This window comes from Notolepis coatsorum, assembly GCF_963971535.1.
Source record: "Notolepis coatsorum genome assembly, chromosome: 14".
In the NCBI taxonomy this organism is placed as follows: domain Eukaryota; kingdom Metazoa; phylum Chordata; class Actinopteri; order Aulopiformes; family Paralepididae; genus Notolepis; species Notolepis coatsorum.
The window spans coordinates 6,500,206-6,638,934 of NC_140178.1; the positions used below are offsets into that span (position 1 = coordinate 6,500,206).

The following is a 138,729-nucleotide window of genomic DNA, read 5'->3' on the forward strand; positions in this document are numbered from 1 at the left end:
GAGATAGAGAGAGAGGGGGAGGGGGGGGGAGAGAGAGAGAGAGGGGGGGGGGGAGAAAGAGAGAGAGGGGGGGGGGAGAGAGAGATAGTGAGGGGGGGGGGAGAGGGAGAGAGAGACACACACAGAGAGAGGGAGAGAGAGAGACACAGAGAGAGAGAGAGAGGGAGTTAAGAGAGAGGAGAGAGAGGGGGGGAGAGAGAGAGACACAGAGAGAGAGAGAGAGAGTTATCCACAGACCGCCCCTCCCTCTGTGGTCCTGGGACATCCCATTCCTTTATTAGATTAATTAATTTTGACTCAATTCATCTCAAATGAATCGGCCTTTGGAGTTTTTCATTTGATTTCTCTCAGATTGAGCTCCCAGGCGATGTCACATGTTCCTTATGAATGGGTTTTTAATTAGATTAGATTAGATAGATTGATTAGATTTGTTCCTCACATTTTACCCATTCACACACCGACAGCGGAGGCGACCGTGCCAGGTGCCAACCTGCTCATCGGGAGCAATTAGGGGTTAGGTGTCTTGCTCAAGGACACATCGACACGCTGCCCGGGAGGAGCGGGAATCGAACCGGGAACCTCCGGATTGCCAGACGACTGCTCTACCTCCCGAGCCACTGTCGCCCCTATATATATACATGTCATACATACACACACACACACACGCACACACACACATATTCAGTAAATACACAATACTGCAACCTAACTTATTACAATCATCCAGAAAAAGCCATCATACAAAAGCTGTGGTGACTCTGAACGTATGAACTTAAAATGCATTCATTCCAAATGACTTGTTCGTCACACCCCATTGGGCCTGTTCTCCCCCTAGCATATCTCTCTCCCGCCCCCCTAGCATCTCTCTCCCCCCATAGTATCTCTCTCCCTCTCTCTCTCCCCCTTTATCTCCCCCATAGCTTCTCTCTCTCTCTCCCCCCATAGCATCTCTCTCTCTCTCCCCCCATAGAATCTCTCTCCCGCCCCATAGCATCTCTCCACCCACCATAGCATCTCTCTCTCCCCCCATAGCATCTCTCTATCCCCCTTTATCTCCCCCATAGCATCTCTCTCTCCCCCCATAGCATCTCTCTATCCCCCTTTATCTCCCCCATAGCATCTCTCTCTCCCCCTCTCTCTGCCTCTCTCTCTATCTCTCTCCCACTCTCTGTCTCTCACTCTCTCTCCCACTCTCTGTCTCTCTCTTTCTCTCCCACTCTCTGTCTCTCTTTCTCTCCCACTCTCTGTCTCCCTCTCTCTCTCTCTCTCTCTCCCTCCCACTATCTGCCTCTCTCCCACTCTCTCCCACTATCTGCCTCTCTCCCACTCTGTCTCCCTCTCTCTTTCTCTCTCTCTGTCTCCCTCCCTCCCTCCCCTCTCCCTCTCCCTCCCTCTCTCTCCCCCTCCCTCTCTCCCTCCCCCTCCCTCTCTCTCCCTCCCTCTCTCTCCAGAGTCCTGTGGAGGGTCAGCAGCAGGGAAAGCCCCAGCAGACACACAAAGGACGAGGAGGACGTGCTCGTCGTATAAAACGGTCCGCTATACTGAAGCGTGTGTGATTGTGATAAGATATGAAGAAGGTTAGGAAAAGGCACGCTAGTCAAACTCTTATACGGGGGGGGGGGGTCTGTGTGAGTACACTCTATAGTTAAGTGACGTTTATTTGGATCCCCCATTAGCTGTTACAAATGGCAACAACAGCTACTCTTCCTGGGGTCCAGTCTCTCTAGTCTCTCTATAATGTGGTCCAATAATAAATGACAGATGATTGGGCCTTTATTAAGAGATGTGTCCAGTCAGCCCTTCTTCATCACAGCTCAGCTCACATGAACCACTTTCTCCTCCTCTTCATATATAATATCCGCCATATGGCGCATGTTCACCGGGGGGCGCTGGGAGAGAGGCATCATTATGGTAATAGAGACGCGGCAGAGCAGAAGCCAGACCCCGGTGTGACTGAGACAGGGAGGCTAGGGTGGGGTGGAGGGAGGGAGGGTCTCTCTCTCTCTCTCTCTCTCTCTCTCTCTCTCTCTCTCTCTCTCTCTCTCAAGCAGCTGAAAACAAGGACACATGCAAATGACTCAGCTGAGCGACAGCATCATCACGGCGGCAGGCCATTTAAACCGAGACTCATCATGTGGAGCGGAACGCTTGGGGCTCGTCTCGTTGTTGTTGTTGTCTGGGTCTCTCTCTCTCTCAGTCAGACACCATTGAGAGTTATTTAACCAAACCCTCCGCCGCCGCTCTGTACAATGGAAGTAGTTGATAAACAAAGTCGAGGATGCTGTGGGATGAATCAGGGGCGTATCTAGACCCAGCACTTCAGTAGGGCACAGAAGGGCACCAACAACTACGAAGCAGGAGCGCGTAGCGCGACCGCAAAAAAAATTTGGCCGGTTTTGGCCGGTTTGTGGGCGAAAATGGGTGGATTTTGTAACTATTTTTTTTTAACTTTATTTCGGTTTTAGGGTTAGGTTAGGGTTATGTTATTTAATTATTTTGGGGAGCCAGCCCCCCAAACTCCTGAAATGCATAGAAATCTATGAAATAAATAAAACAATCTGACATTTATATTAAAAAGAGCTAGCCACCCAAACCCCTAAAATACATAGAAATCTATGCATTTTGGAACAGTTACTATATATATAGTCAATAAAGCATTTAGTCATACTTAAAGTTTAAAGTGCTTTACTTGCATTGAACATTGCATTGAACATTGAACATTGAGGAGACATCATTAGAAAGCACAATGTATGTTTCCATAGTTACGCAGATGACACACAATTGTACATCTCCGCTGAACCAAATGATCACACAGCTATAAACTCCATTTCCGCCTGTCTCTTAGCAATAAACAAATGGATGACGAACAACTTCCTAAAATTAAATGAGGGCAAAACTGAAATCCTACTAGTCGGTCCTATAACAAAAAGAGAAATGTTACAGAGCAATATGGGGCAACTTACTCCTTGGATCAAACCCGAAGTTACAAGTAAGTAACCTACACTGGCTTCTGGTAACATTTAGAATTGATTTCAAGGTCCTCCTCCTTATATACAAAGTATAAACATTGTGATCATCTACTACTGGTCTATTGAAGGTTCCAAGCCACAGTCTAAAGAAAATCAGGGATGCAGCCTTTGCTAACTATGCACCAAAGTTATGGAACACACTACCTATGGACATTAGGGAAGCTAGATCTCTTAATATTTTCAGAAATAAGCTAAAAACGTACCTCTTCACCATAGCCTTCTAATACACCCCGCTGTTGATTGTACTGTAGCACTATTTTACTCTGGCCATTCTATTGCATAATTTTACTATCTATTCTACTATTCTATTATTGCACTGTATTATTGGTGTGCAAACCAGTCAACTTACAAAAAAGAGCCTGTTGGAGGATTTCAACAAGATAAATGCAGTGCAAAATATTTCACTATAATATTTCAAAGCGAAGTAAAAAATATTATAATAATTATTTGATCATGTTAAATGATCATTTGATCATGTTAAAAAAGGGAAAATAAAAAACATTTGTTAAAAAAAACAAAAAAAAAAAAAAAAAAAAAAAAAAATCATCACTGGGGCACAGATGATCATCACTAGGGCACGTGCCCTAGTGATAGTGGTCTAAATACGCCACTGGGATGAATGTGAGAGAGAGAGAGAGAGAGAGAGAGAGAGAGAGAGAGAGAGAGGACTTGAATGACTTGTGTGTTTGGTTTCGTATCATGTCTGTGGTCGTCTCGTGGGACAGGAGACGTGCCCGGTTATGCCATCATGAGCTAAATCAGGGCATCTCTCCAATGATGAGACGTTTGTTTATTGACAAGTCTAGATCCTGTTTTGATAACGCATTTAGATGTATGCCTAGAGGGGGTCCAAGATAAGATATATTATTTTATTTATATATAAACTGTTACTGTTTATCTTCTCTCATATTTTTATCTTCAGATCTAATTCTGTCGCCTATATATTTATGTCTTTCTACTATTACCCTGCCCCCCCCCCCGCCCATGCTGCTAGGACGTCCGGATTTCCCCAAGGGGATCAATAAAGGAATATATTATCTTATCTTAGATAATAAATATGACACTATGTTCAAGTATCAAAAGTAAAACTACTTCTCCCAGCATCATGTGTTCTTGGTACCTGGACTAAGCAGGACGTGTTATTCCATCTGTGATGCATTAGGTTAAGATCAAATGGTTGCTGGTCCACTTGCCTTGCTCTGACGGTGTCAAGTTTTCAGGCTTAAAGTTCAAAAAGTACATAATTTCTCTGAATTGATTGCATGTCTTTATAAACCCTGTATTAAAAGTGATAGGGCACCACAGGGCTAAAGGCCCCCCTCAGGGAAATGTATATTTCTGACATGAATAAGCAGGAAGAGCCGGCAACTGCACCTCCTCATCCATCACGCTCAACATAGGGGCCCCCCAGGGCTGTGTTCTGAGCCCCCTCCTCTACTCCCTGTACACACATGACTGCGTAGCACAGCGGAACAACAACACCATCATCAAATTTGCTGATGACACAGTAGTGGTGGGCCTGATGCCCTGATCTCTGCCAACGACGAAAGGGCCTACCTGGAAGAGGTAGAGAACCTGTCACAGTGGTGTCAGGAGAACTGCCTCTCCCTGAACGTCAGCAAAACAAAAGAGATGATTGTGGACTTCAGGAGGTCGGGGGTCAAGGACTACAGCCCCCTCAGCATCGACGGGGCACCGGTTGAGAGAGTGAACAGTTTCAAGTACCTCGGAGCCCACATATCCGAGGACTTGACATGGACCACACACATTGACAGTGTTGTGAAGAAGGCACGACAACGCCTCTACTTCCTCAGGCGCCTAAGGAAGTTCCAAGTCAGTCAGAAGATCCTTAGGAACTTCTACTCATGTACAATAGAGGGCATCCTGACCGGCAACATCACCTCCTGGTTTGGGAATAGCACTGCACAAGACCGTAGCAGACTACAAAGAGTGACACGTTCAGCCGAACGCACAATTGGAGGGGGGCTTCCCACCCTCCAGAACATTTACAACAAGCGGTGCAAGGGGAAGGCTAAGAGAATTATTAAGGACTCGAGCCACCCGAACAACTGCCTCTTTGAACTGCTGCGGTCAGGCAAGCGATACCGGAGTCTTAAGGCGAGCACAGAAAGACTCAGAAGAAGCTTCTATCCCCAGGCCATCAGGCTGCTAAACGAACAATAATCACTATGCAACAACCATCAAATGCACACAGCACACACACCCACACTCACTCAAACAAACAACACACTGCAGCACCCACTCTCCACACTTTAGATCACACAAACACACTTACACTTTATATGTATTGATAAAGGATTTGCACTACAACTCGTACACCTACTGTGAATTGTACCTAAATTGCACCTCGTCCCATTTCTCCATTTCTGCCTTGCACTATATAGTATTGTATATTAGTACACTGCACAGTATTGTATATTGTATGGTAACTACGTCTATTCTGCATCGAACATTGTACATATGTCTAAACTGAACACTGTGACCTCATTTTTTTTACTTCTAATTTTACTATGTTATTTTATTTCATACTTATCTTGTCTTGCACAGTCTCTGGAGCGCAACAGTAAGAAGCATTTTGTATAAAAGTATTCTGTACTTCTGTATGACAACTATTAAAGAAACTTGAAACTTGAAACTTGAATGGGGGATATTACATTGTCTGCATAATGGGTATACATGAAAATGTATACAACAACAACAACAAATATTGAAGGGGGGCCTTTAACACCACTATTGGGATTAAAAGCCTCCCCATCACGGGGCAAACTGCACCCTGGAGAGAGTAGACTGCTCCAAAAGATGATACATTACTTATCCAAGTACAATCATTGTTGTATTCATGCTGGTAGGTTTTCATCCATTTCCACAAATGTCATGTGTCTCCTTTTTACCTCATATCTACAAGTTAGCGTTAGCTGGCGTGCGGTCTGGCCTATAGTGGTACCGCTAGCAGTTAACACCCGATATTATGCATTCGTTTTCAGTCAATTTCAGACAATACAAGCTTGTTATGTAGGTTGGAATCCCTGATTATTGGACCACTGCACAAATATAAAGAAAAGAGAACCATCGGAATTGTTTAACTGTCAAACCAATCAACCAAAAGGGGGCATTTAGCCCCAGTGAAGAGAGGGCATTTAGCCCCAAATGTCACTTCACCTCATTTTTTTCATTTTTTTTACTAAAAAGATGTTGTGATTTTCTTTTCTAAGTGGATTATCTATCCTAAAAAACCTTTGCAATAACATATGAATATTAAAGCAATTTAGATGAAATGTTTTAATGGAATAACGTCATAGTTTGAGATGAGTCAGCGGCATATTGTTGTTGATATAGGTTAGTGGCATACTGGGAATATAGATATAATAAATAGATACAGGGGAAAGCATTGATGTAACATTTAATACCATGTAGTGTTTTGGGAGAAAATAACAGCCAGGGGGGGGGGGGCTTTTAGCCCCGTGGTACCCTACTTAAAGGTGTTATAGACAAATAGTACAGGAGCAAAAAGGGACATTACATTTTTTTTTATCTAAAGTAAAAACACAGTCACCTAAAATGGAAATACTCCAATCAACACAATGATACTCAATGTTTACTCTACAATGATAGAGTAAAAGTAGTTAATTACTTTCCACCTCAGATCCTAACACCTGTTTCAGCCTGTGATGATCTGTCTGTCTATGCAAATGTGTTTCCAATGCCTGTCTGTTGTCCTCCTGACCTGTTATATAGCTCAGCCTCAGATGCAGTGCCCCCTCCCTCCTCACTCTCCCTTTTCGTTGCTTTTAACAAGCTGCCCTCTGGGGGGCGCTGCAGGGGCACAAAGAGCTTTATTGGAATAGGTTCTGCTGATGGAAAGTGAATGAATGATGAATGAATGAATGAAAATGAATGAAAACTTTTTTTTAACAGATTGCAGAATGGGTACAATACAGTACGGCTCAATACACACAATTGTTAAGGGGATGCAGACCAGAGAAAGACGTTTGTCTTGTTTACATCAGGGTCCCCCATTTTCATATCGACATTTATGACATACACAACATACAGGTATATAGTACTGTTACATTTGTGACATAAACGGTATTCAAATATACAGTACTGTTACCCATAGATCCTGACAGAGTATATACATATGATGGGGAGGGGACTGTACATTAGGAGGGGGTGGGTGGGTGGGAGAGAAATATACATGCGGTGGGGAGAGAATATATACATGCGGTGGGGAGGAGACTGTCTATTAGGAGGGGGTGGGGGGGTTTGGACATTTACGGTGGCCAGTTTCGAATTGCAGCCTCCCGTAGGTGCTCTTTAAGAGCGGTTTTGAATGTGGGTAGGGAGGGATTCACATTCCTTTACAGCTTTGGGTAGGGCGTTCCACATTGATGTGGCATAATTGCGAAACGTGTTTAGTCCCTTGTTTGAGCCGAATCTGGGTTTAACATGATTTGTGGCGCTACCCTCTGGTGTTGTGATCGTGGTATTCACTGACCTTTGGGAAGTATTTTGACATGTACATGGGTACCTTGGTGGTGTAGTGTATCTTGTAGACCAGGCCCATTGCCAGTTGCTGTACTCTGTCGTCTACTCTAAGTAGTGAGGCCCTGAGGCCTGTGTTTACAGAGCTCTGCTATACTTTGATCATTTTGTAGGTCAGATATATCTACAGATATAGAAATAGTATCTACTAGGGATGCTCGATATTGGCTTTTTTACCGATACCGATATTCCGATATTGTCCAACTCTTAATTTCCGATACCGATATCAACCGATACCAATATATGCAGGGTTTCCCCCCCCCAAAAAACGGAATAATTTCAGGTAACTAATAATTTCACTGGATATATATATAACAAATATTGTTATCGTTTTTTTTTTTTTTTTTTTTTTGATACAGATATTTTCCGATATCACATTTTACTGCCGATATCGGCCGATAATATCGGTCGGCCGATAATATCGGACATCCCTAGTATCTACAGATGTGAAAAGGGATTATATGCAGGTCTGTACGAGACAGATGTGGATATATTTACGCATATATTCCAAGTCAATTATATTGTTTACACCGGCTATTTATATTTTTCTACTGTACTATAATTTGTATGGCCTGTATTTATGTCTTTCTACCATTACCTTGCCCATACCTGTACACCCCCCCCCCCCCCCCCCATGCTGCTGATGCATGAATTTCCCCCAAGGGGATCAATAAAGGAATATCTTATCTTAGAATAAATATATACATAAGGTATATACAGCATTATTGTACATGTTATCATACATAGTTATATGCAGAATGTACAAGTAGGTATATAGAATAATTATATGCAAATATATTCAGACAAATATATATATATATGCAGCACTATTGTACATGCTATCATAGTTATATGCAGATGTATAAGCAGGCATATAGGATTATATGCAGGTATATTCAGACATATTATGTTATGCAGCACTAGTGTGCATGCTATCATACAGAGTTATGAATAGACACGAGACCCAGAGTGAAATTCCTCTAGTTTCTCCTCAACACCAGCTACACAGGAGCATCACGTGCTGGTTGCTGCCTCATCTCATCGATTGATTACGTCACCACCAGGATGAGGTCTTCAGCCCAGAGCACTTTCCTGGTATTCGTTTGACTAATAAACAGTTATTTGTCTCCCTCTGCTGGCGGAACATGATTACAATGAAACCAATAGTTGTGCAATATGAATATAAACCACTAGGAGGTGCTGTTACTTTAACGACCACAAATTCCAACGCATTTAAACAGTTTGATTGATTGATTAATTGATTGAAAATTGTATTAACAGATTGCCGAATGGGTACAATACAGTACGGCTCAATACACACAATTGTTAAGGGGATGCAGACCAGAGAAAGACGTTCATCTGGTTTACATCAGGGTCCCCCATTTTCAATTCATCATAACATATATGACATGACATACAGATACAGTACTGCTACATCTATAGATTTATGACATACCAGATTTACAAATACAGTACTGCTTTTGATACAAGAAAAGTAAGAAAGAGAGTATATACATTTGACAAAGAAACTGTACATTGGAGGAGGTTGGTAGGAGGGGTGGGTTGGGTTGGTGGGGGGGAAACTGTACATTGTAGGTGGTGGGGTGGGTTGGGTAGGCGGGGCGGGGGTAACTGTACATTGGATTATCGACTAAACCTTACTTGGTCCCAAGAAGAGGGTCTCGTGTATTATTGGGTTTAATAGGACATTTATTGTACATTGGAGGGGCCAGTTACGAATTGCAGTCTCTCGTAGGTGCTCTTTGAGAGTGGTTTTGAAAGTGGGTAGTGATTCACATTCCTTTACAGCTGTGGGTAGAGCGTTCCACATTGATGTGGCATAATTGCTAAACATGTTTAGTCCCTTGTTTGAGCCGAATCTGGGTTGAACATGATTTGTGGAGCTCCCTCTGGTGTTGTGATCGTGGTATTCACTGACCTTTGGGAAGTATTTTGACATGTACATGGGTACCTTGGTCATGTCGTGTATCTTGTAGACCAGGCCCATTGCAAGTTGCTGTACTCTGTCGTCTACTCTAAGCCATCCTAGGTTGTCAAAGTGGGCAGGGGTGAGGTGGGTTCTAGGGGTAAGGTCAAGCAGTAGTCTGACCAGTTTATTTTGAGATGTTTGTAATTTTGTTTTTAGCGCCTTTGAGGTGCTTTGGTAAATGGTAAATGGCTGCTTTTTTATATAGGGCTTTTATCCAAAGCGCTTTACAATTTGTTACTCACATTTTACCCATTCACTCACACACACCGACGGCGGAGGCAACCATGCAAGGTGCCAACCTGCTCATCGGGAGCAAGTGTCTTGCTCAAGGACACATCGACACGCTGCCCGGGAGGAGCGGGAATCGAACCGGGAACCTCCGGATTGCCAGACGACTGCTCTACCTCCTGAGCCACTGTCGCCCCTATGGTACCATGAGGTGCAAGCATAGTCGTAGTACCCTTGAATGAGTGCTCCTGCCAGAGTCTTCAGGGTATTCTTGTTTACCAGAGAGGAGATCCGGTACAAGAATAGAGTTCGTTGGTTGACTTTTTTTTATTACATTGGATGCCATTTTGTCACAGGAAAGATTAGCCTCTAGGATGGAACCCAGGTATGGAATTTCATCTTTCCTTGTGACAATATTGTCACCCACTGTAACTGAGAAGCCGTCGGTCTTGCTGAGTTTGTTATTTGAACCGAAGAGAATGGACTCCGTTTTACCCAGGTGTAATGATAGTTTGTTATCAGCGAGCCATATGCAGATTTCCGAGCTGAGGGTTTTTTCAACCTGTAACTTGTTCTTGTCAGAGACCAGCAAGTCAAGTCAAGAGTTTTATTTGTCACGGCATACAAGCATACAGTGAAATGCGGGGGGTCATGCCCGCAGAGATTGTGCAATAATACAAGTAATAAGAATAGGAATGAGAATAAGACATTTGTGCAATAATACAAGTAATAAGAATAAGACATAACAGGTATAATGTACAAGTTTACAAAAAGCATGGTAAGACATGCTAAGGTCCTGCGATAGTGCAATACAATGTTAGCTACGGATGAGGCACTGGGTCTTATGTACACTACTATTGTAACTGAGGGGTACAATTCCCTGACTGTATTGTTAGATATGATACTTACTACCACTACCTCTTGTACTTTAGACTCTGGCCACCCAGTACTAGGCATAAATAATTATGGTAAACACTCCCACGTAGATGAAACGATCCAACACAAATGTACCAAGTCGAAAGTCTGCGTTTAATAATAATTAATACATAGCAAAAGGTATGTAGAGCAATCACTTAATTACATTTATGATTTGAAATAGGATGCACTTTTATGGCAAATGAGTATTCGTTGGTATATCAATAGAGAACGTCCAATCTCTGGTGGCGCAGGCGGTAAATATACAACCTGGAATATTTAAGGAATAATAGCAATGATACTTTAATGATTATAGAACTGGATACACTAGGGGGGGATTCCGGTCGCTTGTAAGACAACTGGAGAAGGGGGGGGGGGTAGAGTCTGGCTGTATCCGTCTGGCCGAGGGTATCCTGGGAGAACCCACGGTTGTGCGGCTCGGTGCCTCAGCGATCCTCGATCCACAGATGAAAGCAGTTGGACTCTCTGTGGGCCGGCTTCCTCCGGTCCACGATGGAGAGACGTGAAGCGACCTCGTCGTGTAGAGCGTCTCCTCACCTGTCGTCCTCTCCGGGGGGGGGGGGGTTCCAACACACGGCAGTGTTGGTCTTTATCCATAGAATAATCACTGTATACAAAGCATAATCCGTGCCTGGGAAGGCGGGCTGTCGTCGGTAGAATAATCCGGTATGCAGGTCCACTCGCTCGTCGGCTCTGGGGCTCCTCGGGTGCAGCCTCACATGGGGTCGGCCACCCTGGATAAGCAGCCAGTTCTACCCGAAACGATGGGGTACTGACTACGATAGTATTCTCACCGCACGAAGCACTACATATGAATAGACTATTATTAGCTTAATAGACTACGTCCAACTCGACGATATAGTGCCAAATATGACTATTCAACTATTAATATACACGATGTCTCAATACCGATGGTAGGCCGAACTTGGCCTTACTCCCACACGTGGCGTCGCGGGGAGGCTTTACGTCTGTCACTCTATTGGAGGGTAAGAAACTGGACTAAAAGGAAGTCCTACTTTAGTAGCGCAGTATATATACGCACTATGAACAAATAGTACCATTAGTGGTGCGGTAGCCAGATTCCTACGCGGAACTAGGACTTGTTCGTACATGTTGAGCGGTACGTTTGAACTGGGTCTGGGGGGTATGGCAGCCTGGCACCAAGGTCTCGACCAATAGTAGAATGAGACTATTATGGGATGTTCAGTAGGCTAGAATGGATATTCAATGCATATTGTACAAGGAATATACAAGGGATATCAGAGAATATACAAATACAATTAAATATATATATATAAATAAATATATATATTCGGTTTAATCTGGCCCTTCACAACAGCCACCCCCTGATTGGTCCCAGACCTAATCAGTTAAGCAGAGACAGATTAATCGCGTTGTCTATTTACACATAAGGGTTTGCTGTAGGGGTCAGTCAACTTCACAAAGTCATAGGGTTATAGGGTCATGGTCATCATCGATTGTGTCTGGGAGTCGGGGCAGTTCTATGAGCCTCGCCACGGGACGGGTGTAAGTGCGACCCTGGACAAGCACTTCAGCTGCTCGGACCTTGCCGTCGGCACCGGTGATCACTTTGCTTACGCGGCCGGCCGGCCACATAGCTCTGGGCAGTGATTGATCAATAATCATGACGACTGTTCCTTCTGTCAAATTGTCTCTCTCCTTTACCCACTTCTGGCGGGTCTGTAGAGACGGTAGGTAGTGCAGTAGGAAACTGCTCCAAAACTTGTCGGCTAATACTTGGCTGTACCTCCACATTCGTCGGCCGTTCGCTTCTTCAGGCCGGTACATTGTCTGGGGTAACGCGGGATCTAGCCGCCCCATCAGGAGTGTGTTGGGGGTAACTGGGTCGATATCCGCCACATCGCTGGAGACGTAGCCGAGGGGCTTAGAGTTCAATACTCCCTCAAGCTCCGTGAGGACTGTCATTAGGACTTCTTCCGCCACAGTCTGGGCCCCAAGTACTGCGTACAGGGCTGTCTTTATGGAACGCACTTCCCGTTCCCAAGTACCACCGAAGTGGGGTGCGTTTGGGGGGTTGAATTGGAAGTCAATCTGTGCTGGAGCGAGGTGGGTCTTAAGTTCTGGGCCCATAGCTTGGAAGCTCTCTCTCAGCTCTCTTTCGCCGCCTTTGAAGTTTGTCCCATGATCGGACAATAGTGTAGACGGTCTTCCTTTCCGTGATGTGAATCGCTTCTCGGTTCCTCTTCCTTTCTTTATGTGCAGCGGGCCAAAGCAGTCCATACCCGTTGAGTGGAATGGCTTGTCACCGATTCGGAGGCGACATGGAGGAAGGTCAGCCATCCTTGGTATGCTGGGCTGCGCGCGCCACTTGCGGCAGTCTAGACATGTTCGCTGGAAGCGTCGTACCGCCTCTCTTCCTTGTAGGATCCAGTAACGACGTCTGATCTCCGCGAAGACTCTTTCTGCTCCTGCGTGATGTACATCCTCATCGTATTTCTTTATAATCAGCTCTGTGACCTTGTGTCGGCTGTTCAATACGATCGGGTATTTAATGTCATCCGGTAGATTGGGGGCTCTGCGTAGGCGACCACCCACTCTGATGAGGGTATGAGCGTCGCTCTCGGGGGCCAGATGAATTAATCTGCTGTCGGATGGGACGGGCTTTCCTCCCTGTAGACAGGCCAATTCATCGGGGAACGAGTCTCTCTGGGCTCGCTGCAGTAGAAGCAATTCTGCTTCCTCGTAGTTAGCTGCTGACATTTCAGCGGGGGACTTACACTCCGGGTGGTGCCGCAGGAATGTCCTTTGTTGTGCACTCTCTATGGTAGTGCAATCATCTATGTTGGGGTCTGCGGAGATAACAGTGCTCAATCCACAGAACATAGGTTTCTTATTCTCAGCCTCCTCTTGACTTGCTTCCCTCGGGATAGGCGTGGGCCACTCTCCTTCCGGGAGCTTTAGGAATGCTGGGCCGTCACTGTAGACATTGCGACGGGTGAGGTCATCTAGGGGCATTCCCCGGGTGATGACGTCAGCTGGGTTCTGTTTTGTATCAACGTAGCGCCACTCTGTTTCTCCGGTTAACTCTTCGGTTAGGTCTTGAATCTCGGTGACTCTGACTCCCACGAAGACTTTGTACTTGCATGAGTCCGATTTGATCCAGGCGAGTACTGTCGTGGAATCTGACCACAGGATTGTTCTAGACACCGGTATGGTGAGCTCACGTTGGATGAGCGTGGCTAGGTGCGCTCCGGCTAGGGCTGCGCAGAGCTCTAGACGTGGGATAGATTGTTGCTTGCGTGGGGCTATTCTCGAGCGGGCGAGGACAAATGCTGTGTAGATCTCTCCCCCCTCTTCTTGGGCCCGCAAGTAGGCTACTGATCCGTATGCGACCTCTGAGGCGTCACTGAAGACGTGTAAGTCCATTCTACATGTCTCTGGCCTCACCGTAGGTGGGAAGTAGCTTCGGCGCATGTTAACGCCTGGGAGTGAGTGGAGCTCCATCTCCCACTCTCTCCAGGTGGATGCAAGTTGTGCGGGAATGGGGTCGTCCCAGCCCTGGTCCTTGTCCCACAATGCTCGTACAATCATTTTTGCCCTGGTGGTGTACGGTAGAATACATCCTAGCGGGTCATATTGTCGGGCGAGTGTTGTGTACACACTCCGTCTGGTGGTCGGCGCCGCCGCCGGCCTTCCCTGCTCCGTAGTCAGGGGCTTGTGTCTGTAGTGAAGCGAATCTGTTTTGAATCGCCACACCAATCCCAGGGTCATCTCCTGGGCTTCTCCCGGGATTGTAGCCATCCAGGTCTCGCTGCTGGCTGCCTTGTCCTCGGAGGAGAGGCTGCGCAGTACTTGCGGATCGCTGCTGGCCCACTGCCTGAGATCAAAGCCGCCTTTGATCAATGAGGCGCGGAGTTTAATCAGGAGAGCCTCGGCTTCTTCCTGGGTTGAAAGGCTTTGTAGACAGTTGTCTACGTAGAAGCTGTTCTTTACGCTGTGTCGGACCTCTTCGTCCGCTGCTGGGTCCTCTGCTACATGTTTCTGTAGTGCAAATGTAGCACAGCAGGGGCTGCACGTCGTTCCGAAGGGGAGGACTTCCCATTGGTAGATGGCTGGGTGCTCATCTCCTGGCTTCTCTCTCCATAGGAACCGTAACAGGGGCTTGTCCTCCTCTACTAATCTCACCTGCAGGAACATTCCTTTAATGTCCCCGCTGATGGCCACCTTTTCCTGGCGGAAGCGGAGTAGAACGCCGAGTAGGGAGGGGCCGAGTGTGGGACCGGGCAGTAACTCTTTATTCAGATTTTGGGATCCGATCTGGTAGCTGCAGTTAAATACTATGCGGTCTTTACCGTTGTGATGGACCTTGTGGTGAGGCACGTACCACGATTCAGTGGTCTGGTCAGCCTCTTTAATGTCCATCTTTGTGACGTGTCCCGCTGTGATGAGCTTCTCAATCTCGGCGCGGTATACACTCTCTTGGGCGGGGTTCTTGGCTAAGCGCCGCTCCGTGTTCAGCAGGTACCGTTCTGTGGCGTCTGTCTTGGCGTGGAAAGTAGGCATTCCTTCTCGCCGCAGGAGTGGCGTGGCGTATCTCAACACGCCGTTGACCGGGACTCTCTTGGTCCCTGTCTCGAGGAGGTGAATGGCGTAAATGTCATCTTTAGAGCGAATGTCTTTCTTTCCGTTCTTAAAGGGCATTTGTTCCAAGGTCCATAGCCGCTCTACGTGTTGCAGGAGTGCGGTTTCTCCCTCTGTGACTCGGGAGTGGAGACATCTAGTGGCTGTACTTCGGTTGAGAGATTTGGCGAGCGGGCCTTGGAGAGTCCATCCCAAACGGGTCTCGACTGCTGCAGGACAGCCTCGGGGTCCGGTATGAACCCGGTCTATTGGGACAATGAGGTCTGCATGGTCGGAGCCTATCAACAGGGTCGGCATAGCATTGTCTATGAGCGGGATCGGTAACTTGCGCAGATGTGCATATTTCTCCATCAGCTTGGCGACGGGGTATGTGTACCGCGACAGTCCTATTTCTTGGCTGGTGAAAGCGTCTGTAATCTGGTACCGTCGCTCAGGCTGGCCGCTTGCTGCGATAGAGAATGAGACATTCTCGCCCTTTATCGTCTTCAAATCTCGTCTTATTGTCCGAATTGTCATTTGGGTTTCGCTTCCCCGCAGCCCTAGCTGGGCCGCAGCGGAGGCGAGCAGAAGGGTCTTCTCTGACCCGTCATCGAGGACGGCGTAAGTGTCCAGGACTTTATTCTGGTAGCTTAGTGTCACACGCACTACTTTTAGGAGTACTCGGGCTCCACTGCTGCTGGCGGGATCGATGTACATGACGCTCGCTTTGCTGCTGGATGGTGCGGGTGAAGGGCGCCGTCTGTTACTGTCGTGAAGTATGTCCAGATGGGCTCCATCGCACTTGGTGCACCTTTTCTTTAAGCGGCATTCGGCTGCCATGTGTGAGCGCGCACAGCGAAAACAGCGCTTGTTGGACTTTATCCATTGACTTGCTTCCTCCGCGTTCAGCTTGGGGAAGGAGTCACATTGCGCTAGCCAGTGTTCTTTCTCACAGTAGGGGCACACTATCTTCCACTTCTCCGTTCTGGAGGGGGTACTGTGGCTCCTGCTGCTCGGTACTGACTCCGATTGGTGCATCACAGTCACCGATCTTCTTCCATCATTTAGTCGTCTGGTTCCTTCTCTGGAGCCAGGGGTGCTCCGTCCGAATGTATCTAGCCGTAGGCTGCTGACTTCTCTCGCCAGGAAGTCTGCTAGATCGAGGAGGTTCGGTTCGGGGCCATTCGGGTCTCGGTGGTCTCTCTGCCGCCTAAAACGCTCCTGTCGAGCGGGCGGCAGCTTCTCCAAGATCCTTTCCACATTTGAGTTGGCGTAAAGTTCATGCCTCCCCTTCTCTCTCTGCGCTCCCAACATCCCTACCAGGGACTGCACTCTGATGGACAGGTCGTCCAGTGCTCGATTGTCTATTGCTGGGGGTAAGCGGTCGATGTGTCGGATCTCCTGGATCACGTAATCCCATATGCGCCCATACCTCTGGTCCAATGCTACCAGCGCTGCTGTGTATGGGGTGGTGGAAGTCGCGTAGGCGAGCGCTATATTATGTGCGCGGGGTACCTTTAAGTGCTTCAGTAGGATGGCGTATTTATGGCGTTCATCCAATACATCCACCAACATGGTCTCCAGACACATGCGGAGTTCTGTATACTGGGCCCGGTTCTCTTGGGTGAAGTCGGGTACCATAGGCGGGCCAATGTATGACGCTGACTGTGGATACATCGGCGAGCGTTGGGGGAGAGGCCTCCTAGGCGAGTCTCCTCCCGCTCCTTGGTATGGGCTGGTACCGGCAGTGTACCATGGCCCGCTTGTCCAGGTGCTGTTCCTCGGTGCGGGTCGTGCGTCGTGCTCACCCGTGTATAGAGTCGGGGGTCTGTAGCGCAGCTCCGCGGGAGTATAGCCTGGGCTGTACCGGACCTCCTGGTCCGGTAGAGTACTGTGCTGTCGTCGGGCGTGGTTCTCCTCCTCTTCCTCTTCGTCTTCAGTTAGGTCATCCAGTGCTTGTAGTCTCTGGTTTAGCCTCTCCACAGGGTATGCTGCTCCTTCCCGGTTGCTAGGTCTCGCTTGGACCGGTGGGGGGAGGTGGTCTGTGGGGGGTATAGACCTCGTCTGTTGGTCAAGTTCAGGGTTGTTTACTCGGCTAGGGGATGCCGCCCTGGAGGTGTGTCTAGACGAGTTCCTGGAGCCTCTGGCGGAGGGAGAGGGTGTTGTCCGTCTGATCAGCTGTTCTATTAGTTGCGCTTGCTGTCTGTCGCGCTCTGCGTCCCGTAGAGCACCAGCAACTGCTCGCTGGCTGTCTGCTCGGTCTCGGGCCACATTCTCTTCCCTCTGAATGCGTCTTATTTCTAGACGTATATGCTCTTCTTCGCTCCGCTGCTGGATCTGCAGTCGGTCGCGTTCAGCAGCGGCGTTCAGGCTGATGAGGAAGGCCTGCTGTAGGGTCCTCTCTGCCTCGCTGGGGGAAGGCGGTTGTATAGGGGAGCCTTCCCTCGGGGTACTCCTTGCGGAGCCTTGGAGCTCTATCTCCACGGTGCTCTCCCCGTCTTCTTCCGTGCCGAGTTCTCTCTCGGTAGCGTTGTATTCCTCCCGGGACTCATCGGGGACTACTTCTTCAGTACTGGCGGGGTGTGAAGTCATGTCTGGTTCCCACTGGTCCCCACCGTGAACTTGGTCAGTTACATTAGAACCCGTAGGGGCCTCTATGGTCGGGGTAGTCTGGGCGTTGGGGTTAGACATACTTTTACTTTCTAGTTTTACCGCGTTTACTGTTAGTAGAAGACTAGGTTGTTGACTGACAGCGTAAGCCTCTAAGTACTGAGGGAGCCGTCGTTCGCGCTGCGGGTGTTGGTTAGGAGGATCGTTTCGTGGAGTGTTCATCATAGACCTTTTCAATATTAATAACACTATATTAATATTACACTAATTACCATCCGGCTCGAAGGACCAATTGTAACTGAGGGGTACAATTCCCTGACTGTATTGTTAGATATGATACTTACTACCACTACCTCTTGTACTTTAGACTCTGGCCACCCAGTACTAGGCATAAATAATTATGGTAAACACTCCCACGTAGATGAAACGATCCAACACAAATGTACCAAGTCGAAAGTCTGCGTTTAATAATAATACATAGCAAAAGGTATGTAGAGCAATCACTTAATTACATTTATGATTTGAAATAGGATGCACTTTTATGGCAAATGAGTATTCGTTGGTATATCAATAGAGAACGTCCAATCTCTGGTGGCGCAGGCGGTAAATATACAACCTGGAATATTTAAGGAATAATAGCAATGATACTTTAATGATTATAGAACTGGATACACTAGGGGGGGATTCCGGTCGCTTGTAAGACAACTGGAGAAGGGGGGGGGGGGTAGAGTCTGGCTGTATCCGTCTGGCCGAGGGTATCCTGGGAGAACCCACGGTTGTGCGGCTCGGTGCCTCAGCGATCCTCGATCCACAGATGAAAGCAGTTGGACTCTCTGTGGGCCGGCTTCCTCCGGTCCACGATGGAGAGACGTGAAGCGACCTCGTCGTGTAGAGCGTCTCCTCACCTGTCGTCCTCTCCGGGGGGGGGGGGTTTCCAACACACGGCAGTGTTGGTCTTTATCCATAGAATAATCACTGTATACAAAGCATAATCCGTGCCTGGGAAGGCGGGCTGTCGTCGGTAGAATAATCCGGTATGCAGGTCCACTCGCTCGTCGGCTCTGGGGCTCCTCGGGTGCAGCCTCACATGGGGTCGGCCACCCTGGATAAGCAGCCAGTTCTACCCGAAACGATGGGGGTACTGACTACGATAGTATTCTCACCGCACGAAGCACTACATATGAATAGACTATTATTAGCTTAATAGACTACGTCCAACTCGACGATATAGTGCCAAATATGACTATTCAACTATTAATATACACGATGTCTCAATACCGATGGTAGGCCGAACTTGGCCTTACTCCCACACGTGGCGTCGCGGGGAGGCTTTACGTCTGTCACTCTATTGGAGGGTAAGAAACTGGACTAAAAGGAAGTCCTACTTTAGTAGCGCAGTATATATACGCACTATGAACAAATAGTACCATTAGTGGTGCGGTAGCCAGATTCCTACGTGGAACTAGGACTTGTTCGTACATGTTGAGCGGTACGTTTGAACTGGGTCTGGGGGGTATGGCAGCCTGGCACCAAGGTCTCGACCAATAGTAGAATGGAGACTATTATGGGATGTTCAGTAGGCTAGAATGGATATTCAATGCATATTGTACAAGGAATATACAAGGGATATCAGGGAATATTAGAGAATATACAAATACAATTAAATATATATATATAAATAAATATATATATTCGGTTTAATCTGGCCCTTCACAACAACTATACAATGCTATACTATACAATCTACAGTTAATATGTGTCCTTATGCTAACTTGCTATATCCATCTATTTACTATACAAGAACCACTCCCGTGCAGGGCTGGGTCGTCCGCGAACAGGAAAAAGTTGCAGTGACAAGCTGACGACATGTCATTTGCATGAATTAGGAACAGTAGCGGTCCTAGTATGCTTCCTTGTGGAACACCACAGCTCACTGTGAGGGGGGGGATAGGGTACAGTTTACCTCCACCATCTGTTCCCTCCCCTCAAGGTAGGATTGCATCCAGGTCAATGATAGACTATCAAAACCAACCAATTGCTTTTAGCTTATCAATCAGAATGGTGTGATTGACAGTGTCGAAGGCCTTTTGTAGATCCAGCATGACCATGCCGCAGTATTTGCCCGCGTCCACCTCTTGTTTGATGTTGTCGTTCAAATAGAGAAGGCATGTGTAAGTGGAGTGGGATGTTCTGAAGCCAGATCGTAGATACATTTTTTTTCCGTGAGGTACTTTTCGACCTGTTCGTATACTATTTTTTCCATGACTTTCGAGATGGATGTAAGGATAGAAACAGGGCGGTAGTTGCTTGGGTCTAATTTACTGCCTTTTTTGTGCAGGGGTATTACTCTCGCAATTTTGAAGTCTTTGGGTATGTGTCCCTGTTTTATGGAGAGGTTTATTATGTGTGTGATGATGACTGGGGTGATGGCGGCTGCTGAGTCTCTGAGGAATTTGGAGGGGATATTGTCATGGCCAGTGGCCTTGTTAGGTTGGAGGGCGCTCAGTTTTTTGAGTACCTCAGCTGTTGTTACCATTTCTAGTTTGAAATCGTCTTTGCGGACCCCTAGGTTTTTGTAGTAGGCTATGATGTGTTCTACCCCAAAATGCCCCGAGTGGGAGGGTAGTTTGTTTACCAGTGTTGTGGCTATGTTTGTGAAGAAAATGTTTAAGTAATTGGCTACATTCAACTTGTCTGTGATGAGCGAGTTGTCCGTCTTTATGTTTGAAAATCTGGTTGAGTTTTTTTTTACTGCAGCCTAGTTGATTATTGAGTAATTTCCAAAGTTCACGTGGTTTGTTTTTGTTTTCCTCCGTTTTGTCATTGATGAAATTCTTTTTTGCAGTTTTGATCATAGAATTTACATCATTTCTTAATCCGTTTCTTTCCAGTTTGAGTTCCGTCACGTGGGCTTGGAGTTGACTGCTCGTGCTTTTGGTAAGCTTTGACTGACTTTTACGAAACTCAGAGCATTTTTTGTCTCTGGTTTTCATAGCGGTCAGTATTTCGGAGTGCATCCACGGCTCAGCACGTTTTTTTACCCTGGTGGTTCTTAGGGGGGCCATGTCGTTTAGTATTGTTGAAAATATGGTTTTGAAACCAAGCCATGTTTCTTCAACTAGTGTACCATTGACAGCTCATCTGACCAGTCCAGGCTCTCCAGTTCAAGGTTAAAGGCCTCGCTAGAGTAGGTTTTGAGGTCTCTAGATGTGACTGTTATGTGGCAGCTGGCCTTCTGTTTTAGCTTTTTGCGGGTACAGAATATCATATAATGATCACTTAACCCGCATGCTATAACCCCTTTATTGGAGATCTTGGACTTGTCAGAGGTCAATGGTAGTCGGAGTTGATTCACATACACGTGTGGGTTGGGTGATCAGCTGGCTGAGGCCGTGCAGATCTGTTGCAACCTTTGTCTATAAAGCAAACAATTATATAAATATTTATATGTAGTTAATAGAGACAAAGGCAGAATTCGACTTAATTTATTATTAAGACATGTTTTTATATGGGTCGGGACACTATAAAAAATACTATAGAGATTTGCCAGTGCTGTAAAGTTTAAACCTTTTAAAATCTTAAGACTAAAAATTGTAAGCCATCATTTGAGGCTTTATAAAAGCAGCACAATGAACACAAATCTGTCAGTGCCGAGTCCGACCTCATCTTAAATAACAAACGGCATTGCTTGTTGTAGTTAACAAAGAGGCAGTTAATGAGGCGTATGACGTTCGTTGCATTGGACCTAAAAACACCTATTAAAACCTATGCAATTACTCGACACAATCTCTTAAAACCTGAGGATTTTTTGGAAAGATTTTCAGAATTGTCAATCTTCACTAAAACCTTTTATATCTCAGCCTCTGGAGCAGGTAGAAACATGAAATGAAAACCATTTGATAGATTACAACTTGGGCTTTTATTTGAACATCATTAATTTACTATAATGTGCATTGACATTTATAAAAAAAAAAAATAAAAAAAAAAATCTATAAACAACAAATATAAAATACTAAATATAAGATACTGCCACCTAGCATGATTCGGCCGACATTGCAATCTTGATGTCTCAGAATGAGTCCCAATGATGAGGTCTGTGAGACTGTATAGAATATTAAAATCAAATAAAAGAAAAAAATTATGAAAACGATCGAAAACCCGATATTTCTCGGGTTCTGGCGCTCAACCGCTGACGAGATAATGGTCTGACGCTGAAAGTGTCCATAAATTTTTTTAAATAATAACTAAAATCCCAAAGCATTCCCCCACATGTATTTCAGCGAATCACAGCGCTTTTGATTACTCTCATACCTTGAAAATGGCGACAGTCTGAAATTACCTAAACGTTGCATCAGGTCTTAAAGCTAACTACACGCACATGTAGCATCCAGCCTTAAAGGTATAAACACACACACAGCATCATGTCTAAATGGGTTAAATAACAAACGGCATTGCTTATTGTAGTTAACAAAGAGAGGCAGAGTTAATGAGGCGGATGACGTTTGTTGCATTGGAGGCGCAATATTTTGCAGGTGGGAGGGGTGATTTATTAAAAAAATAAATAAAAAATAGACGGCCCTAGAGGGGGACACACTGGGACAGTAGAAGTATTTAACAGTAGAAGTATTTAAGACGGCCCTAGAGGGACACACTGGGACAGTAGAAGTATTTAACAGTAGAAGTATTTAAGACGGCCCTAGAGGAGACACACTGGGACAGTAGGACAACAGTGAAGTATTTAAGACGGCCCTAGAGGGACACACTGGGACAGTAGGACAACAGTGAAGTATTTAAGACGGCCCTAGAGGGACACACTGGGACAGTAGGACAACAGTGAAGTATTTAAGACGTCCCTAGAGGGACACACTGGGACAGTAGGACAACAGTGAAGTATTTAAGACGGCCCTAGAGGGACACACTGGGACAGTAGGACAACAGGGAAGTATTTAAGACGGCCCTAGAGGGACACACTGGGACAGCAGGACAACAGGGAAGTATTTAAGACGGCCCTAGAGGGACACACTGGGACAGTAGGACAACAGGGGAAGTATTTAAGACGTCCCTAGAGGGACACACTGGGACAGTAGGACAACAGGGGAAGTATTTAAGACGTCCCTAGAGGGACACACTGGGACAGTAGGACAACAGTGAAGTATTTAAGACGTCCCTAGAGGGACACACTGGGACAGTAGGACAACAGTGAAGTATTTAAGACGGCCCTAGAGGGACACACTGGGACAGTAGGACAACAGTGAAGTATTTAAGACGGCCCTAGAGGGACACACTGGGACAGTAGAAGTATTTAACAGTAGAAGTATTTAAGACGGCCCTAGAGGGACACACTGGGACAGTAGAAGTATTTAACAGTGAAGTATTTAAGACGGCCCTAGAGGGACACACTGGGACAGCAGGACAACAGGGAAGTATTTAAGACGTCCCTAGAGGGACACACTGGGACAGTAGGACAACAGTGAAGTATTTAAGACGTCCCTAGAGGGACACACTGGGACAGTAGGACAACAGTGAAGTATTTAAGACGGCCCTAGAGGGACACACTGGGACAGTAGGACAACAGGGAAGTATTTAAGACGTCCCTAGAGGGACACACTGGGACAGCAGGACAACAGTGAAGTATTTAAGACGTCCCTAGAGGGACACACTGGGACAGTAGGACAACAGTGAAGTATTTAAGACGTCCCTAGAGGGACACACTGGGACAGTAGGACAACAGGGGAAGTATTTAAGACGGCCCTAGAGGGACACACTGGGACAGTAGAACAACAGTGAAGTATTTAAGACGTCCCTAGAGGGACACACTGGGACAGTAGGACAACAGTGAAGTATTTAAGACGGCCCTAGAGGGACACACTGGGACAGTAGGACAACAGGGGAAGTATTTAAGACGGCCCTAGAGGGACACACTGGGACAGTAGAAGTATTTAACAGTAGAAGTATTTAAGACGGCCCTAGAGGGACACACTGGGACAGTAGAAGTATTTAACAGTGAAGTATTTAAGACGGCCCTAGAGGGACACACTGGGACAGCAGGACAACAGGGAAGTATTTAAGACGGCCCTAGAGGGACACACTGGGACAGTAGGACAACAGTGAAGTATTTAAGACGGCCCTAGAGGGACACACTGGGACAGTAGGACAACAGGGGAAGTATTTAAGACGGCCCTAGAGGGACACACTGGGACAGTAGGACAACAGTGAAGTATTTAAGACGTCCCTAGAGGGACACACTGGGACAGTAGAACAGTGAAGTATTTAAGACGGCCCTAGAGGGACACACTGGGACAGTAGGACAACAGGGGAAGTATTTAAGACGGCCCTAGAGGGACACACTGGGACAGTAGGACAACAGGGGAAGTATTTAAGACGGCCCTAGAGGGACACACTGGGACAGTAGGACAACAGGGGAAGTATTTAAGACGGCCCTAGAGGGACACACTGGGACAGTAGGACAACAGTGAAGTATTTAAGACGTCCCTAGAGGGACACACTGGGACAGTAGGACAACAGGGAAGTATTTAAGACGGCCCTAGAGGGACACACTGGGACAGCAGGACAACAGGGAAGTATTTAAGACGGCCCTAGAGGGACACACTGGGACAGTAGGACAACAGGGGAAGTATTTAAGACGTCCCTAGAGGGACACACTGGGACAGTAGGACAACAGGGGAAGTATTTAAGACGTCCCTAGAGGGACACACTGGGACAGTAGGACAACAGTGAAGTATTTAAGACGTCCCTAGAGGGACACACTGGGACAGTAGGACAACAGTGAAGTATTTAAGACGGCCCTAGAGGGACACACTGGGACAGTAGGACAACAGGGAAGTATTTAAGACGTCCCTAGAGGGACACACTGGGACAGTAGGACAACAGGGGAAGTATTTAAGACGTCCCTAGAGGGACACACTGGGACAGTAGAAGTATTTAACAGTAGAAGTATTTAAGACGGCCCTAGAGGGACACACTGGGACAGTAGAAGTATTTAACAGTGAAGTATTTAAGACGTCCCTAGAGGGACACACTGGGACAGCAGGACAACAGGGAAGTATTTAAGACGTCCCTAGAGGGACACACTGGGACAGCAGGACAACAGTGAAGTATTTAAGACGTCCCTAGAGGGACACACTGGGACAGTAGGACAACAGTGAAGTATTTAAGACGTCCCTAGAGGGACACACTGGGACAGTAGGACAACAGTGAAGTATTTAAGACGGCCCTAGAGGGACACACTGGGACAGCAGGACAACAGTGAAGTATTTAAGACGGCCCTAGAGGGACACACTGGGACAGTAGGACAACAGTGAAGTATTTAAGACGTCCCTAGAGGGACACACTGGGACAGTAGGACAACAGGGAAGTATTTAAGACGTCCCTAGAGGGACACACTGGGACAGCAGGACAACAGTGAAGTATTTAAGACGTCCCTAGAGGGACACACTGGGACAGCAGGACAACAGTGAAGTATTTAAGACGTCCCTAGAGGGACACACTGGGACAGTAGGACAACAGTGAAGTATTTAAGACGTCCCTAGAGGGACACACTGGGACAGCAGGACAACAGTGAAGTATTTAAGACGGCCCTAGAGGGACACACTGGGACAGTAGGACAACAGTGAAGTATTTAAGACGTCCCTAGAGGGGACACACTGAGACAGTAGAACAACAGTGAAGTATTTAAGACGGCCCTAGAGGAGACACACTGGGACAGTAGGACAACAGGGAAGTATTTAAGACGTCCCTAGAGGGACACACTGGGACAGTAGGACAACAGGGGAAGTATTTAAGACGGCCCTAGAGGGACACACTGGGACAGTAGAAGTATTTAACAGTAGAAGTATTTAAGACGGCCCTAGAGGGACACACTGGGACAGTAGAAGTATTTAACAGTGAAGTATTTAAGACGTCCCTAGAGGGACACACTGGGACAGCAGGACAACAGGGAAGTATTTAAGACGTCCCTAGAGGGACACACTGGGACAGCAGGACAACAGTGAAGTATTTAAGACGTCCCTAGAGGGACACACTGGGACAGTAGGACAACAGTGAAGTATTTAAGACGTCCCTAGAGGGACACACTGGGACAGTAGGACAACAGTGAAGTATTTAAGACGGCCCTAGAGGGACACACTGGGACAGCAGGACAACAGTGAAGTATTTAAGACGGCCCTAGAGGGACACACTGGGACAGTAGGACAACAGTGAAGTATTTAAGACGTCCCTAGAGGGACACACTGGGACAGTAGGACAACAGGGAAGTATTTAAGACGTCCCTAGAGGGACACACTGGGACAGTAGGACAACAGTGAAGTATTTAAGACGTCCCTAGAGGGGACACACTGAGACAGTAGAACAACAGTGAAGTATTTAAGACGTCCCTAGAGGGACACACTGGGACAGTAGGACAACAGTGAAGTATTTAAGACGTCCCTAGAGGGACACACTGGGACAGTAGGACAACAGTGAAGTATTTAAGACGGCCCTAGAGGGACACACTGGGACAGCAGGACAACAGTGAAGTATTTAAGACGGCCCTAGAGGGACACACTGGGACAGTAGGACAACAGTGAAGTATTTAAGACGTCCCTAGAGGGACACACTGGGACAGTAGGACAACAGGGAAGTATTTAAGACGTCCCTAGAGGGACACACTGGGACAGTAGGACAACAGTGAAGTATTTAAGACGTCCCTAGAGGGGACACACTGAGACAGTAGAACAACAGTGAAGTATTTAAGACGGCCCTAGAGGGACACACTGGGACAGTAGGACAACAGTGAAGTATTTAAGACGGCCCTAGAGGGACACACTGGGACAGTAGGACAACAGGGGAAGTATTTAAGACTGCCCTAGAGGGACACACTGGGACAGTAGGACAACAGTGAAGTATTTAAGACGTCCCTAGAGGGACACACTGGGACAGTAGAACAGTGAAGTATTTAAGACGGCCCTAGAGGGACACACTGGGACAGTAGGACAACAGGGGAAGTATTTAAGACGGCCCTAGAGGGACACACTGGGACAGTAGGACAACAGGGGAAGTATTTAAGACGGCCCTAGAGGGACACACTGGGACAGTAGGACAACAGGGGAAGTATTTAAGACGGCCCTAGAGGGACACACTGGGACAGTAGAAGTATTTAACAGTAGAAGTATTTAAGACGTCCCTAGAGGGACACACTGGGACAGTAGGACAACAGTGAAGTATTTAAGACGGCCCTAGAGGGGACACACTGGGACAGTAGGACAACAGTGAAGTATTTAAGACGTCCCTAGAGGGACACACTGGGACAGTAGGACAACAGTGAAGTATTTAAGACGGCCCTAGAGGGACACACTGGGACAGCAGGACAACAGTGAAGTATTTAAGACGGCCCTAGAGGGACACACTGGGACAGTAGAAGTATTTAACAGTAGAAGTATTTAAGACGGCCCTAGAGGAGACACACTGGGACAGTAGGACAACAGTGAAGTATTTAAGACGTCCCTAGAGGGACACACTGGGACAGTAGGACAACAGTGAAGTATTTAAGACGTCCCTAGAGGGACACACTGGGACAGTAGAACAGTGAAGTATTTAAGACGGCCCTAGAGGGACACACTGGGACAGTAGGACAACAGGGGAAGTATTTAAGACGGCCCTAGAGGGACACACTGGGACAGTAGGACAACAGGGGAAGTATTTAAGACGGCCCTAGAGGGACACACTGGGACAGTAGGACAACAGGGGAAGTATTTAAGACGGCCCTAGAGGGACACACTGGGACAGTAGGACAACAGGGGAAGTATTTAAGACGGCCCTAGAGGGACACACTGGGACAGTAGGACAACAGGGGAAGTATTTAAGACGGCCCTAGAGGGACACACTGGGACAGTAGGACAACAGTGAAGTATTTAAGACGTCCCTAGAGGGACACACTGGGACAGTAGGACAACAGGGAAGTATTTAAGACGGCCCTAGAGGGACACACTGGGACAGCAGGACAACAGGGAAGTATTTAAGACGGCCCTAGAGGGACACACTGGGACAGTAGGACAACAGGGGAAGTATTTAAGACGTCCCTAGAGGGACACACTGGGACAGTAGGACAACAGGGGAAGTATTTAAGACGTCCCTAGAGGGACACACTGGGACAGTAGGACAACAGTGAAGTATTTAAGACGTCCCTAGAGGGACACACTGGGACAGTAGGACAACAGTGAAGTATTTAAGACGGCCCTAGAGGGACACACTGGGACAGTAGGACAACAGTGAAGTATTTAAGACGGCCCTAGAGGGACACACTGGGACAGTAGAAGTATTTAACAGTAGAAGTATTTAAGACGGCCCTAGAGGGACACACTGGGACAGTAGAAGTATTTAACAGTGAAGTATTTAAGACGTCCCTAGAGGGACACACTGGGACAGCAGGACAACAGGGAAGTATTTAAGACGTCCCTAGAGGGACACACTGGGACAGTAGGACAACAGGGGAAGTATTTAAGACGTCCCTAGAGGGACACACTGGGACAGTAGGACAACAGTGAAGTATTTAAGACGTCCCTAGAGGGACACACTGGGACAGTAGGACAACAGTGAAGTATTTAAGACGGCCCTAGAGGGACACACTGGGACAGCAGGACAACAGTGAAGTATTTAAGACGGCCCTAGAGGGACACACTGGGACAGTAGGACAACAGTGAAGTATTTAAGACGTCCCTAGAGGGACACACTGGGACAGTAGGACAACAGGGAAGTATTTAAGACGTCCCTAGAGGGACACACTGGGACAGCAGGACAACAGTGAAGTATTTAAGACGTCCCTAGAGGGACACACTGGGACAGCAGGACAACAGTGAAGTATTTAAGACGTCCCTAGAGGGACACACTGGGACAGTAGGACAACAGTGAAGTATTTAAGACGTCCCTAGAGGGACACACTGGGACAGCAGGACAACAGTGAAGTATTTAAGACGGCCCTAGAGGGACACACTGGGACAGTAGGACAACAGTGAAGTATTTAAGACGTCCCTAGAGGGGACACACTGAGACAGTAGAACAACAGTGAAGTATTTAAGACGGCCCTAGAGGGACACACTGGGACAGTAGGACAACAGTGAAGTATTTAAGACGGCCCTAGAGGGACACACTGGGACAGTAGGACAACAGTGAAGTATTTAAGACGTCCCTAGAGGGACACACTGGGACAGTAGAACAGTGAAGTATTTAAGACGTCCCTAGAGGGGACACACTGGGACAGTAGGACAACAGGGGAAGTATTTAAGACGGCCCTAGAGGGACACACTGGGACAGTAGGACAACAGGGGAAGTATTTAAGACGGCCCTAGAGGGACACACTGGGACAGTAGGACAACAGGGGAAGTATTTAAGACGGCCCTAGAGGGACACACTGGGACAGTAGAAGTATTTAACAGTAGAAGTATTTAAGACGTCCCTAGAGGGACACACTGGGACAGTAGGACAACAGTGAAGTATTTAAGACGGCCCTAGAGGGGACACACTGGGACAACAGTGAAGTATTTAAGACGTCCCTAGAGGGACACACTGGGACAGTAGGACAACAGTGAAGTATTTAAGACGGCCCTAGAGGGACACACTGGGACAGCAGGACAACAGTGAAGTATTTAAGACGGCCCTAGAGGGACACACTGGGACAGTAGAAGTATTTAACAGTAGAAGTATTTAAGACGGCCCTAGAGGAGACACACTGGGACAGTAGGACAACAGTGAAGTATTTAAGACGTCCCTAGAGGGACACACTGGGACAGTAGGACAACAGTGAAGTATTTAAGACGTCCCTAGAGGGACACACTGGGACAGTAGAACAGTGAAGTATTTAAGACGTCCCTAGAGGGGACACACTGGGACAGTAGGACAACAGTGAAGTATTTAAGACGGCCCTAGAGGGACACACTGGGACAGTAGGACAACAGGGAAGTATTTAAGACGTCCCTAGAGGGACACACTGGGACAGCAGGACAACAGTGAAGTATTTAAGACGTCCCTAGAGGGACACACTGGGACAGTAGGACAACAGTGAAGTATTTAAGACGTCCCTAGAGGGGACACACTGAGACAGTAGAACAACAGTGAAGTATTTAAGACGGCCCTAGAGGGACACACTGGGACAGTAGGACAACAGTGAAGTATTTAAGACGTCCCTAGAGGGACACACTGGGACAGTAGGACAACAGGGGAAGTATTTAAGACGGCCCTAGAGGGACACACTGGGACAGTAGAAGTATTTAACAGTAGAAGTATTTAAGACGGCCCTAGAGGGACACACTGGGACAGTAGAAGTATTTAACAGTGAAGTATTTAAGACGGCCCTAGAGGGACACACTGGGACAGCAGGACAACAGGGAAGTATTTAAGACGTCCCTAGAGGGACACACTGGGACAGTAGGACAACAGGGGAAGTATTTAAGACGTCCCTAGAGGGACACACTGGGACAGTAGGACAACAGTGAAGTATTTAAGACGTCCCTAGAGGGACACACTGGGACAGTAGGACAACAGTGAAGTATTTAAGACGGCCCTAGAGGGACACACTGGGACAGTAGGACAACAGTGAAGTATTTAAGACGGCCCTAGAGGGACACACTGGGACAGTAGGACAACAGGGAAGTATTTAAGACGTCCCTAGAGGGACACACTGGGACAGCAGGACAACAGTGAAGTATTTAAGACGTCCCTAGAGGGACACACTGGGACAGTAGGACAACAGTGAAGTATTTAAGACGTCCCTAGAGGGACACACTGGGACAGTAGGACAACAGTGAAGTATTTAAGACGGCCCTAGAGGGACACACTGGGACAGTAGGACAACAGTGAAGTATTTAAGACGTCCCTAGAGGGACACACTGAGACAGTAGAACAACAGTGAAGTATTTAAGACGGCCCTAGAGGGACACACTGGGACAGTAGGACAACAGTGAAGTATTTAAGACGGCCCTAGAGGGACACACTGGGACAGTAGGACAACAGGGGAAGTATTTAAGACGGCCCTAGAGGGACACACTGGGACAGTAGGACAACAGTGAAGTATTTAAGACGTCCCTAGAGGGACACACTGGGACAGTAGAACAGTGAAGTATTTAAGACGGCCCTAGAGGGACACACTGGGACAGTAGGACAACAGGGGAAGTATTTAAGACGGCCCTAGAGGGACACACTGGGACAGTAGGACAACAGGGGAAGTATTTAAGACGGCCCTAGAGGGACACACTGGGACAGTAGGACAACAGGGGAAGTATTTAAGACGGCCCTAGAGGGACACACTGGGACAGTAGGACAACAGTGAAGTATTTAAGACGTCCCTAGAGGGACACACTGGGACAGTAGGACAACAGGGAAGTATTTAAGACGGCCCTAGAGGGACACACTGGGACAGCAGGACAACAGGGAAGTATTTAAGACGGCCCTAGAGGGACACACTGGGACAGTAGGACAACAGGGGAAGTATTTAAGACGTCCCTAGAGGGACACACTGGGACAGTAGGACAACAGGGGAAGTATTTAAGACGTCCCTAGAGGGACACACTGGGACAGTAGGACAACAGTGAAGTATTTAAGACGTCCCTAGAGGGACACACTGGGACAGTAGGACAACAGTGAAGTATTTAAGACGGCCCTAGAGGGACACACTGGGACAGTAGGACAACAGTGAAGTATTTAAGACGGCCCTAGAGGGACACACTGGGACAGTAGAAGTATTTAACAGTGAAGTATTTAAGACGGCCCTAGAGGAGACACACTGGGACAGTAGGACAACAGGGAAGTATTTAAGACGTCCCTAGAGGGACACACTGGGACAGTAGGACAACAGGGGAAGTATTTAAGACGTCCCTAGAGGGACACACTGGGACAGTAGGACAACAGTGAAGTATTTAAGACGTCCCTAGAGGGACACACTGGGACAGTAGAAGTATTTAACAGTAGAAGTATTTAAGACGGCCCTAGAGGGACACACTGGGACAGTAGAAGTATTTAACAGTGAAGTATTTAAGACGTCCCTAGAGGGACACACTGGGACAGCAGGACAACAGGGAAGTATTTAAGACGTCCCTAGAGGGACACACTGGGACAGCAGGACAACAGTGAAGTATTTAAGACGTCCCTAGAGGGACACACTGGGACAGTAGGACAACAGTGAAGTATTTAAGACGTCCCTAGAGGGACACACTGGGACAGTAGGACAACAGTGAAGTATTTAAGACGGCCCTAGAGGGACACACTGGGACAGCAGGACAACAGTGAAGTATTTAAGACGGCCCTAGAGGGACACACTGGGACAGTAGGACAACAGTGAAGTATTTAAGACGTCCCTAGAGGGACACACTGGGACAGTAGGACAACAGGGAAGTATTTAAGACGTCCCTAGAGGGACACACTGGGACAGCAGGACAACAGTGAAGTATTTAAGACGTCCCTAGAGGGACACACTGGGACAGCAGGACAACAGTGAAGTATTTAAGACGTCCCTAGAGGGACACACTGGGACAGTAGGACAACAGTGAAGTATTTAAGACGTCCCTAGAGGGACACACTGGGACAGCAGGACAACAGTGAAGTATTTAAGACGGCCCTAGAGGGACACACTGGGACAGTAGGACAACAGTGAAGTATTTAAGACGTCCCTAGAGGGGACACACTGAGACAGTAGAACAACAGTGAAGTATTTAAGACGGCCCTAGAGGGACACACTGGGACAGTAGGACAACAGTGAAGTATTTAAGACGGCCCTAGAGGGACACACTGGGACAGTAGGACAACAGTGAAGTATTTAAGACGGCCCTAGAGGGACACACTGGGACAGTAGGACAACAGGGGAAGTATTTAAGACGTCCCTAGAGGGACACACTGGGACAGTAGGACAACAGTGAAGTATTTAAGACGTCCCTAGAGGGACACACTGGGACAGTAGAACAGTGAAGTATTTAAGACGTCCCTAGAGGGGACACACTGGGACAGTAGGACAACAGGGGAAGTATTTAAGACGGCCCTAGAGGGACACACTGGGACAGTAGGACAACAGGGGAAGTATTTAAGACGGCCCTAGAGGGACACACTGGGACAGTAGGACAACAGGGGAAGTATTTAAGACGGCCCTAGAGGGACACACTGGGACAGTAGAAGTATTTAACAGTAGAAGTATTTAAGACGTCCCTAGAGGGACACACTGGGACAGTAGGACAACAGTGAAGTATTTAAGACGGCCCTAGAGGGACACACTGGGACAGTAGGACAACAGGGGAAGTATTTAAGACGGCCCTAGAGGGACACACTGGGACAGTAGGACAACAGGGGAAGTATTTAAGACGGCCCTAGAGGGACACACTGGGACAGTAGAAGTATTTAACAGTAGAAGTATTTAAGACGTCCCTAGAGGGACACACTGGGACAGTAGGACAACAGTGAAGTATTTAAGACGTCCCTAGAGGGACACACTGGGACAGTAGGACAACAGTGAAGTATTTAAGACGTCCCTAGAGGGACACACTGAGACAGTAGGACAACAGTGAAGTATTTAAGACGGCCCTAGAGGGACACACTGGGACAGCAGGACAACAGTGAAGTATTTAAGACGGCCCTAGAGGGACACACTGGGACAGTAGAAGTATTTAACAGTAGAAGTATTTAAGACGGCCCTAGAGGAGACACACTGGGACAGTAGGACAACAGTGAAGTATTTAAGACGTCCCTAGAGGGACACACTGGGACAGTAGGACAACAGTGAAGTATTTAAGACGTCCCTAGAGGGACACACTGGGACAGTAGAACAGTGAAGTATTTAAGACGTCCCTAGAGGGGACACACTGGGACAGTAGGACAACAGGGGAAGTATTTAAGACGGCCCTAGAGGGACACACTGGGACAGTAGGACAACAGGGGAAGTATTTAAGACGGCCCTAGAGGGACACACTGGGACAGTAGGACAACAGGGGAAGTATTTAAGACGGCCCTAGAGGGACACACTGGGACAGTAGGACAACAGGGGAAGTATTTAAGACGGCCCTAGAGGGACACACTGGGACAGTAGGACAACAGGGGAAGTATTTAAGACGGCCCTAGAGGGACACACTGGGACAGTAGGACAACAGGGGAAGTATTTAAGACGGCCCTAGAGGGACACACTGGGACAGTAGGACAACAGTGAAGTATTTAAGACGTCCCTAGAGGGACACACTGGGACAGTAGGACAACAGGGAAGTATTTAAGACGGCCCTAGAGGGACACACTGGGACAGCAGGACAACAGGGAAGTATTTAAGACGGCCCTAGAGGGACACACTGGGACAGTAGGACAACAGGGGAAGTATTTAAGACGTCCCTAGAGGGACACACTGGGACAGTAGGACAACAGTGAAGTATTTAAGACGTCCCTAGAGGGACACACTGGGACAGTAGGACAACAGTGAAGTATTTAAGACGGCCCTAGAGGGACACACTGGGACAGTAGGACAACAGTGAAGTATTTAAGACGGCCCTAGAGGGACACACTGGGACAGTAGAAGTATTTAACAGTGAAGTATTTAAGACGGCCCTAGAGGAGACACACTGGGACAGTAGGACAACAGGGAAGTATTTAAGACGTCCCTAGAGGGACACACTGGGACAGTAGGACAACAGGGGAAGTATTTAAGACGTCCCTAGAGGGACACACTGGGACAGCAGGACAACAGTGAAGTATTTAAGACGGCCCTAGAGGGACACACTAGGACAGTAGGACAACAGTGAAGTATTTAAGACGTCCCTAGAGGGACACACTGGGACAGTAGGACAACAGGGAAGTATTTAAGACGTCCCTAGAGGGACACACTGGGACAGCAGGACAACAGTGAAGTATTTAAGACGTCCCTAGAGGGACACACTGGGACAGCAGGACAACAGTGAAGTATTTAAGACGTCCCTAGAGGGACACACTGGGACAGTAGGACAACAGTGAAGTATTTAAGACGTCCCTAGAGGGACACACTGGGACAGCAGGACAACAGTGAAGTATTTAAGACGGCCCTAGAGGGACACACTGGGACAGTAGGACAACAGTGAAGTATTTAAGACGTCCCTAGAGGGGACACACTGAGACAGTAGAACAACAGTGAAGTATTTAAGACGGCCCTAGAGGGACACACTGGGACAGTAGGACAACAGTGAAGTATTTAAGACGGCCCTAGAGGGACACACTGGGACAGTAGGACAACAGTGAAGTATTTAAGACGTCCCTAGAGGGACACACTGGGACAGTAGAACAGTGAAGTATTTAAGACGTCCCTAGAGGGGACACACTGGGACAGTAGGACAACAGGGGAAGTATTTAAGACGGCCCTAGAGGGACACACTGGGACAGTAGGACAACAGGGGAAGTATTTAAGACGGCCCTAGAGGGACACACTGGGACAGTAGGACAACAGGGGAAGTATTTAAGACGGCCCTAGAGGGACACACTGGGACAGTAGAAGTATTTAACAGTAGAAGTATTTAAGACGTCCCTAGAGGGACACACTGGGACAGTAGGACAACAGTGAAGTATTTAAGACGGCCCTAGAGGGGACACACTGGGACAACAGTGAAGTATTTAAGACGGCCCTAGAGGGACACACTGGGACAGTAGGACAACAGGGGAAGTATTTAAGACGGCCCTAGAGGGACACACTGGGACAGTAGGACAACAGTGAAGTATTTAAGACGTCCCTAGAGGGACACACTGGGACAGTAGAACAGTGAAGTATTTAAGACGGCCCTAGAGGGACACACTGGGACAGTAGGACAACAGGGGAAGTATTTAAGACGGCCCTAGAGGGACACACTGGGACAGTAGGACAACAGGGGAAGTATTTAAGACGGCCCTAGAGGGACACACTGGGACAGTAGGACAACAGGGGAAGTATTTAAGACGGCCCTAGAGGGACACACTGGGACAGTAGGACAACAGTGAAGTATTTAAGACGTCCCTAGAGGGACACACTGGGACAGTAGGACAACAGGGAAGTATTTAAGACGGCCCTAGAGGGACACACTGGGACAGCAGGACAACAGGGAAGTATTTAAGACGGCCCTAGAGGGACACACTGGGACAGTAGGACAACAGGGGAAGTATTTAAGACGTCCCTAGAGGGACACACTGGGACAGTAGGACAACAGGGGAAGTATTTAAGACGTCCCTAGAGGGACACACTGGGACAGTAGGACAACAGTGAAGTATTTAAGACGTCCCTAGAGGGACACACTGGGACAGTAGGACAACAGTGAAGTATTTAAGACGGCCCTAGAGGGACACACTGGGACAGTAGGACAACAGTGAAGTATTTAAGACGGCCCTAGAGGGACACACTGGGACAGTAGAAGTATTTAACAGTGAAGTATTTAAGACGGCCCTAGAGGAGACACACTGGGACAGTAGGACAACAGGGAAGTATTTAAGACGTCCCTAGAGGGACACACTGGGACAGTAGGACAACAGGGGAAGTATTTAAGACGTCCCTAGAGGGACACACTGGGACAGTAGGACAACAGTGAAGTATTTAAGACGTCCCTAGAGGGACACACTGGGACAGTAGAAGTATTTAACAGTAGAAGTATTTAAGACGGCCCTAGAGGGACACACTGGGACAGTAGAAGTATTTAACAGTGAAGTATTTAAGACGTCCCTAGAGGGACACACTGGGACAGCAGGACAACAGGGAAGTATTTAAGACGTCCCTAGAGGGACACACTGGGACAGCAGGACAACAGTGAAGTATTTAAGACGTCCCTAGAGGGACACACTGGGACAGTAGGACAACAGTGAAGTATTTAAGACGTCCCTAGAGGGACACACTGGGACAGTAGGACAACAGTGAAGTATTTAAGACGGCCCTAGAGGGACACACTGGGACAGCAGGACAACAGTGAAGTATTTAAGACGGCCCTAGAGGGACACACTGGGACAGTAGGACAACAGTGAAGTATTTAAGACGTCCCTAGAGGGACACACTGGGACAGTAGGACAACAGGGAAGTATTTAAGACGTCCCTAGAGGGACACACTGGGACAGCAGGACAACAGTGAAGTATTTAAGACGTCCCTAGAGGGACACACTGGGACAGCAGGACAACAGTGAAGTATTTAAGACGTCCCTAGAGGGACACACTGGGACAGTAGGACAACAGTGAAGTATTTAAGACGTCCCTAGAGGGACACACTGGGACAGCAGGACAACAGTGAAGTATTTAAGACGGCCCTAGAGGGACACACTGGGACAGTAGGACAACAGTGAAGTATTTAAGACGTCCCTAGAGGGGACACACTGAGACAGTAGAACAACAGTGAAGTATTTAAGACGGCCCTAGAGGGACACACTGGGACAGTAGGACAACAGTGAAGTATTTAAGACGGCCCTAGAGGGACACACTGGGACAGTAGGACAACAGTGAAGTATTTAAGACGGCCCTAGAGGGACACACTGGGACAGTAGGACAACAGGGGAAGTATTTAAGACGTCCCTAGAGGGACACACTGGGACAGTAGGACAACAGTGAAGTATTTAAGACGTCCCTAGAGGGACACACTGGGACAGTAGAACAGTGAAGTATTTAAGACGTCCCTAGAGGGACACACTGGGACAGTAGGACAACAGGGGAAGTATTTAAGACGGCCCTAGAGGGACACACTGGGACAGTAGGACAACAGGGGAAGTATTTAAGACGGCCCTAGAGGGACACACTGGGACAGTAGGACAACAGGGGAAGTATTTAAGACGGCCCTAGAGGGACACACTGGGACAGTAGAAGTATTTAACAGTAGAAGTATTTAAGACGTCCCTAGAGGGACACACTGGGACAGTAGGACAACAGTGAAGTATTTAAGACGGCCCTAGAGGGACACACTGGGACAGTAGGACAACAGGGGAAGTATTTAAGACGGCCCTAGAGGGACACACTGGGACAGTAGGACAACAGGGGAAGTATTTAAGACGGCCCTAGAGGGACACACTGGGACAGTAGAAGTATTTAACAGTAGAAGTATTTAAGACGTCCCTAGAGGGACACACTGGGACAGTAGGACAACAGTGAAGTATTTAAGACGTCCCTAGAGGGACACACTGGGACAGTAGGACAACAGTGAAGTATTTAAGACGTCCCTAGAGGGACACACTGAGACAGTAGGACAACAGTGAAGTATTTAAGACGGCCCTAGAGGGACACACTGGGACAGCAGGACAACAGTGAAGTATTTAAGACGGCCCTAGAGGGACACACTGGGACAGTAGAAGTATTTAACAGTAGAAGTATTTAAGACGGCCCTAGAGGAGACACACTGGGACAGTAGGACAACAGTGAAGTATTTAAGACGTCCCTAGAGGGACACACTGGGACAGTAGGACAACAGTGAAGTATTTAAGACGTCCCTAGAGGGACACACTGGGACAGTAGAACAGTGAAGTATTTAAGACGTCCCTAGAGGGGACACACTGGGACAGTAGGACAACAGGGGAAGTATTTAAGACGGCCCTAGAGGGACACACTGGGACAGTAGGACAACAGGGGAAGTATTTAAGACGGCCCTAGAGGGACACACTGGGACAGTAGGACAACAGGGGAAGTATTTAAGACGGCCCTAGAGGGACACACTGGGACAGTAGGACAACAGGGGAAGTATTTAAGACGGCCCTAGAGGGACACACTGGGACAGTAGGACAACAGGGGAAGTATTTAAGACGGCCCTAGAGGGACACACTGGGACAGTAGGACAACAGGGGAAGTATTTAAGACGGCCCTAGAGGGACACACTGGGACAGTAGGACAACAGTGAAGTATTTAAGACGTCCCTAGAGGGACACACTGGGACAGTAGGACAACAGGGAAGTATTTAAGACGGCCCTAGAGGGACACACTGGGACAGCAGGACAACAGGGAAGTATTTAAGACGGCCCTAGAGGGACACACTGGGACAGTAGGACAACAGGGGAAGTATTTAAGACGTCCCTAGAGGGACACACTGGGACAGTAGGACAACAGTGAAGTATTTAAGACGTCCCTAGAGGGACACACTGGGACAGTAGGACAACAGTGAAGTATTTAAGACGGCCCTAGAGGGACACACTGGGACAGTAGGACAACAGTGAAGTATTTAAGACGGCCCTAGAGGGACACACTGGGACAGTAGAAGTATTTAACAGTGAAGTATTTAAGACGGCCCTAGAGGAGACACACTGGGACAGTAGGACAACAGGGAAGTATTTAAGACGTCCCTAGAGGGACACACTGGGACAGTAGGACAACAGGGGAAGTATTTAAGACGTCCCTAGAGGGACACACTGGGACAGCAGGACAACAGTGAAGTATTTAAGACGGCCCTAGAGGGACACACTAGGACAGTAGGACAACAGTGAAGTATTTAAGACGTCCCTAGAGGGACACACTGGGACAGTAGGACAACAGGGAAGTATTTAAGACGTCCCTAGAGGGACACACTGGGACAGCAGGACAACAGTGAAGTATTTAAGACGTCCCTAGAGGGACACACTGGGACAGCAGGACAACAGTGAAGTATTTAAGACGTCCCTAGAGGGACACACTGGGACAGTAGGACAACAGTGAAGTATTTAAGACGTCCCTAGAGGGACACACTGGGACAGCAGGACAACAGTGAAGTATTTAAGACGGCCCTAGAGGGACACACTGGGACAGTAGGACAACAGTGAAGTATTTAAGACGTCCCTAGAGGGGACACACTGAGACAGTAGAACAACAGTGAAGTATTTAAGACGGCCCTAGAGGGACACACTGGGACAGTAGGACAACAGTGAAGTATTTAAGACGGCCCTAGAGGGACACACTGGGACAGTAGGACAACAGTGAAGTATTTAAGACGTCCCTAGAGGGACACACTGGGACAGTAGAACAGTGAAGTATTTAAGACGTCCCTAGAGGGGACACACTGGGACAGTAGGACAACAGGGGAAGTATTTAAGACGGCCCTAGAGGGACACACTGGGACAGTAGGACAACAGGGGAAGTATTTAAGACGGCCCTAGAGGGACACACTGGGACAGTAGGACAACAGGGGAAGTATTTAAGACGGCCCTAGAGGGACACACTGGGACAGTAGAAGTATTTAACAGTAGAAGTATTTAAGACGTCCCTAGAGGGACACACTGGGACAGTAGGACAACAGTGAAGTATTTAAGACGGCCCTAGAGGGGACACACTGGGACAACAGTGAAGTATTTAAGACGTCCCTAGAGGGACACACTGGGACAGTAGGACAACAGTGAAGTATTTAAGACGGCCCTAGAGGGACACACTGGGACAGCAGGACAACAGTGAAGTATTTAAGACGGCCCTAGAGGGACACACTGGGACAGTAGAAGTATTTAACAGTAGAAGTATTTAAGACGGCCCTAGAGGAGACACACTGGGACAGTAGGACAACAGTGAAGTATTTAAGACGTCCCTAGAGGGACACACTGGGACAGTAGGACAACAGTGAAGTATTTAAGACGTCCCTAGAGGGACACACTGGGACAGTAGGACAACAGGGGAAGTATTTAAGACGGCCCTAGAGGGACACACTGGGACAGTAGGACAACAGGGAAGTATTTAAGACGTCCCTAGAGGGACACACTGGGACAGCAGGACAACAGTGAAGTATTTAAGACGTCCCTAGAGGGACACACTGGGACAGTAGGACAACAGTGAAGTATTTAAGACGTCCCTAGAGGGGACACACTGAGACAGTAGAACAACAGTGAAGTATTTAAGACGGCCCTAGAGGGACACACTGGGACAGTAGGACAACAGTGAAGTATTTAAGACGGCCCTAGAGGGACACACTGGGACAGTAGAACAGTGAAGTATTTAAGACGTCCCTAGAGGGACACACTGGGACAGTAGGACAACAGTGAAGTATTTAAGACGGCCCTAGAGGGACACACTGGGACAGTAGGACAACAGGGAAGTATTTAAGACGTCCCTAGAGGGACACACTGGGACAGCAGGACAACAGTGAAGTATTTAAGACGTCCCTAGAGGGACACACTGGGACAGTAGGACAACAGTGAAGTATTTAAGACGTCCCTAGAGGGACACACTGGGACAGTAGGACAACAGTGAAGTATTTAAGACGTCCCTAGAGGGACACACTGGGACAACAGTGAAGTATTTAAGACGTCCCTAGAGGGGACACACTGAGACAGTAGAACAACAGTGAAGTATTTAAGACGGCCCTAGAGGGACACACTGGGACAGTAGGACAACAGTGAAGTATTTAAGACGGCCCTAGAGGGACACACTGGGACAGTAGAACAGTGAAGTATTTAAGACGTCCCTAGAGGGGACACACTGGGACAGTAGGACAACAGTGAAGTATTTAAGACGGCCCTAGAGGGACACACTGGGACAGTAGGACAACAGTGAAGTATTTAAGACGGCCCTAGAGGGACACACTGGGACAGTAGGACAACAGGGGAAGTATTTAAGACGGCCCTAGAGGGACACACTGGGACAGTAGAAGTATTTAACAGTAGAAGTATTTAAGACGGCCCTAGAGGGACACACTGGGACAGTAGAAGTATTTAACAGTGAAGTATTTAAGACGGCCCTAGAGGGACACACTGGGACAGCAGGACAACAGGGAAGTATTTAAGACGTCCCTAGAGGGACACACTGGGACAGTAGGACAACAGGGGAAGTATTTAAGACGTCCCTAGAGGGACACACTGGGACAGTAGGACAACAGTGAAGTATTTAAGACGTCCCTAGAGGGACACACTGGGACAGCAGGACAACAGTGAAGTATTTAAGACGGCCCTAGAGGGACACACTGGGACAGTAGGACAACAGGGAAGTATTTAAGACGTCCCTAGAGGGACACACTGGGACAGCAGGACAACAGTGAAGTATTTAAGACGTCCCTAGAGGGACACACTGGGACAGTAGGACAACAGTGAAGTATTTAAGACGTCCCTAGAGGGACACACTGGGACAGTAGGACAACAGTGAAGTATTTAAGACGGCCCTAGAGGGACACACTGGGACAGTAGGACAACAGTGAAGTATTTAAGACGTCCCTAGAGGGACACACTGAGACAGTAGAACAACAGTGAAGTATTTAAGACGGCCCTAGAGGGACACACTGGGACAGTAGGACAACAGTGAAGTATTTAAGACGGCCCTAGAGGGACACACTGGGACAGTAGGACAACAGGGGAAGTATTTAAGACGGCCCTAGAGGGACACACTGGGACAGTAGGACAACAGTGAAGTATTTAAGACGTCCCTAGAGGGACACACTGGGACAGTAGAACAGTGAAGTATTTAAGACGGCCCTAGAGGGACACACTGGGACAGTAGGACAACAGGGGAAGTATTTAAGACGGCCCTAGAGGGACACACTGGGACAGTAGGACAACAGGGGAAGTATTTAAGACGGCCCTAGAGGGACACACTGGGACAGTAGGACAACAGGGGAAGTATTTAAGACGGCCCTAGAGGGACACACTGGGACAGTAGGACAACAGTGAAGTATTTAAGACGTCCCTAGAGGGACACACTGGGACAGTAGGACAACAGGGAAGTATTTAAGACGGCCCTAGAGGGACACACTGGGACAGCAGGACAACAGGGAAGTATTTAAGACGGCCCTAGAGGGACACACTGGGACAGTAGGACAACAGGGGAAGTATTTAAGACGTCCCTAGAGGGACACACTGGGACAGTAGGACAACAGGGGAAGTATTTAAGACGTCCCTAGAGGGACACACTGGGACAGTAGGACAACAGTGAAGTATTTAAGACGTCCCTAGAGGGACACACTGGGACAGTAGGACAACAGTGAAGTATTTAAGACGGCCCTAGAGGGACACACTGGGACAGTAGGACAACAGTGAAGTATTTAAGACGGCCCTAGAGGGACACACTGGGACAGTAGAAGTATTTAACAGTGAAGTATTTAAGACGGCCCTAGAGGAGACACACTGGGACAGTAGGACAACAGGGAAGTATTTAAGACGTCCCTAGAGGGACACACTGGGACAGTAGGACAACAGGGGAAGTATTTAAGACGTCCCTAGAGGGACACACTGGGACAGTAGAAGTATTTAACAGTAGAAGTATTTAAGACGGCCCTAGAGGGACACACTGGGACAGTAGGACAACAGGGAAGTATTTAAGACGTCCCTAGAGGGACACACTGGGACAGTAGGACAACAGTGAAGTATTTAAGACGTCCCTAGAGGGACACACTGGGACAGTAGGACAACAGTGAAGTATTTAAGACGGCCCTAGAGGGACACACTGGGACAGCAGGACAACAGTGAAGTATTTAAGACGGCCCTAGAGGGACACACTGGGACAGTAGGACAACAGTGAAGTATTTAAGACGTCCCTAGAGGGACACACTGGGACAGTAGGACAACAGGGAAGTATTTAAGACGTCCCTAGAGGGACACACTGGGACAGCAGGACAACAGTGAAGTATTTAAGACGTCCCTAGAGGGACACACTGGGACAGCAGGACAACAGTGAAGTATTTAAGACGTCCCTAGAGGGACACACTGGGACAGTAGGACAACAGTGAAGTATTTAAGACGTCCCTAGAGGGACACACTGGGACAGCAGGACAACAGTGAAGTATTTAAGACGGCCCTAGAGGGACACACTGGGACAGTAGGACAACAGTGAAGTATTTAAGACGTCCCTAGAGGGGACACACTGAGACAGTAGAACAACAGTGAAGTATTTAAGACGGCCCTAGAGGGACACACTGGGACAGTAGGACAACAGTGAAGTATTTAAGACGGCCCTAGAGGGACACACTGGGACAGTAGGACAACAGGGGAAGTATTTAAGACTGCCCTAGAGGGACACACTGGGACAGTAGGACAACAGGGAAGTATTTAAGACGGCCCTAGAGGGACACACTGGGACAGTAGGACAACAGTGAAGTATTTAAGACGGCCCTAGAGGGACACACTGGGACAGTAGGACAACAGTGAAGTATTTAAGACGGCCCTAGAGGGACACACTGGGACAGTAGGACAACAGGGGGCTTTCCCCAGTGTGGCCGTAAAGAACTTTTTATTTTTTTTCTTCACTTTTGTTTATTATACTTTTTTTTATGACATAGAAATCGAAGTATATGTCTGCATATATACATTATTGTATCGTCATTGTCCACATAGAACAGATAACATTAAACAGAAGAAAAGAAATAAAAAATACAAATAAAACAGAGTTCAAAAGTAAATAATAAGACAAACAAACACCGACTTGGTCGCACGACAGTCGTCTCAAAAGTATATACATAGTATATCAAATATATAGCACATGTTCCGGTACCCAAATATGCTTCCCCAATGTATATACGGTATATCAAGTAACTCACGTTGGATTAACGTTCACACAGATGAATAACAGCAAGCAGCATACAAATTGCTATTCTGGAATAGTACGGAACTGTAAATCATAAATAACTTGATGCTCCGTTTCAAAGAAGCAATTACCCACATGAATGTGTTCTGTGCTCTTCAGTGATAAGTGTGACAATTCTTTTTTTTTATACTTTGTGTCAATAAAGTCACTCTACATTTAGAGTACACACACACACAGTCACACATACATGTATGCATACATACACGTACATAAGTAAAATATAGATGTTAACTGTTCCTGGACTGGTAAACCTATCCATCCATCCATAGTATACATCCAATATTCATCCCTACTCGTCCCCACATACATATACAAATAAAAGTAAAAAAATAAAAAGAAAAAGGACTTGAATTTTCATTATAGGTGTAGGCCTACGGAATATTCCCCAACAATTGAGTAGTAGATCAAAGATAACTCTCTTCCTACTACTACTACTCTCGTTTTCTATTACCGTTTCATGTTATTTAACTCCTCATCTCAAAGCCTGGTCTGTCGTCCAATACCTTTCCATAGTTTAAATAAACCCCATCTTTTTTCCAGCATATTTTCATTCTTATACATTTTGTAAGTTACCTTTTCCATAGTAGTAAGTAACGTTTATTTATATAGCACTTTTCACAGAGACAACTCACAAAGTCCTTTACATACAACAGAAATTAAATAAAATATAAAATATAAAAATAAAAAGCAAGACCCATTCAAGAGATAAGAGACAGAACAAAAACACAATGCATCACAGAGAAAGAAAACAAAAGACACATTTTATACCTGGAGGAGAAGCTCAAACATTACCCAAAGGCCTGTTTAAACAGTAATGTTTTTAGTTGATTTTTTAAAATGTCAACAGACGCTGCAGCCCTTAGGCCACGAGGAAGGGCCTTCCAGAGTCTAGGCGCTGCTACAGACTGAAAGGCTCCGTCACCTTTGGTGATCAACCTGGTGCGCGGAATGGCCAACAGATCCTGGTCAGCTGTCCTCAGGGTCCTGCTGGGCACATATGGTTCCAGCAGGTGGGTTAAATATTCTGGTGCCTGGCCGTGCAGAGCTCTAAAAGTGAGCACCAGGACCTTGAAATTAATTCTAAGATGTATAGGAAGCCAGTGTGTCATAAATTATGTCCTCTACAGCAGTGGTTCTCAACTGGTCTAGCCTCGGGACCCAACATTTTCCTTAAGTCGCGACCCAAATTTTTTAACCACTATGATTTATTTCAATTTTCTTTTTTGCAGTAATACGCAATCTTTCATGCACCGTTAAAAACATGAAATAAACACAAAAACTATGGCTAAAAACCCAATGAAATAAAATAATAATAAATAATATATGCTTCCTAGCAGATTTCTTAGCTTAACATAACAGACCTAAGTTTGGGGGAACTAATGGGATAACTGGGGTTGCAACAAAAGTGCAACTAGGGCTAAAAACCCACTGAAATAAAATTATAATAAATAATATGCTTCTTAGCAGACTTCTTAGCTTAACATCCTATGGAACTAATGGGATAACTGCAGATGTTTGCTCCTGACAAGAGTCTCAAAGTCTGGGGTGATGGTAGACAAAGCAACTCTGAGGTCATGCTCAATGTCCAATCTGTTCCTCTGCTCTGTCTTCAGCTGGACCAGAGCTGAGAAGCCACTTTCACAAAGATGGGTAGTGCAAAAAAAAAGATTATATTAAAAAAATTACACACACATCCGCGACCCACTCAAAATGGCCCCGCGACCCACTTTTGGGTCGCAACCCACTTTTGGGTCGCGACCCACCAGTTGAGAAACACTGCTTCTACAGTTTCTAACCACTTGTTTACTTTGGAAGAGATTCAAGTGTTTTCCAAGCTCTTATTTGCTCAAGTGCTGCAGCTCTCAAAATAAAATAAAATGGTATAATTATTCTTTTTGTAGGTTTTTGGGGCGTGTTGAGTTCCTAACAGTATATCTCGTTTTTCTTGATACCCCACTTTCTCAAACATCTGTTCCATTATATGTAAAATACCTGACCAGTAGATTTGTATTTTTCTACATGTGAAGAATATATGTGTATGGTCCGCATTATTCTCCCCACATTCCCTCCAGCAACTGGGATTATTTTGTGTGAATTTGGATATATTCGATGGTGTTCTAAAGTACCTCATATTTATTTTCCAAGCATATACTCCTGCCAAAGGGGTGATTTTATGTAATGGAAGATATCTTTAAAACTTTGATTCCACTCATTATCTGGTATATTTGTTTTCAGTTCCTTCTCCCATTTATTTTTAATATACCGTAATTCCTCTAATAGTAACCCTGGCTTGTATTTGTTTCAACTGTAGCGGATACCAGGCTTGTATTAGGAGGAGGCATGTATAAGAGAGAGGCCTATATTTCTATTTTCAAACGAATCATAATGAATAAATCAACATTTTGTGTCAGTTTGAACCCAGTAAAATGTACTGGGTTCATTTATTGAAACCAAGTACTGTATGAAATACGGTAGTAAACAGTGCAATTACAGGTGGTAAAAAAAAAAGTAAAATAAAGTAAAATAGTGCAATCACAATACTGGTATAATAATAATAATAACTTTGTTTTATACAATTCTGAGGTAGGCTTACTCTCTTGGTAAACATTAACACCATACCATTATATGGTATTTACTGCACAGCCAGGCCAGCATATAACAACAATAACAAAATATACCCGGCTTGTATTAGGAGGCCGGCTTATAATTGCTTAGCTCAACAGCGCACCCGGTCATTAATAGAGACCCGGTTTTTAATTGAATACCGGTTACTATTAGAGGAATTACGGTAGCTTAAATCTTCAATTTTGTTTTTTTGAAGTATTCTGTAGATTTGTCCAGTTGTGTTTTTGAGGTTATGGCTTTGGTGAGTCTTTATCATGCATTTCAGAAGGGGATGGAGATCTTCAAGAGTTTTAATTTGGACTTTTTGTCTCAAGTAGCTTCTTACTTGCAGGTATCGATGGAAGTGATTTCTTGAACATAGCTGTTCTTAGTTGGTGGAGCGATTCATCTGGTTAATTCCGATAACTAACGAGACTCCGGCATGCTAACTAGTTAGGCGGCCCCGAGATGGTGATGATGATGAATAGCCACCCATCAGCTGCCCACCACCTAATACTGCCAATTGTATTAGTATGAACGACCAGCCAAGCTGATAGCAATGCGGAGAGCTGGGCTCTAACCCAGCGTCTCATGCATTGGTGGTGAGCGCCTTGAAAACAGGATCGAGGCTAAATTGATCAGGCCAGGTTAAACAAGGAAATTAAAGAGGCCAAAAGGGAGTACAAGGAGAAGGTGGAAAGGCTCTTCCAGGAGGGCAAAGCCAGAGATGCCTGGAAAGGTGTCAAGACACTTGCTGGCCTGCAAAACAACAGACTAGGGGTGGACGGTATAAACGGTATAAACGGTATGAATTTGCTCTACGGTATGGATTTTGACTATACCGTGTAACCGGTAGTGCAGCTCTAAAATAGCAATGACGTCATGTAACCACAGCGCGACTATTTCACTCGCATTTGCACCTAAAAATAGATAGAATTAGTCATAGATAATAGATATGTGCGAACTGGAAAAAGGTATTTAGGAGGCTTCGCGCAGTGGGCGTGCCAGCCCCTACCGCACGCATGTAAACACGGGTCTAGTAGTCTAGTGGGACGGGACACGGGAGCTGTCGGGAGGACGGCGGCGTCTCCCTGAGCTAACGTTAGCTTAGCTACCGTTACAAAATGACCCAGTCAACTATTCACTTTTAGTTTAATACATGATGAGGCATTGTCTAACCGAACGGTATCTAGTCGGCCAGCTACCGATAGCTCCTGACATCAACAAACGCTCCACAAAGTCTAGTAGAGAGAGACGTGTGTGCTACCTGTTAGCTCACGTTAACGCAAGTTAGTTCACCGTTCAAAACGAAATGTCCCATTGAACTAAATAATTCACTGAGGCGTTGTATTAACGTTATATATACGGCTAGCAGTAGCTACAGATAGCTCGTGATATCAATGTCTTATAACACTGATTCGATGCGTATTCGAGCTGAGGGCTTGCTAACGTTATACCAATACAATAGGGTCCAGGTGCAGCGCCGGAGAATCCTGGCCGTAGCTCTGCTCGAGGCTACTCGAGTATAGGTCCAGGTGCAGCTCCGGGGAATCCTGGCCGTAGCTGGAGGCCAGGGGCGTATTTGGCACGGGGGACTTGGGAATGGGTCCCCCCCATTTTTTCAGAATGCAGTTAATGTCCCCCCCCCCCGTCTGACTACCTGTATGCAAAGAGTAGTAGATGGGGGTCGCATTTGCACGGGCCAAGTACCCACTCGCTAAAGTACTCGTCTTTGCATAATAATAGCTCGGGTCGTCCCCTCAGCCGAGGTGTGTGTTAAAATACGTCATCACATACGGTATAAAGAGAGATAAGATAAGACATTCAGTGCTATGTCCGACTCCTACCTGCGTGCAGCAACAACGAGATGGCACCGTCGCCCAAGAGGAGAAAGCTACTTCTTCAAAGCAAACTAAGTTTTGCTACGCTGTCGCCCGGAGCTAAACCAGCAGCAGTGACGACACCACCACGAAACAGGAAGGCAAGTAACAGCATTTTAGCAGATTTTCTTTTTTTAATATAGGCCTAATGTATTTGTCCAGATTGACTATATAGCTATAGCTATTTGCCTGTTTGTTTCTCTTGAAAATAATCGTGGTTCATAAGTCCATGATTGATTGATTGATTGAAAAGTTTATTAACAGATTGCAGAATGGGTACAGTACAGTACAGCTCAATACATAAATTGTTAAGAGGATGCAGACCTGAGAAAGACTTTCGTCTTGTTTCCATCAGGGTCCCCCATTTTCAATTCATCATATGACACACACGACATACAGATAGACAGTACTGCTACATCTATACATTTATGACATACCAGATTTTCAAATACAGTACCGTTTGTGATACTAAAAAAATCCAGAAAAAGAGTATACATTTGACATAGAAACTGTGCATTGGAGGAGGTTGGGTAGGTGGGGTGGGGCTGTACATTGGAGGTGGGGGGGGGGGGGGGTGGGTAGGATACAACCCCATTGTAATCATCCTGACAAAATAATGATGAATTGAAAATGGGGGACCCTGATGTAAACAAGACTAAATTCTTTCTCTGGTCTGCATCCCCTTAACAATTGTGTGTATTGAGCCGTACTGTATTGTACCCATTCTGCAATCTGTTAATACAATTTCCAATCAATCAATCAATAATGGGAATGGAACACTGGTGCATTAATGTTTTATTAATGTACGCTGTCCCCATGGTTCAAATAAATAAAGTTAGTAAACCTATACCTGTGTTCTAATGGTTTCTCTCTTTTTGGGTTTGTTTATTCTGCAGGAGGATGCAAATACGGCTTCTGAAAGCACACAGACAGTGCCTGTAAACGTAGATGCACAGCTGCAGCGTGCACTATCCCCACCACTGAATGACAGAAATTATGTAAGTAACAATAATGTCTTAACAAAATACATATTTGACTGTGTAGTGGATGGTTGGATAGATGCTGGATAGACACAGAGCTCCCTGCCCCCTCCCCTCAGGTTTGGTGTGTGAACGATGTCATGGTCTGATTACCGGTACTCAGGCCGAGCACTCACACCAAACCTGTGAATGTGATGGGTTGCATTCCATTCCCAATAGCCTGTTTACAGAGTCCATCAGCAAGACATAGTCATTTGCAAACAAGATAAACTCATTGTAATCATCCTGACAAAATAATGATGAATTGAAAATGGGGGACCCTGATGTAAACAAGACTAAATTCTTTCTCTGGTCTGCATCCCCTTAACAATTGTGTGTATTGAGCCGTACTGTATTGTACCCATTCTGCAATCTGTTAATACAATTTCCAATCAATCAATCAATAATGGGAATGGAACACTGGTGCATTAATGTTTTATTAATGTACGCTGTCCCCATGGTTCAAATAAATAAAGTTAGTAAACCTATACCCGTGTTCTAATGGTTTCTCTCTTTTTGGGTTTGTTTATTCTGCAGGTGGATGCAAATAAGCCATATCAGCCCAATCCAAGAGAAATACCAGGTCAAACACTGGCAAACAAAACGCTACGTTTCCAAGAGAAATGGTTTAAAGCATTTTCTTGGATTCACTACAGTCATACACACAGTGGAGTCCTGTGCTTTTATTGTGCAAAAGCATTTCAACGTGAGAAGTCTACCCTGGCGAAATACACTGATCCAGCATTTGTTTCTGCTGGATTCAGAAACTGGAAAAAGGCTGTGGAGAGATTTACTGATCATACAAACAGCAAGTCTCATAAGCTTGCAGTTATGCAACATTATCAGAAACCAAATCCTATTAATGCTCAGCTTTCTAGTGCTTTGGCAGCATCACAGCAAAAAGCCATGTCATGCTTGAAGAAGATCATGAGCAGTGTGCAATTCCTGGGCAGACAAGGTCTGGCTCTCAGAGGCCATGAATCAGATCAAGGAAATCTGTCTCAGTTACTCAGGATGAGATCAGCTGATGACTCCAAGTTGTTTGAGTGGCTTAATTCACGTGTCGATTACACAAGCCCCCAAATCCAAAATGAAATGTTGAACATAATGGCAAAATCCATCATTAGAGATATAGCCACTGAAATCAGATCACAACCACAGTTGCAATACTCCATCATTATTGATGGAACACAGGACATCACTGGGACCGAACAGGAATCAATCTGTCTTCGCTATGTTGACCACAACCTTATTTCCCATGAAGAATTTGTTGGTTTATATGAAGTGTCGCTCACAACTGGACAAAACCTAGCAAATGTAGCCAAAGATGTGCTGCTTCGTCTTGGTTTGTCTCTTGATGGGCTCCGGGGACAGACATATGATGGAGCAGCAAACATGTCCGGAAAATATTCTGGTGCACAAGCCTATATTTCACAAGCACAGCCACTGGCTCTGTATGTACACTGTGGTCCTCACTGTGTTAATTTGATAACACAGGCAACTTGCACAGCTTCATCTGTAGTCCGTGATGCTCTGCAATGGGTCCATGAATTGGGGCGTCTGTTTGGACTTTCAGGCAAGTTCAAGAACATCTTCAGCAACATTGCCACATCTTCACATGGATCCTTCACCACACTGAAGCCGATGTGTCCTACACGGTGGACTGTGCGAGTCGCAGCAGTGCATGCAGTCCTCAATCAGTCTGCGGCAGTGTTACTCAGCTTGGAAGAGATGGCTTCAACTGGCTCTGAATCAGCTACAAAGGCAAATGGTCTGCTTGACAGATTCCAGAAAGGAAACACAGTTCTGGGACTCCATCTTGCTTTGGAGGTTCTTGAGGCAATGGAATGCCTCAACAAATCCTTGCAAAGGCGAACCACCACAATCACAGGGATGCAGGCTGCAGTAGAGTGTGTCAAGACAGCTCTCCACAAGAAACGAACAGAGGAAAGATTCCAACAGGTATATGTCACAAATATAACAGTACTATATATGTATGTCCCTATCCTATGTCATAAATGTCATTAAGAATTGAAAATCCTGACTAATAATGATGAATTGAAAATGGGGGACCCTAATGTAAACAAGACTAAATTCTTTCTCTGGTCTGCATCCCCTTAACAATTGTGTGTATTGAGCTGTACTGTATTGTACCCATTCTGCAATCTGTTAAATAAAATTTCTCATTCACAGATATTTGACAACACCGCAAAGCTGGTCACCTCACTAAACATCGATCCGATGGAAATGCCTCGTATCCGCAACCCTCCAAAACGTCTAACTGGTGACGCTGCAGCACATGTCCCAGCAACTTCTGTGGACTTCTTCAGAGGGGAGTTCTTCAAAATACTGGACACAGCAGATCTGCAATTCCGAGAGCGGTTTAATCAAAGAAGCTTTGAAGTGCTTCAGAAGTTGGAGGGTGTGCTTATTAGGGGAGAAAGTGATGACATTGTGGACAAGTATCCAGAGATGAACAGGAGGATGCTGGATGTTCAGCTAGCCATGTTCAAAGCAACTAACACCTATGCATCAAGCACAGAAGCTGCAGACATCCTGAGAGGCATGTTGCCTGAAGTCAGAGGTCTTTTTGATCAGGTGGAGGTCCTTGTGAGGCTGTTGCTGGTTGTTCCCTCATCCTCTGCTGAAGCTGAGAGGAGTTTCAGCGGACTCCGGAGGTTGAAGACCTGGCTTCGCAACTCCATGAAGCAGAAAAGGTTGAACAGTGTGGCAGTTTGTCATATACATCAAGAAAGAGTTGATGCCTTTGACATTAGAGAACTCTGTGAGGAATTCATCTCTGCCCATGATCGGAGACAACATGTCTTTGGAAGCATTGGATGAGTTTAAATGTGAAAATGTCAATTTAAATAATGGAGAAGTCACTTTAAAGGAATGAGGTATATAAAGTCACTTTAAGGAAAGAACAGATGTGGCTCTTGTATAATATAGTTTAGATACATTAAGTATAATAATGACAAAGTTAAAATTGTATAGTAGTCTACATAGAAACAGGTTTGTTATATAACTTATGTACCAGTGCATAAGAGTGATTTATGTTAATGTTTTGTACCTGTAATTAAATTTGATTAAAAGTGATTGGTGATAGATAAAGGTGATAGATACATTAAGAGCTAAAATTGTATATTGTATAGTAGTGTTTCTCAGGAACCTAGCATGTATTTTTTTTTTATCATGCATATCTTGTATTACTGTGTTCATAATTGCTAATTGAAGCACCATATAATAAATGTTCTTTCACCATAAACCTTTCAAATTTGTTTATTATTTGTCACAACAATACTTGTTTCTGTATGAGCTCAAAAAAAGTCAACCAACGAACTAGATTCTTGTACCGGATCTCCTCTCTGGTAAACAAGAATACCCTGAAGACTCTGGCAGGAGCACTCATTCAAGGGTACTATGACTATGCTTACCTCATGGTACCAAAGCACCTCAAAGGCGCTTAAAACGTTTATGTCACAAATGTAATGGTAAATGGTAAATGGCTGCTTTTTTATATAGCGCTTTTATCCAAAGCGCTTTACAATTTGTTACTCACATTTTTACCCATTCACTCACACATTCACACACCAACGGCGGAGGCAACCATGCAAGGTGCCAACCTGCTCATCGGGAGCAATTAGGGGTTAAGTGTCTTGCTCAAGGACACATCAACACGCTGCCCGGGAGGAGCGGGAATCGAACCGGGAACCTCCGGATTGCCAGACGACTGCTCTACCTCCCGAGCCACTGTCGCCCCAGTGTATCAGTACTAAATACCTATATGTCCCTATGCCATAAATGTCATGTATGTTGTGTATTTCATAAATGTCTATATGAATTGAAAATGGGGGATCCTGATGGAAACAAGACAAACGTCTTTCTCAGGTCTGCATCCCCTTAACAATTGTATGTATTGAGCCGTACTGTATTGTACCCATTCTGCAATCTGTTAAATAAAGTTTTCATTCATTCATTCACTCAGTGTGTCGTTTACATGGAGAAATGGCGCCACCGCTTGGAAAAATGCGGTATTGCACCCCTGGTATTAAAAAAAAAAAAACTAGGTAGACGCCCAAACCCGCCCCCCCCCCATCGCCGTCACTCGCCACGCCCCCAAATCTGTCCCCCCCACACATTGAGAGAGAGTTACGCCAGTGCTGGAGGCTACTAGAGTACACACAGACAGTGGAGCTTGTTGCGTGGTGGCGATGTCTCGCAGATAATACAAGTACAAGTCTAATTATATAATATATATATTTTATAAAAAAAAAAAAAAAATTATATAAAATATAAAAAAAAAGATTTATCAAAAACGATGATACCGTGATATATACCGTTACCGTCTATGCTTCAAATGATACCGTGATATAAATTTTAGACCATACCATCCACCCCTACAACAGACCACCGTCCCATTTAAGAACAGAGGAATGTGTGGAGTTTGCAATAACCTGAACAGCTTCTACTGCAGGTTTGATACACACACCTTCACTCAGGAGAGGGAGGAGCTGACCACCAATCTCCTGTGTAAAGCAGCGACTAGCACCAACCTAGAGTTTCACCCTAGGGAGGTGGAAAGGGTGCTCAAGAGAACAAACCCTCACAAGGTCCCAGGTCCTGACAACATCAGTGGGCGCTTGCTGAAGGTCTGTCATGAGCAGCTGGCTGAGGTCTTCTGTAACCTCTTTAACCGATCCTTGTCTGAACACTCCATACCAACTATATGGAAGTCCTACATCGTTTTGCCCAGTCCCTAAGAAAACTAACCCCACCTGCAATAATGACTACCGCCCTGTAGCTTTAACATCTCTGTTAAAGAGACAATGACTACCGCCCCTTCCTCCATTCCGCTTTGACCAGTCTCTCGTAAACTACATCATCCCCCGCTAAGAGTCATGGGAGATGTAGTAAATACAACAGTCCTGTGTGTGTGTGTCTTTATGCAGATCGTTATGCAGTTTTAATGCAGTTTTAAAGCACCGTGGCTTTGTTCTGAATGCACTTTGTTGTAGTTATCCTACAGAGAAAAGAAAATGCACTTGACTTTAATGCACATTTTGTTGTACGCAAAGAGAAAATGTTTAAATTGTACAATCTTTCAGCAGTCAGTCTGGAATTAATGTATGCATTCAAAAGTGCTGAATAAATGTTTTATGGGCCCATAAGTGATTATTAATATTATTTAAGTTAAGTTTTGCCATAATCATGTATTCCACAGATCACATGGCTGTGCTCATGTTTCATACCCTGATCTGCAGCCGATGTTGCAGCAACTACAAATTCCACGGGGGGACAGACAACTACTGCATATCATGACCACTCTCAACATACGAGGAAGGCAACTGTTCACCTTCGTGGAGGTGAGAGGAAGATATGTTTATCCAGAACACCTTTAGTACCATGAGGCAATATATTCTTAGTACAGTGGTCGTGCTAGTGTATTTATAGTCATGCTCCCTCTCCTCCAGTTCCTCCGCATCTACAGAGAGGTGATGGCAGACAAGTTAGGAGAAAAAGTTGAAGGCGGTGAGGCGCTACGTGATCTCGGCGAACACAGATCTGCCAGAAAGATTACATTGGCTACTTTCTTCCAAGGACCTTAGATTACTGTATCCTCCTGACCATATTATGACTGAAGATGAAGGTAGGTTGACAAGTTAATATAAGAGTGTTTCACTGATCCTTTATGCGATCAGGGTGCTGGACCTGGTTATGATGTATGCGGCATCTCTGCTACCGAAGGGTGAACGTGGAATACCTGGAAGAAAAAAAAGGTAGAAAACCAGGACTAAAAGGAAAACCAGTCCGTGCCACTGCCACCACTGCAGGAGAGCTGGATAAAGAGCTAAAACAGCTGAAACCTCGATCAGAGCTGAAACAAAAGCTGGAACGGATGGAAAAGCTGGAGGAGATAGTGAAGCAGCGGTTGGACTGGGTGGAAAACTACGTGGCAAGGCTGGAAAGTCTGCTGCCACGAAGTTCAGATTGGATAGATGAGGCTTGCAAGAACTTTCGACAACTTTCCTGGCGATGATGGGGCTGAAGTTGAAGAAAAAGAGGTAGAAAACCAGGACTAAAAGGAAAACCAGGACTAAAAGGAAAACCAGTCCGTGCCACTGCAGGGGAGCTGGATAAAGAGCTAAAACAGCTGAAACCTCTGCTCAAGTTAGAGGAGAATCTTTAATCTTGCTGCTTCAGTCAGTCAGGTGACCTGAAGAAACACCAGCTGACCCACACAGGAGAGAAGCCCCACCAGTGTGTAGAGTGTGGGAGGGGCTTCAGTGTGTCGAGTAGCCTGAAGAAACACCAGCTGACCCACACAGGAGAGAAGCCCCACCAGTGTGTACAGTGTGGGAGGGGCTTCAGTGTGTCGAGTAGCCTGAAGAAACACCTGCTGACCCACACAGGAGAGAAGCCCTACCTCAGTGTACAGTGTGGGAGGGGCTTCAGTGTGTCGAGTAACCTGAAGCAACACCTGCTGACCCACACAGGAGAGAAGCCCTACCTCAGTGTACAGTGTGGGAGGGGCTTCAGTGTGTCGAGTAACCTGAAGCAACACCTGCTGACCCACACAGGAGAGAAGCCCCACCAGTGTGTACAGTGTGGGAGGGGCTTCAGTGTGTCGAATAGCCTGAAGAAACACCAGCTGACCCACACAGGAGAGAAGCCCCACCAGTGTGTACAGTGTGGGAGGGGCTTCAGTCAGTCAGGGGAACTCCTGACTGACTGAAGACCTCCACTCTGGTGTGCATGGATGCAGCAGAGCGAGGGGCAGCGGCAGGAGTGCCCGAGTCTTTTCAGATGACTGAGGCTTGTTATGATTTATTTTCGGTCGATTGATGATCAATCAATCAATCATGGCAGAGGTGGAGAGGCAGCGCAAGAGTCTGGTGAAAGCGGTCAGAACAAGCCTGAATAGGACGGAGACCCAGCTGAACACTCTGGGCGCGATGATGACGAGGAATCATGTGAAGACATTTCAAGGTCGAGGAAGACATGCTCAGGGCCGTCCTAATAGAGGGAAACAAGCAGGGGACGCATCTGGACACAACGGTCAACAGCCTGGCGGGAGCGGAGGCCGCTCTGGAGCAGATCCCCTGACCTCCACTCGGGTGTGCATGGATGCAGCAGAGCGAGGGGCAGCGGCAGGAGTGCCCGAGACACTCTTAAACTGGCCAAACGGGGTCCCCGGGGGGTCCTTATCAGCTCCCACGGGGGGGCACCCTTCTACCCTGGGTACCCCTGGGTGCGGTAACTTTTTGCCATAATCATGTATTCCACAGATCACATGGCGGTGCTCATGTTTCATACCCTGATCTGCAGCCGATGTTGCAGCAAATACAAATTCCACAGGGGGACAGACAACTACTGCATATCATGACCACTCTCAACATACGAGGAAGGCAACTGTTCACCTTCAGAGTATCGGCTTGACTGGGCTGCGGGCCAAGCAGGATGTGGTGGCCATCACCCTGAACAGGCTGCAGCCATTAATCAATAAAAAAACAAACCACGAAATTCAACCGCATAGATGCGGCAATAGCTGCGCTCCTTTCCCAGGCTGAGGAGCTCAACAGGAGAGCTGCTACCTGAGCTCAAGGTAGGTCGTCTTGATCTCCTCTGGTCCTCGGTCTTGCAGTACAACTTGTGAACAGAAATGTGAACTCCTCTCAGGCGCAGACCGCTCTGGGCACAATGAACATGAGTGATGTGAAGGAAATTGACGGTATGGAGCGGGTGGCTATGATCGAGGTGCTGTGCATGGTCCAGGAATCTGTTAAATCTCTTCTACCAACGGAGTAGGAATCGCCCTCCCTCCCTCCCCTCCCCTCTCCTCTCCCCCTCTCCCTCCCTCCTTCTCCCTTTACGTTCGACTACAACCTCAGATCAGACGAGACAACCCGCTGAATTTAAGCATATTACTAAGCGGAGGAAAAGAAACTAAGCAGGATTCTAAACCAGTCCGGCGCCTAGCAGCTGACTTAGAACTGGTGCGGACCAGGGGAATCCGACTGTTTAATTAAAACAAAGCATCGTGAAGGCCCGAGGTGGGTGTTGACGCGATGTGATTTCTGCCCAGTGCTCTGAATGTCAAAGTGAAGAAATTCAATGAAGCGCGGGTAAACGGCGGGAATAACTATGACTCTAACGACACGCTAAACTTGGATTTGTTTGTTCTCTTGTTCTGTCTTGTGGAGAAGAGCGAGGTAGCACATGATCTGCGATCGACAATGAAGAGAAATAAGAAGAGAAGTAACAAGGTGGCGCCACAAGTAGCGGACCCGCCCACGACGGGCGAGACGGCCGCCAAGCTGGTGAAGAGCGCCGCCGGGCCGAAGGAAGAACCAAAGGAGGCCTCCAAGGGGAAGTCCCTCAAATCCACGTTCAGCAAAGTCTTCAGTCGAAAGGTAACGGACCAGACAAGCGGGATGGTGATTGAGGGATTGGAGTCGTTCGGCATGGGGACAACCCCACCCGAGCGGCATTACCGGAGGCGCCTGCCGGGGCTCATGAACCCGATGGTGATCCTGCGAAGGGTCCCTGGGCCTTGTGGGTCTCCGAGCAGACGCCCCCTGTGTGGACCCCCAAGCGTGCGCTGCTCCGAAGAGCGCACGGGCGGGAAGAGGGGTGTGGGGACCGCCGACGTGGTACCCCTCGCCGTAACCCCTCTGCGTGCCGGTCGGAAGCGCCGTGGTGCCCTGGTCGGGAATGCTAGTCCGAGGCTGGTCCTGAGAAGGATTCAAGGTTCGGGGTGGTCTCCGGGCAGGCGCTATTGGTGCGGCTCGGGCGTGCGTAGGTCTGACGATCACGCGCCCGGGTTTGTGAACAATATCCCCACCACGGGAGGGGAGGATGGATTGGGAGGGGAGACGGGGGGCAGCAGAGTGCTGTCTTCCGCCGATGTCCCCAATCGGCGTCCCAACCATCCAAGATGTAAGCGAAGTCTGGAAATGGGGCGAGGGCCCCAGCTCAGCGCGAAGCGTGCCAGGTTGGAGGTGGTCCGGGGACGTGGCTGCAGGCCTACTGTCCGAGTTGGATCAGAATCCGGTGTCGGTGCGTCAAGTCCAACACCAATCTTACCTCAACCTGCGGGACCGAGTGGGTCCGCCGAAAACAATTCACGACTGGTCTCAGGCTCGGGAAGGTGTCGGTTCTCCTACCCCGGTACGGGGCGGTGTGTTATTTGTGGAAGGATGATGCCGAGTCTGGGGGACATGGCTGCTCATGTGGCCTTGTCACACCCGGATACGGTCGCCGTCTGGGCGTGCAGCTGGTGCGGATGGACCTCTGAGTTCTGGGGCGCTGTAGTGACACACGAGGTGTGCAGCGAGGGATTTTCCTCGGTTGCCGACTTCGAATGTGAAGTGTGTCGCAGGCGGTTCCCCAGTGTTCGTGGAAGATCCCAGCATCAAAAGCACGCCCACCGCAGGTGGTACTCGCAACGTGGGCCGGCGAAAAGGAAGAGCCGTGCTGACCCGAGCAGGAGAGTGTTGTGGTCAGTGGCTGAAACCTCTGCTCAAGTTAGAGGAGAATCTTTAATCTTGCTGCTTCAGTCAGTCAGGTGACCTGAAGAAACACCAGCTGACCCACACAGGAGAGAAGCCCCACCACCGGCAACCGAGGAAAGTGGACTTTGCGAAGGCATTCGACACGGTGGCTCATGAGCACATCCTCGGTGCCCTGGCCATTAAGGGAGTCGACGAGCACATGATCAGCCTCATCCGTAGGCTGTACGAGAGGTGTATCACGAAAGTGACTTGCCAGGAAGGGGCCTCTGCCGACATCGAGATGTTGGTAGGGGTGAAGCAGGGTGACCCGATGTCCCCTATACTCTTCAACCTGGCACTCGATCCGCTTGTTCAGACTCTAGAACGTGCGGGGCATGGTTTTACCTGCGGGGGTAACTCCATATCGGCCATGGCGTTCGCGGACGATCTGCTGCTAATGAGTGGCTCGAAGGAGGGCATGGAACACAGCCTGGTGTGTCTGGAAACGTTTTGCCAGCTTACTGGGATGGCCGTCGCGCCCGGTAAGTGCCATGGGTTTTTCTTAGAGAGGGTGGAGGGCGACCTGAAGCTTAACTCCGGGGTGCGTTGGGAGTTGTGCGGAGAGACCCTTCACCTGATCGGCGACGAGGACTCGGTGAAGTACCTCGGCGTTAGGATTAACCCATGGTTGGGGATCGTCAAGGCAGACACACTGGGAGCGATCAGGCGACTGATCGAATCAATAAGCAAGGCTCCGCTGAACCCGTCGATTAAGGTGGAGCTCTTGTGTTTCCATGCGTTGCCCAGAGTTCTCTACGTGGCGGATCACTGCAGCACCAAGGTCGCTTCCCTGAGGGCAGGTGATCGCCTCATTCGAGGGGCGGTCAAGCACTGGTTGCACCTGCCGCCTTGCACTTCGAACGGGTTGCTGTACAGCAGGAACCGCGACGGAGGCCTAGGCGTACTGAAACTGACCCGAGTAGTGCCTGCGATGCAGGTGCGTAGGGTCTGGAGGTTGGGCCGATCGGAGGACGCGGTGGTACGGGGCATAACTCGAGACGCGATCTCGACCCGTACGTTTGGGAGAATGTGGAGGGTGGCTGGGGGCTCGCAGGACGACATTCCGGATTGGGATGATCCTGGAGCGAATGCACCCGGTGGCGCTCAAAGGAACAACGCTGGTCCCATGTGGCTGGCGGCAGGTCGAGTTCGACAGGTGGGCAGGGATGGTTGCTCAGGGTGCGGGGACGCGAATGTTCGAAGGCGATAGGGTTAGCAATTGCTGGCTGGGTTGTCCCGCGAGGTTCAACTTTCGACAAGGTCAGTATGTGGCGGCCCTTCAACTGAGAGCGAACGTATTCCCAACTCGTGAGTTCCTGACCAGAGGCGGCCAAGCCGGTCGCCTGAGCTCAGACTGCAGGAGATGCAGTGTCGCAATAGAGTCCTGTTCACATATCCTTGGAGTGTGCCCGAGACCCGGGAAAACAGGGTTCGGAGACATAACAAGATATGTATCCTTTTGAGCACGGAAGCCGAGAGCTGCGGCTGGAAGGTGGAGAGGGAACGGCGCCTATCGACACCTGACGGGGACCTGCTGGCGCCGGATCTGATCCTACTGAAAGGCTGTATAGCTCTGGTGGTGGACGTAACTATCCGGTACGAATGGGCCGAGGGTTGTCTCGAAGCTGCAGGGAGTGAGAAGGTGGCCAAGTACGGTCGTCTGATCCCGGTGGTGAAGAGGCAGTTCGGAGTCTCGGACGTGTCGGTACACGGGTTCCCCATGGGGGCTCGTGGAAAGTGGCCCGCGGAAAATTCCCAGCTTCTCAGGAGGTTGGGTGTGAAGCTGGCTCGGAGGGAGTGCTTCGCTAAACTTGTCAGCAGGAGGGTCCTATTGGGCTCGTTGGATGTGATGACAGGGTTCATGTCCACCACTGACAAGGGGGCGGGAGTGCCCAAGAGGTGAGCCGGACCCCTGCCAAGGCTTTTGGCTGTTGACCTTTGGGCCACAGTCGGAGTCATGGGGGGTGAACCGGCCGGGATGGTTCAACACGGACCGATACGAGAACTAAAACCTAAGCGCGGGTTGGCTCCGGCCCCTCGCACGCCGCCGTGGTTCCCAACTCCCCTCTCGGGGAGAGGGGGGGGGGATTGAAGTCTCCCTCTGGTCGCGTGCGCCGTTCACTCGGTGTCTCGCGGGCAGGGGAGTAGCGCCCGGCGGTTACCCTCTTTATTATTCCCGTATCCTGAATTGACTAAGGCTCCGTCCTGAAAGGCGCGATCGGACACCCATTGCGACTCTGTAGGAGCGGCCCTTGGGTCGCTTGACTGTGGCCCCTGGGTCACAACCAGTCGGGTGGGTGAGTCGGCGTAGTCGTGGGAGGGAGCGGGACGGCGAGCGTCCGGCTGGAGAAATCCTGGCATTTGGGGTGTCGTGGGCGCAAGCCCTCGCCCCCTTAAGCATGGCCGGTAAGCTCGCAATCCCAGTCCCCGTCTCTAGCCTGACCACATGGCTCCCTGCTACGACCTTGACTGCGGCCTCCGGGCTGCGAACGAGGACACATGGGGGGGCCGGTCTGGGCGAACAGGCAGGGGACAACCTCCAGTGCAGTAGGAGTCAGTGGAGCTACGGCCGCCACTGGGCCTCAGAGGAAGGGAGACACAAGGGGGGTGCTATAGCGGGATGCACCCCCACGCAGTCTCCGTTTCCCGTGAAAATCTGCGCTGGAGGGGCCCAGCTGATTTTGGGAGCCCCCGAGTCAGGTAAGTTCAGGTAAGCATGCCTGGTACGAGCCTGGTCTTGGTCGTAGTTTTCGAGGACGTGTGGAGCCGGAAGGTAAGGGATTGACAGGTGCTGGACAGGTTATGGGATATGGGTCTATATGGCCTCACTCGTTTGTGATTTTCAGTCACTAGATGTCAACACGCGGCTACGGACAAGGTATCGGACAAGTCCGTTCTAGGTCTATATGACCGAAAACGGATCTGGGCCAGGGGTGGCGCAGTGAGAACCTGTTGGCAGGTGCGGTCGGTCGATATGCCCATAAGCGTTGGAGCGCGTCAACCTCTGGTTTGGGGAGAAAGATCCCCACCCCTTGCGCAGGGGCAGAGCGTGACAATACAGTGGGTTGGAGAACCAAATTCCGACCCACGACCCTACTTTCGGGGATATAGTCTGGCCCTCGCTAAGCAAGCAGATAGGGCGGGTTACCTGGCTAAAGGGTGGGTTACCTGGCTAAAGTTGCGTTTTCTAGAGACTTTTGATGGGTGTCCGACCCGGCTCCCCCTCAAGCGCCATGTCGCTTTGCCGATACTGGGAGTAAGACGGGTCAAAACGCCACTCTCGAGGCCAAACATAGTGCGGCAATCTGAGTGGCGGGGCTAGCTGCGCTTACGCGATAAAGCTAGCCAAATGCCTCGTCATCTAATTAGTGACTTGTGGAGAAGAGTCGACGAAAGGTCTATATTGTCACATATCCAGGAGCGAGGTAGCGATCCGCGATCGACTCAATTCAACAATGGACACAAATCAGGTAACGAATCGGACAAGCAGCATGCAGCGAAAGGAGAGGGAGTCGCTCGGCATGGGGACGGCCCCACCCGAGCGACAATATCAGAGGCGCCTGCCGGGGCTCACAAGTTCGATGGTGGTCCTGCGGAGGATCCCTGGGCTTCGCGGGTCTCCCGAGTAGACGCCTCTGGAGTGGACCCCCGGGCGTGCGCGGCCCCCGAAGAGCGCACGGGCGGGAAGAGGGGTGAGGGGACCGATGTGGTACAGCATATAGACGAACTGATTCGCTGCCTGAGCGAGCTGGCGGTCCAGAGGACAGACGTGTCTACCGCAATTACCGATTTGCGGACACGTGTGCATATACTGGCTGCCGACACCAAAGATCTGTATCTGGAGACGCTACTGGTTTTAGCTGGTAAACTAATCGCCTCTGCTAAAGGTAGGTTGACAAGTATATATATATATATATAAGAGTGTTTAACACAACCCTTACTAAAATCCCTAATAAAGGAGATTTTTTTTTGCTTTAATCCCTGGACCCAAGACCAGCACTCTGTGTGCTTTGTCGACGTAGACCCAGGTGGTTGTGCACCAAGAACCACTCTGTGTGTCTTCATTTCCTCTGGTCCTCTGTCTTGCAGGACAACTTGTGAACAGAAATGTGAACTCCTCTCTCCTCTCCTCGTCTCGTGTAGCCAAGCCTTCTCCACCGACAGGCGCCGTTGCCACTGCTGCCGAGGGTGAGATGACATCAGACTCTTGTGTAATGTTTTGAATGTGTGGCGGGTCGGGTTCCACATCCGTCCCTGGTTTTGTTCAGAGGGAGCGTACGTCAGTGGCCAATCAGATCGCAGAACCCGAACGCAGAACTGCAAGTTTGTTGGTAAAAGACAACACGCCGCCGGACAGGATGGTCCGCCTCTTTTCTTACGATGACGACGGTGATAATGACGGACTCAGCCAACCACAGAAAAGAGAAGGCAGCCGCTAAAGTCTTCTTTGCTATTGGATAATGACTATCCAATGAAATAGTCCCAACTGAGCCCGGAAAACTATTTGAGCAGTGCAGGGAAAGTGTAACGAGTAACGACTGACTCCTTCACACAGTAGGTTGCAGATAACCTACCGTATATCTAGTTACCCTTTGGCAGAATTAACAAGTTCAAGTTTTGTTTTATTTGTCACATATAAGGTACATGTACATTATAGTGAACTGCTTGATTCTGTATGAGCCTCTTGGAATTGAGCTTCATACAGTAAATTAATAAATACCAAACGCTATACAATATACCAAACTAAAGTGCAAAAATGAGGTAGAGATGTACTGCAAATCGTTTAGTAATAAATGGATACAATATGGTGTGTCTAAAGTGAGTGTGTGGATGTGTGTTCAATGAATGTAGAATGGATTGGTTAGTGTTGCATAGAGTCCACATTGAGCATCCTGATGGCCTGGGGATAGCAGCACCACATTTTATAATCCCATCTATGGTGATACTTGTAGGTTACCAAAACCAGACCTGGGTCATTTAAAGCAGCTATCCAACACACACACTTTCTTTTTTTTAACATTAACTCCAACAGGTCCTGGTCACGGAAATTGCACCATATCATCATGTAGTAGTCATGGAATTTGATTAGGAAAAATGTGTATGAACGCTGGGTGTTATGGTGTTACAGGTTAGGCGCCATCTGGAGATTGGCTACTTCGAGGTCTACAATGAGAAGATCTATGACCTGCTGGTGGTGCGAGAGAAGTTCAGACTCATTACTGTTCTACACAGACGAGACACAAAATGTCAAGGAGGAGGTAAGTTGCTGAATACCGGCTGAAAAGGCAACAACGTTGGTTAACGACTATCGTAATGGTTAGCGTGTGGCTAACAAAAACACCAGTTCCTCCTGGATCGACGTTAGCCCAGATAGACGTTACTTTTCAAATTGTATTCAGTGTCGTAACAAACACATAACACACACCGGACAGAAGGTCACCAACGAGTACGAGGCCCTCCTGAAGGACCAGGAGGCAACGAGGAGGAGGCTGGTGGTGGGAAGGCCAGGAACGATATATTGACAGCGGACAACAAAGGCCTGTGTCTCTCTCTCTCTCTCTCTCCCACCTCGACCGCTCCGTCACGTCTCCCCTGAACAGGAGGCGCAGAGGCGGCTTCAGGAGACACAGAAGCCCTCCAGGCCCAAACAACCAAACAATAAAATAAATAAAGACTCGTTATTTAAATTTTACTTTTTACTTGTTATTTCTCTTTAGTATTATCAGTCTGGGATTTATATACGTATTTATAATTTATTATAGTTTTATCATTATTGTTGATGTGTTGTTGATATTGTTGATGCTGTGTTTTTGTTTTGTGAAAGTTTAAAATAAAAAATAAAAAGATTGTGCTCTTTATTTGCACTGACCCCCCCCCACTTTTCTTCCTCGTATGTTGGGGTCACACCCCTCTCGCCAAGGCTTTGCTAGCATTTTGTACAGCTGTCATATTCTGCGTTTAAATTCTTCTCAAGTTGATGCCCGTGTATTGGCTCTTTTTTATAATTCTTTTTAACATTCTACTCTAAGTACCTAGGAATTCTATTTATACAATGGCATGCAAATTTCTTGATTCTGATTGGCTGAAACAGTAAAGTTAGACGTGGTTATTTCTCATAACCCACGCTCGTGATCCCAGAACCCGCCCACAACCAATTACAATCACTCTGCCAGCTCGAGTTTTTTTTTAGGAATGAAACAAAGATGGCGGACAATAATCTTTATGAATGGATGTGTTGATAGCGTCATAACGACTCATTCAAAAACGATTCAGTCATGGGGCGGCTACATGGCGTAGTGTGCAAGGCGCTCGCCACGAATGGCGGAGACACTGGGCTTGCCAGTTCGAGCCCAGCGCTCCACATTGCTTTCAGTTTAGCTGGTTGTCCGTACTAATACACATTGGCCGTATTAGGGGGTGGGAAACTGATTGGTGGGGATCGGGCGTTGTGGACAGCGACTCCTACAGGTCGGTTGGTGCGCCTGCGCAGTAGAATCAGGAAGTGTCGGGGGCAGCGTGAGCCTCCCACGCGTTACTCCTCGCCACTGAGAGATCGAGCTGCGCAGGTGGAAAGATGCGACTGCTGTTACCTCAAGTACCGGAGGGGACTTGTGCTATGTATGACTTAGTCCACATTGCAGCCGGCTTGTGGGAGGCAAGAAACAGCGTTCGTGACAGGGGAGGGTTGAATTGGATGATACGAAATTGGGATGGGAGAAAATATAGAAAATGGGAAGAAAAAAAAAAAAAAAAAAATCCGTCACGTGGAATGTGTTAGTTGATTTGTCAAAAACATTACCTTTTGTGGTAGAATTATCCCAAATAATAAGTTATTGAAATAATTCATACAGAACTCTGAACATTGAACCCCCATAGAATCTTCCAGGAAGTGTTGTTTTCCAAAATTCCAACGCAGAATCAAATCGAAAAGTTTAATCTATCTAAAAACACTTTTACCTATTGCTAAACTAACGTATTGATGTTAATATACATTCTACATGCTGTTGTGACATGTTAGTGATGTTAAAACTTGAATATGTTTGAAATAAAACAGTGTGGAAAAATATTGATAGGGTTTAGTTAAACTCCTTTGTGGTGTTCGGACATACGTTGATCTCCATAAGGTTTACTGAGCATACACATTTTTAAAGTCCATAGCATAGTTAACACTTAGCCTGCAGGGGCGGGGGGTAATCTAGAGCTGAGGTGCAGAGTTTCACACTGATGAGATAAGAACCTGAGAGAACACACACAATGCCTCCTCAATTAGCTTTCACATACCGGTACACATGCAGGCGTGCGCGCACACAATTTCATGCACGGGCATGCATGTTCCCGCACAGAAATGTACACATGCACACACACGCGACAGCTGCAACCAGAGATGCTGGAGATACTAAATGTTGCCCCTGGAGAAATCAGCTTCCAATGATCCAACTCCCATGAAACCCACTGTCCTCCAAACCATTTGTCCCATCTTTTCTTGGTCCCCCGCCCTTCCTCTCCGGTGCACAACGCAGCCACGTCTGCAGTGCATCTCTGTATCAAGTGAGTCAATTGACGAGCAGCCGCTGGGAAAAAATTAAAAAATATATACTTGTTATAAAGATGAACAAGAAATCCGCAGTGGGCACGTTCCATTCCAAAGTGACATAAATGTCCAGTGTCCTTTTTAGTGTACTAGATTTTCAGGTGGCCTTAGGAGCACTTCACCCATTTTCAACCCCATAGTCATATAATTGATCCACACTAATACTTGTAAAAAAAACCACCACCATTTATGTCTTCTCCGTCTCAGAGGAGGGCAGTGGACAGCTCAGAAACCTGCCAGTGACATGTCATCATGTTCAATGTCCATTAGCTTGAAATGATGTCACTGGTAGGCAGGTTTCTGAACTGACCACAGGCAAAGACCACCTCTGAGACAGTGAGTGAGACAGAAATGGTCATCTTATTGTGAGCATTACAGAGGACCACTTATATGACGTTATGGTTGGAAATGGGTGAGGTGTTTCTTTAAAAAGGGGAACTATTTTACTATTTCTTTCACTATTTGGGCACTTTTACACAATTCCTGTGAGTTTATGAAACACCTCTGTAATTTTAAATTTTTTTTTAATTCATTGTTTTGTATTTCTAATCAAGTCCTCAAAAACAGCATTTTTCTACCTCAAGATCTTAAGCCGTTTTGAGCCTGGGCTCCAACCACTGTGGGAACTGTGTGGAGTGTGTGAGTCTCAGCAGATTATCATGCAGCTGAGTCTCTCTGACATCACAAATCAGCACATTTTCAGATGACTCAGTTCAGTGAGGGTGAATATTGTGAGAGGAGAATTGGAAGAATGCGCCAATATGAGAATTAGAGACATAGATCATATTAATATAAGTCCACATAGCTAGGAAACAATGCTAAACACTGAAAAAGGCCATTTATAAGATAGTTCCCCTTTAAGAGTGGATGCATGTTCCATCAGGCTAGGGCTGGACGGTATGGTCTAAAATGTATATCACGGTATAATTTGAAGTGTAGACGGTAACGGTATATATCACGGTATATTAATTTCTTAAAATGTCTATATACATGCTTCTGAAGGGGTAAAACACTGGCAGCTATTACTGTACTCTTGTATTACTAGGACATATTTCACATAGTACAGAGGTATTTTAAGAACATTTATTGTGCAAAACTGCAATAGAAAAATGCAACACCTTTTCTCAAGTGTCTGCAGGCAGGTAACGCATATCTTGGATCGTGTTTTGAGGCAGCGGTGGCCTAATGGTTAGAGAAGCGGGTTTGTGACGGGAAGGTCGCCGGTTCGATCCCCGGGACCGGCAGGAAAAATCTGCCGCTGAAGTGCCCTTGAGCAAGGCACTTAACCCCCAACTGCTCCAGTGGAGTTGCTCAGTGGCCAATGGTGTCAGACTGTGGTTGTACTGGGCAGCTCCCAGGTATGAATGGAACTGTGTGAATTTGAAGCAGGGCGTAGCTGAAAAAGAGCATCCGTGCTCAGCTAACCTACCCTGGGTAAATAAAGGTTAAACAAATAAATAATAAAAATAAAAAAGTATTCTGTTACAGCTGCTGAGCTATATACTATAGCAAATGTCCATCCATATATTCCTTTGGAATGAAATATTGTTAGCACACACACCGAGAGAGAGAGAGAGAGAGAGAGAGAGAGGGCTGCTAGGGGAGGAGCCGGCGTTGGCTTGCTGAGGCTACATCAACAGGCTGCTAGGAGTAGAGCTAACGTTAGCTTTCTGAGGCTACATCAACATTTAACATTACTTGAGATTTTAGGGCATTCCAGAATGGCGAGGATGCAAAGCATTAGGGCTGTACCGAATGTAATTTTTTTACATTCGAAGCTTCGATTCAAGTATTCAAACGAAGCTTCGAATGTCTATAAAAAAAAAAATTTACTTCAATTTTTTTTTTTTTTTTATATAAACTAAATCCTCAATTTTTTAATTAGTATTTTTCTTTTATTAAATCAACTTTCTTTAATGAATATATCAGTTTCGTCAACATAAATAATCCAATAAGGGCACGGTTGGTATGAAAGTGATGGTGACGTCTTATAGTATAATATTAGTGTAGCCTAATCTTTAACTGCAACTGTGAAGAAAACCCCCATTGGTTTAAACCGATTGAATAGGGCGGTCAGGTGGTGTAGCGGAGATTGCGCTCATCACCAATGCAAGAGGCGGCGGTCTCGACTCCCGGAGTCAGCATTGCTTGGGGCTTGGGCTGATCGCTATACTAACCCGTTTGGCTGGGTTATGGGGAGGGCAAGTCATGGGTGGGAATCTGGCGTTGTGGACAGCGACGCCTACAGGTCAGGTCTGGGCGCCTGCTCAGCGGAGGCAGGACTTGATGAAGGCAGCGTGACATCCCACGCGTTACACTTCACCAATGAGTCCTCGCTGCCAGGTGAAAAAAAGAGTCACTGGCTGTCGCCGCGCGTGTCGGAGGAAGCGTGCGGATGACTTCAGGGTTCCCTTGTACCGACCAGTAGGACAACATGCGCACAACAAACAGGTAGGGGAGGGGGGAATTGGCACAACGACTAAATTGGGACGGGGAGAAAAAGAGAAAAATCTGAGAAAGAGAAGATACAAAAATAATAATAAAAATATTGAATAGACAAAAAAATATATTACAAAAATATATATTAAAATTTTTAAATTCGAATGTTGATTTAGAATTCGAACGTCAACATTATGATCGAAGCATTCGGTAAAGCCCTACAAAGCTTAGACCATTGGATCCGACGCAGTTTACATTACATAGAAACTGCGCGACTCGCGAGAGAAGTTGTCAGACAGCTGTGTGCAACGCAGGGCTGAAGTGCTCATTTGCTTCTAGAATTGAAGGTCCGCTCTGTTCCGTGTCTATTATGAAATGACAATTGCGCGTTGACACGCCCACTACGCAAAGCCTCTGTGCTCCTACAGGGCTGTACGCTAAGCTTTTTCACTAGGGGCACACTTGCCCCTAAATTAGAAATTTAGGGGCAAAAAATATGTTTTAGGGGCAAATTTTTAAATAACAATTTTACCATTATAGTGCAAAAAAATATGTTCCTCCTGCCTCATTACTGTGGTCCTTTTATTTAACATTCAAGTGCTTTTGTTGTCAGGTTTGTATCTTTTATAATGAACCAACTAGGGCTGGGCGATATGGCCTAAATATGATATCACGATATTTTCTGACCTTTCGGCGATACACATCACGATGTTTTTATTTTTTACCCCAAACAATTCATTATGAGGCTTACCAAGACAGTATGAGTTTGCAAGCTAACATTAAAGACAAAATAAAATACCCATGCATTTAGCATTTTTATATTATACATTAGATTTAGATTATTGGATTATTAGATTATATATTGCATATATTTAGCAATGAGATATTATATGATTTAGATATGAAATATGATGAATTGAAAATGGGGGACCCTGATGTAAACAAGACAAAAGTCTTTCTCTGGTCTGCATCCCCTTAACAATTGTATGTATTGAGCTGTACTGTACCCATTCTGCAATATGTTAATAAAGTTTTAAATCAATCAATCAATCAATAGCATTTTAATGAAACTACTGTATATTTGTATGTCTCTAAATGTTTTGATGAATTGAAAATAGAGGACCCTTATGTAAAAAAGCCGAAAGTCTTTCTCTGGTCTTCATCCTCCTGTACTGTATTGTACCCATTATGCAATCTGTTAATAAAGTTCTCATTCATTCATTCTGATGGAAAACAGAATAATTTTGATTGACAGTAGTCTGCCAATTACGTCACAACGCTTGCACCCGCCCTGCTGTTCTTAGCACCAATCGGCAAGCGCATTCGTTTTTGACTTCCTGAATGCCCTGTGTGTGTTGACAACAACAAAGCTACATTAGCTCCCCGCGGCCCACGAGTAGGAGACTAGTGCTCTGCAGGATGACTAAATGAGGCATAATGATTTTACCTCAACGAATGTTATAATAAAAGCCTTTCCATACATCTGTCTGATTGAAAACTTTATTAACAGACCGCGGAATGGGCATATCTCAGCACGGGCTGAGATATGAACAAGTAACGTGTGGACCAGATTGACGCGACACAAGGTTTACACAACAACCCCCACCCCTTGTTTTATTGTATTTGTACCTGTACTACCTGCTGTCAGCTGTTTATCTCTCTCTGTGAGCTTGATTAGCTCACGTTAGCTAGCGTTAGCTCCGCGGCTAACCCTGAACTAAATCAATGACTAGGTTCTAAAGCATTTCGAGTAGTTTTCACTGCACATAGAAGCAGCCAAACAGCGGGAGAATTTCGGGAGCATATGGCCAAAACCCAGTTAGGAACCATCGATTCCCATCCCTACTACTAACTTTACTTTTCTTCATAGCTAAATCAGACAGTCAGCCAGTCTATCAGAGTGAGTGCTCAGTTGATTTTCCCCGCTGATCATACCCGAGTGCTCAGCGTCATCACACGCCTTGGATAATTTAGGAGTGAAATGCGAATGCAAGGCTTGAAATCCCTACTCGCAAGCCCGCCCCCAAATATTATTTACCAATCGCAACGGCCAATTAAAGGGGCAATTTGCAATGAGATCATCGCAGCGTACAGCCCCGTCCTAAATAATTTTTCCAGTTCGCACACATATCTATTTTTAGGGGGCAATCCGAGTGAAATAGTCGCACTGTGGAGCCCTGTCTCGGCGGGCTAGAGTTGGCTCCGCTCCTGGCAGCCCCCTCCCTCCACACTGTGTTGCTCTACCGGTCACAAGGTACAGTCGAAATCCATACCGTAGCGGAAATTCATACCGTTTATACCGTCCACCCCTACATCAGGGTCATTCCATGGTGAGAAAAATGCATCCATTCGTATTTACTTGAGATAGAAGTGAAAATATTAGTAGTAAACCTAGTATTTTGAGGTGCAGATTGACTCACCAAACATGCAGTCCTGCATCAGTGTGTCCTTGAAGGCCCTCTTCGGTCCCTTTCCCGCCCAGTTGAAGATGCTGGCTAGACTGTTTGTCATGGTAGCGGATAGCATTCGCCGGATCATATTTTCTGAGTTGGTCCCTCCGACTAATGCCAGGCGGGTTGTCTTAACAGATTAGAGAGAAAATGGTTAGTGTGCTAAAGTGTACTATGTCAAATGGACAGAATATAATGTTTTAAGTACACATTTTAAGACTTTTTTTTATTAACTCTAAGGAAATAAGACTGTCAAAACTCAACAAACAATACCATCAAACAAATTAGCTAACTGAATTGTCAAATATTGACTAAGAAATAAATATCATCCCGCATATCATTGCAAGATATATATTTTTTTAAATCCCCTCAATGATAGTGCAGTGGTGCAGTGGAGCGATGGCGCCCCTAAGCGGATCTGGCCAGTAGTGCATGTTTCGAAAATCAAATATGTGGGTAAGTCATGGATCTCGATAGCGGACGTTAATAGTTATAAATATGGAATAAAACAATAACAACTTGCCACGAGTATATACGTGGCTCTGGTCCACAACGCATGGAATCGAAACATGTATATACTCGTGGCTGGTCCTTAAAGTGTTAACAAGTGTGTATTGCTACTAGATTTACCAGATCCAGAATGAATGAAAACTTTTTAATACACGAGACCCTCTTCTTGGGACCAAGTAAGGTTGTCAATAATCCAATGTACAGTTACAACCCCCCCCCCCCCCCCCCCCCATCCCACCCACCTCCAATGTACAGTCCCCCCACCTACCCAACCTCCTCCAATGTACAGTTTCTTCGTCAAATGTATATACTCTCTTTTTTAGACTATTTTTGTATCACAAACAATTAAGAAACTCATCACTTCTAGTTTGTTATACAAAACCAAATTCATTAACACGAGACAAAGTTTAAAAAACCAGTTATTTACACACCTAGTCATCCATGAGCCGCAGCTATGAAGTCCACTTCAAGCAGGAGATCTAGGAGAATGAGAACAGTTCTGTTAATGTAGAACAAATGGCTGATGGGAGCATCATGCAGGCCTGTACAGTGCGACATATGCACGTGCGACATATATGTCGCACGTGCGACACTGACGTCAGTCTGTGCGATGAATGAATTGACTTTAGTAGCACTGGTGCGATGGCCCGTGGCGCAAGCAAAAAAAAAGAAAGTGTGACGGTAAATTGAATAGACCACAGCGCCACGCTATCCACTTGGTACTTGTAGTCTCGTGCGATTAAAAACAATGTCCCGTCTCGCGTAGAGTCCATAATCAAACACCAAATCCCATAATCCCTAGCAAACAATATCCCTGCGACTAAGTTGCGAGCTCAATGTACACGACTGGGTGACTTCGACAAGATGAAGCGCTTTTTTAAGGTATTAAATCCAACAAAAGAAGTACAAGATCAAAACCCCAAACGAGCCCGAGAGGGACCACCGTTAATAGAAACGAGACAAAAGGAGAAGATTAACAAGATGTACAGATATAACGCAGAGTGGGAAAATGATTTTCTGTGGATATTTTTTTAATGAGGAAGCACAGCTATTATTATTCTGTCACTGGTGCCGGGAGACTCCGGAAAAGATCCGATCAGAGAATCCCTATGTCGCGGGTAACAATATCCTAAAAAGGGATAACATTAATAAACACAATACGTCCCATCGACACATTCTTGCCCGGGATGCCTTCAACGCTAAATAAACTCCTGAGCGGGCCGGCACCCTCTTGCACTCGCTGAGTAAACAGACGACCAGAGCGGATGATGCTGATCTCCGTGAGGTAAAGTTTAAGATGAATGTGGCATATTGCATCGCCAAGGAAGAAATGCTGTTCACTAAATTTAAGCCGCTAATTTTGCTCTGTAAAAAGAACTCCATCGTATGGCTACTTAAATTCCCCTCCGGGATCAATAAAGTATTAATTATCTATCTATCAATCAATCTATCTATCTAATAACGAGACAATATGCAAATAAGGTAATAATAATAATATTTTATTTATAAAGCCCTTTTCATTCATGCAGAGTTCCTTGTACTTAGTTCTGATTAATGCAATAGTGTGTGTGTGTGTGTGTGTGTGTGTGTGTGGATCTGAAAAAGTGGCCAGCAGACATGATGCTGGAACTGTGACACGTGTGCAGTGCACACACACACACGAATAATTATAATAAATTTATTTATTTGGTTCCACAAATATGTACAGGTGTTTGTATGCATTATATCTATTTGTTATGTTGGTTTCTAGGTTGGTTTCTAGCTTTCCCTGTAATCTGTAATCCACACCAGCGCTGCCTGGTCTCGGACTGCTTCATATCGGTTATATGGTTATGTCCTTGTTCTTTTTGTTTTACATTATGGGCAAATAAAGAAAGAATTTGTCTAAAAGCATTTCTTGTTAAAGTTTGGATTTTGTGTGCCCTGTATGCAAGATTCATGTCCCTTGCCAGTCACATACCTATTTAAGTAATGAACTGCACTACTTGTGGTTGTTTTTAGAGATTTTAGAGACGTTTTATACTCGTGCTACAAGATTTTGGCCTGTGCTACAAAACTATCAACCTCTGTAGCACCAGTGCTATGTGCAAAAAAAGTTAACGTACAGCCCTGTCATGCAATAATTCCTGCGATCAGAGGTAAGACCAATCAGTCATGAATTGTCAGACTGGGGCGATACTAATTAACTTATCACTTCCAGGAGGAAAAACAGTAAGAGTGTAACAATTTCATAAAAAAATTGTTCCATTAAATGAACCGCCGCTCTTAAATTTGCAAATTCAGTTGTGCCTCAAGTTATTACTTTATGGTAGTTAGGGCTGCACGATTAGTGAAAAATCGTCGACGAGATATTGTTGCGTCGATTAGTCATTAAAAATATATATATATATATATATATATTTTTTTTTTTTGCACTACCTATCTTTGTGAAAGTGGCTTCTCAGCTCTGGTCCAGCCAGCTGAAGACTTCTTAACATAACAGACCGACAGTAAGTTTGGGGGAACTAATGGGATAACTGGGGATGTTGTTTGGTCCTGACAAGAGTCTCAAAGCAACTCTGAGGTCATGCTCAATGTCCAATCTGTTCCTCTGCTCTGTCTTCAGCTGGACCAGAGCTGAGAAGACACTTTCACAAAGATAGGTAGTGCAAAAAAAAATATATATATATATAATTGTTTTTCGATTAGTAGACTACCAAAATAGTCATTAGTTGCAGCCCTAATGGTAGTGGTAGGTCTGTTATTATGTTTTGGTAATGAGGCCTTGCACTGAATGTGCCTAGTTCTTCCAGTATGGCTGCCTGACCTGTAACATGGCAACCCTTGCGTTGTACATGGCATTGGAAGAGTACAAAGTTGCCACGTGAGAAATTATGACATAACTGAGTCTTACTACCGATCGTCACAACAGTAGTATCATGCTTTCACAATGTTTTACCTACTCTACCATTGCACATTAGGCATTTTCTTTCCAAAAAGTTACAGGCAACCATAAATACATTGCATACAGGCCTCTTTCTGCCAATCCTTTCCAATTGATCAAATCATGGGGGGGGGGGACTGTAAACACTGTTTACAATGGAGGTAAACTACTCCTCCTCCCCCCCTCTACAATTGAATGAGCTACAGATTTTCCCATCCTATACAAATGTTGCCCTCAATTTAATACAAGCAAACATTGAAGCAAAGTGGCAAACGAAAGTTCTAATACAACAAGTCAACAGAAGAGAAGCACCATCAAAAACACACCTTGTCGTTTCCCCCAGTTTGTCAGCTGATGGAGGCCAAAGACCAGCAGAATCACAAGACCTGAAAGAGATTCTCTTAGTACAATGTAATGGTCAAACAATGTGCCATTAATTAGAGGTCTTGGATCAGAGACACCAATCAGTCATGAATTTTCAGACTGGGGCGCCGTGGGGCGGTAATAGAAGCTCATCACTTCTCAAAGATTTAGTTTAGGGACTAGGAAAGAAATGTGAAATATTAATAGTGTCCAATGCTACAAAAAGCTTAACGAGTTTGCATTTAACAGTTCACTACCACATATTTCCGAATGAGAACATACCAGTCAGTTAAAACGGGACCACAGGAACTTCAAATAGCATGTATCCGGCCTACCCCATGAACATTTTAATCGCCGGAGACACCGAAACTCGTCTTTCCCCGCCATGCTCATTCTGCCGAAGACGCCGTAACAGGTCTTTGATATCAATATTTCAAAAATCTGTTATCGAAATTATATTTCTCCCCCGGGGACCTGAGATATACTGCTGAGCTCCACTCAACTCTCTAACTGTTCAAGAGCGCCATCGGGGGATCGCCCAGGGGAGAAACAGGATGTAGAAGCTGGTGCTCATTTCAATTCGGTCCGATCACTCGCTATAGGTCCCAGGACTCGAGCTCGACACAATACATAGCGATCCGTTGCCAATAACTCGATAAACATGATTTGGGCGTATATACTATTATTAGGGCTGACCTTCGAAGCTTTTTTTGGCAATCGAAGCTTCGGGGCCGAGCTTCGATTTTAATTCGAAGCTTTGAATTTTTTTTTTTTTTTTTTTTAATCTTATGTTGTGGGACTTGTACAGCACTTTCGTAAACTGTTGTTTTTAAATGTGCTCTATAAATAAAGTGGGTTGGATTAATTAATTAAGTAGCCCCTTTCGTGACTGACGCATCCAACAAGGTTTCACTCGGCTGTGTGATTTAATTCAAGGTGGATCGCTTCAGATTTCATGGGAACTACCAATCCCCCAAATCAAGAATGTTTAAGATGAATGAAGTAAGATTTTGATTATTTGAAATATGGCCTGTGTAGACTAAACTATGCACAGAATTATGTCAGTCTACAAGGTCCGGATTCTACATGGTCCGGCAATGTAGACCTTGTAGACTCCACTACAGACCAATTATCAGTGAATGTTCATGCATTTTTAAGAAGGGCAACTTCCACAAAAAAACAAAGAACTCACCAAAACATCTCAGTAGCACCTTATCTAAATGTTATATTTCATATATGGAGATTCATATTTATTTATGTATTGCATGAATTTCTACATTTTATTTCCTATTTTGTTTATTCATCCCAGTATCTTTTTCTTATGTGTGGAATTCTACAAGGCGCGCACACACACACACACACACTTACATTTAGTCATTTAGCTGACGCTTTTATCCAAAGCGACTTACAAGTTCTGTACGACAAGAAGGGCACAACTCTATCAGCTGAGTAACAATGTTCATCAAAGTGTTGCGTGTTACAGTGTAGGTTAGTTTATTAGGACAAGTGCATGACAGTAAGGTTAGTCATGGTTAGTTTTTTTTTCTCTTTTTTTATCATTTCAGATAATTGTTGAAGAAGTGAGTCTTTAGTCGACGGCGAAAGATTGGACGGGATTCGGCTGTCCTAACTGGGATGGGTAGTTCTAGGCCTGCCGCGATAAGCAATAAATCGATTAATTGCTGCGATAATTAAAATGAATGCAATGATTTTGACGGGCGCGATTAATTGCTATTTGCGCGTTTGTTTTAATGAGGCGGAACCAGTGCCGCTTGTCAGTCACTGTCCGTGTTGGGAGGCGGGTCGCTGACGTTACTAGAGTACAGCACGGGAGCCCCGTGGGGCAACGCCACAGCTTAACTACATTTCTCAATAGTGTGGCTCCTTTTAACCAAGTAGCATTATTTGTAGTGTAACGTTAGCTATTTTTAGACCCAAGTAGTTACTCGCTACTGCCCGGAGAAACTGGACTGCTAAATAAAGATGAAAGATAGAGCTTTGATTCTCATTCCATGCTAACAACATTAGCTAACAAACGAAATACAACGTATAGCATAGCTACAAGTACAACACAGAATAACGTTAATACAATTACATGCATCATTGTTTACAATGAACGGGTGGGGCTGGTCAAAGGACTGGACACGGGGACAAGTTAAACATGAATTAATTTATTATAACACTCGGGTAGTTTCGAGTCGTGCTGCAGTGCCTACGCACCACAGCTATTCTATTATATACTGCTTTGACGCTTCCTCCTCATCGTTGATTGCCTGTAGTAGCTGCATCTAACGTTAGTAGCTAACGTTAAAACTAACCTAAAGTTAGTTGTTCACCAACAATCTCAACATTTGTTATTAGCTCAAAAACAACCGGACGAGACATGTTGTCGGCTCATATGTTCTGCTTAGGATAATCGCAACAATACTTCCGGTCCGGTCGGTGGGCTTCAAAATAAAAGTCTAAAACCGGAAAAGACGGAGCGGTGGGCTTCAAAATAAAAGTTTGGGAAATAAATTTCTCAAAAAAGATTCTCTAACCGGTCGCAATAATATCGCTTATCGCGATATTTTCGGGGGCAATTAATCGCCCAGCTAAATGTGTTATCGTGGCAGGCCTAGGTAGTTCACACACACAAATCGAAGTAAAAAAAAATTAAAAAAATTTGAATTTCTCTTTTTTTTTTTTACTTCGATTTTTTTTTTAATGTTCGAAGCTTGTGCCATCGAACGAAGCTTCGAAGCTTCGAAGTATTTAAGACAGCCCTAACCATTATACAACCTGGAAATGGATCGGGTATTTCTCCATCCCATAATAGAAAAAACTGTTCCACGCTCATCTGCCAACGGCGCGAGGAAGCTACGGTGAGTTTCAGCGTTATTTTCTAATGTCCTCTATACTAACTAGGGATGCCCCCCGGACCCCGGTTTTAAACGGGAACCGGTACTATATTAGAAGATACCGGAGTATTTATAAGCTCCGACGTCCTCGGTACTGCTATCGATACTCTAGAGAAATTATTATTATTTAAAAGTTGCGAGCTCCTCTCTGTCTCTGCACGAGAAGCGAGCCGCAGCGAGTCGTTATATTACACACACCTCGCGAGTCGCGCTACACATACGGGTACTACATACGGGTACTCCTTAATGAAAGTGCTGTCCCCGACGCCCGTGCTGAAGCGCGCTGCACACAGACGGCTCTGCCTCTGCATGCACTGAGTCGTGATGGCGGATAGAGCGAAGCGTTCTAAAGTATGGATATACTTTACAAGGGTCAATGCCGACAACGCACGTTGCCACAAGTGCAACAAAACATTTGCCAGTAAGGGTGGCAATACGAGCAATCAAAATATTTGTTGGCAAAACACGATATTAGTGTGCAGAAATGCGCCGTATTCGACTGCCTTGCGCGCAGTGGTCCATCTGCATCCACGTCGTCCACTGCAGCCGGTAAGCCAAGATACGGAGTTTCCTAGGCTAATAACGAATTATTACAAATAGGCTAATAAACAAAATAATTGTTTAGCTAAAAATACTACAATCTAAAAACTTTTTATAGATCGTCAAGCTGAGGCGTCAGCCACCAATGTGTCCCAGGCCAGTGAGCCCACCACACATCCTCCCTCTACCTCCACCACCCAAAGTCCTTTCTCCCCCCTAGCAGCTAGAGGAAAGAAATTAACAGGGGCTTGGGGCATAATGCCCTTGAAAATGGACAAAATGCCCTCGAAAATCAGTTAAGGGGGGCACAAAATTCCCCCCGACAGTTTACTAATTATATATATATATTTATCCGGTAATGGCGCGTCTGTGTATCGTACGTTCAGATGACGCGCAAATAAAAAAAATTCATTTGGCGGAGGTGAGCACTGGCTGCTGCTGCTGAGCCAGGTGCTAGTCAGTTTGTGTACAAATGGCAAGCACAATCTAAATCAATCTTCATTACGACTTTAAAAACATAGCCATTAACATTACATAGGCATACACACATCTTGCCATAGCGTTAGCAGTTTGTACAACACGACGCACGTTTTAACTATAGAATCAGCCCGCGAGGTAATACAGTCAACTAGAGCTGCCGCGGTATTGATGTTTTCCTTACCGCACACATTTGCAAAATATTTCCTACCGCCGCGGTAATAACCGCACACACACAAAAAAAAAAGTTTGAATGCATTTTTTTTGTAGTCTACTCTTTATAGCATATAGCCTGCCTCTAGTCTAAATGTCTATCTTTAGAGGATGACTTTGCAGCATGAATATTGTTTGGGATTCGGCATGCACGCATTCGTTATTAAAAGTGAAACACGGATTCGAAGTCTCCCCTACGGTGTCGCGAGCAGGGGTGGTAGCGGCGCGCCCGCCGGTTACCCCCCCGACACTTTCTTCTTCTTATTATTATAACGTTACTACTTATGATTACAAAGGCATTCGATTTGTGGCATTAACGTTAGTATAGTTACACGTTCGTATTTACCAGACCATAGCAAGGCAAGCGTTACTCAATTAATATCTAAGTTCCTTTCTTTGATCAGAGCGTGCCGAGTTGTACCCATTCTGCGGTCTGTTAATAAAGTTTTCAATCAGACAAGTGTATAGAACGAAGGGCTTTTATTATAACATTTCGTTGCAGTAAAATCATTATGCCTCGTTCCCTGAGGAGCGACGGCGTCGGTAATCCACTCCGGTCTCCGGTGGGAGCTAACGTACTATTAGCCGTGTTGTGATGGCTGAGATTCAGGAAGTAAAAGCGCTGCAAGATGCTCCAAGCATGTGACTCGTATCTCTTCTGACCAATCAGTGGTCTGCAGTGTTTCATGTGACTTTTCTGGTACCCAATAGGGTCGCTTGGAATCTCGACAGAGAAGTAGGGTATATCTGCAGAGCCGCAAGCCCAACGAGAGCGTAATAATAATAATAATATATTAAAAAACAGCGGTGATGCCGGTATTCAGCCCAACGCTGCGGTGGGCATGATGTAACAGCGATACCGCGGTAATACCGATACCGCGGCAGCTCTACAGTCAACGAAATGTTACCGTAGCTACTAGCAAGCAGAGGAGGAAATGGGAGTCTGAGAGGCGGGGTGTTTAAAGACAATGATAGGCGTTTATTCAACATCCAAGAAGGCTAACATACAACCGGGACTATTGCCGCTTTCCCACTGCATGCCATCACCTCCTAACGTTACCGGAGCTACCGGAGCTGATAATAACATTGCCTGAGATGAAGGTGCGTGACACTAAAATGTCCGTGGGGACCCGGCGCCAACCCATAGATAGTTCCAACTCACCGAATTACGTAATCCACCACAGTTGCACTCAATATTTAAATAATGTTAGTCTAAATAAATGTAGACAGATACATAATAATTTCAAGCAGAACACGAATCTTTTCATTAAGAACTGACAATCAGGGAATTTAAACATGGTTTTTTTGTGTTTATATTAAAGAAAGGAAAGTCTAGTGCTGGCTGAGCATATTGTTTGTTTGCACTAAGTTAATACTACAAATGTAGCCTATATTTTTCAGTCAGTTCAGTCTTTGTGTGCCAAACATTATTTAAGGCTGTAAACACTGTAAACTTTTTTATTTTTTTTTAATAAATGAGAAGCATGTTTAGATTTGAGTTAAATTTTTTTTTATAAAAATGTACGTATATCGAACCGAACTGAAAACTGTGACCCCAAAACCGTGATACGAACCGAACCGTCCATTTTGTGAACCGTCCCACCCCTACCGTTTATCATAAAAATTCAGTGCCCCCGAAATACAAAAAAAAGCCCCCGAAAATCAATTAAGGGGGGCAAAAAAAGCCCTTGATTTTTTTTTTTTTTTCTAACCCTGGGGTGAACGAGTGTCACAGGGCTGTGACAAAGTTTGTTGTCAAAGGCCTGCACCCGTTCTCTACAGTGGAGTCCAAGGACTTTAGGTAACAACTAATCATTCAGTGTATATCGTTTTTTTTGTATACATAGATGTCTAACTTGTCTGTTGTTGTTATAAGTTATTATTGAAGCAGCTATTCCCACCACTCCACACAAATTTACAATAATTCAATCATTTCTAATCTTTACTGTAGGGAGATGACCAATGCTCTCAACTGCAAATATAAAAAAATTATCAAAAAGAACCGATAAGAGTATCGATAAGAGTAGTAGTATCGATAAAATCCTAACGATACCCATCCCTAATACTAACTGCTCTAATGATCATATCACCCACACTAGATGAATGATATAACGTTGCCCACGGAATTATAAACGACCCCCCCGCCCATCCGGTCAACATCAGATGATACGTAGTAACTTCTAGAACTACGTGCAGTTGACATTTTTTATCTGGCACCGATCGCTATCGAACTATTTGATCATCAATATGCATTTAGGGCTATAAATCAAGTTCTGGAGAAAGCTGCAGAAAACGATAAAAACATACTTATACTTTAGACCGTATTTTAGTATGAATATGTGAATGAAAAAGTATAACGTTGCTACACCCTGAACAATAGATATAGGACATTGAATGGGCCATAATAATGTCAATTTAGCAATACAATTTAAAAAGTTATAGCCCTGCAAAGAAGGGGAACTTCTCCATAGACAAATAGAGCTGGCTAGGGATGGTAAATTATGAATTTAACCATGGCGATCAAAGTGTTAACTACAAAATAATGTGAAGAACCAGGCCATCAGAGGTCAAAGCAGATCTCACCTCTTTCACAGCTTCTTTCATGACGTCCAGGTTCTTGCGAGGCGCGTTTCCCGTCTCGTAGAAGGACAAGCGCTCCTCCACCTGGTCACGCAACTTAACCCCGAACACGCTGGTAGGGACCTCTGTGGAGGAAAAGACAACTCATCAGTCAGCTGCACAGAGCCAGAGAGCAGCGGTCCTACAGAGACGCGTGGCTTTGCTCAGGCATTAGCTTCTCAACATCAACCCAAGGGTTGAATGCTGTTGACGAAAAATATTAGCATCATCGCAAAATACGGCCACGTGAGACGAGTCTTGGGATCAGTGACACTAACCGGAGAAGCAGTCTATGCGCGAGGCGATGGTGCACTTGTTAGCCAGGTATCTGGAGATGCGTCCTTTGTTTTTGGCAGCAGCGCGGCCGATGAAGGTGGAGTGGAATATGAGGCCGTACTTGGGGGTGTTGCCTTTAGTCTTCAGGGCTCTGAGAAAACATTACCGGTTTAATAGTCATGGTCTATTACATTTTTGGAAAACACTGCCTAAAATTGGAGCTTGTGCATAAAGTTGTTTTCCGTCTCTACCTCAGCGCTGAGCGCGGCTGCTCAGACTATGGGAGGTGCATCAGGGAGAGAGGGATCACCCCAGAGGAGGACCTATACAGGACGCCACCTCCGGTCACCCTGCTCTGCTCCGGCCCAGCCCTGCCATCACTGCAGCCGCGGCTTTCCCCAGCAGGGAGGGGGCGCCCCAGTACCTGAACAGGGCCTTCTCTGCTCCCAGGATCTGCACAGTGGAGGCTGGGTATTTGGCCAGGTTGGTCAGGCTTCCAGCGTGGGAGATCAGACGAGCTCCCACCTAAAATGTGAGGAGAACAAGGTCAGACTCACACCAATGAGAACACGGGGGAAACTACAAAAACACTTACTTTTTATTATACTGCATTTTAGGATGCAAAGCACCTCAGACCGGCAATGTCTCTGAACTCACTGTTGGGCACTCTGCCCCCCCCCCCCTCCAGTGGTAGCTCGCATGTATTGCACTTTGCGTCCTTATTAACTACAGGTTGTGGATAAGGGACCATCAGACACGGAGTGTTCAACACAGGGATTCAGGGGATTGACAGATTATGGTATGACATCATCGGTCCCACAATCTTTTTTAAAACGAAAAAAAAAAAAAAAAAAAAAGTAAACAGAAAACACGGAGGTCTAACTCACCACTTCTCCAATCAGGGCCGCCAGGTTCGGCGCCACCTGGCTCATCTTGGAGCGCAGGTACTCCTTCAGCTCCAGACACCACGCGGTTAGAGAACCTCTCGATGTTGATCAGGTCAATGGGAGAGATGTCCATTCCTGGAGACAAGAGTAGAGGCGTTCACTATCCACACTTTCAAATAAGAGATTCTTTGGCAGTGACCTAGTGATGTTGAAGGCATATTTTGGCTAAATATGCCTCGTTTTATATATATTTTTGATTGATAGTTTTAATTTTTGTCTTTACATACAGGTATGCCCAGCCCATATGGACTTACAAGACGCATAACAATAAGTATATAATATAATAATACTAAGTATACATTACTTGACAAATTAGTATTATAAATGTGTATTGATAAGTGCTGTAAAGAATTTTTTATTTATTTTGATATTCCTTTATTCGATTAAGTGTGGGGTCACCAAAACAAAAGCCTAAATAAAATAGTCATGGTATAAAAAAGTTTGAGAACCCCTGGTTGTTAAAAAAAACAGGGATGATCAAACAACAAAACGCTAGTCATAATTTTCCCAGGAAGACAGCGCGGCTTGTTTCTCCCGACAGGATCCGCAGTGAGGTGGTATTGCCTTCACTACAGGTTTATGAGAGAGCTGGCTCTGCCCCCCGTGTTAGCACCAAGGACATGGCATTAGTCCAGGGTGGGCAAAAAAGGGGCTATAATAAAATGGTAATAAATAAAAATTGTACTGGTGGTGTGTGACTGACCCATGGAGCTGCGGGAGGCGTCCAGGACGGCCCGGGCCTTCCTTGCCGCTGTCCATCACCACCTCCTCCATTGCCTCCAGGTTGGCCTCGGACAGCTCCTTCCTGTTGCCGATCAGCCGGGTCATGCGGCAGCAGAGGGAGTTGTCGCTCACAATCCTGACCAGCTCCGGGAAGTGATGGCCGTACCACTCACTGTAGAGGATTTAGTCCAAATTAACAATAGCAGAAACATGCATAGTGATTAGAACTCAGTAGTACGAGAGGCATGTAGTAGACTAATTAACCTAAAAGGCACCCTTACATGTTTTTATGAGTCCGTTATGTATATAAATGGTATATGGGATGTCTGTATGATGCATGTCTAAGCATCTCATTCCCCTACAAGGACCACATGGAAATAAGCTCAGAGCTTTGTGTACATCCTTGGCAGCATCTCCCGACTGTGCTTTGTCGCATGTTATTTTTATATCGTCAAGTCATTCCTTCATTCGTGAGAATGAGGGGTATGTAGTTAGGGGCATGTGTGACTGGACCAGCCCCATCCAGACTAAGCTGGCGGAGTGGATGTGTGGGGTAGTTCTATACACAGCCAGTCCACTAGGGCACGGTCTGCGGTATGCACCAAGGATGCTCGAGGGGATGGGACTGTATCCACCATAGATATCTATAGAACACTAGATAGCTTGCCCGGGCTGCCGGCCAATGGAGAGCGACATCACTGAACCGCCGCCATCTTGCTCCAGTTAGCCTTGAGTGAGTGAGTGAGCTGCACAGACAAAAATACTCATAACTCGCTGAAATATTGACGGATTTACAAACGGTTTGGTTTATTACAAGCATTATTAACGTGGTTATGATTTAAGTGGTTTGTAAAAAAAAAACATCTTTAAAAAAAAAAAAATTTATAAGTATGCCGTATCATAACTACATCTTTGATGTTTATAGCAAACCAACCCGTTTGTAAATCAGTCAATATTTCAGCGAGTTATGAGTATTTTTGTCTGTGCAGCTCACTCACTCTCACTCAAGGCTAACTGGAGCAAGATGGCGGCGGTTCAGTGATGCTGGTGACTCCGCCTTAAGCTATCTAGTGTTCTATAGATATCTATGGTATCCACAGCCAAAACCAGGGGAGGAAATTAGGCCACTTTACTCGCCAAATGAGTATTTTTTAGGTTTGGCGAGTGATTCATGAAGACCACTCGCCAGTCTGGCGACTAGTAAACAAAACAAAAAAAAACATTCTGCAATCACGGTCACTGGCACGTCTCCTCCTGAGTGCTTGCTTTAGTTGACAGTGCCACGAGAGCACTGCACAAGACCCGCGGACATATAGAATGTTTAATAAAAGTTCCCGCTGTACTGGCCAACCCGCAGACATATATACTGTTTAATAAAAGTTCCCGCAGTAGGCTACTGGCCAACCTGCGGTGGACATATATAATGTTGAATAAAAGTCCCGCGGTACGTTAAACACAGCAGAAGATGGAAAACAGACAAGACTGACCAACGGGGAACTGCATCCAACCCTAGTACAACCCTCGAGTCTAAGGCAAGGACACATTTAAATCACAGAGGTGTATGTTAGTCTATTGGAACTGTATACAGTAGTTAGCGTTTTAGCTATATAGCTGCTTGCTAGCTAACGTTAGTGTGTGTGTGTGTGCTCAAAGCAGCCAGCCCCATGTTAGCCGTGTATCTGTTATGACTATAATGTTTACAAAAACGCACCGGACTACGACGTAAGGTTATATGTTTTATTGCATGCTCAACCAGTGCACAACACACCAACCGAACTGACGATACCACAACACTGAGGGTATTTCACAGCCCTGTCGTCCAGCCCGAGATGCATCCAGCTGCAGGACCGCAGAACCCATACGAGGCTCCTATTGTCCAGCCCACCGTGCTGTCTTAAAGGCACAGTGAACACCGTTGTGATGCCTACCCACCCAGATGCATACACAACATTGACGCGGCTTGACAACCGAGGTTCAAAGTTAACTTGATTGAAAACTTTATTAACAGATTGCAGAACGTGTACAATACAGTACAGCTCAATACACATAATTGTTAAGGGGATGCAGACCAGAGAAAGACTTTCGTCTTGTTTACATCAGGGTCCCCCATTTTCAATTCATCATAACATATGACATACACGACATACAGATAGACAGTACTGCTACATCTATACATTTCACATCCATCTATACCAGGGGTCAGGAACCTTTTTGACTGGGAGAGCCATAAAAGCCAAATATTTCTAAATATATTTCATTGAGAGCCATATAGTATTTTTAACGTATAATAAATTAAATGTCTTACTTTTAATGCGACTTCTGGTGCTGCATGGTTTTGCTGATGGCCTTGTAATCTGGTTCATACGTGGTGAGGTTGAGCTTCATGCAGGCGTTGAGGCTTCCATCAGTTAAACGTGAGCGTAGGTTGGTCTTAATGTTCCTCATATGCGAGAATGACTGCCCACATGCATATGTAGAGCCAAACATGGGCAATACGGCAATACTCACGCTGCATTGTGTGGTATGTCCAGTGGTGCAGTCGTAATATGGGAACTGGTAACACGCCACGCCACGTGCATGCGCACAGAACTGATTTACACACACACACGCACGCACATGTGATCTGGTAACACTGCGTGTAACCGCGTGTGACCACGACTGCACCACTGGGTATGTCACAGGAAGCTCGTTCCAAGTTTTAAGAATCAGCTGGTCTTCAGGTTGAAGATTTTTAATTTCTGTCCACTTGTGTTCCCTCGCCAGCTCTGCTCGCTATATCTTCAGCTACAGATACTATTAGCTGTATCTTCAAAACTAATGTCTGTTTACTTTAAAATGACACAGTACTATTAACACTTTGACTGCCGGGAGCCGTCTTTAGACGTCTTTGCTGGCCATGCTAAAGTTGCCGGGGGACGCTGTACGTCGTCTCTATATCAATATTTCAAAAATCTGCGATCGGATTCATAATGTCCCTCCGCTGGCCTGAGATCCACCAGCAGGACCCACTGAGCTCTCTGGCGGTTCAGGAGCGGCATCTGGTGGCCGATCGGCGCAAGCGCTTAACAGGAAGCGCATTAGAGGTTTTGCTAGACGTCCGTATTGCTTCCGGCCACTCGGTACATGTCCCGTGACTCTAGCTCGTCACTCTACATAGCGATCGATTGCCAATAACTCGATAAACAACATGATTTGGACGTATATACCATTATACAAGCTGGAGATGGACCGGGTAATAATATATCCCATAATGATAAAATTTCTACTCGACGATGATCGCCCAACGGCGCGCGGAGACTGGGGTGAGTTTCAGCGTGTAACGTTACCGTCTTCGATAATAACTGATATTATCAACATTTGACCCACATTAGATGATTGGTATAACGCTGCCCACGGAATTATAAACGCCCCCTCGCCCATCCGGTCAACATCAGATGACGTGTAGTAACTTCTAGAAGTACGTCTAGTTGGAATTTTTTATATCGCGCTGATTGCCATCAAACTGTATTTCATCATCAATATAATGCATTTGGGGCTATATATCACGTTCTGGAGAAAGCTGCAGAAAGAGATGAAAACATACTTATACATTAGACCATACTTTACTATGAATATGTGAATGAAAAAGTTTAACGTTGCTACACAATGAACAATACATATAGGACTTTGAATGGGCCCTAATAATGGCAATGTAGCAATAGAATTTAAAAAGTTATAGCCCTGCAAAGAAGGGGACTTTCTCCATAGACAAATAGCGCTGGCAATCTATGGTATATCATTAATTTAACCTTAGGCAACCAAAGTGTTAAGAAATATCACAAGTATTAAAAAAAAAAAATGTTTTTTTTTTTTTTACTCAAAAATGTCTGGGAGCCATATGCTGTCACCAGAAGAGCCATATATGGCTTGCGAGCCATAGGTTCCCGACCCCTGATCTATACACTTCACAACATACTTCGGTTTTTTTCTTTCACTGCCCAACCCAGTCCAACCCAGCATCTTTCACTGCCCAACCCAGTCCAACCCAGCATCTTTCACTGCCCAGTTCAGCCCAACCCAGTACAGAATAGATCCCTCTTTCATGTTAATATGTTTTATGCTAATATTGTGAAGAGTAGAGACACTGTTATTAATGTTTTATGCTAATAAATATTTTAAAGAGTAGAGACACGGTGTGATTATTACTATAATTTAAAAATCAATTGAGAAGACATACAAAGAAGTAATTATCACAATTAGCGATTTTTTTTGGCTGGTAAAAAAATCTGTTTGGCTGGTAAAAAAAAAAAAAAAAAAAAAAAAAATCAGCTACTCGCCAGTTGGCTGGTAAGCCAAAAAGTTAGTTTCCTCCCCTGGCCAAAACGGTTTCATATTTCACACCACGCTCATTGAATGGCTCAAACGAACACTACACAGACCTATAAACCAGAGCATGATCTAGTTTGTAGCTCAAAGGCGCAGCATAGCCAAGCTAATGCAACTGAAAAATATGCAGTGTACTCCAGGAAATAAGTTATATAAAATAGATTTGGGTGGTCTAACTAAGAAAGTAGATTTGGTAGTTTATAGCCAAATAATTTTGACACTTGAGCTGAAAGGGACCAGTGACTGACGGGGCAATAACTTGACCATGATGTCAGACTCACTTCAGTGATCAGGTCCACTGGATGGGACCTGCCAATGACCATGATGTCAGACTCACTTCAGTGATCAGGTCCACTGGATGGGACCTGCCAATGGTTCGCAGTCGTGTTGCTCTGGCATGTCGTACACTGAGACAGGACCACTCCGAGGTCAAATCTTAAATAAAACATGCAGCTGATATTTCCAGCCAGGGTTCCTGCTGATTTTTAGTCCTCAAATTCATTACATTTAGCCAAATTCTCATAACCAACACTTTTGGCAGTGTAGGCAATTTGAATAACAGTTGGAGAATCAAGAAGAGCGCTGGGTTTAGAGGAGGATTGAGACCCGTAGAGCCGCTTACCGGACTCTCATGGAGAAGGTGTTGATGTCCTTGTCCAGCTGAGCGATGGACTGGATGATCATGTTGTCGGCTCGGTTCACGTTGAACTTCACCTTGGCCCTGGGAGTAGCTGTGGCCCAAACCCAGCTGGGCCTTGGAGGCGGCCAGCGCCGTCAGCCCCTGCACCAGAGAGCTGAAATGCAGACGCAGACCTGAGCGAGGGGTGGGGGGGTGAATATAGGAATATGGTTAACGTTGTGGCCGGGAGCAACAGAGATACAGGCGTGCGAGTATTCAACCTGGCTGTTCAGATTTTCAGTATAAACCATCAGGGGTCAAGGAAATGTTGCGACATCATAACAGGCCAGGATGTTTCTAATCTATTCCAGCATTCTAGTACGGCCTAACCATAGCATCCTGTACCAGGACTGTTTTATTACTTCTCGTTTATGACTATTCTAACTAGGGGTGTAAAGGTACACGTATCCGTACCGACCCGTTTCAGTGTGTACCGAACGTCGGTACAATAGGGCATCACCACCTCAGCTGTCGAAGAGGGACACTAGTTCAGATTCAGCATGCGTCAAACACAAGATTGAATAACTTTCCAAAATATGAGATATTAAAGATTCTCATCATGGAATTTCTGACAAACGAGATTCCAAATAAGAATATCATCACGCACTTGAATAAATTCTATTCTACAATACGCAAAAGACAAACTTACCACGTAATTGCCTGGAAGTCACGAACAGCAAAGCCTGAAAGATACAAGAGTAATAAATCAATGTTTTAGGAGACATAAGAGGCATTTAAATGCTGCAACACGTAGTGTTCTGCCAGCACTGCGTTAGCAAGGACAGGAGAAGCATTTCACTACAAACGTTGGTTCGACAAACTCTTTTTTTGCAAGTGTCTCGCGTCAGAAAAATAAAGTACATTCACTGTCATTCAGAACAGGTCTGTGAAAATTCTCATCATTCCGAGCCACTGCAGTGAGTCTGTAATTTTAACAGTAATCTGAAATTACAGAGTCCTGAAAACAGTTTATATATTCAATTGGATGGTTATGAAATACTAGTCTGGTGGATTATGTAAGCAATGTGTAACTAGGCTTACTTCAACCATGTTGAATGCACACTGCGAATTTACTGTACTGCAATGAGTTACTTTACCAACACAGCACTAGTTCTTAAGTTTGCAAAAAAGCTATGAACGATATAGAAGATGAAATTTCAGACAAATTACTTTCCAAATAAAAGTAACTTGAACTTGAATCAGTTTGTAATTCATCAAAGACTAAACTTACCATGGAATCGCCTGGAGAGAAACAGCAAGGCCTGGAAACAAACAAAAAAGAAATCAACCACCCCCTCTTCAGACTTTGCAAATGAAGAAAAAAGATATACACAACTATTCTACACATCTGGTACTAGGACGGTCTCTTAATGATCCGAGTTAATGCTTAAGCAGATTGGATGCAGTTACTCAGGTGTTCGTTGTCGTTTCACATTGGTTCAAAGTGAGCTAAGTTCATCATCATTGTAACTGCACTGTAGTGGATGGAACGACTAAATTGGGATGGGGAGAAAAATAGAAAATCAGACGGAGAAAAAGATTAAAAAAAAAAATACTGGTTGCATGTAAATTTGATTAGCCCCAGGATATTAATGTGATATGTTACATGCAGGTTTTTATGTTACACATTAAATGTAATAATTCAATTTGGTACCACCGTCCCCTCCCAGTTAATGAGTGTCCGCCATTTTGTGTACAATTAATAATTTAGTATTTGTCAAGCTCATTATTTAAATACAGTCAGGGTTGTGTAGCCCCTTAGCTACAAGAAGGCTTCGGGGTTTTTTTTTTTTATTTTTTTTAAACAAAGTCCAAAATGTCAGCCATCTAGATGTGGTTGAGGACAGTCCAACTGGACATTTTAATAGGCCACGGTTTCCCCATTTCATCCAGTCAAACAATGCACTTGGAAACACCTTGCTACAGGCGTTCCACAGGATATGCAATACGCTTCCGAGAACTGGGATTAAAAGCAAACCGCTGGTAGACAAAGCGTACCTACGTTACAGCCATCAGTATACGTCAGTCATCACCATGGGTCATCCATCTACAAGGAAAACGGGTCAGGTCAATATCATGCTTTAGTAGAGTCACTTGATTTGGTTGGTTTGCCGTTAGTTATCAGACTCAAGGTTGACATCAATAAATTCAGGCATATGCTTGTCAAGAGTTAAATCATCATTTTTAAAACCAAATATTTTAACAAGTCTTGGATCATCAAAGTCTGTACTTACATGAGACTTCCAGGCAAACTGCCAGTTACTATTGGAACCTCGTCATAGTTCCACCCCGATGAGTACAACTTACTTAGGCCCCAAAGGAACTCCTCCATCCTATTCGGTCTTGTGCCCTCCGCTCCAGATCTTGCCAGGACAGCCCTTCTTTCTTCATCTCCTGTGGTTCTTCTCGAGGTGGTTTTTGGTCTGCCTCTCTTCCTCCTGCCCTGTGGGTTCCATGTCAGTGCCCGCTTTGTGATTGATTTCTTTCTTCTGAGTGTGTGACCTATCCACTTCCACTTCCTCCTCCGGATTTGAATTTCTATGAGTACAACCCCACCTACAAAGTTAGCATAAAGTTCAATAAAAATGCAGGCTGCATGTTAATTTAACTTAAGGATCCATGTCAGATTCAAGGTTAGCATCACTGAAATCAGGCATATGCTTGTCTTAATTTGATGATCATCATCCTGAACCCTCGTCATTTAGGGCACTTCAAGTTTAAAGTTTCTTTAATAGTTGTCATACAGAAGTACAGAATACTTTCATACAAAATGCTTCTTACTGTTACGCTCCAGAGACTGTGCTAGACAAGATAGTCTACTTCACCAATGCAGACTTTTGCAAATACTTCACATTCAAATGTTTAAGTTCTGCACACACCATTATTTAGTTGGGACAGTTACTGAGTAAATTAGTTGAATATGGCCACTAGTGATGCCATCGGGGACAATTAATTGTTGCGTTAATCACAGCTCAATGAACGGTAGCAGTTTCTCTTATAACACAAGGTATTGCCATAATTTCATGGAGCTGTAATTAACTAAACAAAATGATTCTCAATGTCCGTGATGACATCACTGGTGGCCACATTCAAAACTCAATTTACCCTTCACAGCCAAACTACCGTACTTTTCGGACTATAAGCCGCGGCTTTTTTCCCCATTTTTCGACCCTGCGGCTTATATAACGGTGCGGCTTATATGTGACTCGACGTGACCAAACTCGAAAATGTAAACATCTAAATATTGCTTTTTTGACTGCATTGAAATGTTATTTATCTGTTCCCTTATTTGCTAAACTTAATACAACTTGTAAATGAGTTAATGCTTGTTATTTGTCCGACAGTATTGTGTCCCAATGCTAATTACATATGGTAATTAAACATTAAAACACCTGCGGCTTATAGTCCAGTGCGGCTTATATATGTACACATCATTCAATTTAGCTGCTGCGGCTTATAGTCAGATGCAGCTTATAGTGCGAAAAGTACGGTAAATGAATGTGTGCAAAGAGAGTTTTGGGATGCGTGTGAGATTCTGTGCACAAAAATAACCAGCATTGCTCTGTGGTGAAGTGCCCTTATATTAAAACAGAGGGGGTTACTCACCGTCAAAGCAGATTCGTTGAGAGTCTTGCAGAAAAGGCTTGGCGGCACATATGTGGATACAGGTTTAACTTGTTAAATGGCGGCATGTCTGAATTTCTTCAGATTTCACTGAGTGCCAAAAAGTACAGCATATTTCAAAGAACGTGGGCAACCACCACACAAAAGGCCTGATCGTGTTTAGTGTCCTGCCTCTGCCTGACACAGAATAATGTTAAACTCCTTCATGCTACTCAGAATCTGGTAAAGTGGTATCTTCTTCAAAGGCTGATTCAGTAAGAGTTGGAGATATCATCACTGTAGCATTGAGCTCCAAGCAGGATACCATGAAGCAAAAACTGACCCAGAGTCCATGAATTAAGTCAACTACTAGACCGAATAAGTGCAGCAAGTCCACTGCAGATTTCATACTGTACATCTTAATGGATTCATAGATCATTCAAGTCTTGTCATTCAAGACACATGTGGCCAAAACCAGCTAGCAATGAAAGATTATACACACGTGTCCTGCATATAAAATATATTATATAAAGATTATACACATGCGTCCTGCATATCAAATATATTATATAAAGATTATACACATGTGTCTTGCATATAAAATATATTATATAAAGATTATAATATACACACGTGTCCTGCATATAAAATATATAACACGTGTCCTGCATCATGTGCTACATAATCTTTAACTCAAGCCCCCCAACAAAGGTTAATTACACCGCCCTCGATACATGGACTGAATATTAACTTTGCAGTAAGTTAAACACCTTTCATTCCTCACAACTCTGGAGACAGTTCGGTTTGTCCACAGGTTTGTTGATTTAAAAAAAGGGTGCAACTAAAAACAGACAAATACGCCTAATCAAACTATACTTACTGTAAATGCCTAGTACATGCACTGAAACACTATCACTAATTAAATTACCTCTTTTTAACTCGCGTTTATATAGCATTACAACTAAGAGAGACTAGCTTGGTAGGCTTTTAGTTTTTACATCACACTTCAGAAACTTTTTACAACAAATAATTAATTGCAATTGATTATAGAGATATGATGAGTTTACATACCAAAGATGCTTTGAATGGCACACGATGTGGACAGATTGTTGAAACCATAGATATCTATATAGAATATATAGATATCTATGGTTGAAACCGTCATAATGAACACAGCTGTGCCATGTGCGTTTAAACTTTAGTTCCTGACTAAAGAGGTCAAAGGGTGACTTCCTGTTACTAACTTCCTGTGTCTCTTAAAGGAACCACTTCTTCTTGGGGTTTACGGCGGTCGGTCACCAACTGTTTGGGGGCATTACCGCCATCTACCGACCTAGGGTGCGGGAGCTCTGCCGCTCCACTCCGCGGCAGACGCGCGGCGGTGTTGTCACGTGGGGCGTCGCGGCCAATCAGAGAAACGCGGAAGGGCTCTTGGGCCGCCTTTAAAGAAGAGGCCGTTGTATTCTTTCCATATCCAGGCACATCTCTATATCCCTTACCTACTCTTACTAGTAGTTACGCTGCTGGGCAGTATGACTTACTACCAGTGTCTTTATATCTGTATCACTGTCCATATTAATACAACTCTGTACATACATATGATTAGCACTACACTCAGTAGTACTAATTTATGTACTGTATACCCAGTTTAATCACCTGTACATTGTATATTACTATTGCACTTTAGTGTTACATTTGCACTCTGGTTGGATGCCAAACTTATTTTCGTTGTTCTGTACTTGTGCTGCATGATGACAATACATTTTAATCTAATCTAATGCAATGAATAACGTTAGGTTCCCTCTGGTGAAAAAAATAGGCCCACCTTGTTTTCTTCCTTACTAACCTGCAAGTTGTCACTCAGGGACCACCAGGGGGCAGTACACAATGGAAAAACTATAGACCACTGCACTTCCGGATTACACGGAGGTCGTGAGGGGGAAATGAGAGCGCGTGGGGGATAATACAAAGTAATGAATGTTGATTAGAGATCTTTGACGGTTAGAACATTGACTGTGATTTATTGTTGCGCTGTCAAGATTCACCATTTTCTTCAGCAATAATTTTGTTTGTTAAAGTGGCTTTATCGAGGTCAGAATTTGTATTAATTTATTACCTATACATTTTCCCATGCATCCTTTATTTCAAGGGTAATGACTTTATATTCTGGTATCAAATAATCAGATTTGGGAACAGACTAAGATTCATGTCTGTATAATCTTTTTTAAAGCAAAATAGCATTAGGCCTACTTGAGTGAGAAGTTTGCTTCATCGAAATCAGAGTCAAACGGGGAGCTATGAGCCAAATGGAACCTTCCATTTGCATTAATCAAAATGGTTCCTGAATCGTGAGAGTAGTTACTTAGCAAACCTTTAATCGTTTTTAGTTGACAAGACAATTATGCTAGCGACCTAAGACAACACAGCATCCAGGATGAATCTTCTTTGAACTGCAGTTAATTCAGTGTTCACCGGCAAAATAGTGAAGTCACTATGAGTTAGCACAGTGAAAGAATGCACAAGAACGACTATTCATCAGATTACTGGAATAAATGATATGCACCATCTTTTCAGATGGTGGTGCCGGATACGAAACCTTGAGATGGGGTCCATGGCCTATTGTATATCAGTTTGAGTCCTTGACATGAATGTTGGGGAACCCTTGCATTGTTAGTTACTCTGCTGGCCAGTACAACTTGCAATCAGTCTTTATACCTGCATTACTGTACATATATTCTATTAGCACCATTACATAGTACTAATTTATATATTACTATTGCAATTGACTGTTACATTTGCACTCTGCAAATTCAAAAATTAAATCAGTTAAAGCACTGTACTGATGCCATCAAAGTGAGTCAACTACTTGGTTTGTATACTGGATTGGTTAACTATTGCAGTATAGACCCAGATGCATGCACATCTTGAAATCATAATTGGCTCTAAAAACATGACAAGCTACATAACAGCTATCTGCAGCTGTGAGAATTAGCAGAGGATATTTGGTGTACACCCTTGCATTGGATGTGTGGACCTGTATATGATCTATGTTTTAGGTATTGACAAACCACTAGGTTCTTTGAGTGCTTGTGTATTGATACTAAGAGGCAAAGCGGCATCAGTATTGCGATACGGCAGTGTCGTCAAGAGGCCTGAGGCTTGGAAGACCATCGTGAGAAAACATAATTTGCAGCTAAACAAGTTTATAAGCCTCCCATCTAAAAGATATAATGAAATAGTAATTATGTAAATGTTGATAATTTCTCATTCAATGTGTGCCTCATCCTGCATCTGGTGTAGAAACCTGTACCTCACGTTACATGAATACAGCCTTTACGCGCCTGGTCAAGAAACCTCTGCGTTCCAGACAATAAGACGATGCAAAAGACAATATACAGGAGATTCTTTATTTGGACATGAACATGTTTGCTGAAAGTAGCCCACACGCTCAAGTCGTCTTTTTGTGAACTAAAACTTCTGGAACTGCTTCTTCGCTCCAGCCGCCTTTGTCACTTTGAGGACGTTGAACCTCACGGTCTTGCTGAGGGGTCGGCACTCTCCAACGATCACATTGTCTCCCACCGAGACGTCTCTGTAGAGCAAGGGAACACAGAAGATCAGACATCCAGTTCCCAGATGAAAGGAACAAGACAATGGAACAGGACAAATTGCACTTGCGTGGTAGGAGTGTAACGATGCATCGATTCTAATGTGACGATTCAACTGCATCGATTTGAATATTATTATTTTTTTGGTATTGTTTTTATTGACCTATAGTCCATTCATGCTGAGTGAATCAGTTCCCCCAGCCACATTTGTGTATTAAAATTTTGGGGAATTAACTGATAGAAAATTAATCGAATGTGGGCAAATGAAGATTATGAAGCATTGAATCGTAATCAAATTTAATCGCTGTGAGGTCGAATCTTTACACCCCTATTGCGTAGTATTACATTTTTGTATTTCGTTGTACTGTACTTGTGCTGTATAATGACAATACATTTGAATAATCCATTAGTAGAATAAGAAGGCTGGCTGTGTGTATATCAGGGTTAGAAATTAACTTTTTTTTCAAGGGCTTTTTTTGCCCCCCTTAATTGATTTTCGGGGGCTTTTTTTGTATTTCGCGGGCACTGCATTTTTATGATAAACGGTAGGTGTGGGACGGTTCACAAAATGGACTGTTCGGTTCGTATCACGGTTTTGGGGTCACGGTTTTCGGTTCGGTTCGATATACATTAATTTTTATATAAAAAAAAAAATAACTCAAATCTAAACATGCTTCTCATTCACATATAAAAAAGGTTTACAGTGTTACAGTGTTTACAGCCTTAAATAATGTTTGGCACACAAAGACCGAACGGACTGAAAAATATAGGCTACATTTGTCAAAGTATTAACTTAATGCAAACAAACAATATGCTCAGCCAGCGCTAGACTTTCCTTTCTTTAATATAAACACAAAAAAACAATGTCAACCATGTTTAAATTCCCTGATTGTCAGTTCTTAATGGAAAGATTGGTTTTCTGCTTGAAATTATTATGTATCGTCTACATTTATTTAGACTAACATTATTTAAATATTGAGTGCAACTGTGGTGGATTACGTAATTCGTTGAGTTGGAACTATCTATGGGTTGGCGCCGGGTCCCCACGGACATTTTAGCGTGCGGCACCTTCAGCTCCGGTAACGTTAGGACTCGGAGTTCATAACATCAACAAGCAGCACGAAAGCAGCAATAGTCCCGGTTGGAGTTAGTAAAACAGTTGTATGTTAGCCTTCTTGGATGTTGAATAAACGCCCATCATTGTCTTTAAACACCCCGCCTCTCAAGACTCTCATTTCCTCCTCTGCTAGGCTGCTAGCTAGTAGCACTAGCTACGGTAACATTTCGTTGACTATTAGCTGGGGCTAGTGCTACCATAGTTCAACATGCGTTGTGTAGTACAAACTGCTAACGCTATGGCAAGATGTGTGTAGGCCTATGTAATGTTAATGGCTATGTTTTTAAAGTCGTAATGAAGATTGATTTATATTGTGCTTGCCATTTACACAAACTGACTAGCACCTGGCTGCAGTGCTAGTGCTGCTGCTGCCTGCAGCCAGTGCCCCCCTCTCCCGGCTCCGCCAAATGAAGTTTTTTTTATTTGCGCGTCATTTGAACCGGACGACACACAGACGCTCCATTACCGGATACATATATATATATAATTGTAAACTGTCGGGGGCATTTTGTGCCCCCCTTAACTGATTTGAGGGCATTTTGTCCATTTTCAAGGGCATTATGCCCCAAGCCCCCGTTAATTTCGAACCCTGGTGTATATGTATATAATATGCATTGTTATGCCTCATCAAAACCCTTTTTTTTGCTCCTCCAATCAAAATAATTCGAGAATCAAGGAAAGAGGGTGGAGCTTGAGGAATGTCAATTGTATGCCCTGCACTGTATGACCTGGTGTCCATGCCTGATTTTTAAGTATGTATGAACAAAACTAACATTGGTGTCTTTATTCACATTAGCACTCGATGGCAATCAAATAGATTACAATTAAATGACGGGTGTGGCCGTTAAGCTAAGGTGGCACTGTGCCACTGGTAGGCACGAAGGGTAATGAATGAGAACACCATGAATAATGGTGGCGCGGTAGCAGGAGTGTGTTGCCATTAAGGCGTTGTCGTCAGAGTCGCGTGGACTTAGTCTGTGTGAACAAGTATTGACAAACTTTACACTAGGTTATTTTGAGAGTTGTGTGTAGTGGTTATAGTAAGAGGCAAAGCTGCATCAGTATTGCCATAAGGCAGTGTCGTCAGAGCCCTAAGGCTTGGAAGACCATCGTGAGAAAATCATCATTTGCAGCTGAATAAATAAAAAAAAACACATCACGTGTGTCAAACCAAACGAGACGTCAGGACGGGTTGTTTTACCTGAAGGCGGGTGACAGATGGACCGACATGTTCTTGTGCCTCTTCTCAAAACGGTTGTACTTGCGAATGTAATGCAGGTAGTCGCGTCTGATGACGATGGTCCTCTGCATCTTCATCTTGGTCACCACACCTACAGAACACAGAAAGAATGACACCCAGGTCAGAATTGCACACTGCAAGTGGGACCTTTATGCACGATCTTTCTTTACCTAAATGATAACTAGAGCAGGTGCTTGTATTAACAGTAAAAAGGTTTTGTTAGGGGGGGATTATATAAATGTTAATTTAGTTTGTGTATCTCATTAGGTTTAAATACCTGTAGACCCTGTTACATGAATCAATGCACTACTGGTCAATCTCACCACTTGTTCCAACACAATACAATGTCTCGTCTGTACCGTGTTGACAATGTGTCTGACTGAAACACAAAATCACTATAAACATGTATTGTATTTAGTGCATTAACCGATTGCGGTTAGGCAGTGTTGAGGAAAGCAAAAGGGCTTGGAACAACATACATTTGCAGACCAGAGCCAGTGAAAGGGAGCAATTGTTGTAACTTGCTCAAAATGTATTGTATATATTTTGTACATATCTCACAGTCCTGTATATTGTGTCTTACATTTGTACTTTTATATCATCTATATCTTTTTATATACACTAATGAGGGAAGTGTCATTTAAATGTTCTGAAAATTTACAATAAAGTTGACTTTTGAAAGGTATGAAAAAAGACTTTTGTGAACTGACCAGAGAGGATACGGCCACGGATGGAGACATTTCCGGTGAACGGGCATTTCTTGTCAATGTAAGTGCCATCAATAGCCTGGAGGAACAACGGATGATTAGAAAGGTCCTCTAATCATGTACATCTTCACAACAGATGGAACAGATATTTAAAATAGCTGCATCAGATATGCCAAAAAGGCAGTATCGTCAGAGCCCTAAGGCTTGGAAGACCATCGTGAGAAAAACATCATTTGCAGTTTAAAATAGCACATTTACACGCCTCAAGATCCTGGAAGAGGAATCTTGATATTCTAAATAGTATTTCAAGTCACCTCTCGTGGGGTTTTGAAGCCAAGCCCGACACTCTTGTGGTAGCGAGGGAGCTTCTCCTTGGCCTCCTTGCCACCTTCTGGGATCAGAACTCGCTTCTTGTTCTGGAAGATGGTGGGCTGCTTTTGATAAGCCCTCTCCGTCTGTGGAACAACAAAGGTCAGTAACATGATACAAAAGAAACTAATAATAAAGACTCTTCCGTTTGCTTAATTCCAGCAGTGGGTCGTGTCAAAGTGGGTCTCATAATGATTGTAAGAGGCAAAGCTGCATCAGTATTGCCATAAGGCAGTGTCGTCAGAGCCCTGAGGCTTGGAAGACCATCGTGAGAAAACATCATTTGCAACAACACAAGTTTATAAAGCCTCTATCCAAAATAATCTGCATGTCAATTTTGATCATCCCTCGTTTAATTTGTGCCTCTCATTACACGAATCCAGCCGTAGTTAGTATAACTGTAAATCACCCATGCCCCAGAGTGTAAGCAACTTTGAGTTCTAGAAAAGTGCTATATAAATATATTAACATTATTCGATAGTTGGGGGACAAAGCTGTAGCAGTTGAACAGTCTAAAGTCAGGATCAATGTTGTCCCAATAGCCTCAGTTACACATTTCCAGTTCAAGTTAAGTGTGGGCTCCCCACAAAATGTTTAGATGTTTAATGTTTAGCTGTGGTAGATGACAACAACACAGTAGTTTGGTGAAACACGGTTGTATATAGTAACGCTAATCAGGAATACGCAGGAATAGTCATATTTACAGTTCAGGCCCGACTAGCTAGCATCTACATGGCGACAGCGAGCTAGCTTAGCCTCCCAGCTAGTTCCGACCAGGCTCATCAATGCATTACACGCGGGGCGCACAGACGATCACACATCTCAAATATAAAGGCCTAGACGTGACCGAAACGGCTTTAAGTCGCACGGGTTATCAATATAACATTATAAACCACAGCCCCAATGTCTCAAATGTGCGCTAATAACGACAAATATAGCCATTTAAAACCACCACGCCGTTTTATGAACATACTTGTACATCCGCCATCTTTGCCTGCCGATACGTAAAGAGACCTGAGCATGCGCGCGAGGGACGGAAGAAGAGAACGACCGGAAGTGACGTTTAGGGGAAAAGGCAGGGTTCACACAAAAATAATGAATAATAATAATTTTGTTTGTGTTTAGGTTTTAGTTTTATGTTATTAGGTTTGTATAGGGTGGTGATGTTAGGGTTGGGTTTTTTTTTCTTCTTCTGGGTTTTGTTGGTTTTTCTTTATTGTTTTCTTTTCTTTGCCGGGTTCTTGCCTTATCCCATGTACATGTCAAAATACTTCCCAAAGGTCAGTGAATACCACGATCACAACACCAGAGGGAGCTCCACAAATCATGTTAAACCCAGATTCGGCTCAAACAAGGGACTAAACACGTTTCGCAATTATGCCACCGTATTATGTATATTTCTCTCCCACCCACCCACCCCCTCCTAATGTACAGTCCCCTCCCCATCATATGTATATACTCTGTCAGGATCTAGGGGTAACAGTACTGTATATTTGAATACCGTTTATGTCACAAATGTATCAGTACTAAATACCTATATGTCACTATGCCATAAATGTCATGTATGTTGTGTATGTCATAAATGTCTATATGAATTGAAAATGGGGGACCCTGATGGAAACAAGACAAACGTCTTTCTCAGGTCTGCATCCCCTTAACAATTGTATGTATTGAGCCGTACTGTATTGTACCCATTCTGCAATCTGTTAAATAAAGTTTTCATTCATTCATTCATCCACATCAATGTGGAATGCCCTACCCAAAGCTGTAAAGGAATGTGAATCACTACCCACTTTCAAAAACACTCTCAAAAAACACCTACGGGAGACTGCAATTCGAAACTGGCCCCTGTAAATGTCCTAACACAACCCCCTCCAATGTACAGTAAAAATTACCAAGTATGGTCTTGTCAATATTCCAATGTACAGTTTTGCTTGTACAGTTGTACAGTGTCCCCCACCCACCCCTCCTACCCAACCTCCCCCCACCCACTCCTACCCAACCTCCCCCCCACCCACCCACCCAACCACCTCCAAATGTACAGTACCCCCCACCCCCCCCACCTACCCAACCTCCTCCAATGTACAGTTTCTACGTCAAATGTATATGCTTTTTTTCTGGACTCTTTTCGTATCACAAACAGTACTGTATTTGCAAATCTGGTATGTCATAAATGTATAGATGTAGCAGTACTGTCTATCTGTATGTCATATATGTCATATATGTTACGATGAATTGAAAATGGGGGACCCTGATGTAAACAAGACGAAAGTCTTTCTCTGGTCTGCATCCCCTTAACAATTGTATGTATTGAGCTGTACTCCGAGGGCTGTTTTAAATACTTCGAAGCTTCGAAGCTTCGTTCGATGGCACAAGCTTCGAACATAAAAAATCGAAGTTTAAAAAAATATATATATATATATATATTATTTTTTTTTCAATTATAATTTTTACTTTGGTGTGTGTGTGTGTGTGTGTGTGTGTGTGTGTGTGTGTGTGTGTGTGTGTGTGTGTGTGTGTGTGTGTGTGTGTGTGTGTGTGTGTGTGTGTGTGTGTGTGTGTGTGTGCATGGGGCCATTGGGTGGGGCCGGGGGACAAATACACTGGAGGAAAGGAACCCAGCTCAGCACTGCCCAAATTATATCATCACTATTGCCTGTTTGAAGGATATCATCCTCAAACACATATACACCACCTACACGCCTATTCTCAGTCCTTGCCCCACAATGGTGGAATGAACTACCCACCCCAGTTAGGACAGCCGAATCCCGTCCAATCTTTCGCCGTCGACTAAAGACGCACTTCTTCAACCATTATCTGAAATAAAATTAAAAAAATGTAATTAAAAAATCTAACCCTAACTAACCTTACTGTCATGCACTTGTCCTAATAAACTAACCTACACTGTAACACGCAACACTTTGATGAATATTGTTACTCAGCTGATAGAGTTGTATCCTTCCTGATGACCTGTTGTACAGAACTTGTAAGTCGCTTTGGATAAAAGCGTCAGCTAAATGACTAAATGTAAATGTGAATGTAAATGCCTTGTAGAATTCCACACATAAGAAAGAAAGATACTGGGATGAATAAACAAAATAGGAAATAAAATGTAGAAATGCATGCAATACATAAATAAATATGAATCTCCATATATGAAATAGAACATTTAGATAAGGTGCTACTGAGATGTTTTGGTGAGTTCTTTGTTTTTTTGTGGAAGTAGCCCTTCTTAAAAATGCATGAACATTCACTGATAATTGGTCTGTAGTGGAGTCTACAAGGTCTACATTGCCGGACCATGTATAGAATCCGGACCTTGTAGACTGACATAATTCTGTGCATAGTTTAGTCTAACAGTCCATATTTCAAATAATCAAAATCTTACTTCATTCATCTTAAACATTCTTTATTTGGGGGATTGGTAGTTCCCATGAAATCTGAAGTTGTTCAAACAACAACAGCGATCCACCTTGAATTAAAGGGGAACTATCTTATAAATGGCCTTTTTGAGTGTTTAGCATTGTTTCCTAGCTATGTGAACTTATATTAATATGATCTATGTCTCAAAATTCTCATATTGGCGCATTCTTCCAATTCTCCTCTCACAATATTCACCCTCACTGAACTGAGTCGTTTGAAAATGTGCCTATATGTGATGTCATATAGTCACTGCTGCATGTTAATGTTCAGGCGATCACGACGCTCCGCAGTGGTTTAGGAGCCCAGGCTCAAAACAGCTCGAAATCTTGAGGTAGAAAAATGCTGTTTTTGAGGACTTGATTAGAAATACAAAACAATGAATAAAAAAATATATATATATTACAGAGGTGTTCCATAGACTCACAGGAATTGTGTAAAAGTGCCCAAATAGTGAAAGAAATAGTAAAATAGTTCCCCTTTAAATCACACAGCCGTGTTGGCTGCGTCACAGTCACGAAAGGGGCTACTTAATTCATTAATCCAATCCACTTTATTTATAGAGCACATTTAAAAACAACAAAGTTTACCAAAGTGCTGTACAAGTCCCACAACATAAGATAAAAAAATATATATATATATATATATATATAAAAAAAATGTTATTACATTCGAAGGTCAGCCCGTACCCATTCTGCAATCTGTTAATAAAGTTTTCAATCAATCAATCAATCAATCCGCTCCCGGCGTGTACAGTAGGTGGCGGTATGCGCCTTTCCGTGGTTGCGACCCGCCATTAACTCCAAAGACGAAGAAGAAGATCTGATCTACAAGTCACTTGTAGTCACGTCCCTAATTACGCGGTTCCAGGCGATCAGTTTAGCAGAAGACTAGTAGATCTGCATTATTATGTAGCTACAAGCGAAGTATTCTCCAAGTCAACTTCCTGTCTTTTTAACTTTCTGTCTAAGTGCATGTCTATGGGGGAAACATGCACTTTAGAATCACCAGAAAGGCTTTCGAAATAGGGAAATGCCACGTTGGCCTCAATATTTTCAAAACAAATGATATGAAAAGGTTATGAAATGAACGAGAATGTGATAAAAACGGAGCTCCCCCAATACCAAGATGGCGGCGGTCTCGTGACGTCAGAGTGTCTTTGAGAATGGCCGAAACAACACGGTCACGTGACCCGCTATACGGAAGCTGTGTCTCCAAGCAAAGCAGAGCAGTTTACAACAAGATGGCATCGCCAATGGGAGGAGGAGGGGATTCAGGTTGGCAACAACAACTCATGTTTAATTGTGAATTCAAGACGATTGTGATATCGACATCGACATGGTTGTCAACGTAAAGATATGATACTTGAATTATTGGGGGATTTAGTTGTGTATGGTAGGCTGTTTTGGTGTGTGTACTGTTAGCTAGATAGCTATTTGCATTAAGCTCTAAAGAAGTGGCTAAGCTACTAATGTTAGCTGCTTGTTATCGTCTGTGACAGCCAGATGGCTAAAGTTAGCTACAGCTGTGCCATGTCTGTAACATATCGAAACGAGGCGAATCATAGCCATAATAACATAACCTTATTAACCTTTTAATAACATGTCGACGTGGGTCAGTTTCACATTGCCTGGTAGAGAGGGGGGGGGGGGTCTTGATTGATTGATTGATTGATTGAACATTTTATTAACAGATTGCAGAATGGGTACAGTGAGTACAGCTCAATACACACAATTGTTAAGGGGATGCAGACCAGAGAAAGACTTTCATCTTGTTTACATCAGGGTCCCCCATTTTCAACTCATCATATGACACACATGACATACAGATAGACAGTACTGCTACATCTATACATTTATGACATACCAGATTTACAAATACAGTACTGTGTTTGTATGTATGGTCCATGTCCATACATACCGTTAGGTCTTTACATTTACCCCTGTGAAGGGCACAGACTATTCGTCTTTTTGATTTTTGATTTGGGGGGGGGGGGTTCACTATTGGTATTAATTTCCTCAGTCTAAAGAGATGACCTTGCCCCTGGCAAGCCTTCTAGTGATCCATTGTTAAAGCGCCTCCGAGTGAATCTCTTCCAATAATGAAGAACACTCTTATCTCAGTTTTTGGATGAATCCCACTCATGAGAAACAACTAATATGTGATTCTTCTTGCAGGGAGTGCAGAAACATCTGCACTCCTACTATCACAGATAGCTGATAAATGACATTATTAAATGTAACGTAATACTAAAACAAACTAAAAGCTCAAGGACTCCTATAGGAGCCAAAGCACTCATGAGTTATACCTTATTTCTATTGGCTTAGTTGCCTACACTGTTAAAGTCTACATTTCAGAACACAATGGGGCTTAGCTGTATATTTAGGTTATTGTATTATTATATGAATGTTTATATGTTTATTTTTATAACCTTACATTGAAACGGCATTAGGAATATTGATTGGATTTAGATAAAGTAATTGAACCGTCTTATTTGTCATACTACCCTTTTCTTCAATCTGTTAATACAATTTTCAATCAATCAACCAATCAATGGCCTAATATTGTTTTAAAGGTGGGATAGGCAATGAGCAAGAGTGAATTCCATGACTTTAAAATTCGTGAGATCGCTGTACTGTTGTTAATGTTGTTCACAAAACACAACTTTCTGTCTTGTTATGTGAATCTTGAAGTCGTTGTGGGTCTGCACAGTATATGACTGATCCGTGACCAGGGGGTAGACATTACAACAAGATATTTTTACCAGGGGGAATCCCAGACAAGTCTGCCTGGTCTCCACGTAAGAAATGTCACACGGGTTCGCGCGGTTTCTCTTTTGCTCTTGAGAGAATGCTGCGCCATCATAACTTTCCGTGTCCGGGTCTCTCTTTTTTTTTATGCTACACCCACTGTGCCCGGCCTCTTCAGGTCATACATATAAAATTCAAGTGATGAATAAAGCTTTGGCGTTTGTAAATCATTACGATCATACTAGCAAGCTAGCCTGGAACAAAGCCAACTTGTCAACCACACTCCGAATAATGGTAATGAGTAGGGCTGCAACGATTAGTCGACATAATCGACGATGTCGATTATTAAAAAAACGTTGACGAGGAATTGTTGCGTCGATTAGTCATTAAAAATATATATATATATATATATATATATTTTTTTTTTGTACTACCTATCTTTGTGAAAGTGGTTTCTCAGCTCTGGTCCAGCCAGCTGAAGACTTCTTAGCTTAACATAACAGACCGACAGTAAGTTTGGGGGAACTAATGGGATAACTGGGGATGTTGTTTGGTCCTGACAAGAGTCTCACAGCAACTCTGAGGTAATGCTCAATGTCCAATCTGTTCCTCTGCTCTGTCTTCAGCTGGACCAGAGCTGAGAAGCCACTTTCACATAGGTAGTGCACATTTTTTTTATTATTAATTTTTTTATATAATTGTTTTTCGATTAGTCGACTAATCGACACATTAGTCGACTACCAAAATAGTCATTAGTTGCAGCCCTAGTAATGAGCTGTATTAGCTCTCAGATCTCCACCCATCCCTTTGTCCTTTAAATGTCCCTACTCCCTACAATCAGGAATGACAACTAATAATAAATTAACACGAATACCGCGGCAGGGTCGTCGAACATTGCAACGGGCTGAACAGTTTCATAATTTTCTTGTCCCGATTCAGAAAAGACACAGCGTATGGAATTGACTGCTTTTCAGTTTTCAGGACAGAGTTTCTTCATTCTGTTTGCGGTCCCCTCAGTAGTTCAAAGTCAATGTGACTCAACCACAGCAGAATGTGGTCTCTATCTATCTCTCTCTCTTTCTTCTCGCTCTCTCTCCTCTCTCTATCCCGTGTCTAGCTCTCTCACTGCCTGTCCCAGAGGGTCCACTCCAGATATTTCCCCAAGGGGATCAATAAAGGAATATATCTTATATTTAGGATGCTTGACGTCTGCGATGCGTCAACAAGTCTCTTCTACGGTCACATCTTGAAGGGTTCACGGCACGCGTAGCAATCGAGAGCCGACTTGCGAACCGATATCCCTATATTTGCCTCTGATCTGGGGCTTTTTGTCTGGGCGATCTCGGCAAATGGAAAATTAGGGTTACGATCATGTATTCTGCATCACCTGTCCATAGATCAAGCTCTGCATCACCTGTCCATCATAGATCAAGCTCTGCATCACCTGTCCATCATAGATCAAGCTCTGCATGATTCATTGATTGATTGAAAACTTTAATTAACAGATTGCAGAATGCGTACAGTACAGCTCAATATCATCACCTGGTCCTGGTTGATAAAATGGTGCATTTATATAGCAGCTTTTATCCAAAGCGCTTTACAATTTGTTCCTCACATTTGACCCATTCACTCACACATTCACACACCGACGGCGGAGGCGACCATGCGAGGTGCCACAACCTGCAGCTTATCGGGAGCAGTTAGGGGTTCAGTGTCTTTGCTCAAGGACACTTCGACACGCAATGCCCGGGAGGAGCGGGAATCAAACCGGGCGGGAATCGTACGATTACCAGACGAGCGCTCTACCTCCTGAGCCACTGTCGCCCCCGGGTTGATGTTGAGACACATTGCACTGTGTTACTAGGGTTCATGAGACGTCGTATACACAGGGTATCTGACACAGCTCGGACTACAAAAATAGCCAGGCCTCGACCTGATTGGCCCCCCCCCACGGCAAACTTAAGTCAATCCGTTACAGCTGTGCACTACAAACACACACACACACACGCATGCACACACTACACACACACACACACACACACACACACACAACAAAGGTTCTTCACAGACTCCCAGTGACACCTGCAGCTTTAAACTGGATTAAAAAACACAGATCCTGGCCACTGATCTGCAGGTGGTGTTGCACACCGTGTTTACTTTCCAACGAGGAAGGCAGTGGTTGGTGTTGGTTTTTACGACGCGTCCGGCTTGAGAAGACCACTTGGCCAAAACAATCTCAACAACCGGCGGCTACGTGGCGTAGTGGGCAAGGCGCTCGCCACGAATGACGGAGACGCTGGGCTTGCCTGTTCGAGCCCAGCGCTCCACATTGCTTTCAGTTTAGCTGGTCGTTCATACTAATACACATTGGCCGTATTAGGGGGTGGGAAACTGATGGGTGGGGATCGGGCGTTGTGGACAGCGACTCCTACAGGTCGGTTGGTGCGCCTGCGCAGTAGAATCAGGAAGTGTCGGGGGCAGCGTGAGCCTCCCACGCGTTACTCCTCACCACTGAGAGATCGAGCTGCGCAGGTGAAAAGATGCGACTGCTGTTACCTCAAGTACCGGAGGGGACTTGTGCTATGTATGACTTAGTCCACATTGCAGCCGGCTTGTGGGAGGCAAGAAACAGTGTTCGTGACAGGGGAGGGTTGAATTGGATGATACGAAATTGGGATGGGAGAAAATATAGAAAAATGGGAGAAAAAGTGGATAAAAAAAAAAACAATCTCAACAACCAATCAGATTTGTCTTCGGCCCGCCAGCGGTTTCCCATGCAGGGTTCTGCACACGGTCCTTGAAGTGCTTAAAGTGCTTGATTTTAGACCCAAAAAAAGCCAAGGCCTGGAATTCCTTAAACAGCCCATTTTTTTTTAACACGGTGCTTAAAAAGTATTTGAAATTCAAATCAACCATTTACATTGAATGTTTTGTTCATCCATGATAACATTGTTCTGAATCAAGAAATATATTATAAGCCATAATTTTATGGGATCCGATTTCTTTCTTCTATTAAAAAAACCAGCATTTAAAAGTTAATTGTATCCTTTTAAATGCCCTTTTAAAATGAAAGATAGTGCTTAGGAAAGTACTTTAAAGTCCTTTAATTTAATTTATGCAATGTCTGTGGGAACCCTGTAAATGGTGCGTTTATCTTTTTAATGCACCATTTACCAGTTTTATCCAAAGCGCTTTCCAATCGGTGCCTCATATCCACTCACACATTCACACACCGACGGCGGAGGACGACCATGCAAGGTGCCAGCCTGCTCATCGGGAGCAGTTACGGGTTAAGTGTCTTGCTCAAGGACACTTCGACCCGCGAGGAGGAGGAGGAGCGGCAATCGAACCGGGAACCTTTCCGATTACCAGACGACCGCTTTACCTCCTGAGCCACTGTCGCCCCTACAGCCACTGTCTGTGGAAAACCTTTGTTGGATGTTCAAGTTTCAGTTTTTTCCCTTTGTCATGTATAAATATAAGGTACATCAAGTACATTACAGTGAAATGCTTGGTTCTGTATGAGCCATTGAGCCCCCTTAGATTGTGCTTCATACTGTAAAAAATAAAAAAAAATAAAGACCAAAACACTACATAATATACAAAACGTACAAAGTACAAAAGAGAGATGTAGGCCTAGTATGTGCTTAACCCTTTCACTACCACACTACAGAAGGTTAACTAACACGGGTATAATATCACTACCCCACTTTTAACCTGAGCTACCAAGTTAAGTTCGCCGTCTGTGTCTTTTATTTCTCCCAGGTTGTGGAACAGACCAGATATTGGAGGTGGGCGCTGTATTATTAAAAGAGTAAGTACAACCTCAACCTTTGGTCAGTATTTGCCTCCGTGAAGATATGGTAGATGGACCTTTTACAACCTGTGTTGTCGCCCTTGTGCACAGTTTCATGTTTTTACAGCGTGCGTTGTCGCTAGGGGTGCACGATATTGATTTTTTGACCCCGATATCGATAACTTTCTGCCCCTCAAGGTCGATACCGATAACCGATATATATATATATATTTATTGTATTATAATTTTTTTTATTTTTTATGTATATTCCTTTAGTTTTGACCTAACCAGATGTATCATGACATGAGCGTTACTACTATGAACAAAACAAAGCCAAGAGAACAGTTTTGACTCTTCAAATAAAGTGAATATAATTTGAGTCGATCACAAAATTCACAATCCGTCAATGTCATTAACAATGTGTTTCCCTGAACAATGAGTGAACTAAAAACCAACAGGTATTGTGCTTTGTCAGTAGGGATGGGTACCGTTCACATTTGAACCGATACGGTACCGGTACCTGTGAATCGATACCGGTACCCAGCGGTACCTTTTTTCGGTACTTTAGTCTAAAAAAAATTCATCTACCTACCTCAGTTACGGAAAAAAAATCCAAACTTCAAATAACCACATTTTCGACCGTTTTCGGCTTGCCATTGCCCCGACTGCTTTGTTGTTGTCAAAGTCAAATCCTAAGTAAGCGTATATTGTGCGTGTGAACGGTGACATGAAAAGAAAAAAGTGTAAAAAAAATTATTATCGGAGCTATCAATACTTTTATCGGGTTTATTGGGATGACGTCATAATTGCTGATATCGGCCCGATAATTATCGTGCATCCCTAGTTGTCGCCCTTGTGCACAGTTTCATGTTTTTACAGCGTGTGTTGTCACCCCCTTGTATTAGTGTTGTCACAATACTGGAATTTCGAACTTCGATACGATACCTTGAAAAGTATCGATATTCGATACTACAGGGAAAAAGGTTCAATATCAAAATGTAATTTTATTTTATTTTTTTTAATAAATTTAGCTTTTGTTGCTGGTTGATTCTCCTTAGCTTCTCTCTGGTACTATAAGAGAAGATAAATATAACACTTTTAAAACCCTTTGTTTATCTTTAGATCACACATTTAAAAATAACTGTTCATCTCACTTCAATCATTTTTATTGCAGAACATGGTATTTTCAGATGTAAACACTGTCGCATGTACCTGACAAACTGAACTGTTTGTATTAGACTTAACTGAATGCACATGTGTGTGTGTGTGTGGACTACTGTACTATTACAGGTATTGAAATGAACAATGCAACTTCCTTATACAATTTTTTTTTAATGAATTAAATATCGATATTCCGGGAAATGAGTATTGAAACCGTTTTAAATATTCAGAATCGATATGTATCGATTTTTCAATATTTTTGAAAACACTACCTTGTGCACAGTTCCATGTTTTTACAGTGTGTGTTGTCGCCCTTGTGCACAGTTTCATCTACGAGCGGGTGAAGCGGCACGGGGCCGACAGCGGGGCCGTGGTGACCCGGGCTCAGCTCGGCGCCGGAGAGCTATGTGACCCGAACCACCGGAGGCTGGCCCAGTGCCTGCAGCAGATCGGGGACGAGCTGGACGGCAACACGCACCTCCAGAGGTATTGGACCGCTGTGGAGTTCAACGAGGTCCGATGATGAGGAACAATGAACCCTTTCACTACCACACTACCAAAGGGTTAACCCTTTCACTACCACACTAGACGACGGTCAACCGATTAGATTAATTAGAAAATGTAGATTTATAAGACCGGCTAATGCTTTGAGTCGCAACTTTTCCCCCTGTACTCCCATGAATACACAATTAACGTTTTTTTTAATATTTCCTCTTGTAGAATGATAGACGATACTTCACTCAGGCCCACAAAGGATGTCTTCATGAAAGTCGCCGTCGAGATCTTTTCCGACGGCAAATTCAACTGGGGCAGGGTGGTGGCGCTGTTCTACTTCGCCTGCCGGCTGGTCATCAAGGTGAGCGGAACGCGTGACACGTCTCGACTACAACACTGTTGGATATAGTCACTGAGAACTATTCGAATCCAAATCCAAAATCGAGCTTCCACGTTAACATGTGGTTTTGTTTTTACTTAATAGTGAATGTGAGATAATTAATCCAACAAGCGAGCTAGCCGGCTGCTGTCATTGCTAACGGCTGACGCTTTGCTACCATGTAACCTCTCCGGTCTCTCTTTCTTCATCTTTCTGTTCTGTTCTCCCAGCTGCTAACGGACTGTTATGTTACCTGGCTAGCTAGCTAGCTAGCTACCTGTACCTAGCTACCTGTACCCAGCATGCCGGGAAAATATATTCTTTGAGACAAAACGATATTCGCATAAAATTTTTTTTAATTTTTTGAATATTCTAAAATCTATGCCCATCCCTACTTTCTATATACAGTATACAGCATTATTGTACACGCTATCATACAGAGTTATATGCAGATGTATATAGAAGGATTATATGCAGGTATATTCAGACGGATATTGATTTGCTAAATATAAATATGTATAATTAAAAATGTATAAAGCCTGATGTTTTTTTGTCATTAAAGTGTTAGTAGTTGTATCCAATGAGCGCGGGTATCCATTTCCTTCAACCTTATCATGTGTACTTTCATTCTGCACCTGGCCTGGAACAGGCTGGACGACGTGCACCTGGCCTGGAACAGGCTGGACGACGTGCACCTGGCCTGGAACAGGCTGGACGACGTGCACCTGGCCTGGAACAGGCTGGACGACGTGCACCTGGCCTGGAACAGGCTGGACGACGTGCACCTGGCCTGGAACAGGCTGGACGACGTGCACCTGGCCTGGAACAGGCTGGACGACGTGCACCTGGCCTGGAACAGGCTGGACGACGTGCACACGGCTCTAGTACTCCTCTATGCTCCGCACCCCGCAGCTAACCCGTTTTCCTCCCCCGCCTCGCCCCGCCCTCTCAGGCCCTGGTGACCCACATCCCCGACATTATCAGAACCATCATCGGCTGGACCATGGACTACCTGCGTGAGAACGTGATCAACTGGATCAGAGAGCAGGGCGGCTGGGTGAGGAGGCTGCTTCAACACACGCACGTCATTTTTCTATTGGCAATTCATTTACATTTAGTCATTTAGCCAAACGCTTTTATCCAAAGCGACTTGCAGGTTCTGTACGACACGTCAGCTATTAGCCGAGTAACGATGTTCATCAAACACTGCTGAAACTTGGGTGCTGCAGTGTTGAGTGCATAGTAGTAAAGACATATTAGTATAGTAAGAAGACCAAGACACCCACCCTGATACACCCACCCTGATACAAACACAGCTCTCACCACTAGACCAAGACACCCACCCTGATACAAACACAGCTCTCACCACTAGACCAAGACACCCACCCTGATACAAACACAGCTCCCACCACTAGACCAAGACACCCACCCTGATACAAACACAGCTCCCACCACTAGACTAAGACAGCCACCCTGATACAAACACAGCTCCCACCACTAGACTAAGACAGCCACCCTGATACAAACACAGCTCTCACCACTAGACTAAGACACCCATCCTGATACAAACACAGCTCTCACCACTAGACTAAGACACCCACCCTGATACAAACACAGCTCTCACCACTAGACCAAGACACCCACCCACCCTGATACAAACACAGCTCTCACCACTTGACTAAGACACCCACCCTGATACAAACACAGCTCTCACCACTAGACCAAGACACCCACCCTGATACAAACACAGCTCCCACCACTAGACCAAGACACCCACCCTGATACAAACACAGCTCTCACCACTAGACCAAGACACCCACCCACCCTGATACAAACACAGCTCTCACCACTAGACCAAGACACCCACCCTGATACAAACACAGCTCTCACCACTAGACCAAGACACCCACCCTGATACAAACACAGCTCTCACCACTAGACTAAGCCTCCCACCCTGATACAAACACAGCTCTCACCACTAGACTAAGACACCCACCCTGATACAAACACAGCTCTCACCACTAGACTAAGACACCTACCCTGATACAAACACAGCTCTCACCACTAGACTAAGACAGCCACCCTGATACAAACACAGCTCTCACCACTAGACTAAGACACCCACCCTGATACAAACACAGCTCTCACCACTAGACTAAGACACCCACCCTGATACAAACACAGCTCTCACCACTAGACCAAGACACCCACCCTGATACAAACACAGCTCTCACCACTAGACTAAGACACCCACCCTGATACAAACACAGCTCTCACCACTAGACCAAGACACCCACCCTGATACAAACACAGCTCTCACCACTAGACTAAGACACCCACCCTGATACAAACACAGCTCTCACCACTAGACTAAGACACCCACCCTGATACAAACACAGCTCTCACCACTAGACCAAGACACCCACCCTGATACAAACACAGCTCTCACCACTAGACCAAGACACCCATCCTGATACAAACACAGCTCCCACCACTAGACCAAGACACCCACCCTGATACAACCACAGCTCTCACCACTAGACCAAGACACCCACCCTGATACAAACACAGCTCTCACCACTAGACCAAGACACCCACCCTGATACAAACACAGCTCTCACCACTAGACTAAGCCTCCCACCCTGATACAAACACAGCTCTCACCACTAGACCAAGACACCCACCCTGATACAAACACAGCTCTCACCACTAGACTAAGCCTCCCACCCTGATACAAACACAGCTCTCACCACTAGACCAAGACACCCACCCTGATACAAACACAGCTCTCACCACTAGACTAAGCCTCCCACCCTGATACAAACACAGCTCCCACCACTAGACCAAGACACCCACCCTGATACAAACACAGCTCTCACCACTAGACTAAGACACCCACCCTGATACAAACACAGCTCTCACCACTAGACCAAGACACCCACCCTGATACAAACACAGCTCTCACCACTAGACTAAGACACCCACCCTGATACAAACACAGCTCTCACCACTAGACCAAGACACCCACCCTGATACAAACACAGCTCTCACCACTAGACCAAGACACCCACCCTGATACAAACACAGCTCCCACCACTAGACTAAGACACCCACCCTGATACAAACACAGCTCTCACCACTAGACTAAGACAGCCACCCTGATACAAACACAGCTCTCACCACTAGACCAAGGCACCCACCCTGATACAAACACAGCTCCCACCACTAGACCAAGACACCCACCCTGATACAAACACAGCTCCCACCACTAGACCAAGACACCCACCCTGATACAAACACAGCTCCCACCACTAGACCAAGACCCAGGAAGGGAACAACTCTTATCAGCTGAGGAACAATGTTCATCAAAGTGTTGAGTCCTACAGTGTAGGTTACAGAGACACACGTTTCTGAAAACCTAGCCTATCCCAACCCTAACCCTAACCACACTGTTGCCTTAAACTAACCATAACCCTTGCTGTGTTCGTATCAGGGTGGGTGTCTTGGTCTGGTGGTGAGTGCACCCCAACCACAAGCATTTCTAATGTTAGTTACTTTTTTAGGGACTTTCGTTGGATACAAAACGAAAATATATGACTTATTATAACACAACATACACTACCCCCTTTCCTGTGGTCGAGGAAGTACTTAAGTACTTTATTTATGTTTTCTGTTGAGACTGTTGGTTCAGAGGTAGAGATGTCCGATATTATCGGCCGATATTGGCATCCAAATGTAATATCGGAAAGTATCGGTTTTACATTTTTAAATGTATTTAAAAAAAAAATTATTTAAACTTTATTTACCCAGGCAAGCAAGTAAGAACAAATTCTTATATACAAAAGCGGCCTGACAAAAACAAGGTTATGTACATGCATACAAGTAAATAAAATACAAAATTACAGTATAGCATACAAGGAAAATTACAATAAATAAGGGAGAGAAATGGAGAGAGAACCAGAGGGAGAAAGAGAAGAAAAGGGGAGATGCACAGATGTTTTACATTTAGTGCGTGAGAACGTGATCAACTGGATCAGAGAGCAGGGCGGCTGGGTGAGGAGGCTGCTTCAACACACGCACGTCATTTTTCTATTGGCAATTCATTTACATTTAGTCATTTAGCCAAACGCTTTTATCCAAAGCGACTTGCAGGTTCTGTACGACACGTCAGCTATTAGCCGAGTAACGATGTTCATCAAACACTGCTGAAACTTGGGTGCTGCAGTGTTGAGTGCATAGTAGTAAAGACATATTAGTATAGTAAGAAGACCAAGACACCCACCCTGATACACCCACCCTGATACAAACACAGCTCTCACCACTAGACCAAGACACCCACCCTGATACAAACACAGCTCTCACCACTAGACCAAGACACCCACCCTGATACAAACACAGCTCCCACCACTAGACCAAGACACCCACCCTGATACAAACACAGCTCCCACCACTAGACTAAGACAGCCACCCTGATACAAACACAGCTCCCACCACTAGACTAAGACAGCCACCCTGATACAAACACAGCTCTCACCACTAGACTAAGACACCCATCCTGATACAAACACAGCTCTCACCACTAGACTAAGACACCCACCCTGATACAAACACAGCTCTCACCACTAGACCAAGACACCCACCCACCCTGATACAAACACAGCTCTCACCACTTGACTAAGACACCCACCCTGATACAAACACAGCTCTCACCACTAGACCAAGACACCCACCCTGATACAAACACAGCTCCCACCACTAGACCAAGACACCCACCCTGATACAAACACAGCTCTCACCACTAGACCAAGACACCCACCCACCCTGATACAAACACAGCTCTCACCACTAGACCAAGACACCCACCCTGATACAAACACAGCTCTCACCACTAGACCAAGACACCCACCCTGATACAAACACAGCTCTCACCACTAGACTAAGCCTCCCACCCTGATACAAACACAGCTCTCACCACTAGACTAAGACACCCACCCTGATACAAACACAGCTCTCACCACTAGACTAAGACACCTACCCTGATACAAACACAGCTCTCACCACTAGACTAAGACAGCCACCCTGATACAAACACAGCTCTCACCACTAGACTAAGACACCCACCCTGATACAAACACAGCTCTCACCACTAGACTAAGACACCCACCCTGATACAAACACAGCTCTCACCACTAGACCAAGACACCCACCCTGATACAAACACAGCTCTCACCACTAGACTAAGACACCCACCCTGATACAAACACAGCTCTCACCACTAGACCAAGACACCCACCCTGATACAAACACAGCTCTCACCACTAGACTAAGACACCCACCCTGATACAAACACAGCTCTCACCACTAGACTAAGACACCCACCCTGATACAAACACAGCTCTCACCACTAGACCAAGACACCCACCCTGATACAAACACAGCTCTCACCACTAGACCAAGACACCCATCCTGATACAAACACAGCTCCCACCACTAGACCAAGACACCCACCCTGATACAACCACAGCTCTCACCACTAGACCAAGACACCCACCCTGATACAAACACAGCTCTCACCACTAGACCAAGACACCCACCCTGATACAAACACAGCTCTCACCACTAGACTAAGCCTCCCACCCTGATACAAACACAGCTCTCACCACTAGACCAAGACACCCACCCTGATACAAACACAGCTCTCACCACTAGACTAAGCCTCCCACCCTGATACAAACACAGCTCTCACCACTAGACCAAGACACCCACCCTGATACAAACACAGCTCTCACCACTAGACTAAGCCTCCCACCCTGATACAAACACAGCTCCCACCACTAGACCAAGACACCCACCCTGATACAAACACAGCTCTCACCACTAGACTAAGACACCCACCCTGATACAAACACAGCTCTCACCACTAGACCAAGACACCCACCCTGATACAAACACAGCTCTCACCACTAGACTAAGACACCCACCCTGATACAAACACAGCTCTCACCACTAGACCAAGACACCCACCCTGATACAAACACAGCTCTCACCACTAGACCAAGACACCCACCCTGATACAAACACAGCTCTCACCACTAGACTAAGACACCCACCCTGATACAAACACAGCTCTCACCACTAGACTAAGACACCCACCCTGATACAAACACAGCTCTCACCACTAGACCAAGACACCCACCCTGATACAAACACAGCTCTCACCACTAGACCAAGACACCCATCCTGATACAAACACAGCTCCCACCACTAGACCAAGACACCCACCCTGATACAACCACAGCTCTCACCACTAGACCAAGACACCCACCCTGATACAAACACAGCTCTCACCACTAGACTAAGACACCCACCCTGATACAAACACAGCTCTCACCACTAGACCAAGACACCCACCCTGATACAAACACAGCTCTCACCACTAGACTAAGACACCCACCCTGATACAAACACAGCTCTCACCACTAGACCAAGACACCCACCCTGATACAAACACAGCTCTCACCACTAGACTAAGCCTCCCACCCTGATACAAACACAGCTCTCACCACTAGACCAAGACACCCACCCTGATACAAACACAGCTCTCACCACTAGACTAAGCCTCCCACCCTGATACAAACACAGCTCTCACCACTAGACCAAGACACCCACCCTGATACAAACACAGCTCTCACCACTAGACTAAGCCTCCCACCCTGATACAAACACAGCTCCCACCACTAGACTAAGACACCCACCCTGATACAAACACAGCTCTCACCACTAGACTAAGACAGCCACCCTGATACAAACACAGCTCTCACCACTAGACCAAGGCACCCACCCTGATACAAACACAGCTCCCACCACTAGACCAAGACACCCACCCTGATACAAACACAGCTCCCACCACTAGACCAAGACACCCACCCTGATACAAACACAGCTCCCACCACTAGACCAAGACCCAGGAAGGGAACAACTCTTATCAGCTGAGGAACAATGTTCATCAAAGTGTTGAGTCCTACAGTGTAGGTTACAGAGACACACGTTTCTGAAAACCTAGCCTATCCCAACCCTAACCCTAACCACACTGTTGCCTTAAACTAACCATAACCCTTGCTGTGTTCGTATCAGGGTGGGTGTCTTGGTCTGGTGGTGAGTGCACCCCAACCACAAGCATTTCTAATGTTAGTTACTTTTTTAGGGACTTTCGTTGGATACAAAACGAAAATATATGACTTATTATAACACAACATACACTACCCCCTTTCCTGTGGTCGAGGAAGTACTTAAGTACTTTATTTATGTTTTCTGTTGAGACTGTTGGTTCAGAGGTAGAGATGTCCGATATTATCGGCCGATATTGGCATCCAAATGTAATATCGGAAAGTATCGGTTTTACATTTTTAAATGTATTTAAAAAAAAAATTATTTAAACTTTATTTACCCAGGCAAGCAAGTAAGAACAAATTCTTATATACAAAAGCGGCCTGACAAAAACAAGGTTATGTACATGCATACAAGTAAATAAAATACAAAATTACAGTATAGCATACAAGGAAAATTACAATAAATAAGGGAGAGAAATGGAGAGAGAACCAGAGGGAGAAAGAGAAGAAAAGGGGAGATGCACAGATGTTTTACATTTAGTTGAATGCATCCAGTGAAATTAACCCATCGATGCATACTTTTATTGTCATAAGTATGCATAATGTTGTGTTATTTCCACAACAAGAGATATGCAATGTTAGTTACCTGAAATTATGCCGTCTTTTGGTGGCGGAAACCCCGCATATATCGATATGGGTATCTCTGAAATTAAGAGTTGGACAATATCGGTAAAAAAAAAAAAAGCCAATATCGAACATCCCTATTCAGAGATGGTCAACAACGTCTCTCTCTCTCTCTCTGCCTCTTCCAGGAGGGAGTCCGCGCCCACTTCGGCACCCCCACCTGGCAGACGGTGGCCGTGTTCCTGGCCGGAGTGCTCACCACCATCCTGGTCATCCGTAAGCTGTGAGGACGACCGGAGAGAGAGAGAGAGAGAGAGAGAGAGGGGGAGGAAGGGAGGGAGCGAGAGACGGAAGAAGACACAGCGAGGACCGCGAGGGAGGCAGGGACCAAAAAACGACTGGGAGAGGGGGGGGGGGGGGTGTTGGGGATACGAGCGAGGAGGACACGGCACGCGGGAAGAGCCCCCCCACCCCACCCCGCCCCCGGGTGGAAGATTCCGAGGGACAGAACGCACGGAGGAGTTCGATTTGGAAGAATTTCCGCATCCTCCTCTTCTTCTTCTTCTACTACCCCTCCTCCATTCTTGCCTCAGGATTCAGACGGTAGGTCGGTACCTTTCGCCAGAAGCGGCAAGACGCGAGCCGAGAAGGAGCGGAGAGAGAGAGAGAGAGAGAGAGAGAGAGAGAGATAACGGACAAGACACGGCCCAGGGCACACGACGTTTTAATTACCGTAATTTATTTTGTAGTTAAAGTTAGCAACAAAACGGTCACTGCATATGTTTTTACTGCCTGTAATCTTGAGAGATATAAGACTTTTGACTTGTTTTGGGGGCACAGGGACGTGGGGGTGGTCAGGTTAGCTTAACGAGTCATCATGATGCACGTCGGATTCCTCTTCTATGCTTTTGTTTTTATTGCACTACCGTCCCCCCCCCCCCCCCCCATTCCCTCCCTTTTCAATCGGGTCTGCTATTCCCATCAGCCCCTATTATCCTCTGTCCATGTCATCATGGTGTCGCTATGCCGGAGTATGCATTATTGCATGTGTCTGTTGAGTATAATCATTCGTGTAAACGTCTGTAAAATGATCTAACCTGACAGGAATGGTAAAACGATCTCGACTTTGTGGAAGTTCCCCGTCGAGGCCGTTATTTTTTATTTCCTAAAACACCCTCTCGGACCTTCTTTTTTGTTTGCACTGCGGCGCAGGAGTGCACTGACTGTGTAATAAATAATATAATAATTTATATTATTATATTAGTGTACGATGCTGCTCGCAGACGCCTACCTCACTCTCGAGCATAGTTTTGAAAGTACTGTATTTTACAACATCAAAGCTTTTCAATCTCTGAACTACAAATCCCACCTTTTGCGACACAAAATGCTTTTTATACATTTTTCATATTCGTTTGTCAGTGCCTTGGTGTTTTTTTTTCTTTTTTCTATAATGAAATCACTTTGATATTATTCTCTGGATTTTTTCACCTTTTCTATCACATTTGTACATCTGAAAAAAATCTCTTTTGTGAGTCTACCCTGAAAATCTTTTTTGCAGTGACATTGTTTGTTTTGTATGTTATGAGAAAATAAACATTTCTATGGATTTCAGTCAAATCTGCATGGTTATATAATATATATATATGTTTGGTTATATTTTGGGAGTCAAATATAATCAGGGTATCTGCAGGTTTCAACAAGTTAAATTTAAGACCTTTTTAATACGACTTAGAGCTAAATGTAATGCCAATTTCACGACCATACTAGCAAAAAAAGCACATGGTGACACTGAACTGGCGGCTGCAATACAATACAAGCTCTAGCCAGCTCTGCCCCCCCCCCCCCCCCCCCCCCCCCCCCCCATTTTCTTTTTTAATACCTGTGCAAATGAAATTTAAAGCTTTTTTAAATAACTTTTGATGGTCTTACATTGCGAATTATGAATTTTAAGACTTTAATACCCTGACGATACCGGTTTGGTCAAACCACGCTGACTAATCCATTTGTTGATCGAAAACAGCAATCAGATTACAGACGCAGTGATCAGATTACAGACAGGAGAATGACCTTGATGGAGAAACAGGTCTGCGCAATAAAGGGGCATTTCGGGGATTATCCTGTTGATGCAGTGTAGCCTGATGTACCTGTGGCTGCAGAAAAAAACACATTACTTGCTTAATTTCATATTCAATGTATCTTGGCAGCCAGATCTCGCTTAAAATAGGTAAATACCCATCTATTTTGTACTTTCGCTAATGCGAAACGCAAATATATTACATGATAAAGAATATATACATATAGTACGTATGGCTAGAACATAACATACGTATCGTTAGCCTCATACGATAATTGCCTGGTCATTTTTCACGATTTTTTTGGAAAAGAAAAAACATATTTTCCAGCAAATACGTTTTTAAAATTTTTATTTTGAAAATAATTTCCACAAGATGTATCAACAAGTTTGCAAAAATACATACAACATACAAAAAAACAAGCATTGCGTAACAAAATAAGGTGACTTTTAAACTAAATATGATTTTTTTTTTTACTCGTACACTAAGGCAGTTGTTATTATACTTGTCTAAGTCATGCGATCGCCGTCTGTGTGTAACGTTAAAATGCACAAGTCACACAAGTGAGTTAGGCAGATGGGGATTTCTTTTTACGTAACAAGCGTTCTGATTGGCTTAGGACATAAGCACTAAGCCAGGGCGATGCAGCAGTGTGAGATTACAGTTGGGCAGAAATCTCAATTTGGCCAAAAAATTACTTAGGCAATTATCATGAGGCTAACGATATATTACGTATGTCTATAACAACATACATAATGTACCCTTTTTTCCTGTGGTTGAGATTAGTACTTAACCCTTTCACTACCACACTACAGAAGGTTAACCCTTTACTATCACACGGTTAACCGTGGCAGTGAAAGGGTTAACCTTATGTGTTGTCGCAGTGAAAGGGTTAATAAAAATGTTCTGATGAGACTTGATTTTGGAGGCAACATAATCCAATCAACTACCTTGCTTACATGTCGAGTCTAGCCTTTCCATTCCTACTGACTGAATTTAAGACCTACGAATTGTAACGTTTAGTAAGATTGAACTTTTAAGTGAATAAGTGTATATAATAATGTATATAATATAATAATGTATCACACACTGTGCAACTTTGTTGTTTTTTTATTATTATTTTAAAAGGATTTTCTTCCAACACAATTGACAACAGAAGGTTGTAAACATCTGCTAACTGGTAACAAATGCTCAATGCTTATAGAATAGAATATGAGTACTTTATTGATCCCGAGGGACATTCAGCACCACAGATCGCTCACAATGAACATTCAGGTAGTCATTTTCTGCAGTGTAATAATAATAATAATAATAAATTCAATTTGTACCGCACTTTACACTTGTGAAAATCTCAAAGTGCTACAGGGAGATAAAGGTAAAAAGTAAAATGAATAAAAACAATTAAAATGAATAAAACAACCAATGGAAGAAACATACAGACAAAAAAAAATAAAAGTAAAAGAATAATTCAATTGCGTCATAAGTGCTGTTAAGGTAACTCTCCACTCAGACAGGCAAAGTAAGTAGGGATGCACCGATATGAGTTTTGGCCGATACCGGTAACCGATATGAACATTTCTGTCATGGCCGAGAACCGATATTACCCATGTTGATGTGATCTGTATGAATAAAAACACATTTCTATGATAATGTAATAGTAATAATACTATTTTTGTGCGTACTGTAACAATGTTGGCTCACAATCCTGTGCTGCGTTCATTGTCGCATGCAAGTAACGTCACCCAAACAAACTAAAGAAAACACACAACATGAATTGAAAATGGGGGACCCTGATGTAAACAAGACGAAAGTCTTTGGTCTGCATCCCAATTGTGTGTATTGAGCCGTACTGTATTGTACCCATTCTACAATCTGTTAATACATTTTTTCAATCAATCAATCAATCAATCAATCAGCTACACAGAGAAATAATCCTTCACATCGGCCCAGCTTTGCTCATTGGACCGATGCGCAATCATTAAAGAAATCACTATCACCAGCCGATATATATCTGCCCAGTTTCGCTTATTGGCAGATGTATGAAAAAATCACTATCATCATCTGATAGATATATGAAAACATCACTTATCAGCTTATACAGATATATGAAAACATCACTATTATCAGTTTATACAGATATATGAAAACATCACTATCATCATCTTATACAGATATGAAAAGAAAATCACTATCAGCTGATACAGATTATGAAAACACTATCATCAGCTTATATTGATATATGAAAACATCACTATCATCAGTTTACAAATATATGAAAACATCACTATCATCAGCTGATACAGATATATGGGGGGGGGGGGGGGGGAATCACTATCATCCGCTGATAACGATATACACGAAAGAAAATCACTCATCAGCCAGGGTTCCCACAGACATTGCAAAATGAAATTCAAGTACTTTTCTAAGCACTGTTTTTCATTTTTTAAAAGGGCATTTAAATGGATATAATTCACTTTTAAATGACGTTTTTTTATAGAAATAAAATGTTATAGTTATGGCTTAAAACCAATTTCTGACAATTAGTTACACTTTAAATAAAAAAATATATATTTCTTGATTCAGAACAATTTTATCGTGGATGAACAAAACTTTCAATGAACTTGATTGAAAACTTGAGATGAATTTCAAGGACCTTTTAAGCACCTTGTTAAAAAACTGGCTGTTTTCAAGGAATTCCAAGCCTTGACTTTTTTCGGTCAAAAATCAAGCACTTTAAGCACTTCAAGGACCTTGTGCCAACCCTGATCAGCTGATACCGATATAAGAAAGAAAATCACTCATCAGCTGATACCGATATGGCCACCGATATGTAATGCATCTCTACTGTTAAGGCGAGCACACTGAACACACTGCTACTATTAAGGCAACCTTGCTAAATGGTAAATGGCTGCTTTTTTATAATAGCGCTTTTATCCAAAGCGCTTTACAATTTGTTCCTCACATTTGACCCATTCACTCACACATTCACACCGACGGCGGAGGCGACCATGCAAGGTGCCACAACCTGCTCATCGGGAGCAATTAGGGGTTTAAGTGTCTTGCTCAAGGACACATCGTCACGCTGCCCGGGAGGAGCGGCAATCGAACCCGGTAACCTCCGGATTTGCCTGACGACTGCTCTCTACCTCCCGAGCCACTGTCGCCCCTTGCTACATTCAATCAATCAATCAATCAATCAGATTTATTTATAGAGCACATTTAACATGACACGTGTCAACCAAAGTGCTGTACAGAGGGTAGATACATAGATACATATAGACAACAGTCACAACTCCGTCTTATGGGAGGGCACACAGGAAAACAGGGCATGAGTCAGTGAACGGGAAAGGCTGGTAGGTAGAAGTGGGTTTTGAGCCTAGATTTGAAGGCATCTATCGAGGGGGCGAGGAGCCTAGTGGAGGTGGGGATGCTGTTCCACAGTGCAGGGGCTGCGACAGCAACATGACAACAACAACAACAACGACTGCGACGTTAAGACACGGGCATCAAGGCGGACGTGCGCGTAGAGACGGCGGCGGACTCGGTTCAGAACACGGCGGCGGGCTGAGAGGAGGAGGCCCTCTGGTCCCTGGTCTCCAGCGCCCCGTCTCGGATCCTCCACCTCCAGGTGGCACTGTAGTCCGGGGCGGAGACGCAGCGCAGCTGCAGGCCCGAGTCCTGGACCTCCTCGTCGTGGGCCACCGGCTGGCCCTCCTGGGTCTCCAGGGTGAACACCCGCTCGGAGATCTGGTATAGGACGGGCCCAAAGGTCAAAGGTCATTTTTTTTTTTTTACATAGCACGTTTAGCGCAAGTGCTGCGCGATACAAAGTACAAAAGGACTAAATACACACACTGCTTTGAGACAGGATGGAGGGAAGTATACATGTGTGTATTATGGGTATGTATGTATATATATATATAGAGGTAGAAATATGTAGGTATATTTGTGTAGGCGGGAATGCTTTGGAGGAGGGACCCAATCTCAAGGTTATTTATTTTTAAGCGTTTACTTTATTTTATTTTGTCTGTACTGTCTTTGTACTGTCATATTGTATTGCTGTTGGCAATAAAGTAAAAAAAAATAAAAGGGACTAAATACAATACTGATAAGAATACAACACAAGGTGCACTGCACACTTTACACAAACGGAAATAGTACTGCAAACGGTACTACACGAGTAACGATAGTACACATACAACCAAAAAATACAATATAAAATGCACGGTCAAAATAGAAGCACGGATGTACGGCTCTCAACCTGAAGGAAAAGCCAGAGAGAAGAGGTGAGTCTTTAACAAAGACTTTAAAGATCTCTAGGGTTGAGGGCAGATCTGATATGTAAAGGTGAACTGTTCCACAGCTTGGGGGCCACAATGGAAATAAGTAGGGATGTCCGATATTATCGGCCGATATTGGCATTAGAATGTGATATCGGAAAATATCGGTATCGGTTTTCAAAAAAACATTTATTTTTTTTTTATTTTTTTTTACAGTTCTATAACCTTTATTCACCCAGGCAAGCAAGTAAGAACTAATTCAGATTTTATTTATTGTCAAAAGTATGTGTTAATTCCACAACAAGAGATATGTAATGTTAATTACCTGGGGGGGGGGGAACCCCGCATATATCGGTATCGGTTGATATCGGTATCGGAAATTAAGAGTTGGACAATATCGGTATATCGGTATCGGTAAAAAAGCCAATATCGAGCATCCCTAGAAATAAGTCTTGACTTTTTTGTGTAGCATCCTTGACGTTTTCCTGGAATCTTGTATTTTTATTTAATTTTTTATGTCTAATAAAATCAAATAAAATCAACGGCTCGGTCACCTTTAGATCTCGATTTTTTGAACATCCAGAAGCAACTGATTTGACGACCTCAGTGCTCTAGCTGTCAACACGGAGGAGTTCAACTATAGGTACTGCGGGGGGGCCGGACCGTTTACAATCTTAAATACAAACATCAGGATCTTAAAGTGCATCCTGAAACGGACAGGAAGCCAGAGCCAGGGGGGGGGGGGGGGGGGAAACCGGGGTTGATATCGGTGTGACCGAGGCCCTTCCGGTGAAGCGATGGTGTCGAGCGTGAATATAACGCTGCATGGCTGCTTGTCTGGTGGCAGAAAGATGGCTCGCCGTGCGCATTCTCAAAGACACTCTGACGTCACGAGACCGCCGCCATCCTAGTTCTTTTGGGGACAACCGACAGGTGTGTACGAGCAAAAGTGAGCGCCGTCTTTAAATAGTAGTAACATATAAACATGAAAAAGGCATGTTGTAGGCTACTTGAAGCCTCCAGTGCACATACACTGAGAATGGACTATATGGCGAAGTAGCTATAGCAGCTAACATTTATCTGCTGTTTACAGCCTCACAGCCAATAATCTTTCTTCGATATAAATATTTGTTCCTTTTTCTCACCCGTTATGAAATGGGTACTTTTCATAACGGGTCATAATGGGTACTTTTCATACTTCTCCGTGATGCCTCAGCAGGTATTATATAAAACGTACGATTTTGATTTAGTTATATTAGTACAAAACGTAACACAGCAGCTCTTTGGCATTGTGATGCACTGAAGAAAATTACCCTTGATTGTGTTTAATTTGCCGCTTTTCCGATCCGTTTTTTCTGCACTAAATGAAGCGTACACAATGTACCCGGGGGGTGAATGTTTCCCCCCAAGCCGTAGTTGCGTAGCAACAACAGACAGGAAGTTGACTTAGAGAATCCAGGCCATTCCCTTCTTCACTACACCTAAAATGGCTTCCATGTACTTTCGATATCATCCTGTGAGCGAACATTGTGTCACGACTGGACAATTGGTCGCACAAGACTCTGAAGGTTATTATAACGCTCAAATAGAACGTCCATCCTAATGACATCTCCGACGCAACCGCTGAACCAACAGCGATTTCCACGACGACGACAACATTAATATCAAACAAATCAATCAAATTCATAAGGCGTTTAATGTATCCTTTAATCTACATTTATTTTGATTTAAATACTGGACTATCATAGTCCTATGATTTATTGTGGATTTTTACTTTTAATGTTTGTGTGTCTAGTTTTATGTCATGTATCGTAATTATTATGTATATATCCTTTAATCTACATTTATTTTGATTTAAATACTGGACTATCATAGTTCTATGATTTATTGTGGATTTTTTACTTTTAATGTTTGTGTGTCTAGTTTTATGTCATGTATCGTAATTATTATGTATATATCCTTTAATCTACATTTATTTTGATTTAAATACTGGACTATCATAGTCCTATGATTTATTGTGGATTTTTACTTTTAATGTTTGTGTGTCTAGTTTTATGTCATGTCAAAAAAAATCACAAAAAAAATAAGGCGTTTTTAGGGTGCGACAGCCGCGCGGCCGGCCGCTCCAGAACGTGGAACCAGAACGGGGGAACGTGGAATCCGGGTCCCGTGGCGCGTGGGCGTGGTCCTCCTCACCTGGTCGCTGATCCCCGTGGCGATGTGTCCCACCTTCACCCGCCTGGTCTCTCGGATCCGGATGCTCCTCCGGTCGAAGTCTCTGATGCAGACGTCCACCCCTGAGAGACAAGCACACCACGGGAGACACAAGAGATCTGTCTCAACGTCCACCCCTGAGAGACAAGCACACCACGGGAGACACAAGAGATCTGTCTCAACGTCCACCCCTGAGAGACAAGCACACCACAGGAGGAGACACAAGAGGTCTGTCTCAACGTCCACCCCTGAGAGACAAGCACACCACGGGAGACACAAGAGATCGGTCTCAACGTCCACCCCTGAGAGACAAGCACACCACGGGAGACACAAGAGGTCTGTCTCAACGTCCACCCCTGAGAGACAAGCACACCACGGGAGACACAAGAGATCGGTCTCAACGTCCACCCCTGAGAGACAAGCACACCACGGGAGACACAAGAGGTCTGTCTCAACGTCCACCCCTGAGAGACAAGCACACCACGGGAGACACAAGAGGTCTGTCTCAACGTCCACCCCTGAGAGACAAGCACACCACGGGAGACACAAGAGGTCTGTCTCAACGTCCACCCCTGAGAGACAAGCACACCACAGGAGACACAAGAGGTCTGTCTCAACGTCCACCCCTGAGAGACGAGCACACCACAGGAGACACAAGAGATCTGTCTCAACGTCCACCCCTGAGAGACGAGCACACCACGGGAGACACAAGAGGTCTGTCTCAACGTCCACCCCTGAGAGACAAGCACACCACGGGAGACACAAGAGGTCTGTCTCAACGTCCACCCCTGAGAGACGAGCACACCACGGGAGACACAAGAGGTCTGTCTCAACGTCCACCCCTGAGAGACGAGCACACCACGGGAGACACAAGAGATCGGTCTCAACGTCCACCCCTGAGACACAAGCACACCACAGGAGACACAAGAGATCTGTCTCAACGTCCACCCCTGAGAGACAAGCACACCACAGGAGGAGACACAAGAGATCTGTCTCAACGTCCACCCCTGAGAGACAAGCACACCACAGGAGGAGACACAAGAGATCTGTCTCAACGTCCACCCCTGAGACACAAGCACACCACAGGAGGAGACACAAGAGATCTGTCTCAACGTCCACCCCTCTGAGACACAAGCACACCACAGGAGACACAAGAGATCTGTCTCAACGTCCACCCCTGGGACACAAGCACACCACAGGAGACACAAGAGATCTGTCTCAACGGCGTCCTTCAACCACCAAGGTGCACGAACCGGAAGAAACGTATATCCAGGGAGAAGAATTCAGCAACTCTTCGGAGGCCGATGGATGGTCTAGAACAGCGGTTCTCAAACTACGGGTCGCGACCTAGGTGACAGTTTTTTCTTTTATAAATCAATACCCTTTTTTTCCCCTTTATGTTCTGGCAACATATTTTGGCAAAATATGCCTCGTTTTTATAAATGTGTATTGCTAACATAGTGCTGTAATACATATATTTTTTTTAATCCAGTTTTTCTCCCCATTTTTCTATTTGTCTCCCATCCCAATTTTGTGATTCCAATTCTTCCCTCCCCTGTCTTGAACGTTGCTAGACTATGCCTCCCACTGGTCGGCTGTAGTGAGGACAGAAGCCTTGCATCACGTGTCCCCTCCGGTACACGAGGAGGCAGCCTGTAGCATCTTTTCACCGCAGCAGCTCGAACTCTCAGTGGCGAGGAGTAACGCGTGGGAGGCTCACGCTGCCCCCGACACTTCCTGATTCCGCCGTACAGGCGTCACCCAACCGACCTGTAGGAGTCGCTGTCCACAACGTCCAATCCCCACCCACCGGCTTTCCCACCCTCTATCACTGCCAATTGTGTTAGTATGACGGCCGGCCAAGCCGGTAGCAATGCCGAGAGCCGGGCTCGATACCAGCGTCTCCTGCGTTAGTGGCGAGCGCCTTGCCCACTGCGCCACTCAGCCGCCCTGTAATAAAATGTTCTAATAAATATGCATGATCAAGTTCAACAGCGTGTGCTTTTATTCTGATATTCCTCAATTCCAAGTAGAAATGACGCGGGGTCGCCAAAAAGATTCCTAAATAAAATGGGGCCGTGGTATAAAAAAGTTTGAGAACCCCTGTTCTAGAAAGAATGCTCTTTATTCATGCGAGGTGTTTCGGTAACATGCCGTTAGAATGGAATAGAATAGAATATACTTTATTGTCATTATATTTGCATACAACGAGATTTGGGACTCGACCTTAAGGTGCAGTAGTGGAAGCCAATATAAAATCACACAAGTAATAAAAGAGAAACATAAAATACTCTTTGTTCATGCGATGATTAAAACCAAGGTGTTTGGGTAACATGCCTTCAGAGGGCAGAGGCGTGATGGCAGAGCGACTCAGAAGGAGCTTCTATCCCCAGGCCATCAGGACGCTCAACGACTCTGTGTAACACCATCAACCCATCCATCTACACTCATTGCTGCACACACTCACTTTAAACAAACACTCACCGTACCACTCACTTTAGACACTTTTAAAACACTACATCATATTTATCTATTTATTAAAGAGATTTGCACTACATCCATACCTCATTTAGCATCTTGCCTTTAAAAAAAAAGAAACGTTTTTGTACCTCATTGTCTGCATTTTTACTTCATTGTACTTAGGTTGTACTTTAGTTTATATATTGTATTTTGTATATTGTAGTGTCGGGACTTATTCCTCTTTTACTTAAATAATTTTTTTTATATAAGTATGAAGCACATTCTCAGGGGCTCATACAGAACCAAGCATTTCACTGTAATGTACATGTACTTTCTTTTTATAATTTTCTTTTAAATTTATTTTAGCGCTTTTCTGGCCTTTTCTGGTCAGACATGACCGACAGAGGAGAGTGGGGTAAGACATGCGACAAAGAGCGGGAAGCGAACCCGGGACGGCCGCGTAGGTATGCGAGGCACTATGGTATGCGCCATGAGGGCGCCCCATACATGTACTTTATACGTGACAAATAAAACAAAACTTGAAACATAATGGTCTCTCGATGGGAGAGTGAGTGAATGGTAGTCCAGTCTCACCCTCGAAGCAGCGGGGGGGGCGGCAGCTGGGCGTGACCCAGCCAGTCCATACTGAACACCTGTCCGTCCGGCTGACTGCTGCAGGAGAACACGCCGGAACTCAACTCATCCCCGGGACCGATGGACCACCGGCCAGAGTCCTGGGGGGAGGGAGGAGGGGGGGGGGGGGGGGGAGGGAGGAGAGGGGAGGGAGGGAGGAGAGAGGAGGGAGAGAGGAGGAGGGGGAAAGAGGAGGGATGAGAGAGGGAGGAAAGAGGAGGGAGGAGAGGGGGAGGAGAGGGAGGAGGGAGGGAGGAGAGAGGAGGGAGAGAGGAGGAGGGGGGGAAAGAGGAGGGATGAGAGAGGGAGGAAAGAGGAGGGAGGAGAGGGGGAGGAGAGGGAGGAGGGAGGGAGGAAAGAGGAGGGAGAGAGGGAGGATGGGGGAAAGAGGAGGGAGGGAGGAAAGAGGAGGGAGAGGGAGGAAAGAGGAGGGAGAGAGGGAGGAGGGGGGAAAGAGGAGGGAGGGAGGAGAGAGGGGGGAGGGAGGAGGAGGGGGGAGGAGGGAGGGAGGAGAGAGGAGGGAGAGAGGAGGAGGGGGGAAAGAGGAGGGATGAGAGAGGGAGGAAAGAGGAGGGAGGAGAGGGGGAGGAGAGGGAGGAGGGAGGGAGGAAAGAGGAGGGAGAGAGGGAGGATGGGGGAAAGAGGAGGGAGGGAGGAAAGAGGAGGGAGAGGGAGGAAAGAGGAGGGAGAGAGGGAGGAGGGGGGAAAGAGGAGGGAGGGAGGAGAGAGGGGGGAGGGAGGAGGAGGGGGGAGGAGGGAGGGAGGAGAGAGGGAGGAGGGGGGAGAGGGAGGAGGAAGGAGGAAAGAGGAGAGATGGAGGAGAGGGGAAAGAGGAGGGAGGAGAGGGGGGAGAGGGGGAGGAGAGGAGGAGGGAGGGAGGAAAGAGGAGGGAGAGAGGGAGGAAAGAGGAGGGAGGGAGGAGAGGGGAGGAGGGGAGAGGAGGGAGGGAGGAGAGAAGGAGGGGGAGAGGGAGGAGTAAGGAGGAAAGAGGAGGGAGGAGAGGGGGAGGAGAGAGGGAGGAAAGAGGAGGGAGAGAGGGAGGAGGGGGGAAAGAGGAGGGAGGGAGGAGAGAGGGAGGAGAGAAGGAGGGGGAGAGGGAGGAGGGAGGAGAGGGGGAGGAGAGAGGGAGGAAGGAGGGGGGAGGGAGGGGGGAGGAGAGAGGAGGAGGAGGGGGGGAGAGAGGGAGGGGGAGGAGAAGGAGGAGGGTGTAGAGAGGGAGGGGGAGGGAGGAAAGAGGAGGGAGGATATTGGGGTATATTATTAGGATAAAGTACGTGTCTGCACTTTGTGAAGGGCATCATGCATGGAATGGAAGACATGTTGTTTAAACATCTTCGTTGCAGACGTTTTCTCTGCGAGGACAGATCAGCCACGGTTTTATTACCGTGGCAAAGAAAACTCGTTCAGAACCGGCATCATTAGGTTGAATAAAAAGAATGAATAGAATCGATACGACCCTGACAGTGCCCTGGTTTACCTTTTTGTCCCACGTGTCCCGGGTGGAGTGGCAGTCACTGCTGAGGCACGACAACAGCTGCTCCTGCATCTCAGCAGAGTGGAGCTGAGACAGACTGCTGAGGTAGAAGTCTGGAGAGAGAGAGAGAGAGAGAGTGAGAGAGACGCAGAGAGAGAGAGAGAGAGAGAGAGAGTGAGAGAGACGCAGAGAGAGAGTGAGAGAGAGAGAGAGACAGACTGCTCAGGTAGAAGTCTGGAGAGAGAGTGTGAGAGAGAGACAGAGAGACAGACAGACAGAAACAGAGAGAGAGAGACACAGAAACAGAGAGAGAGAGACACAGAAACAGAGAGAGCGAGCTCTCACCTCGCTCCAGTTTGCGCAGCTCCAGTTCAGACACCGTGGAGGCGACAGCGGTGCCCGTCTTGTGGTTCCGCTCGTTGCAGATGAGCGTCTGAAGACTGACGGGTGGTCCCTGCTCCCGCGTCTTCTCCGCCTCTCCTCCTCCTCCTCCTCCTCCTCCTCCTCTTCATCGCTGCTCGGCTCCTTCGTGGTCTCGCTCCCCAGGCTCGTCCGTCTCCCCCAGACCCCCAGGTCCTCCTGCTCGGAGGAGGAGGAGGAGGAGGAGTGCAGGGGGGAGTCGGGGGGGTCTGGGGTCACACGAAGGGGCTCGGCGTACGGCCCTCTGACCGGACTGGTCAGACCGCCCACTGGGGAATGAAAAAACAACGAACCACAGGTTAGCCGTTCATACCGAGTGAGGGTAGGGTCGGTACCGACACACAGGAATGGCGAGGATGCAAAAGCATGTTTTGACGGATTGGACCCCGTGTTTTTCTCTCACTGCACATAGAAACGGCGCGACTCACAAGAGGAGTTGTCACTTGACTTTTTTTTTTTTTTTTACTTTTTGTCTGTCACATATTTTTTTATTTTTTACTTTTCTTTAAAATCTATTTATTTTTATAAAAAAATATATTTTGTAGTATATGTATGTTTGTTATTGCTCTCTGTGGGTGGAATGGGGAGGGGCTAGGGGATAGGAACAAACAAAAAAGGAAGATGTATAATTTGTATAACTATCGGTACCTTTTATCAAGTCGGTAGCACCGACGTAATTCGGTCTGTACCCTTAATTAAAAGTACCGTGTTCGGTACCCAACCCTACTACTGAGCATTAATACACAGGGTATCTGCAGGTTTCAACAAGTTCACTTTAAGACCTTTTTAATACCACGTACCGTGTAATAACAATTTCACAATCGTTATTAGCAAAAAACACATAGCGACACTGAACTGGCGGCTGCCAATTTCAATTCTCGGTGAATTCCATACAAGCTGAAGACACACCAATAGGACCAGGATAGCCCTGCAAAAACTACTTGAATACAAAAAACATTTCATATATTTAATATTATTTCAGCCAGGCTTGCCCCCCCCAAAAAATGTAATACCTGTGCAAATTAAATGTAACACTTTTTATTACCCATTGAAACCGGGAAACACATTTGTGTGTATATGCGGGCTATATAATGCATTATTAGCAGGTGTTTTAGGTCTAAATGGGTTAAGGCCTTAAATTGAGAATTATAAATGTAATACTTTCTAAGACTTTCTAAGACCCAGCAGAGATACCCTGAAGGCACTACTTATATATATGTTTCAAGGCACTACCTCCCAACCGGTACCGCAGATATAACACCACGTTCGCCAGGACACCCCAAATTGTTTGAATGGTCAATGACGCCGGCGCCATTGAGTATGTTTTGAGATGGGAAAACAGCATGGCGGTCAATGACTTAAGGCGAGACAGTACCCCCGAAATCGCCTTTTTGTTTTTTTTTCAACTATAGAGATTTTGTTATATTTTGCTTCCTTAACATGTCTTATTTCAAACTAGTGGCAATACAATATCGAAAACAGACAATTGGTTGTTTATTTTACTTCATTTTGACGATAAGATAAGACGGAGGAAATGGCTGTAATGTCGTCGTGTTTTGTTTCGTCACCTGCTCTCAAGGCTCGGGACGTCTTCTCTCTGAGGGCCGCGGCCGACGCCCTCTTGACCGGGTCCTTCTGAAGCCCCGCCCAGGTGACCTCAGCCGCCAGGGCGCTGCAGTCGGGGGGGATCTCTCTCAGAGGCGGAGGCTCGTTGGCTATCTGTAGGCGTCCAACATATGAACAACGGGGGTCAGTCTGGGGTCTGCTGTGTGAAATTGGATGTCGTTTTTTCCCCCTCTAAAACCTAAAGGATTAGGGGGAAGCTTTGTGGCGTTGGTTGTTCTGAAAAGGAATGTCTGGCTTCAGCCTCTAAAACTCTGTATGATAGCATGTACAATAATGTTGTATACACAGTATATACAGGGGTGTAAAAAGTACCCAGAAATTATACTTAAGTGAAAGTATGGGGTACGGTCTCAAAATCGTACTCAAGTCAAAGTCAGAGTATCTGGCTAAAAACACACTTGAGTAAAATCCAAAAGTTTCTACTTTTAAATGTACTAAAAAGTCAAAGTAAAAACCTTTTTTTCGGAATGTCTATTCTTCTGATAGCAGGTGTTTAATCAAAGATCCCCGCTTTCTAGTCTTTGCACAAGGACCAATCAGCATGGGTGTGGGCGGGTTCATTTACCATTGATGGGGATTTGATTGGCTGTTTTTAAATAAATAAAAAAAAAAACGTATTTCCGTTGTACTGTACTTGTGCTGCATGATGACATAGATAAAAAAAATGTATCTAATCTAATCTAAGCTATAATACATATTGGCTATCATTGTTATCGATTAAGATGAGTATATTGCGAGTGTATTTTTGACCGCACAGCCGCGCAGCTCTAGACGTCCAGTGGGCGACGCGTTACCTTGAGGTAGAGTCGGCAGGTGTAGTAGCGCGTCCACGGCGGGCAGCCGTTCAGCATGTGCAGGAACATACAGCAGCTGCTCCACACATCTGCCTTGGCCCCCCGCGGCTCCCCCTTCACCACCTCGGGGGCCATGTGGCTCTCGGTGCCCTTCAGATCTGAGAGAGAGAGAGAGAGACCCGGGATAATAATTATAATTCATTACATTTATATAGCGCTTTTCTAGACACTCAAAGCGCTTTACAATGTAGGGTTAGGGAAATTGCCTCCTTCACCACCACTGGTAGCACCCAACCTTGGGCTACGCAGGCTCAATGGCTGCCATTACACATTGGCACCCGGCACACATCACAACTACACAATGGCTGAACGGCTCAGGAGACAGGGGTTGATATCATCATTGATATCTAACCATAACTAACCTTACTACCCAGTCACTCCTAGTGCTTAGACCTCTACACACTACCCAGCCTCTCTAGTGCTTAGACCTCTACACTACCCAGCCTCTCTAGTGCTTAGACCTCTACGCTACCCAGCCTCTCTAGTGCTTAGACCTCTACACTACCCAGCCTCTCCTAGTGCTTAGACCTCTACACTACCCAGCCACACCTAGTGCTTAGACCTCTACACTACCCAGCCTCTCTAGTGCTTAGACCTCTACACTACCCAGCCTCTCTAGTGCTTAGACCTCTACACTACCCAGCCACTCCTAGTGCTTAGACCTCTACACTACCCAGCCACTCCTAGTGCTTAGACCTCTACACTACCCAGCCTCTCTAGTGCTTAGACCTCTACACTACCCAGCCACACCTAGTGCTTAGACCTCTACACTACCCAGCCTCTCCTAGTGCTTAGACCTCTACACTACCCAGCCTCTCTAGTGCTTAGACCTCTACACTACCCAGCCACTCCTAGTGTTTAGACCTCTACACTACCCAGCCTCTCTAGTGCTTAGACCTCTACACTACCCAGCCACCTCTAGTGCTTAGACCTCTACACTACCCAGCCTCTCCTAGTGCTTAGACCTCTACACTACCCAGCCACTCCTAGTGCTTAGACCTCTACACTACCCAGCCTCTCTAGTGCTTAGACCTCTACACTACCCAGCCACACCTAGTGCTTAGACCTCTACACTACCCAGCCACTCCTAGTGCTTAGACCTCTACACTACCCAGTCACTCCTAGTGTTTAGACCTCTACACTACCCAGCCACTCCTAGTGCTTAGACCTCTACACTACCCAGTCACTCCTAGTGCTTAGACCTCTACACTACCCAGTCACTCCTAGTGCTTAGACCTCTACACTACCCAGCCACTCCTAGTGCTTAGACCTCTACGCTACGCAGCCACTCCTAGTGCTTAGACCGCTACACTACCCAGCCTCTCCTAGTGCTTAGACCTCTACACTACCCAGCCTCTCTAGTGCTTAGACCTCTACACTACCCAGCCTCTCCTAGTGCTTAGACCTCTACGCTACCCAGTCACTCCTAGTGCTTAGACCTCTACACTACCCAGCCACTCCTAGTGCTTAGACCTCTACGCTACCCAGTCCCACCAACATGTTTATGCTTCATGTGGATTTACGTGGAGTTTGAGGTCATGTGGTGGTGTTACGTGGAGTTTGAGGTCATGTGGTGTTACAGGTGGAGTTTGAGGTCATGTGGTGTTACGTGGAGTTTGAGGTCATGTGGTGTTACAGATGAGTTTGAGGTCATGTGGTGTTACAGATGAGTTTGAGGTCATGTGGTGTTACGTGGAGTTTGAGGTCATGTGGTGTTACGTGGAGTTTGAGGTCATGTGGTGTTACAGGTGGAGTTTGAGGTCATGTGGTGTTACGTGGAGTTTGAGGTCATGTACCTTGTGACCCGCTCAGGCTAGTCCCGTGGTTGTCCAGTCTCTCCGCGTGTCCAAAGTCACACAGGAAAGTGTCCTTCCCGTCCTCCGACAGCAGCACGTTGTCAGCTATGAGAGAGACAAACACATACAATAATAATAAATAATAATAATAAACTTTATTTGTATGGCACTTTTCGTACAAGAAGTGCAGCTCAAAGTGTTTCACAGCGGTAAAAAGACACAGGCATAAAATTAGCACAAAATAGGCAGATCAAGAGCGATGCCTAAAGTGCAGACATAAAATATATATATATATATTTCTTTTTTTAAGAAAGTGTTGTTTTCGTGTTGTTTTCTTGCAGAATGCAATTGTTTAAGGATACCCAATACAATAAACAGTTTTTGGACTGCATTACTATATTATGTGTTATTATGTGGTTGTTCCACACTTTTATGCATATAGGAGGTTTTGTTCTTTGGCCATCGGTAACATTGGCATGAAATAGACAGCACTGCAGCGAATTAGACAAAGTCAAAATAAGGCATAGAACATTAAATCACAGTTTTTCATATTAGGATCTAATATCCCAATAATAGGCCTCTTTGTTTACGGTTTTATTATCACTGATACACATAATAATACACATATGATACACATATAATACTGATAAATACAATTAATTGTAATTGTAAAAGGTTAAACGAGTCAAACTGAAAGGTTGAATTGTACTTTGACTTGTGTTCCATAAAGAGACAGATTTAGCAACACGACAGCTATGCAGATGGAGGGAGGGGTCTGAGTGTCGGCGGGGGGGGGGGGGGGGGGGGGGGGGGTCAGCAACAGCTGTTGTGAGAGACAGTAGGATGAATGTGAGGACTGGTGACAGACAGACAGACAGACAGACAGACAGACAGACAGACAGACAGACAGACAGACAGACAGACATTTAAAAGTATGATCTTGTAACCGTCTTAGCTGATTTTTTATTGTTTATTCTTATTCATTGTGCCTATATGTATGAAATTGCTGTTTTGTAAGCTTGTCATCGCTGTGAATGAGGGTAACTCAGTGTTTTACAAGTTTA

At 45.2% G+C, this 138,729-nt stretch overlaps 4 protein-coding genes across 4 annotated transcripts in view; 1 reads left to right on the plus strand and 3 right to left on the minus strand.

Annotated features, from left to right (window-relative positions):
• Positions 1 to 62,993: 62,993 nt before the first annotated feature.
• On the minus strand, positions 62,994 to 90,710 carry LOC311239888 (nucleolar protein 56-like; the record flags this gene model as incomplete). Its single annotated transcript, XM_084328332.1, is given in 12 exon segments — positions 62,994 to 63,191; positions 82,433 to 82,554; positions 82,747 to 82,895; positions 83,169 to 83,269; positions 83,632 to 83,707; positions 83,709 to 83,766; positions 84,395 to 84,437; positions 84,439 to 84,586; positions 89,402 to 89,502; positions 89,504 to 89,592; positions 90,108 to 90,141; positions 90,690 to 90,710. Coding segments are annotated over 12 exon segments (1,122 nt in total). The 5' UTR covers positions 90,693 to 90,710.
• A 5,744-nt stretch (positions 90,711 to 96,454) lies between these two features.
• Positions 96,455 to 101,117, minus strand: rps11 (ribosomal protein S11). The gene is made up of 5 exons (XM_084328726.1): positions 101,076 to 101,117; positions 100,048 to 100,188; positions 99,737 to 99,812; positions 98,988 to 99,117; positions 96,455 to 96,653 (listed from the first exon to the last, which is right to left on the minus strand). Exons 1-5 carry the CDS (start codon positions 101,088 to 101,090, stop codon positions 96,530 to 96,532), a joined length of 486 nt encoding a protein of 161 aa, XP_084184852.1. The 5' UTR covers positions 101,091 to 101,117; the 3' UTR covers positions 96,455 to 96,529.
• A 3,637-nt stretch (positions 101,118 to 104,754) lies between these two features.
• baxa (BCL2 associated X, apoptosis regulator a) lies at positions 104,755 to 121,607 on the plus strand. Its single transcript, XM_084328721.1, has 6 exons — positions 104,755 to 104,799; positions 110,038 to 110,086; positions 111,554 to 111,715; positions 111,950 to 112,085; positions 113,056 to 113,160; positions 120,025 to 121,607. Exons 1-6 carry the CDS (start codon positions 104,766 to 104,768, stop codon positions 120,121 to 120,123), a joined length of 585 nt encoding a protein of 194 aa, XP_084184847.1. The 5' UTR covers positions 104,755 to 104,765; the 3' UTR covers positions 120,124 to 121,607.
• Positions 121,608 to 125,336: 3,729 nt separating this feature from the next.
• The window catches only part of LOC311239889 (mitogen-activated protein kinase kinase kinase 14-like), a 28,191-nt gene continuing 14,798 nt past the window's right edge, over positions 125,337 to 138,729 (minus strand). Inside the window, 10 exon segments of the mRNA XM_084328333.1 lie at positions 125,337 to 125,655; positions 128,385 to 128,485; positions 131,457 to 131,475; positions 131,477 to 131,596; positions 132,973 to 133,082; positions 133,315 to 133,449; positions 133,452 to 133,658; positions 134,958 to 135,108; positions 135,810 to 135,967; positions 137,666 to 137,770. Coding sequence (XP_084184459.1) covers positions 125,455 to 125,655; positions 128,385 to 128,485; positions 131,457 to 131,475; positions 131,477 to 131,596; positions 132,973 to 133,082; positions 133,315 to 133,449; positions 133,452 to 133,658; positions 134,958 to 135,108; positions 135,810 to 135,967; positions 137,666 to 137,770 — 1,307 coding nt within the window. The 3' untranslated portion in view covers positions 125,337 to 125,454.

Bases quoted from the DNA above. Each gene is read 5' to 3' on its own strand.
- rps11 (XM_084328726.1), bottom strand. The intron at 99,813-100,047 runs GTGACTTGAAAT...TTGTTCCTCCAG, and splicing joins GCTTCAAAACCCCACGAGAG to GCTATTGATGGCACTTACAT. The intron at 99,118-99,736 runs GTCAGTTCACAA...TGTGTTCTGTAG, and splicing joins CCGTGGCCGTATCCTCTCTG to GTGTGGTGACCAAGATGAAG.
- baxa (XM_084328721.1), top strand. From the start codon at position 104,766: ATGGCATCGCCAATGGGAGGAGGAGGGGATTCAG. The intron at 112,086-113,055 runs GTGAGCGGAACG...CCGCCCTCTCAG, and splicing joins CCTGCCGGCTGGTCATCAAG to GCCCTGGTGACCCACATCCC. The intron at 113,161-120,024 runs GTGAGGAGGCTG...TGCCTCTTCCAG, and splicing joins TCAGAGAGCAGGGCGGCTGG to GAGGGAGTCCGCGCCCACTT.